Source organism: Rhipicephalus sanguineus, chromosome 1 (genome assembly GCF_013339695.2).
Source record: "Rhipicephalus sanguineus isolate Rsan-2018 chromosome 1, BIME_Rsan_1.4, whole genome shotgun sequence".
NCBI lineage: Eukaryota > Metazoa > Arthropoda > Arachnida > Ixodida > Ixodidae > Rhipicephalus > Rhipicephalus sanguineus.
Window position 1 is genome coordinate 251859563 of NC_051176.1, and position 144179 is coordinate 252003741.

A 144179-nucleotide genomic window follows, 5' to 3' on the forward strand; every position below is an offset into this window, starting at 1 on the left:
CTTCTGCTCAACCATCGCTCCGACCTGTTTGTGTGACAAATTAAATCCAATGTTGCTACCTTCTAGCGCTTTTTCCATCCTCGCCATGTACAGCATGAATAACAGCGGGGACAAAGGGCATCCCTGTCTCAGCCCCTTGCTAATTTCAGCGCTGTCCTTGCTACTTATTCCTTCCCATTCTATACAAACTGTATTTCCTCGGTATATTTCCCTCAAAAGCTGTACACAGTCGTCACCTATGCCCACTTCCTTCAATATATCCCACAAAATTTCCTGATTAACGTTGTCATACGCCCCGGTGATATCTAGATAAGCTACGTATAAGGGCCTGTTTTCTATTTTAGATATTTCTATACACTGGGTAAGAACAAACAGATTATCGTCTAACCGCCTGTCGATTCGAAATCCATTCTGAAGTTCTCCCAAAATATCATTTTGTTCTACCCACGCTTCTATTTTTAATTTTACTGCCTGCATCGCCAACCTGTATAGCACCGATGTAATTGTTAGCGGTCTATACGAGCGAATGTTATCCTTTTCTCCCTTGCCTTTATAGATTAAGTTCATTCTACTTTTTCTCCAACTGTCTGGTATTTCCCTCTCCTGTAAGCACTTTTCTACGGCTTTCAGCAGTGCTTCTTTAGTGTTATGTCCGAGTTCGTTAATGAGGCTGACGGGAACCCCATCTAAGCCCGGAGTAGTGCGCTTAGGAATTTTTCCTTCGGCCTTCTTCCAATTGAAATTCTCTAGTACTACATCTTCGTCGGTTGCACTCCTTTGACCTTTTTAAACGAATCGGCTGTTATCTTTCGGATGTAACCTAGCGCTTCATATCCTTCCAATTTATTTCCTCCTTCATCTACCATATGTTGTTGCATTGTGACAGACTTCCTACCCAGCGCTTTTAGGTGGCTCCAAAATATCCTAGGCGCGGCCTTCTTCTTTTCGCGAATCTCTGTCATCCAGCGTTCACTTTCACCTTTAATTTTTGCCTCGACTAATTTCTGCACAATGGATTTTTGCTCTAAATATATTTCCCATATTTGGTTGACTTCGTCCTGTGGCCGCTTCTCCTTTTTTGCCTGTCTGTGCTCCCGTGATGCCTGACGTCGCATCTCGATCGCTTCCCGGATTTCTTTGTTCCACCAACTTTTTGGCTTTTTCTTTCCTTTCCAACAAATAGTTTTCTTCTCTATTTCCATTTCTTTCGTGATTACATGTAGCAGCTCACTATACTTCCAGTCTTTGCCTGGTAGTTCGTCTACTTTTTCCTCGACTCTTGCGGCTATATTTGTTATTTGTTTGTCATTTAGATACGAGCTGCCAAACTTTGATTCTATGTTCTTATTTTCAGTTTTATATCCCATTTGTAATATTATGCGTTTATGATCACTACCCAAGCTGTTAATGCCTTCTTCGTCTATTCTCATCTCTCTAAGTTTGTCATATATTCCTTCTGTCATGAGACAGTAATCAATGCTCGATTGCCTGTTTCTGACTTCCCACGTGATCTGCCCCTCACACTTAGGCCCCACGTTAACTATCTGTGTCTCTAGTCGCAGCAGCCTCTAGTGGCACATAGAGTTAAAATATTAGTGGCAGCCTGATACCGTCGCTAGATGTCGCTAGTAATTGCATCGAAATAGAGTTACTGTATATGCTACCTTTAGGTAGCATATACGCTACCCAAAGGTCGCATATACAGTAACTCTACATCGAAAGTTATTGAAATAATTTTCATATGCTATGCTTTACAACACGAAAATGTCTTCGTTTGAGGAATAATTTATTGATTTTTTTTTTACGGAAACGTTACGTACATCAGTAAAAGAACGCCATTCTAAAACAATAATCTAATAGAGGCCGATATTGAAGGCCAATCTCTTGGCATCATAAACTCATAAACGTCACATTTTTGACAAGAAGTAATAAATTAACGTGCAACCGTCCAACAACGCTGAACATGTAACAAAAACGCTCGAAGTATGAAACTTAATGCTCGAAGGCTATGATTTGCAAGGCCATGTGCAAGGCTAATGCAAGGTTATCATGCCATTTTTATTTTTACGTCATGCATGCGATGCATGGGTATGTTTCATCCAGACCCGGAGCCAATCCAAACCAACGTGCAACATGGCAGGCAATCAAAAGCGGAGCCGAGTATCGGGCGCTATGAAATGGGATGCTGCTGCTGCGAAACAAACAGCAACAGGCCGGAAACCTCTCGGAGAACCCATGTCAGTACCACAGGTTCTTGTAATGGTAGGACTGCACCTGTGTCGTCGTGTGGTGGTGGTTGAACCGCGTGTAAAAGTGCCCCTGTACCTCGGTGTTTTGCTGATCGGCTCCGTGATGTGCGACTTCTTCCCCATTCCGCGTACTTACCTGTCGCGCAAGGACAACGTGTTTAATATCTATTTCGTCAAGGTCGCCTGGGGCTGGACACTCACAACGGTTGGACTCTTTGTAGCCGTCTCGAGTTGGGTGTACTGTTGCGGTGACCGCGCGCTTGTAAAGCGCCATTTGAGTCGCCTTGCCGTCGGCACTGCTGCATGGTTCTTCACGACTTATTTTTTTGTAGCTTTCGAAGCGTACACGAGTCGCTGTGTCGTTGACAAACACGGAACGCGGGAAGCGTGCTTGAGGGCTGGCCAACGTTGGTTTGGGTTTGACATTTCTGGCCACGCGTTCCTGCTCATTTTCTGCAATCTAATGATCGCCGAAGAAGCGCGGTGTTTCTGTGGCTGGGAAAGGATCGGAGACTTGCTTAGAAATGAAAAGTACGATGACGACAGCCCTCTAAAGGAGTTGAGAGCCGAACAGCTGCGCCTGCTGCACGACGCGTACCCACGGCTGACGCCGTTCGTGCGCCTGCTGTTCGTGGCTTTGACCTACCTGTCGCTTCTTTGGGATTTAATGCTCGTCTGTACAGTGCTGTATTTCCACAGCATGGCCCAGAAAATACTCGGTGGCCTGATCGCTATTGTTGAGTGGTTTGTGCTGTATCGCATCTGGTACACAATGACATGGTCTCCTGGCCTTCCCGGACAAGGACTTTTCAAGTATCGTGACGTCCAAAGGAAGAAATCTCAGGGTTCTCGGAACTGAAGAGTTGTGTGTTCAAACGTTGGCTCATTACATCAGATGTTGTGCCTTCATCAGCAAACATCAGTAGACTGTTGCAAGCAAGACGGTGAAGTGTGAAACACATGAAAGCCTAAAATGGCTGTTGGTGTTGCTGTGATAATTGGAAAGATTTTGTATCACTGTGTGAAAGTGATTGTGCTTACATAAATTGCAACACTAGTAAAAAGAAAACAAAAGTTCAGTAACATCTGGCCAACTATCTTAGCCTTATTTGAAAGCATGCAGGTAAAAATTTAATATGTAAACTGTCTTGTAATGTTTCAACTTTTTTTGCATAAATGTGAAAAATGTTGGTGCTTTAACATCCCAAGTTTACATCAAATGTACACGTCAACTGTCTTTTCATTCATTGGTAGGTCCATGGCACTTAAATTCTTTGATACCGGTAAACCTTATAATATGGGATGCCCATTTAGAATGTCGTGGGTGGTTGGGCAGCTGTTGGCAGCTGCATATACGCTACCCAAGCTGTTGGCAGCTGCCCAACCATATTGGTCAGCCGTTGGCTACTGTGATAAATTATGGGCAGAATTGTTCTGGCTGCTATGAGAATAGGAGGATAATATATATTGAACAGTGTATTTCATGTGGAAATGATGGTTCTCTAAACAGAACATAATGCTCAAAGTGCTCTAATGTAGACAACTACATAGTGTTTTGGAGCAGTGTTAATGTTACTAGATTATAATCTAATCCTGTCTTGTCAAACTAGTGCTTTGCATACAAAATGTGCATAGAATTTTTTGTGATGTGTACCATGCATTAGTAATGCAGCATTTGTTTTTATGTAAATTTCATTGCACTAAGAGACATAAAAGTTGTACCTGTAATTTTGGTAAGCTTTTCAAAAAAATCCATTAAAGATAAAGTCTGTGGCAGCATTCAGTGTTATTTTAATTAGTGTTGTGGCTCAGACAGGAGACAGATTGAAAAAAAAAAGAAGCTATGCTTTTACCTAGCATAATGTCATCTTATTGTGAGATGGGTGCAGATATGGTTCCAGATATGATGTACTACAGCTTAATTTAATGTTTAAAGGGGCCCTGAAACTTCTTATCAGCAAAGCTGTTTACGCTAGCCGTGATTTGTGCGGCCTGTCAGAAAACTATCATCATCATGAACGGGGATGTGCCACAGAAATTGGGCAAATCCCACTACTCACCACTGGTTCCACTTAGAGAGAAAGGTATAGAAAGAGAAGCACAGAAAAAGAGAAAAAAAAGAAACATCAAGAGAGATAAAGAAAGGGAAGAAAGAGAAATAAAAAGGCGAGAAAGAAACATACAAAATAGAGATGCAAGAAAAAAAAATAAACAAAGAAGGCCACCCAGCTGCGCTCTTCCTTCAGGCTTGCCATGACTAGTGCGAAGCTGCCATGCTAGGGAAAGGCAATGGCGGCTGCGAGAAGAGCCCGAAGCGATGGAAGCCCTACGCCAACGACTACGTGCCCATAGATCTATGAGAGGTGCGAACGCTCGGTTCTGGAGTTCCGACCTCCGTGTCATGACTAACCTAGCTATAAAGCCTAGCAACAACCTAGAAGCAACCAGATTAGACTTCAGAATTGCCCAGTTTCGCTGTTTCAAGCCTTGCGCGACTTAGTGTAAGCTTTGCCAATTTTTTTTTAACTGCCTTCTGTAGTACTGGAGCGTGTTTAGTACTGAATGCTGAGATGAACACAAAAGGAAGTATAAAAATTGATGCTACTGGTCAAGTTCAAAACCCGAGCAGAAAATGAAGAAAAATGTTCACTTTCACATTTCACTCTGGTAGCGGCATCACTGCCTGCTTCCAATCAACACGCACCTCTTGCAGAGATCTACCGGAAGTCTCTCCTCATGGTGGTCGTTGCACAGCACACCTAGTGTCATCTTGCAATTGTTTATCAAATCCAGTATTTAAAAACGGAAATTTTTTTCAATCTGGTAATGTATAAAGTAATGTATGTTTTTATATTTTTAGCATACAGTACTGTGGCCTAGCTGGAACCACATGACTGTAACATGCGCCTTGGCCCATCAAGTCAGTCAGAACCATTGGTATCACTGGCAAACTCGACCAAGCATCACTTCTGATGCCAATAATTGCCACTGTGTTGTAGTTGGAGCAGAAGGTGGTTGCTCCGTTGAAATAAGATAATAACTACTTTGTTCTTGGCATTCCTACTTGTGGTTCGATACTGCCACATTTCAAAATACCAGAAGTAGGGATGAAAATGACATGCTTAATTTGTACGATAGAAGGGGAATTTTAAAGCTAGGTTTTCTTGTCTGTTCTAATTACTGCTTAATTTGTGTTGCACTAGTGCACTTCTAAACACAAGCTGATAAACTCTATATGTGGTCTGGTTGTAGGTTATCAACCAACACTTTGCAATAGCAGACTTGATGTCTGCAAAAGAGAAAAGATTAAAACAGTGTTCACTCTTGCCTAGTTTGAGAGCTTTGTTTCATATCAAAGCCCACTAGTATCACTGACTTATAAGGCAAATCCATCTTAAAAATGGACTGCACTAGAGTGCTTATTTAGGCCAATTGGTACATGTCCATAGTAAATGAGAAAACGCGAACAGGACAGAGACGGACCAATCGTTGTCTCTGTCCTATTGTTCGCGCCATTTCTCGTTTTCAATCTTGTGTTTTTGGCTGCAACACTGCCTTCCAACTTTTCAAATTATTGGCTTAGCATTATGACTATTACTGCCATCATGACAACACAAAAGAGGAGACCAAACAAGGTGTTTACATTTTTCTAATGACTGACAGAGCAGAGAGTAACTTGTAAGAGTGTGCGAATATTCGAGTTTTGAATTCGAATCGAATAATTCTATTTGACTTTCGAATAGCTAGTATTCGAAGTTTCGAATAATTCGACAGGACGAATATTTAAATGCGACAAAGGTCAATGGTGCAACTTGGTTAGTGTAAGGTGGCTAAAAGTAACACTAACGTCGTTACAGTTGGCCTTTCGTTAAAACTTTGACTGATATCCTGGTTCAAAGGCGAGCACATGTTTATTTTAAAGGAGATAATGTCATTTCAGCACGTAAAAAACACGCACACGAGAAAACTGTAAAGCCCGTTGCAACTTCGCTTCCGAAACGAAAGCACGGACTTTTTGTGTACTTTGGCTGCGTATGCTGCAAACGCCGTAAAACGCCCCGAGTTTGGCCCGCGAAACTTTCGGTGAATGGCTTCACATGTGAAAATTTGTTCACGCTGCGTCGCTGCCGCACAACACAACTCATTCAGAAACTCCCATCGTTCCGGCACGCAGCTAGTTTAAAACATTGCTGTGAATGGGTGCCCGCAAATTTTTTGGCCCAGAGCACTTATGGCGATGTAGCACAACATCATCGTTGTTCTTTCTTTCAATTTTCAATAAAATCTTTCGTATTCGATATTCGATATTTTTGGCCAGTAGGTATTCGGCAATATTTGATTCGAGATGAAATTTCACTATTCGCACACCCCTAGTAACTTGTACGATAAGTCCTAAAAAAACAAAATTCAAAGCAGTAGGTCGCTATAGCAGCTAGGGTTGCCACCTGTGTGATTTTAGACCAGCCCAGCCGGCTTCTTAGATAGTGAGCCGGTTGCTGGTCTGCACCTAAGACCGGCCATTGGCTGATTTTTTTCACATGATATCGCAATTATTTATTTTCTGGGGCATTTTATAAGTGTCAGTTCAACAACTACAACATCAAATATTTATTGCCAATCATCAACTCTTAAGGTATTAGTCAACCCTTCAAGGGTAGTGATCATTGGAATAGAGCATCTTATTGCGTGTCTATGTATATATGAATATCCGATATTTTTGCAGCATATGCACATTTTAACGTTTCTTTGTGTCTACAATGTCACTTGCCTGGAGGATTAAGAAACAAAGAAGAGCTTCTTATGGACGCACGGTTCCTTTTCATTCAGCACATTTAGAGCAATAATCAAAACCTCACTTACCTTCAGTACGGGCATATTTATGCCAGCAATAATACTAGTTGGTTAGCTCAGTGTTGTGTTTTTGTGTATGTGTACATTAAGTTTATTTCGCTCAATGAAAGCAGTGGCACATTAAATGGCATTGGATGCCATAAGCAACATGGCATCTTTCGTTGGACATTAACTTAATCTGTTTTAAAATTTATAAGCAGATCTTCATTTAGCATTATCTGGATACATGCACCAGACAACAGCTTGTCTGCTACTGCGCTTTTGCAACAGACACCTCACATGACTAAGTTTCGGCGCTGCTGTGTCACAAATAACAAGAGCCCTAACTTTTAACACAATTCATTTGCAGTACACACACAGCCACATAATCTCATATACGAACTGCCAGCAGTGCCTTTATGCTAGTGCACTTACTATTTTCCAGTTATGAAAAATGTTTACTCTCACAAATAACTGTAGGTCACTGGAAGGCAACAAGAAGCAGAGAGCAAGCAGCATAGAGCTGCAGAAATGCTGGCGCAATGGAAAGTCAAGTTAGCTCAGGATAGATAGAAAGGTAGCTTCAGGTAGCTCTGTTTCAGCTATAGCCACAATCTAGATCAGTGGATCTCAGCCATGAATGTTTCAGGGATCCCTTGTACACCAGTGGAAGTGATGAGGGATGCCTTGAAGTGAGAGAAAAAAAAAGGGGGGGAGGGGGGTTGAGTCATAAATTAACATAACATGCAGTGTGAATAAGGTGCCTTTTATTTCTCCCAGACAAAGAATGGTCAAACTAAAGTGCCACGCCAATTCGATCTCAACAGCTTGTCAATAAGTTTTGGGGTCTGCAGCCACATTCACGTGTTTCTAGCTACGTTTGCTCTTCAAATATGCAAGCCTAGAAAAAGTAATCTCGCGTGCATATGTCGTAGAAAACTGCAACAAACGCTCTACAGCCATCTCATGGAAAAAGGGAAACATGAGTCAGCTCCGCCGAAATTCACAGGTAAAGGTGTTATGTGGTGAAGCATACCAAAAATCGGAAGGGGCCGCTGTCACAGGACATAGTATGCCTCCAAAAAACGTTTTTTTTTTTCGTGAATGGGTTTAGTGGACCCCCAAAATTGGCTTCGCAGACCCCCATTTGTGAACCACTGATCTAGATGCTTGGCAATTGAATAGATGCCATGTCTAGCCATATTTCTCTGTACCTCTAATTTTGCAGTCAGCAATTTCACATAGACAGAACATGGGTTTTGGAAACTAGAATCCTTTATCTCAAATGAGAACCTTGCACACAATGTCTGTGGCAAAGGTGTCCAACAGTTTTTGCACTGCAGTTACTCCTCTGTTCGTATAAACTAGTTGATAATAGTATAAGTAATAACGTTACCAGTGTCCTTCAATACCATTTCATTTCCATCGCCGAAACTCCTATAATGCACATAGAAGCGTACCAGAGCAGTTTGTTGGATGTATAACGTTAGCACTGTGTGTATATACTGCACAAGAATCAATTACCATTTGCAACGTCGGAAAATTGACAGCACAGAGTGAAACTTTGCACTTCATTTTTTGTACATCTCTGCTCATGTGGCATCAGCAATCCTTCATTAGTAGTGACAATGCCAACATTTGTTGCATGGCTGAATGTCGAGCAGTTCTAGGGCATCACCAAAAAAGCGCCGTTTTGTTTCTTTACCAAGGTGCACCTACAAGGCAAGTGAACGCAAGTCATTCCACAGCAGGATTCTGTAGGCTTTAAATTTGACTTCAAGTCATAATCAAGTGCATGAAAAATAGATTGCCTGAAAAAAAATGTTGCTATTGCAACATTTTTTTGCTCAAAGCAGACACTATCATAAAATATTTTTGAAGGCCTGCCAGGTTACCTAGCAACAAAAGACAGTCCATTAATATGGCGTATCATTGACTTAAGTGCTAGCTATTTGCGGTTACCATCGGGAAAATGTTCTGCCATTTGGGCCAGAGTTCTCTCTCTCTCACATGCCTTGTTCACTGTCCCTTAAACCTTAAAAGTGGAGTAGAAGAGCAAGATTGTGTGCAAAGCTTCCTTGCTCTTCACACAAGCTTGCACTGTACAAAGGGCCCAAGCAGGGTTCATACAGGTTTCAAAGTGGAAAATTCAAGGATATTCAAGGAATATCAAAAGCCTGCCACACATTTTTCAAGGACTAAAAAACTGCCTCCAAATGAGGATTTTTTTAGCATAATGTTTCAAATTCCGACTTAATTTGTCGCACTAATACATATCCAGTTGAAACTCAATTTAACAAAGTCATCACCACGCTCAAATTACTTTGTTAAATTGGTAAGTTTGTAAAATCGAGAAAGGGGTTTTTCAGTGCTTTGAAACCTAAAATTATAACAGACATCCAAAATCTACCATGGCATTGTTTTTGCCACTAAGCCAAGCGTGCTCATGTGAAAAGTCTGTTCAGGTGTGCCCAAACATTGAGCCTCACATGTGTTCCAGGCGATGCAGGCCAAGTAGACAGACACATGAAATACGACAAGCAGCCGAAATGCAAAGACAGGGAGAACGTATGCAGTGATTATGCAAGTGAGAAAGTTATGAGGAGCATAAATCATGAAATAATGAAAGCACACTGCAGTGTTCCTGTGGGAGCATTCACAGGAACAATAAACCACCACCACTGGTAGTGCAATCTGGTACTGTTCACTGCTCAGTCCACTGTTCCGTGTATGTGGGTGGCGTCTAGCCTTGCAAGAAATAAAACCAGGCTCATGACAATGGGTGACATGTTTTAACACAGTAGTGTTAGTGCCTGCGCTTCAAGAAAACGCCATCTGTGTAAAAAAATGGAAGAAAAATTGCACTTCTTTTTGCGAATTTATTTCAGAAAAAACTTCGTTATATCGGTTTTGGTTCCAAGTTAGTTTTGTGAGCTCAGGTTGACAACAACGTTGAACGTTACCGAGTACCTGCTGGGGAATGCAAATTTCTTCCTTAGCATGGGATACGTAAAATTGGTTTTGTTAGATGAGGTAACTGTATTAGTATTATACTGTAGAAAAGTCTAGCCTTGATGCCATCTCAAGTAGTTCCCAACATGCAACAAATGTTCAGGACCGGTGCTGAGACTACTCTAGTATCAGCAAGGCTCGACATCGTTACAGTGTACTAACCACATGCACCACTCGCTTGGAAGGAAAAAAAGCAGCATAAATGCAGGAGACAAGAGTGAAGTCTTAGAAGTAGACAGAGAAAGCGAGACAAGAACTGATGGGCGAGGAGTGAAATGAACGATAGGACAAGGCATGAACAAACAGAATACATGCAAACTAGCATGGTTTATTGTTTCTGAAGTGCAAACTGTGCCACATCGACCCTAATCTACAACAAAAAGCGGGTCGCACTGTGGACTTTAGACTGCACTGGTCCCGAAATTCAAGAATCTTTTCAAGGACAGAATAAAATTCCAGGACTTTCAAGGGCTTTGAAAATGTACTTTTCAAATTCAAGGGTTTTCAAGGTTTTTAAGGACCTGCACAAACACTACCAAGTGGCTTGCATGCATGTCTGTACTGATCCTAGTGTTTATTCATGCAATGTCTGATGTAATAAGATTGCACTGTTATAAGTTATACAAGGAAACTTGTATAACAGCCAGTGAAAAAAAAAGGAATGAGGAAGTCTTTTTTAAATGCAAGATTTATTAATAAACAAGATGCACCTTGTACAGCTTATAATTGAGCACAATATTAATAACAGAAAAAGAAAAAAGAAACATGCCCCCAAATATCTTGGCTAACAAATATACAAGGCCAAGAAGGTCACAGCCAAAACATAGGTAACTAATGAGTCCTATTTGAACTTCCAAAAAGTACTTGAAATTTACAAAAAAAAAAGGGAGGGGGGGCTTTATTGCTTTGCATCCTGTTTATGAAAAAAAAAAAAGCATTACCACTACACAGACCTAGTACTAGTGAACAGCAGCACAATACACTATCCTACAATAAAGGACAGTGAGAAAGCCATCAATGCAAAGCTCACAATTACAAAGTACTAGCTAAGCACAATACCAGTCACAAAATAATGATCAGTGTATGTATTTACATCATGTAATTACACAACTACATTACTTAATTAACTAAAAGGCAACAACAGATACACTTAAAATGAGACAAATGAAAGGTATGAACAGCAAACTTTCATACGTTATGCAATAAACACATTTTCGTTTCATTCCTGACAACAGACAGAAGGGAGGGAGTGTGCAATGTGGAAAGGATACTCTCAAAGCATTTTGCAAATCAACCTAAATGAGGTTTGTTTGCACTTCACTTTAACCACACGTGCGAGCACAATCTAGTGTTAGGTTTTAAGTAAGAACTCCCTGACACAGTATAACCCCAAAAAAGACGTAGGTGTCTTTGCCTAAAATATGCAAACAATGAGAACATCCATGTGAGCAAAGGACAGCTACTTTGAACAGCTGATACGGCTAAAATCTACATATGGCATTTTTTTTTTCTTTCCCACCACAACCCCGAGAGAGCAGATGCTAGTCTGAATATTCGCTGCGAGATCACTAGTGGTGGCTGTGTGAATTAAGCTTAGCGTGGATGCCTCTTTGTACCATCAGCTAGTGCCTCAATGGGTCATGGTGTGCATTTCCTCGAAATACTTTATCTTACGATTGTTGCACAGCTGTGAAGACATTATGCCCCTTTTTTTTTTTCAGTGTATAGAGGCATTGGGCCTGGCGTTATAACATTAAGTGACTGCTAGTGTTGAGTGTGCACTCTCCATTGGCTACTAGTTCCAATTCCATTGCTGTTTTGTGCTTCAAGCATACCATGGAAAGATTGCTGCAGGACAATAGTAGTGTTTCTTCTACTCAAGTTACGAGACTCCTTGTTGCTACATGTTCAATACTTTGCAACCTTTGTGATTTCGCAAAGGCCCCATTAAGTGGTGTAAAGAACACTTGTGAGCAATTAAAAAAAACGAACACCCGTACCATACAGTCACATATGCACATAATTATTACAATGCAGCCATAGAATTATTACTATGCAGCCATTACAGAAAGTCTAGTGTTGAAAATAGGTGCTCACAGCTAGAAGAAAGCATTATAAAATACTGCATGAACAACACGTCACACGAAAGTTTAAGCAGCATGTCAAAACATTGAAGTGCCTCTAGCCATGTTTGGAAATTACAAACGTGGCATGATGACCACGCGATGCAAGTTGTGTTTGCTAAGTATGAAAGAAGCATGGTGTTAAAACAGTTTGCATTCCAAAAAGATTGCCTAGCACCCTGCCCTTTCTCTCATGGGAGCTACTAGTCAAGAGACACACAAAACCTCACACAATACGCATTGCTGCCGATGATGGCCCTCAAAATTACTTTTGTTTCAATATTACCATGCACACAAGCACTCAAGGCTAGCTTTAGTTTCTCAAGTGCTTAAAAAAAAATACAGCTGAAGCAACCTAGCAATCTGTTAGTACATTTAAAATAGGGCTCAAACTTTGCAGAAAAAAATTTTAACATGCGTAACTGTTACACGCGACCAAACCAATCATGGCGCTAAAGCTGCGGGTTCTGTCCCCACCAGCAGCAACTTGTTTTTTCCACCCTCTTCCATTTTTCCTTTAGGTCATATACACTTCAATTAAGAGCTACAAATGCCCCACATTCTCTTTTTGGCTTGATATGACTGACTAAAAAAAAGACTGTTACAATACTCTTTAATGCAAAATGTGAGCGCAGCTCTACCCATGTACCTCAGCAGTGCAAAAGATAGGGGCCTTCTCAGGGATGGCACATAGCTTCTGCTTTGGATGCATGCACTCCTGGGTCCTCACAGTAGTGGCAGCGATGAGCTTACGCTTCCGTGGCATGAACTGCAAGGTCCTCCTGGTGGCGGTTATAAGCTTGTGCTCTGGTGGCATACACTCAGGTCTTCTCAGCAACAGCACCTAGCTGGTGCTTTGGCGGCGTGCACCTCTGGATTCCAATGTCAGCGCCGCTGAGCCTCTGCTTGGGCAGCTCGTTTATCAGCTGTGGCAGATGAAGTACTTCCACCAGTTGTGTTGCTCACTGTTTAGAAAGAACTGGAAATATCCGACCTGAGGGTCAAGTGCATCGGCTAATACATGACTTGTCGAATGTTCCAGAGTAATTGTCTTGTTTCTTATGTTCGTCTTCGTTCTTTCGCGCGGTTTATTCGTTCAAGATGGAATCGCACCAACTTGCCCGGTTAAACATTTTAATGTAATTCCATGGCTTCCAGAAAGTACTATGGCGCCATCTTTTAGTCTCGAGCGGCACTGATTTCCTCACCCTTTCACCATACCCTCAGTGCTTTGCGTTCTCTGAATCTGTTAATGCGAGGGACGAGAGACGAGACACCAATGCTCAATGCAGGAACAAACGCCTCGGAGCTGCACTGTAAAACGGGATACATACCCCTTCCTTCGTCCATTTCAATGGCAATATAATGAAAGGAACAATATATTCAGTCAAGACGATGCACCGTTTACATAGTTGCAAGAAAGAACAATTTAACTACACTGATCCAAAGCATACTGCCAAACCTAGTAAAATGTGGTAGTGCACTACTTCTGCCTTTGTTTTGCACTGCTCTTTCTGCTGAAGTGGCTTCTATGACTGTTTTACAGCGGAGCTGTTAAAGCCAAGCTCAAATGGGTCTGATGATGCTCACAACATAGCGAAGGAGGGTGAGAAGGGTAGAGTAAAGCATAGCATAGCCATGTATAGGTTAGTATACCTAGAATGTGGGAAAGGGAATTGAGGGATGCAAGGGAGAGGAAGGTGAAAGGGTGTAGCGAAATAGTGTAGTGGAGGCAAGTGGAGAAGGGAGCCGAGATGAAGAAGTGCAGGTGGTCAAGCGGAGAGAAGGAGGGGTGAGCGGAGGGAAGGAGCAGTGACGCAGGTTGTAGGGCAGCATCAGCTGGGGGAGAAGCCAATGCACAGCCACGCCGAACGCAGGCGGTGCGACATTAGTGAAGACGTCAGCGCTCCTTGGTAAAAGGCGCGAGCTCGCGTCGATGAGCCCCTTTGTTGCGCTGGACGTTTCAAATGTAGTGCGATGGCAAAGAGAGTAGCAAAACGTTGTAGCGAGGGTTGAGATGATGGTTGACAATGCTGAACTTCTCTAAACCATGCCATCCTTCAGTGCTAAACCATGTCCATCTTCGCCTAGCTTTGCATCACCTTGCATTTTATCACTGAGGCTTCCCCTCAGCTCTACTGTACATTGGCCTTTACAACGTCAAGTCAATTAAAGACCCACAATTTTTTTGGTTAGCACTGAGTTACTTTCATACTCAGCACTATGTAGAGAATTTTTTTCATTTTCATACTCCGCACTATGCAGAGAATTTTTTCATTGCCATCAATAATTGGAACAATGAAAGATATGTTTCATCTTCATGTGCAGACACTAACTGAAAGGGGTATTTGACCTTGTTCAGACACAAGAGGCATTTTTATTCTGAAGCCTATAATTTTTAACACCGCTATAAGAATAGAAGCATTGAGTTATGTCTCACATTGCATTTACATTTACCCTGGTGTACCTCTTCATTCATAATTTCTTGTACTTAATTGCATGTAACAGAAGTCCAGTTACAATCTACAACCTTGGGATCTCCTCCTGTGTACCAGTGTGTTGTACTATACTTTTTGTCATATTAAACCATATACACCCATTCATATATTCAATTGCACACCAAGATAACATAGGGTTAGGCTACCATTTTGTAGCGATGAGTTCTGCTTGATTATATGCTAATGTTGTGCACTACTCACGGCCATCTAATGTCATTGAAAACTTGGGCAGACCGTCTCTCTCACTTCTAACAAAGTGTGAAAGGGCATTAGCATTGGAAACGGCATCGCTGCATAATAGCGGCTTACAATGCCATCCAAGTTGCGATGATCAACAAAGACAGCACGTTAACACTTTGTGGTAGTCAGCACATTTGAACAGCAGCAATCAGCAGTTAATTACAACAAATTTTCACTGCCTGTCTAGCCGCACTAGTGGGTAACGACACCTGTAGGCAGATCTCGCAACGAACATTGTCTAGCATGAAAGGAACTGAACAGCACAAAGGAAAGGATGTAAGGCGAGACTACAGACTGTTGTGTCTGATCTCACCATACGTTTTGTTCTTTGTACTGTGCAAGTCCCTTTGACATGTACCAACAAGGGCCCCGTGCAGCACATTCCTGTGTCCAGTATAAAAATGCAGAAAAAGGAAGTTTCTACATGTTCTCGTTTCCCCAAGTTAGGGTCACTGAAACATGCAGGCCGTCCGAATATGACAGGAGTCCGAACATGCTACCTAACTGCAGCAACAAAGTTAAATAAATCCTTTTGGGAATTAAAGCTCAATGAAAAATGAATAATCACATTTAGGAACAGCATCAATATGAACGTCACAAAAGCACTATGGCCCATAATTCGAAGAGTATTGTATCATACTAACAAATGTAGTACCATAGCAGATATTTGACAAGCACCACCATATCATAACATCCAGAAAAAGATGGAAAAGAAAAAGCAAAGTGAAAAGCTAAGCTAAAGACCTTGTGTCTAAAAAGCTTAACAGCATGACACAGGTGGTTCTAAACATGCCTACTACTACTACACAACGCAATATGGTACAAGCAATGCTAAGCTCAGCACTGTTTCAATATTCCAAGGTAAAAGCAATAAAAACCTTCCTAACGTGCACCCATATGCAAGAATATTACATTTACAAGTGTAAACAATGTAGCCAAGAAACAACAAAAAGCGACAATGTGCTTCAGACCACAATAATGCAGCAATAGTGTCAAAATGTCCACTTTACAGAATTGTAAACACGGCAGGAGTCTTAATAAAATGTCCACTTTTCAGAACTGCGAATAAATACAGTCCTTGTGTAAAAAATTATAAAAATTAAAGTCCACTTACGTTCGAGCATTAAGCTCAAAAGCATGCCTGTCAATATACGTAATAAGTGATGTGTGACTTTGTTGTGTAGAGCTACAACAGTCATACATGCACCATCATTTTGCACAAATAATCCTCTTTACAAACGACACCTAAGCTGCCATCTTCACACACTGAAGAACAAACACATTAGTTGAGTTCTAGCCCTGTGTGCGTCTTTTATATGCGTAACACACTCAGTCAGGACGTGCGCATGGACGGCCACAATGTGACAGCCAGGTGAAACAGAAAATACTACTATACACAGTGAACTAAAATGAGCTATGTAAAGAAACCTGACGCTCAATGGGAGTTAGACGTAAAGAAACTAGACATTTGCTGGGAGTTACGTGCACAGACAATAATGTCTGTAGCAGACCAATTTCATGGAAACACTCAGAAAGAGCACTAGAGTTCTTCCACTGCTCAACAACAGCCACGGGAGGGAGGCTATCATCCATTTTGAAAATGCTGGCTCTCTTTGTAAGCTCACTGAGCCTGGGAATAGGCACCAGGAGGATAACCTTGCTGCTCATAGGCACCATAAGCAGCAGCCTGCTGACCAGCTGGCTGAGGAGCACGGTAGTGACCATAGCCAGGGTATCCTGCAGGGTAACGAAGTGGTGCTGCGGTGCCCCCTTGAGGGTAGGCACCGAGATAAGCCCCTCCTTGTGGGTAGCCTCCACTTGGCCCATAGCCATAAGCCACGCCATAGCCCTGTGGGTAGCCTTGGCTGTATTGTGCATAGCCAGCAGAAGCAGACGTTGTAGCAGGGTAGGCAGCTGCAGGAGGAGCAGCACCTGCTGCTCCTGCAGGTGGGGCCCCTGGAAAGCCAGGGGACCCAGCTGCTTGGTAGGGAGTTGCAGGATAACTACTCTGGGCAGCCATCTTGTGGCCTGGATACGGGCTGCTCGGGTGTGGGGTGCTGGCAGGGGACGGCTGAGAAGGTGGCCGTTGCTGCGGTGGGGTCTGGGATGGGCCTACCTGTGGCGAATAGCCTCCATACGGGCTACCGGCAGGCCCTCCACTAGGCTGATGCTGCTGTGATCCCATGGCGGCACCTAAAACAGTGTGAGCCTCACTTGAAGTTTCGATTTTAGGGCAACAGACATAATGTCTGGAACGAAAAAATGCACAGGAACCTGTTTAACGAACTTGCTTACACACAGCCAGCATACACAGTACCATAAACAAACATACGCACTCTCCACTCCACACTTGTCCCTCTGAAAAGGGTTAGACATTTTCAACCAAGTGCAGTGTGTGCCACAGATACACTTTCATACAGGCCACATGTCCTTGCATAGTAATATTTCAAGATGGGAAGCTAACCAATGCCAAAAAATGCCTCACCACTCCATGGCAGTAGTTCATGACAGTCAATGTCAACATGCATGAAAGGGCAACCACTGTTGAAACCTATAATGTTGATAACGTGCAACATACACGAAAAAAGTGGCTGCAGTTAATGATGCTAATCATATAAGGAAACTTTTCAATAACCAAGGTTATTGACCCACACATCAGCAACGTTACTGCTGGAACACTTGGCTTTAACTACATAATGGATGCACCAGTGCTGAAAATGGAAAAAAATCTGGCAGATCCCATGCATTGTGGAAATCACTTTCATGTGAAGACGTCAGAAACATGAAGCCTTTGCCATATTTTCTTGCTTTGAGCCAAGTGTTATGAGGTGGATCAACGTCTTGTGTAAATTGAGTAGGGCACATATCGTGGGCTTGCCAGGCACGACAAGTACACTGGCATGTGCAGTGTCGTCCACTCTTAGGGTGAACACGGATCAGCATGGCCGCGCTCTGCGCATCGAAACGAAACGGCGCAGACGCTTGGGAACGTGCTCCTCTTGCTGTACTACAGGGAAGCGATCACGGGCGTGCCAGCACCGGCGTTGGCTGGATGCACTGGCGCTCCGCAGAGCGCGGCCACGCTGAGCCGTGTTCACCCTAAGAGTGGACGGCACTGTACAGTCAACGTCCAATTTTTCGAACTACCTAGAGACCGCGAAATTGCCCGAAAAAAACTCATATGCTTTTTCATTCTGCTCAAGCGGTCAAATCGCCACAGCCACGTCCGAAACAGCTTCAGCGCCTCCCAGTACACTTCTCAGGCATTTTGGTGCGCGCCCACACTCTAGTGAATACATTCAGTACCTGCCGCGAACCCCACTACTACGCGCCGACCACCAATTACAAATTTGCATCTCGTGATGAGCGCCGCCGATACCCCCAAAGCGCGGAAAAAATTACAGCTCTCTCACACGAACCATTTAGAAATTACGCAGAACACAAAAGGTTGTGGCGGAAGAACGGACGACTTGTCCTGCTTTCCCTGATGCATGTGCGCTCATAAACGATGCACTACTGTACAAAAACCTTCGCTGACAGGCAGCATTTGCTGCCGCATGAGCCAATTGTTCCTAGTTGTGTGTAGCAGGTCACCAACTAAACTGACGTACCCCGTCACTGTCGGGGTGCTTGCTGTACCATACGCATGCGTTTGCCGCGAAAGTGCGTCCTGACTGCACACGGGCACGGCAATAGCAAGCTGCTTTCGTTCACGAAGGCAGCACGTCTGTGCGGAGCGCTTAGCGGTCTTGCGCAAAGAGGCAGCATCAATGGCGGCACAGCACATTTAGTACGCTCACAAATGCGCTAGGCTACATGCACTACCAAGCAGTTAGCTCAAGACACTTATCATAAAGGGTTATGAGTGATAAAGCCATACATCATGCCTCCGTGCATTACCACTGCTTATCCGTAAAGACATCGCCGCACTGTGCCGCAATAGTGGCCCCTTCCGATTTTTGGTCTTTAAGCATTGCGGTAAAGATGACCTTCTGACACTGCTTTGGCCGCAAACAGATCTACTCGTGAAAGTGCTGGTTCAAACCTACGAGATCACAAAGGCGGCAGTTAGAGCTGTATATGGGGAGAGTCTGGCGAATGGGCGGGGCAGTGACGTCGCGGCGCGGCGATGACGCCAATCACGTCACCGCCATGCCTCCGCTCCGGCGCCGTCCGCCATATATAGTCTTCCCCCGTGACAGGCGCACGGCTGAGGTTATGTACGCGCTGTTCATTCGTGAAATCAAGCACTGCTACACAAATTGCGAAAGCGAAGTTGTGCAAGCACATTGTTATAAAAGTTTAATGAAGAATATGGAGAGAATCCGGCGAGGAGAGGGGGTTTACGTCACGAGAAGAGGGCGGCGCTGGGGCGGGGCGCGGAGAGCGGCGAGATGAAAGAATCGCCAAACTCTCCCGAAGGGTATATATGGCTCTGGCGGCAGAGATCGGGGCTTCGATTAACCCTTTGAGGGTCAAAGACATACCGTAAAATCCCGCGTATAGCCCGGGGTTTTTTCTAGATGTTAGGGTGCGAAATTTCGGCCCCGTACTATATGCGGGTCCCAAGAATTTCCGGCCCAAATCCAGTTTTGGTTTCGGCGTAGCGCGGTGCTATCATCATCATCAGGTGTCTGCGCGCTTCTGCGCTAGGTAGTGTTAGCGGTGTTAGTCTTACAGACCCCCGCGTGCAACAGTGGTTGGTCAGTCGGCCAGTGGCCTTTGCTTCAACTTGGTGCCCATAACGACGGCCTCGATTTTGCTCCTGTGATTTTACGCCATGTCAGGACCGCGCAGGCAGTACTCTGCTGCTTTTAAAAGTTATCGCTGCTGCCGAAACCATCGGCAACTGTGCCGCGGAGCGGCAGTTCGGAGTCAATGAGCGGAGTATTCGCGGTTGGCGCAAGCAGAAGGAAGCCCTCTTTGCATGCAGCGGCAAGCGAAAAAGTTTCCGTGGACCAAAAAATGGAGCATTTCCTGACGTGGAACGAGAACTCACAGACTTTGTGCGGGAGCAGCGAGCTGCACATCTCACTGTCAACATCGAGCTGCTACAAGCGAAGGCAAGGGAGATCACTCGAGACAAAGGCATTCAGCCGGAGGATTTCAAAGCGAGCAAGCATTGGGTGTCTCACTTCATGCGCCGCGCTGGGTTCTCCCTACGTCGGTGTACGTCGATCTCGCAGAAGCTACCAGAGAGCTACGAAGAGGACCTTGTGGCGTTTGAAAAGTACATAATTGCGTTGCGAAAGGCAGTCCCCTTTCAGCTGGGCCAGATCGGCAACGCGGATCAAACGCCGGTCTACCTGGATATGCCCTCGGCGCTGACGGTGCATTAAAAAGGCTCCAGGCAAGTTATCGTGCAATCGACTGGGAACAAAAAAATGTGGGTAACTGTAATGTTATCCTGCACGGCTGACGGTCGCAAGCTGCCACCCTACGTGGTGTTCAAACGAAAGACGCTGCCGAAGGGGGAGAAGTTCCCAAAAAATGTCGTCGTCCGCTGCCAGGACAAGGGGTGGATGGACGAATCGCTAGTGCTTGACTGGATAAAGTCCGTGTGGTGTCGATGGCCCGGAGCACTGCTGGGACTCCCTTCGATGCTTGTGTTCGACACGTTTCGGTGTCACCTGGCCGACTCCGTAAAGAGACTGCTGCGCGACTCCCGCACCGAGCTCGTCCCGGGATGACATCACAGCTGCAGCCGCTTGATGTGTGCCTTAATAAGCCATTTAAGGACCATGTCAAGCGCCTGTACGTGGAGTGGATGAGGTCCGGAGAACCAGAAGTGACCCCTGCCGGATGGCTGAAACGGGCCTCGCCAGCGATGCTCTGCCCGTGGATAGTCGAGGCTTGGGCCTGCATTCCAGAGGCGCTCGTTTGCCGCGCCTTCAAAAAGGGCTCCATCTCGAACGCGCTTGATGGCACTGAGGATGATATGCTGTGGGAGAACATTTCCGACAAGGGAGCTTCGGAAGAGGGTGCGTCCGACGACGACGATGAATAAAGTGTCAATAAATGCATTTTTTCCATTTTCCTCAAACTATATTCGGGTGAAAACTTTTTTTCTCATGTTTGCTATCCCCGAATTACACCCCGGACTACATACGGGTCCGAGCTATATGCGGGTTTTTACGGTACATGAACGTCATCCGCTAACAGCCACAAGACAGCCAAAGACCTACACGTACGTCGTTGCCTGTATGTTTAAAACGCGCGCCTTTTTCGATCATTTCTCTTGCTTCACATGTGCTGCCACACTATGGAAATACGTGGAATTTTTTTCGAGTGCTGATGTCTCTCCATTTTTTTTATGCTTTACTACAGTGGTGCACTGGCTGGTTTTGGTTTCGTCCTCCCACCGGTTTCCGCTTGCTGTGCCCACAAAACTGACGCCTTTCTTGTTTAGAATCTTTCAAAAAGTGACCGATTTGTTAATCTCTCGTTTATTGCTCCCCGGTACACGATTACGCCTGTTTCTGTGCAGGCGCTGACTGACACAAATGATGCCGCTGTGGTCGAGTTTCCTGTTTCAGGCACTCACAAAAACCGCTTCCGTCTTGTTGGCAATAAGAAGAAGGATTATTATAGGTTTTGGACTTGTTTTCACTTTCCGGACTCTCTCACAACGACACAGTTTTCTTCAGTGCGCTCACCCACGCAGTTTGCTTGCGCTATGGAAGTGCACACCGGTTTCTCTGCCGCAAGAAAGTCTAGCGGCGATTCGGAGAAATCGCCGCTCGATTGCCAAATCAGAATCTGCTTCAGTAAATCTCAGCCCGTCACACGAGGAGTTACCTACGAGTTAAGACTCAGATGTTGACAAGTGAGCGACATTTCAAAAGCGTGTGCGGCAAGACTATGCTGACTGGATCAAAAGTGGCTTTTCTCCCCCCCCTTGTTTCCACTTGACTTCCACTTCGTGCACTTATATTTGTACACCTGTGAACAACACAGGCGTTTATTGCAGCGTTTTTTTTTAGAATTTATCTTGCTGTTACTCCTAAATAAACCATGTGTTTGTAGTGAGTGAGTAGGAACTTTATTCAGGTCCTGAGGAGAAAGAAAGCGGCGCCGAAGGCCCCGCCAATCAATCCAGCGGCTCCACCGAGGTAACACAAACAATTTTTTGGTTACCCTAAAAAAATTACTACTTTTTTCTGAAATAGATCTACCTGAAGAATTTAAAACAGCAATAAAAAAAAATCAACCCTGGCAGTTCTCATTTGGCAAAAAAAAAAAAAAAAAAAACGACCCTCAAAGAGTTCACGCCGTTTTGGACCTGCAGTTTAAGCAGAAAGTCCGAAAAATCCGACGCTGAACAGGTGCAGCGTCTGAAATTTCAGACGTTTTTATATACTGACTTCTATGGGGCTTGTGACAGTGCCACGAAAGCGTCTGAATTTTCGAGCATGTCCGAAAAATCAGCAGTTGAGCGTAAATGGTAGCTCATGGTCCGACGTAACGTCAGCACTCGCATTAGAGCAGAGGTGTCAGTTTTATCACAATAAAGTGCATGCTACGGTGCAATGATGTCTATATTATCAGTAGCAGTCGTCAGCGTATTCGCCAACGCTTGACTTGAGGAGTCATAGGTTTACTTATGTAATGTTTATTACATTCTTATAAAACCGGATAGCCAATAGGCCCTCCCTCTAGATAACGAAGGCCTCTACAATCTCCCTCTGCAGGATTGCATCAGTCACCCCTCTATCAGTTTGCAAGAGGGGGAGATAGCCTTTGTAGAAGGTCACTTGACGTAGGCATGCTGAGCGCAAGGCTTTAGTTTTTTGTCGACTCGTTGAGTTTGATATGATTGCACGGTGGTATAAATAAGTCTTTCCTGAATAAAAATACAGTCAACGACCGATTTTTCGCACTCCCTAGGGACCGCGAAATCGTCCGAAAAAACAAATTCATGCTTTTTTACTCTGCTCAAGCAGTCAAATCGCCACAGCCACGTCTGAAATAGCTTTAATACCTCCCGGTACAATTATCAGGCATTTTGGTGCGTGACCAGGCTCTCGCAAATACATTCGGTATCTGCCGCGAACCCCGCTTAACTACGTGACCGCCAATTACAAATTTGTGTCTTGTGATGAGCGCCGCTGATACCAGCAAAGCGTGGAATAGATTAGAGCTCTCTCGCATGGAGCGTTCGGAAACGATAACGCGGAACACAAAGTCTGTGGCAGAAGAGCGGACGACTCATCCGGCTTTCCCCGATGCGTGTGCGCATGTAAACGATGCGCACACACATCACCGAATCTCCGCCGATACGCAGCATTTGCTGCCATGTCAAGCTGATCATTTCTAGTTGTGTGCAGCACGTCGACAACTAAGCTGACGCCGTCACTGTACTGTTGCTGTATCGTACGCACGCATTTATAATAATAACAATTTTTATTTGCACAACAATGTGAGCCCTCCGGTGACGAGCGAGGCTAGACAGAAAGGAAAGACCCTTACGCGCGTGCGTCTGCTAGCCCGTCACCGAAAGGCAGGGTTCGTGATGCGCAATTTGTTCCTGACCGCACACGGGCTCGGCAATGGCGAGCTGGTTTCGTCCGTGAAGGCAACGCATCCGTTGCGGTGCACGTAGCGGTCTCGCACAAAGAGGCAGCAGAAATGGCGGCGCAGCGCATTTGGGTTCTCGCCTATTAAATGCGTGCGGTACGCATGTAACTGCGCTAGGCCACACGCACTACCGAGCAGTTAACTGAAGATGCTTATCGTAAGGGTCGTCAGCGATTAAGCCGTACTGGCGCGTTTACCAGCTGCCAGTGGAAATCCGCTGCTTATCCATAACATCGCCGCACGGCGCCACGATAGCGGCCCCTTTGAATTTCTGGTCTGCTTTGCCCCATAACGCTTCGGCATTGCGGCAAAGCTGACTTTCGGACTCTGCTACTGTCATAGATAGACTCGCGAAAGCGCTGGTTCGAACCTACGAGATGATAGACACGGCAGAGGTGGGGGCTTCAAATAATGCCTTTCGGACTTGCAATTTCGGCAGAAAGTCCGAAAAATCGGACGTGGAATAGTTTCAGCGTCCGAAATATTGGACGTTAATACATTGACGTCTATGGGGCTGGTGACGGTGCCGCGAAAGCGTCCGAATTTTCGAGCATGTCCGGAAAATCGGGCATCCGAAAAATCGGCAGTTGACTGTAGTTCAGTTGCTAGTAGCGCGTTGTCTGGTGTCCTTCTTTCTCTTTGTGTGTCGTAGTATCGCATCCCTCTGTTTATCATGAACCAACATCAACTTGGCCAACTTTTTACTTTACTAAAACATTCTGTTGCATCGTGCGTATGGAATTAGTTGTCATTCTTGAATGCGCCGATTGTAGGCAATCGTCCACCATTGGTAAGGTCTCGGGGCCTGTAGTTTTTTTATATCGAATTTTTCATATATCGAACTACCGTATTTACTCGATTCTACCGCGCCCTCGATTGTAACGCGCACCCGTTTTCCGCGACCAAAAAAAAAAAAAAAAGTAATACATCGATTGTAACGTGCACCCATTTTTCGTGAGAGAAACGAACAAAAAAAGTCTGTAGGAGTCAAACTTTGCACATTCAGAAGAACAAGTATTTGGCTTTTTAAAGAACTACAGTTTCAAAAAAGTAAAACACAAAGAAAAGGCGGGCATTGCCGCTGGAACTGTCACCACGACGGCGGCAATACGAGCCACGTAATGGATCAGTCCTCGTCGCTGTCAGACAACGCCTTGTCGCTATCAACGCTTTTCGATTTCGGGAAACCGGCCCTGCTTTGGTCCACTGAAACCTTTTCGTGAAGCTTTGCTGCAAAAAATCTTTTGCTTCTGTTTGCGCCAGTCTCGCACGCACGTTTCGGGAACTCCGAATGACCGCGATGCGGCCCGATTTCCGTCCGTCTCTACACATGTAATAACTATTCTTTTAAATGCTGCATCGTGGTGCACTCGTCGAGTATTCGGAGTCGGCACTTCCATGCCGTCGATGCGAACGCAGAACGGGATGACAATCTCCTCAGCACACGTACGAACGTAAACAATAATGGCAGAAATGACCCAGGCATGTAGGAGGCGGCCATTTTGAAATGCCGATGGCAATACGATAAGAGTTTTTTTTTTTTTTCGATACTCGATTTTAACGCGCATGCGATTTTTGGACTCGTTTTACCGGAAAAAAGGTGCGCGTTAGATTTGAGTAAATACGGTATTTGCGATCCCCTTTGAGTTCGATATATCCGTGCTCGACTGTATTATGAGGGACCGAGCTCAAAATCGCGCTAAAAGGGCGCCGTATCTCGTCTATACCGCCACTGAGCGCTGCCGTGTTGGCGTGGTTTGAAAGCTCAAAGTTTCGCCTTTCCGTTCCCACCCTTCTTACTTACGATCACCGCATAGAGAAAGCACAAACAAAAGATCGGAGGGTGTTCTCACGAACCTTCTGATGTACGCAGCACTACTATTGGTGGAGCATGTGACACCACTGAGAGGCGATTTTCTTATTGCGGCCATTGCACAGCACACGCTGTGCAATGGCCGCTATGTTTGCCAGCAGAGTGCTCGTCGGCTAGGCCTTCTTTCGTGACAATCTCCTTTACTTCTGTGTTGATCCCTCCGCGGTCGTAAGCACGCGAATTGCGGCTGTTCAAAAGGTGACGTGTGTACGGGAGGCAAAATGCAAGCCTCTTTAGTTTCGTACTAGAAAAACGAGAGACGGTATCATGTGGATCGGGAGAGCCGGTGATTAGATTGCGGCGTACCAACTGGGTTGTCAGCAAGTCATGTCATCCCTTGCCGGGACGGTAATAAAGCGACAGCTATGTAAACCATAGCGCTTTATCATCAAAACGCTTACTACTTCTCAGATGACGCGCGAGTGCCGCTTTACCGGCTTTACTTCGGAGACGATCTGCCGATGCTTGCTCTCGCGCCCCTCCGCTGAGACCCAAGCTTCGTGCACGCACATTCTTGGTCTCGTTTCGGTAAAATGGGCATCAAATGTCCCCACTAGCACAAGAGCATTCTCGTTTCATTCAGAAAAGTTAATAATGTGAGAAAATGCATCTGCGGTATAGTTTGGTGCGAAGTCGCCGTCAGCTTTGGACTACCGAGAAGGTGTCGGCTCTGCGGTGCGGGCGCAGTTTACCATACAAGAAAATTAATCTGTAGGCGTTAGTAGTTGACAAGGGGGTTATCGCGAAGCTTCATCAAACTAATACACCACTATTTAGGGTGCCTGATGACATGTTCCACAGCCACAAAAGTAGCGATACAGTCCAACACGGCCAATGTTCACATGCAGCCTGGTGCACTTGCATTCGAGGGAACTGCACAAAAGCGTCTGTGGTAAATGACAAAGGCTAATAAAACTTCCTAAATCGTGCCAGGTTAAGAAGTAGAGGCCCAAAAGATTGCCCCCTGGCAAGGACACCAGTTACTGCTGTCCTGGCACACTTCAGTATAGTGCCAACTGCAACGAAAACTGTTGTCTATTTTCTCAAAAGAGTTTTTTGTGCCTGCCACTTTGCTTGTGGAAAGCATGGCACAACTATGGCTGGACCGATTTTTATGCTGTTTGTTTGACTGTAATCCATAGACTGTGCTGTACTTCAACACAGTCTTAAAATTTTTATTTAGACTTTCATTCTTTTCTTATTTCATAATTACTTCATGGAACGATTAGCTAAGATACATGCATTTGCATGTAATGTTCAGCAGAAAATTATTAGGGCTGTAAAAAAAAAAAATCTAACACTGTCTAAGTACAAACAGTATGTGAGCAAAGATACAAAGTGGTTCCAGCCTCCTAGCATGTTTCATCACTGTGCCAGGCTTTCCACCAGCAAGGAACTTGTAAATTCTTATAAAACAAGAAATAATGAAGATAATTTCACCAAATTTTTAACTTATCTTTTTAATATGATTTTCAGTGTGTCTGCCAAATTTCAGCACTCTGTGTCCAGAAATAAAAAAAAGTCAATAGTAATATCTGGTGTTTAACATCCTAAAACCAAGATATGATTACGAGGGACGCTGTAGTGGAGGGCTCCGGAAATTAATACCCCTGTCACATGGGGCAACTTAAGTGCACTTTGGGGGAGTGCACTTCGCAGCTACACTCAAACCTCATTATAACAGAGTGACATCTGCCACGAAAATGACTTCGTTATATCCAAAAATTCGTTATAAACGTTTATTTGTAGCACTGTATCTATGACAAGACTATTCTTCATTTACTTCGTTATAACCAGTAATTCGTTATATCTGTGTTCGTTATATTGAGGTTTGAGTAGTGTCATTCACACGCTGTCACACGAGAACACTAAGTGACACTCGCTGCAAAGCGCACTTGACGGCGAGTGCGTTCGCCAAACTCACTTTGCTGCGATGGAGTGTCTAAATAAATGACTATCCGAAGTGGTGTTCATAGCATTTTTTAAACTACGTTTTCGTTATTAAAAATATCCCTATGCATTAAAACATACTACACCACAAAAAACTACTCTGCTATTCTCGCTCTCAGGCAGTTTACAGGCACGACCGCCAGGGGCATACCCAGCACACGCTGTGCAATGGCCGCAGCCACCGCGTTTGTATGTAAAGTTAATTTTAAGGGCTGCTTATAGCTGTAACACATTAGTACTTAAAAACAGTTGCCTGAAATCGCAAATATATGCTTAAGTACCCATCACCATTACAATCATTTCCAAAGTACACTTTCCTTTCTCGTGTAGCAGCACGCCACCAAAGTGACATTCTGGACGCGTAAGTGCACTCGCTCAAAATGACATTAAATTTGCTAGTGTGACAGGGTATTAGACCACCTGGGGAAACAAAAAAGCTAGTAACGATCCCCACATCCTCCCTTGAGTGCTTTCTACTTCTGTGCCAATGAGGACGCTGGCAGCCACACAGGAGGGTATGACAAAGGAAGAAAGAAGCTACATCAGTGTGTCATGACCGTGAGCGTGCATCATGAAACGCAATCACTCTCTCCCTGTGTGATTCCAGTGTGCGGTAGTGTTACTACAGCGTAATTTTAACACATCATAGAGTATGACACCAGCATGCAGTGGCACGCCATGGCAAGAAGAGCATCTGGTCCAAATTCCGCTCTTGCTGTACGTCAGCTATCGGCCAATACCAGCAATCTGCTGGGCACCATACAACAGCTACCAGCAGCTCTGAAGTGAGGACGGGTCTCTCTATGAAAAGGGCGCTTGAGAAAGGGGCATCTTCGTGCTCCGCTTGTAAACTTTCCTTGCCGTGCACAACTGTAAATTTGGCCGAGGTGTTTACAGCAGCGTCTGCTTTCCGCTGTATGTTTTTTCACCAAGGTAGGAAAGGTGGTTCAGGGCCCCTAGTGACATATTATTGCTCACACTGTAAGCACATATAAGTGTTTACCCTGTTGTCCATGTGCTGCATGCTGCGCATAGCTTTGGGTTGAAAGCGATGATGGTGGAGCAGGGCTTTGGTTAGGTGTTGGGCTGGATCGGTTTGGTGGATTCAGTGAACCTGAAGGATTCAAGAGCAAGGCATAAAAAAAATTGAATTGCATTACAACAGAGCGCCCCTGCACTAATACATGAGAACCGCGACAACACTAAACAAAAATCACAACCAAAGATGATAAGCTTAGTAAAACTTTATACAGTACTGCCCAAGTTTTCAGGCACAAGTTGCATACATGTTGCAAGTGTGATAGTAGCTGTGAGAAAAGTTAGTCATTGAAGTCGTCCTGACACTGTAATTACAAGTGCAGTTGTATTTGCGGTTTACGAGTTTTCAAGCTGCATTGGTTGGGTCGTCCAGCTTTGGGCACCCACAATAGTTGTGTTGGAAAGCGACAGTAGCAAAGGGGACATGAACGAAAGCTTCACCTCTGCATTCACCACTACAGTGTATGGAACCTGCACTTTTTTAAGGCTTTCGAAATGCCATATGGCCAGAGGTCTTCAGCATCAAAATTGCAATGCTTTATTTTTGGACAGCACATGCTTGATGTCCCTTTCTCCAGGGTGCAACAGCCGAAATAGGATTTGGAGCAATTTTTGGAGCAGCAAAATGTTGCTTTTGGAGCACAAAAATTCAAATTTGGAGCATTATAACAAAGAAGGCTTACTTTCAGAAAAGAAAACAAAAATAAGTACAAACCATTCAACATCAGCTAACTCGTGCACAGCGCACGTGAACACTGCTATGTCAATAAAAGCAGTGTGTTGAGCCGCCCCACAGTGCGAAGAATGACCAAGTCCACATTAGCATTTGCAGGGCCTGTCAAATAAGTCAACAGGCACTGCAAATGCTAATGTGGACCTGCGAACCTGGCAACTTCGAAATTCGGGAGATTCGTAAAGCAGGAGCAAGTGGAGGTGGTGAAAAAAAAAAAACTGGCGTACATTTTAGTCTATTGTTTCTCAAGGCCACAGAAACGCCATACACAGCAGCTCCAAATGATTGGCAATAATTTTTGAGACGTCAGCGATCATACTACAGGTCTTCCCGCTGAATTTAATCCAAGTGTCAGTCAATTTAATCGACTGGCACTTGGATTAAACTGACTGGCACTTGGATTAAATTGAGCGGGAAGACCTGTAGTATTTGTAATTACACAGCGCGTGCACGAATGAGTAATTAAGGAACAAAATGCGCTGTGTCCTTGACAGCTAGTACTAAGAGCCCCTTCTGAATCTCAGTATGCTTTTCCGCAGGACACCAGTGTATCGTGGCAAAAGTGGCTTAAAAAGTGTTCTGCGCGCAATAAAACAAGCATCAGGAAATTTGAGAACCACTGTCCTTTTTTTTATTGCAATAGCAATTATATGGACACTCTCGACTGGTTCTTGCCGTCATGTCCTGTATAAAGTTTAAATTGATAACATCCCCTGTGCACAGTATGTTCTACCGCGGATAAAAGCGTGCGAGTGCGGGCAACGAACGCGGCTGAAGCAGAGATCAAACGAGCCAGCCCATCTACGTCGCTCGGAGGGTAATGCGATAACACCACTCCGCTCGGGAGGCCTGTTGTCAAAGCAGAGAGGAAACGCCCCGCCCGTCTTGAACAAGCATGAAAAGGCATGAGCAGCAACTTTGAACTTTGATTCTAAGGGCGCGGTCGCGATTGCTGGCGCGCGCGCTATCTCGGCAGCCATCAGCAGGTGGCTCCTATACCCTCCTACGTGCTGTGCTCTCAATGCGAAGACACTGTGCAGAAAGAGCATCTTTGCCTGGAGCGGCCATATTATCTTACACCAACGTTTTGTAGAGTTACGCGAGATCAGATGCAAGAGTTTGCTGCCAGCCTCACTTCGTATAACAATTTATTGCTATCGCATTGATTGCTTCGCCCTGGCAGTGAAACTGACTTTTTCCTTTTCTTTAGCGGGAAGGGGGGGGGGGTAGGGTCTGTTCGTCTGTAGTGGATGATGATGCCCACACTGCAGACGATCAACGCGGCCTCCATTTCTCGCTAAAATTTGTGCAACTGAGAAAATTTTGAAGCTGGTCAGGCATTTTGCCGTAGCGTGGTGCAATTTCAACAAATTTCACAGTTTTGGCTCAGCTTGGCGCAAAAATAAAAAATTGTATCAAATTGGCGCAATTGGCACTGCTGCTGCACCCCTGCTTTGTGTAAAAAAAATTGGGCAGGACTTGTGGTGGCTTAGCAGGTAAGGTGTTGCGCTGCTAAGCTCAAGGACGCAGATTTGATACCTCGCCACAGCAACCATGTTTCAATGTAGGAGACGTGCAAAAACCCCAATGCACCTTGACTTATGCGCACACTAAAAAACCCCAGGTGGTCAAAACTAAAACCAGAGTCCCACACTAAGAAATGCCCCATATTCATGCCCTGGTTTTGGAACGCAGGCCCCACAATTACACAAAAAATTGGTCAGGAACTGCCCTTTAATTTGAAGTCAAAATTTAATGTAGAAAAATATCAATATACAAGAATATCCCACTATTATGTTTACGGGTACTGTGTTTTCCCAGCTGCTGTGTCATTTTCGGCCAGTGCTGGCATAGCTCTCATAGCATTCAATGCCCCAGCTGTACCGTTACATCACAAATGTCTGACCGTTCCCGTACGACACGTCGCGAGCTGGCAGTGTGAGCTGACCCAGGCAGCCGTGGAGTACGATGGCCCTGCTGACTTCGTAGCTTGGCCTGGCTTGACTATGGGATTGACCATACAAAGTGCCACAAGCGACATGAAGTGATTCCTAAATACAGTAGCCGACAGTTTATTCGGACTCTTGCGGGCACCGCCGAAAAGTACGGATAATTGGGAGTCCAAAAAAAAAAAGGATTCACTAGAACAAAAGCACCTAGAGGCCCAGTGGCCGGAAAAAACTTGTCAATGCGCGTCTGCACACATGCACGCTTACGTGCGACCAAGTCGGCCTGTATTTCGTCCAGTGCTTGGCCACTCCTGTAGGTCGGCAATAGCACTGTAACGGCCTACGCTAAATCCCCATTTGATGGCTGTGGTGTGGGAGGTGTGTCATCATAGCAGTCACTGTCCACATGTACTGGTTCGAGCAGCTGATGGATGATCTCATTACCCAACTAGGCAAAAACTCCCGAGCAACTTCGGATTAAGGTTGGCTTGGCTTAGCTTGCTGTTCGGCCGTCGTAGCCATTCAATGAATACTGGCTAAAGCCAAAAGGCAACCCCGTTACGTGTAGCCAACAAAGAGAGCCTTCAAGAACTGCAATTGTAATTTTTGCGTTCTGCGTGAATTTTGACCCTGGTACAAGCTCCAGCTATAGCCAGTGCAAAATTTGAGTGCTGGCAACCTAACAAAAATATGGTAAACATCACTGACAGCTTGTCATGGCATTCAACTTCGCACTCGATCAGTCGGCCAGAGTTCGAAAAATCGAACGGCACACTGTGGGGCGTCCGAATTTTCGGCCGTGAGTTTATATTACTTCAATGGGATGAGTGGCGGTGCCATGAAGGTGTCCGGATACAGCCAACGTCCGATTTTTCTGACTCTCTAGGGCCTGCGAAATCGTCCGAAAAAATGAATTCGTGCTTTTTTATTCCCCTCAAGCGGTCAAATTGCTACAGCCACGTCCGAAATAGCTTTAGTGCCTCCCAGTACATTTATCAGGCATTTTGGTGGGCGCTCAGGCTCTCGCAAATACATTCGGTATCTGCCGCGAACCCCGCTTAACTACGTGACCGCCAATTACAAATTTGTGTCTTGTGATGAGCGCCGCTGATACCAGCAAAGCGCGGAATAGATTACGGCTCTCTCGCATGGAGCGTTCGGAAACTATGACATGGAACAGGAAGACAGACTGAAGAGTGACCGACTCGTCCAGCTTTCCCTGATGTGTGTGTGCACGTAAACGCAGCATTTGCTGCCATGTGAAGCCGATTGTTTCTAGTTGTGTGCAGCACATCGCCAACAAAGCTGACGCCGTCACTGTGTTGTTGCTGTACCGTACGCATGCATTTGTCGTGAAAGGGTTCGCAATGCCCCCTCCGTTCCTGACCGCACACGGGCACGGCAATGGTGAGCTGGATTCGTTCGTGAAGGCAATGCGTCTATGCGGCGCACTTAGCGGTCTCACACAAAGAAGCTGCATAAATGGCGGCGCGGTACGTTTGGGTTCTGGCCTATTAAATGCATGCAGTACGCATGCAACTGCGCTAGGTCACGTGCACTACCGAGCAGTTAACTGAAGATGCTTATCGCAAGGGTTGTCAGCGATTAAGCCGTAATGGCGCGTTTGCCACCTGCCGCCATTACGCCTCCGTGCATTTCCGCTGCTTATCCGTAAAGACATTGCTGCATGGCACCGTGATAGCGACCCCTTTGAATTTCTGGTCTGCTTCACCCAAGAACATTTCGACATTGTGGCAAAGCTGACTTTCGGACTCTGCTACCGTTGCAAACAGATCGACTCGCGAAAGCGCTGGTTCGAACCTACGACATGAAAGACACAGCAGAGGTGGGGTCTTCAATTAATGCCTTTCGGACCCGCAATTTGCAGCAGAAGGTCGAAAAATTAGATGCCGAAGAGTTTCAGTGTCCGAAATTTTGGACGCTCTTATACATTGACGTCCATGGGGCTCGTGACAGTGCTGTGAAAGCGCCTGAAAAACCGGCAGTTGACTGTAAATGAGCACGTCCAAATTTTCAGTGTCCGAATAAACTGTCGGCGACTGAATGGGCATGTTGAAAGTTCAATGCTCCAAGACTGGCCTTTACACGGAGCAGACAAAATAGCATAAAGACCCAAGAAAAAAAAATGACTACGCACACAAAATGAAAACCAAAAAAAAGAAACCGTGTACACATTCAATGCAGAGATCGATGTGAAGTGTACACCACAGACAAGCAGCCAGGTCAGAACACAGCCTCCAAGACTGGGCAGCTAACATGAATTCACATGAAGTTCCTCAGTCGCTATAGCGATTGTTGCACTTCAAGTTTCTGTGAATTATAGAGCACTGCAGCAGGCATGCTTTTCTTTTTCTTCTCATCCTTGTTAGTTTGCTCTATATGCCCCCCTTTCCTGCAATTCTCCCTTAAACTGCCGATGCACCCTGTTGAAAAGCATGTTCATCATATGCTTGTCTGTAGGGCCTCCCAGCAACTACCGTATATACTCGTGTAAGGGCCGCCCTCGTGTAAGGGCCGCACCCCTACTTGGAGGGGGAATTTCGAAAAAAAAAAATTCAAAAAGTCCCATCAGAAAAGTGTAGTTAGTTAAACTGCAGCTAGATGGCGCTGCCAGCTTTTCCGCTTCCGCCGACCTCGACGGCGCCATTATTGCTTTGTGTGGCGCATCGTTGGCTTCGTGTGGGTAGCTTGCCAGTGTTTCTTCAGATCGGTGTTGTCGGTGTCACTTTGTCTGTAGTAGTGAGCCCTGTTTGAGCCATCGCAGGTGAGGGACGATGGGCCGGCACTTGAGATCTTTCACTGCAGCCTTTAAACTGCAAGTGATTGAATATGCCGAGGAGCACGGCAAGCGAGAAGCTGGACGCAAATTTGACGTCGATGAGAAGCGCGTGCGTTACTGGATGAAACAGAAAGATGCCCTCGCCGCTACCAACAGGAGCCGAAAGGCATTTCGCGGAAAGAAGTGCAAGTACCCGGAACTCGAAGGCGAACTTGTCAAATATGTTATCGACACTCGAAGGGACGGCTACGCCGTCTCAACTGACATGATCCGCGTGAAAGCCCTGGCCATCGCTCGCCACATGGAAATACCCCAGGCACAATTCAAGGCAAGTCGGGGGTGGGCTACGCGGTTGATGAACCGTAATCAGCTCTCCATCCGGCGCCGAACAACGCTTTGTCAAAGGCTTCCAAGCGAGTACGAAAGCCATGTGATTAAGTTCCATCGCTTTGTAAATGGTCTCAGGAGGGAGCATGAGTACGACCTCTCCCAAATTGGGAATGCGGACCAGACTCCTGTGTGGTTCGATGCACCAGAAAGCACCACAGTGGATTTAAAAGGTGCGAAAAGTGTGTCTGTGCGCACGACCAGCGCAGAACGTCAAAGACGCACTGTGATGCTGTGCATCACGGCAGACGGCAGAAAACTTCCGCCGTACGTCGTATTCAAGCGAAAGACTCTCCCTAAAGAGAAGTTCCCTCAGGGAATCATCGTACGTGCCCAGGAAAAGGGTTGGATGTCCAAGGAACTCGTCATAGATTGGATAAAGACCGTCTGGGCAAACAGACCTGGAGGCCTGTTACAACGGAAAGCCTTGCTTGTTCTGGACAGTTTCAGGGGCCACTTGACGGACCGCGTGAAGAACCGACTCGCCACGACTCGTACGGACTTGGCCGTCATTCCTGGAGGACTGACGAGTGTGCTGCAGCCGCTCGATGTCTGCGTTAATCGTCCGTTTAAATCGGAATTTCGCCGATGCTACTCGGAATGGATCGCTGGAGGCCATCATGAGAAGACCCCTACAGGACGGCTGAAGCGGGCATCGCTACAACAAGTGTGTGCGTGGATTTTGAGTGCGTGGCGTGCCATGTCATTTGAAACAGTCGCGAAAAGCTTCAAAGTGACTGGAATTTCAAACTGCATGAGCGGCGCTGAGGATGAACGTCTCTGGGAGGATGCCGACGCCGAGGCGAGCTCTTCCGAGAACGAGGACAGCGATAGCGAAATGGAATCTTAATAAAAACATTCCTGGAATGTCATTTGCGACTCTCTTACACTCTGCTACTGTCGCGGAAACAGTACAGACCTTTGGTGAGCTGTCATCGGCCTGATTCGTGTAAGGGCCGCACCAAGCAAAAATTTCGAAAAAAAAGTGCGGCCCTTACAAGAGTATATACGGTATACAGTCAAATCTCGTTACAACGAACACCACATTAACGAACATTTCAAATTAACGTGCCGACTGCTTATAGTTTCAATGTAAAAACATCACTACTACAAACTTCAGAATAACGAACATTTCAGAATAACGATCGTTATTTAATTCCCGTGTAATCTTAACACCTCAGTACTACGAACTTATATCCCGAAATGCGAGGATTCTTAGATTTCAGTGTATCGGTCATGGCAGTCGGAGCTGTAAGGTAGCAGACGACGCAGCGCGAAGAGCGGACGCCCTCCCGCTAAAACCTGAGATGGCACGGGAGGAGAAAGACGCGGGCGGAGAACTCTTTTTTTTCCCTTCGTTGCGGAGGCAACAACGCATCAGGTTTTGTAAAGGCCCAACCGCATGCATAGCACGCGACTTTCAAGCGAAGGCGACTGCGACAAACGAGCTCCGTCGCGCTGCTCGATTGAAAACTATTGCGCACACGCAGGCAAATTACGAAAAAGAATTACAGAGTAGATGAATGACAACATGCCAAATTTATTATTGTCTTGTTTGAGATAAAGATGCCATAAAAGCGTTTCGGGACTTCCTTTTTTCGCAATCTTATGTTTAACCGCGGCAGTAGTATCTGCTGTGATCCCATGGGGCGCCCGGAAGCGTACGCTGCCTACGCTACGTCGCACTTTGCAAACTGCGTTATGTTGGGGTTAGTCCACGAGGCGCATCTCGACAACGTTTCCTCTTGCCGTCATAGAACGTTTAAGAAAAGCCGCAGCGCCTCACATCGTTGCTTCGCAGGGAGAAGGGCTACCTCACACGACGACGATGTTGACATTGCAGCAAGCTACCACCAATGCAGCAAGCTACCACCGAAACATCAAAACGAACCGTCGATCATAAATAACGACAAAATACGGCCGCTGCCTCGCTCTCCGCGTGAGATGGGGCTGTAAATAAGGTAGTCTATAACTTGCATTCCTTGAAGTACGCGCCGATTGGAAGCATCACGAGCAAATTGCAACCGAAGCAAGGGTCAGAGATGCTGCCATGTTGTTGGATATCGTCATGCTCACTTCCGGGCGACAAGCGATGTTTTCTGGCTTTCCAGAAACCTGGGATGCTATCGCGGAACGATTCTATTTCAGATTCCAATGCCTTTCGTGCTTTTCGCGCTTGGCCAGTGGTCAGAACGACGGTCCGTCCGCGTTATCAGCGCGATCAGCACGCCGTGTGGGATCGGAAATAGCATCGTTTCGCGATTGCACCCGTGCGACAAGCGACGGCGATGGATGGCCCTCCGCGACAGCAAATCCTGTCGGCCATCACTCAAAACTCGCGTGCATGCAGTTGGGCCTTAAAGGATTGCAGCGATGACATGGACGACGATGTCACGGTAGCACCCGAAGATCGCGACGAGTCCGCGTTGGCCACAGATGCGTTGGCCTACTTGAGGAAACTCCGCATATTCATAGAAAAAAGCGGAACAGCGACCGAAGCGGCGGATAAAAATGCGGACGGTCTAGAATCGTTCGTGACGCAGAGTTTGTGCTGCACCCGTCAAAAAAAAAACGATCACGGACTATTTCAAATAAACGTGCCTTGTCTGACGTTCACGTGTGCATTGTTGTGAGAAACGAGTTCAAGGACGTACCGTTGCAAAGGCAGGATGTTTGAGTTACTGAAATTCTATTATGGTAAATTTTTGGGCTTTCACTATAATGACCTTTCAGAATAACGAACATTTTTCCGCGGTCCCCTGAAGTTCGTTATACCGAGATTTCACTGTATCATAGCAAGTATTTCATCTGATATGACTACACCACAAGCTGCATCTATACAGTAGAACCCCGCTGATACGTTTTTGAAGGGACCGTAAGAAATAAACGTAAGAGACTGGAAACGCAAGAGCCGAAAAACAGGAAAAACGTCAAAATATTTAGTGGTACAGAATTTTATTTCAGTGCTTACGAGCAGCACGAAAATTGGCGCGCTCAGCCGCGATCTAGTCGACGGATAGAAACGCGGAGCTGGGGACGGCCTCATCCACAGAAATGTAATCAACGTACTATGTGATTTTTTTAACACCAATAGCTGCAGGCATGAAAGAACTAAGCACACGCAATCACGACCAGCGCGGCGAGTCCGATCGCGAACCGTGCGCACGACCATACGAGCTCTAACCAGCTCCAACTCCTCCCGTCCTCCTAAAGTCCCTTTACGTCCTCCCACAAATAACGATGATGATGAGCCTACGCCAACGCGATGGCAGAAGTGAATGCGAATCTCGAAGGCCTTGCTTTCGCGGGCAATTACGTCATAGACGCCATGTTTGTTCAATCCAAATCTCAAAGGCTATGCTTTTGTTAATAATAAATGCCAATCTCGAAGGCCTTGCTTTCGCGAGCAACTACGTCATAGACGCCATCTTTGCAATGCGAATCTCGAAGGCGATGCTTTTGTTTGCATCAATCGAAAGATCCTGTTGCTTGCGCCTCTAATGCGGCTAATGTTACGGTCAAACCAGGAAAAACTGCGAGAAAATGCGCCATGGCCGCTCTCGTCGGTAGTCACTTGGTCAGCTCCGAGCGCACTTCGCGACGTATCATACGGGAACGGTCCGACAGTTACGACGTTAACAGCGGGGTTCCCAATACATTGTATCCTATGGGAGCTATGCCGGAACCAGCGGAAAACGATGTAACAGCCAGGAAAACGCAGCAGTGAGGAACGCAACAGCGGGGTTCTACTGTATACACACCAGTTGTGTAAATGAGTGAATACATCCTGTTACATCTCGTCCTACATTATACACCAGAGCAAGCCTGTCTCGCACCCAGGCTGCCGGCGAGCTGAGCAGATACTCTCGCACCCAGACGCCGGGCTGACCGGGCTGCCAAGGTGCATGCGGGTTGCGCCAAGTAAACAGGGCAAGGTGCAATTCTGAGGATTTAAAATGCGAAAAAGTACCCGCTCGCGCTGCTTCAGCGTATTAGAGCTCGTCTGGGCACCACTGCGTCGTCTTTGGATGCCAAAACAAGCAGCGCAACAGGAGGATATTACTTAGCGCTGTCTGCGACGATCAGGACGCGCCACAAGAACAGTGCTGGTGCAGTGTTTTCAGCTTCGCCACGAGTGGATAACTGTGATTCAAGCAGAAAAAGTAGGAGCCGAGTAAAAATGTGCAAGTACATTAACTACGTATATTCTGTAGTGTGATGCCCACCTATTTCATTTTAGGAACCTAATTTGCATGACACGCAGGTGGGTTGAAGGCAGGCGCGAGCTTTGTGTGTGGGTGCGCTTATTAGGCACGGTGTTCCTCAACAGCTGGCCAGAATTTCGTGCTTTCATTTCAGTGTTTGATGTCCCCAAATTTATTTGGACATGAAGCATCCAGCTGCACATAATACAGTAAAACCTCGTTAATTCGAACTCTTATTATTGCGATAGCAATTATATGGACAGTATCGGCTGGATTTTGCCGTCGCTGTCGCCGCCGTCATGCACCGTATATGTATAAGTATGTATACAGTTCTAAGAACCCCGCTGATACGCTTTTGAAGGGACCGTAGAAAATAAACGTAAGAGACGGGAAACGCAAGAGCCGAGAAACAGGAAAAACGACAAAATATTTAGTGGTACAGAATTTTATTTCAATGCTTACGAGCAGCACGAAAATTGGCGCGCTCAGCCACGATCTAGTCGATGGATAGAAACGCGGAGCTGGGGACGGCCTCATCCACAGAAATGTAATCAACGTGTGTGATTTTTTTAACACCAACAGCTGCAGGCATGAAAGAACTAAGCACACGCAATCACGACCAGCGCGGCGAGTCCGAACGCGAACCGCCTGCACGACCATGCGAGCTCCAACCAGCTCGAACTCCTCCCGCTCTCCGACAAATAACGATGATGATGAGTCTACGCCAACGCGATGGCAGAAGTGAATGCCAATCTCGAAGGCCTTGCTTTCGCAAGCAATTACGTCATACACGCCATGTTTGTGCAATACAAATCTCAAAGGCTATGCTTTTGTCAATAGTAAATGCCAATCTCGAAGGCCTTGCTTTCGCGAGCAGTTACGTCATAGACGCCATCTTTGCAATTTGAATCTCGAAGGCCATGCTTTTGTTTGCATCAATTGAAAGATTCTGTTGCTTGCGCCTCTCACGCGGCTAATATTACGGTCAAACGAGGCCAAGCTGCGTGAAAATGCACCATGGCGGCTCTCTTTGGTAGTCACTCGGTCGGCTCCGAGCGCACTTAGCGACGTATCATACGGGAACGGTCCGACAGTTACGACGTAACAGCGGGGTTCCCAATACATTGTATCCTATGGGAGCTATGCCGGGACCGGCGGAAAACGACGTAACAGCCGAGAAAACGCAGCAGTGACGAACGTAACAGCGGGTTTCTACTGTATATATATAAAGGCCCCAAAGAAAAATAATTCAGAAAAATGCTTCCGAAGCGCGGAATCGAACCAGGGACCTCTTGCTCCGCAGCGAGCGGCGCTATCCACTACGCCACGAAACGCAGATCCTCCACGTAGCTAACGGCGAGCGTTATATACACACCATTTAGCGCTGGACGGACTCAGAGACAGCAGGCGATAATAGGCGTTTCTTCATTACCAGCGAGGTGGCGCTAGGAGCCCGACGGGCGCATTTAAAAGTCGTCGGCGAGCTCGCTCGCTTCTTATATTTGCGCATGGGAGAAGCTTGCCCTTCCGCTGTCTGCTCGCGCGGTTTTCTCGTGGCGAGGGGTAGAGGAATGTTTCACGCTCTCACCTTGATGTCCGCGCTCATGTTACGGCGCGTACGAATGTCACTCGAGCTCAGGGACGCTGCTAAACGAACAAACAGAAGACGAGCGCGAACTATCAAGTGTCACAGCTCGACACTTGAAGCACGCTAGTTTCCTTCGCTGCTTCGGCCGCCTTTGCAACAGAAGCGCTGTTCAAACTGAGAGCATCCATTGGCAAGCCTCACTTCGTATAGCATTAGTTCCTTGCTATCGCATTCATTGCTTCGCCCTTGCGGAGAAACTGTGACTTTTTTCGAAATCCCGCATAATTCGAAGGGTTTCTGTGGTCCCGTATTTTGCAATGTAAATCTGAGTGGATAATTTGAAGCGGTGGTCAGCGCCAGCCCGGTTAATTCGAAAACTTTGGGTGCCATGTGCCAATTCCCGATCCAGATTTCGCCGCAAATCCGCGGAAGCGACGGCCCTTAGGAGCCACAGGGCAATGCAGTGTAGCGATATTGATAAGCGACAGTTGAAGCAACCCAGCCTCGCTGCTGCTAGCGGAAAAAAAAAAAAAATCTCGTGGTCAGCTAGAAACGTGCGCCTGCGGAAAAGAAGACGTGCTTCACTGCAACACAGCGGTGACGCGGGCAGCATGTCGCATGCTTCTCGCAACGTCACCGCGTCATGATTTACCCATTCTTTTTGGGAAAAGAAAAGATAATAAAGGACCGTCTGACGGAACTCGTGATGTATGCGAACCTCCGATTGGCGGTTGCTTCGGCAATTTCCGCACTTGCACTGCTGGCGGAGTTCTTGCCTGTAACGTCTACTTCGAAAACTCAGTGAAAACTTCAATGATCATGTTTTCCAGCCAGAACACCTTGCGTATTCCGTCACACTGGCCATTATCATATTCCTTATTTTACCAGAAAGAATGGGCGAATGGTCGCATCATGATGCGGTGAGGCTGCGAGGAGCAGGTGACATGCTGCCAGCATGTCACCACTGTGCTGCAGTGAAGCACGCCTTCTTTTCCGCAGGCACGCATTTCAGCTGACCACGACTTTTTTTTTTGCGCTGATAGCAGCGAGGCCTGCCGTTTTCCCGAGTTCGCGGCAAAAATGGGACCAGGTATTGCTGGAAAACAACCCTTGGAGCCACAAACTAGAAGGCCAAACGACCACCTCTGATTACTTTCTGTAATTCGAAGTTCCTTGCATCTCGCTTTTTGTGTTTCGTTAATTCAAAAACCCGCTTAATTCTAAAGTTTTTCACAGTCCCAGTGACTTTGAATTAACGAGGTTTTACTGTATATATATTGGCACATAAGTAAACAGTACTCGCGCCAGTGCCCTTTACGTCGCAGGCGTAGCGCTAGCTCAGGCAGCTAAATTTTTAGCATATTTACACAGCACAAGTTTAATAAAAGACAGCTGGATTCCGCCCATTTCAATATCGACTTATTTAACTAAATGTAGCACAGTTTCACTTGTAAAGCATCATCGTTGCAAGATTAAAATCGCGCAGACAGCTTCCAAAAGGGATCGATGAACGATACTGCAGGTGATACCCACCGGTAGCACGCTTTTGTGAGTAAGACGCATTATCGTGAGGGCGCTCGTGAAAAAATAGTACGTTCCGCGAAACTACCTGTAAAGCGTACTCTATTATGCAATGCATGTTGAAATGATGAGTTTTCACAAAACTTTGTGCACCACTTCTAATATGGGGCAACAAAACATCGTTTCACTCTTTCACGAGCTGCACTGCAATTACGATTCACGCGTACTACAGCGAGGACATTTTTTTTTTTTGCAAATCTAACAGCGTACGTATGTGCTGAGGTTGCTTTCGCATCCTGCTCGGCACGTACTGTACAGTATAGACCGCTTGTAACGTAAGTCGCCGGAGTCGCGAATATCCACACTATAAGCGGTACCACACTATAAACAAAACAACCTTCTTCAAAGGCTGCACTTGCGCAAAACGTGTTGAGCATGTAGCCTCGCGTGTCCAATAATCGACATATGCGATTTGGGGCACTTACAACCACTTAAATCTCCGAATGTTCAAAAATTAACCGCCAAAGACCCGCATTGCCAACGAAATGAACACGGGGGAAAAAAGCAAACAAAACAAAGTGCCATCGCGGAAATTTGCCGACTACGTTTCAGGCCACCTCGAGGTATGCACATTACACAGAAACGATGTCGAATCGCGACCGAAATTTCACGTGCTGAGCTGTACCGATCATTCGATTTCACGGGCGCGCACGCGATGTCCAAGTCATTGCAATCGAATCCAGTACCACCATTCGAGAGGTGCATGTGCCAACCATGCCCTCGTTTTCATTAACGATATGATTGATTCTCTTCCCTTCCAATGCAGCCATCGCAAAAAGTTTCGTTGATTCCGCACCAAACCGCAACTTTTATCGCCCGCGACCGCTACCGAAAAGCAACCAACGCCGATTAGGCCTAGCCTGCGGTTCAGCATGTTGTCGCGGGAAGTTTGTCTAAGACAACATGAAGATCGGACGTCAAAAGGATCGCACTCAAGCACTAACCCAAGAACAACGCGCGTGATACGAAGTTTGTGTTCGCGGCCGGGAGATCAACGGCGACAAAAGGCCGCCAAGCTCGTTTAAGTCCGCGCACTGGCAGAAAAGGCGAAAGCTCGCGTCATGAAGCCGCAAAACTTTTCAATTTGCGGACGAGGTAGCAAACGCGATATCTGTAGCAAATGTGATGACGACGCTTTTCCCGACAGGAAACTTACTTTAAAGCGCACTTTATGAGGACGCGATCGTACGTTCCATGCGGAACGCGCTGCCGGCAAGCGGCCGCGGAGCCTTGCCGCCGCCGGTGCAAAGGCTACTCCATCGCCTAGGCAACCACCATCCTTCCCCACTCGGCGAGCCCGCGCAGCGCTGCCGCGGTCTTTTTCCTCCCTCCGCCCCTCGTTCGTTCACTGTGCGTGCCCTCACCCTTCGTAACGACCTCGTCACTCCCTACCCAGCGGCGTACCTCCTTTGAGAACCGCACTCGTTACTGCGTTTGTCAGAAATATTTTCCCGCAACCGCATTATAAACGGTATTTTATCTTGGGGGACTGCACAATAAGCGGTATGCGTATACATGCGGTTTTATGGGAGGGTAAACGGGAGTCGAAAAAGACCGCATTATAACCGGTCCTGCACTATATGCGGTTACGTTATAAGTGGTCTGCACTGTATACATTGTGGACTTGCATGAGCAAGGTGTTCTTGATGTTCCAATAAAAACAGCGAAAACGTCCACGCTAGAAAAGACGTGACATACGCTCTTCGACGGGCCGAGTTTGAGTTTTGCGTTTGCTCTGTGTAGCGTCTGCTGGCATGGCAGCCCGGGCGTGTTGTTTCTCCACGTGTGCGATAGATGGCGCGACGCGCGATGCAAATATGGCGCTGCGCATGGAATTCGCTGTGTTCTGGTCTATAAGAGGCGATATTACATGTGGCTGAACTGTATCGAAGCTCTAAAACCACAACCGACGACAGACAGAAAGTAAGTACTATATCAGCAGTCTCTCACCTTGGCTGCCATATGGCGGGTGATGCTGCTGGGAAGGAGGCGAGGGCCCCTGCTGCTGTGGCGTACCTGGGCCACTGGGTGGTGAGGAAACCGGAGGTGGTGAGGAATGCTGTTGCTGCTGCTGCTGCTGAGGTGGCTGTTGTGGCTGCTGTGCCTGGTTGGAATGCTGCGAAGGGTGTTGTGCTGGATGCGATGCTGGATGGGGTACTGGGTGTTGAGATGGGTGCTGGCTAAGATGCTGGCTTTGGGCCTGAGAGGTGTGTGGCTGGCTAGGGTGCTGTCCTGGGTGTGGCTGGCCAGGATGTGGCTGCTGCTGACCAGGGTGTTGGCTGGGATGTGGACCTGGATGCTGTCCTGGGTGTTGACTGGGGTGTTGCCCGGGATGCTGGACAGGATGCTGACTGGGGTGCTGAACTGGATGTTGGCCAGGGTGCTGCCCTGGATGCTGCTGGCTTGGGTGTTGACCAGGATGTTGGCCAGGATGCTGGCCAGGGTGCTGGCCAGGATGTTGCTGACCAGGGTGCTGCTGCCCAGGGTGCTGCCCTGGATGCTGTCCCTGGTGTTGCCCACCATGTTGCGATGGATGCTGCTGTGCAGCCTGCATCTAAGTAATAGCAACACCAAATTTTTTGCAAGTCCTGGCAGACTGGGAACACTAAGCGGAGGTAGCTGTATTGTTAATATTACAGAGAACAGGCAAGAAAGTCAGGACAGGGTTTATAGTAACCGTTACGTAACAGGTTCAAGGTTTTTTAAGGACTTTCAAGGCCCCAACAAAGAATTTTGAAGGACCTAGAACAAGACTTTTTGAGATCATAAAGAGAGCACAATCTTTTACAGCATGGATGCACATCTTTTACTGCACACAAGCAAAAGCAGGCACACTGTTTCCAATCAACAGCTAAATAAAAAAGTTTTCTCAGCACATTTTTTGTTGATTGCAGGTTTTATTGCACCACACTGCTTTCTGTAGGTTTCAGCATCCTTCTGTTGGTTTCCTTAAACTGACTTAAATCACAATCGGAGGGTTACAAAGTAAATCGGCATATCACAATAATCTAGGATCAGAACTGTATGCAGTACAACAGGAATGGATCTTCTAGACCAATTTGGAAAAAAAAGTTATGGTAGGTTGAACATTCGCAAGTGAGTCAATGTCAAACTGGGACTTTACTCATGAATGTTCGACACACAATAACTTTTTAGGGGTGTGCGAATATTAGAAATTTCGAATATTTTTCGAATAGTGTTTGCTATTCGATTCGATTCGCACTGGAATTTTACTATTCGAACTTCCTAAAAACAAGTACAGTCAACGTCCGATTGAAAGTGACCCCTTCAGATTTTTAATATGCTTCACCTCACTACACTCTCGTATTGCGGCAAAGCTGCCTTTCAAGCTCCGTTACGGTCGAACTTTGCCAAGAGACAGTCAACGTCCGATTGTAAGTGGTCCCTAGATTTTCAATATGCTTCACCTCATCACACCCCCGCATTGCGGCAAAGCTGCGTTTCAAGCTCCGCGACGGTTGAACTTTGCTAAGACACAGTCAACGTCCGATTGGAAGTGGTCCCTAGATTTTCAATATGCTTCACCTCATCACACCCCCGTATTGCGGCAAAGCTGCCTTTCAAGCTCCGCTACGGTCACAAATCTATTAACTCAAGAAAACGCTGGTTCCAACATGGAGATGAAAGATGTGGCAGAGGTGGGGGCTCAAGTAATGCTGTTTTGTACCTGAAATTGGGGAAGGAAGCCCAAAAAATCGGACGTCGAAGCTTTTTAGCATCCAAAATTTCATATGTTCTTATATCGACGTCTACAAGGCAGATTTGGAACTCCGGACTTGAAGGGAGCACACCCTTGTCCGCCACATCAGTTGGACTTCCACAGAAGTTGGAAGAGGAGGAGAGGCTGAGGAAATGGCACCTTTGCCTATCACGTGTGAAGTGTTGTCGGCAACACTTTGGTTGCACCAAATCATGTACATAAATAGAATTCGGCCTCTACATTGCCTCATTCTTGATAAGGAAACTATGAAACACTACCCCGCCAGTGCTTCATCAACCTAGTGAAAGGAAACACTTTCATGTTGCTATCTCATAAGAATATGCTTAGGAATCCTCTCTTAACTTTTTTTCTGCAATTTCGCTTCGAAGTATTCCAATATATTCTAGAAATATTCAAGAAATATTCGAAAAATATTCGATTCGATTCGCACTCACACTTCAATACAGTAATGCCTCGTTAACTCGAACTCTCATATCTCAAAAAATCGGCTAAGTCGAAATTTTCCGCGGTACCAAACGATTTCACATAGGTGCAATGTATTTATTGCCCTTTATCTCGAAGTATTTCTGTGCCCACTATCGGTTATCTCGAAATCTCGAGTGAGAGTGGAACAAAAGTTTCGCCGCCGAACTGTTTCACAAAATGCTAGCGGCAAAATCTCTACGTTTCACAAGGTTCGCACGAGGCTACCGTGCTTTCGACGAAGTGAACACTGTTCCCGAAAGTGAAGTCGGAACCTAGCGGCATAACTTTTTCAAGCAACCCTGTGTCACGTCATGTGATGCCATAGACGTGCACAGAGGCAGGCCCTGCAAAATAGCATGGGTCGCACACGTCGTTTTGTTTACCGTCAGAGATGCGATTTCAGCATTTTATTTATGCAAGACACGTCGCTCGGATTTTCTCATCGGCCGTGCGATGTGGTGAGGATAATGCCGCCAAAGCAAAGCAAGTCACTGGTGCTGCAAAGAAAGGTAGCCCTAATCAAAGAAGCGGATTTGAGGCTCGAAGTTCCGGACGTCAAAACTGCGCTGATTGTGTGGTTGCACCGTGCGAGAGGAGCCCCTTCCAGTCACAACATTGACAGAGAAGGCCGATTCTCTAGACTTAGTGGTGGGCTACACTGATCTCGCCTGCAACATCTACTGGTTTGACCATTTAAGTGAAACAACTTGGCGTCATGCACGGTGATCGCGGCAGTGTCGACGCAGCTACTCAAGGGCTGACGACATCAGCCGAGACAGAAACATGTTTCGCTTGATGCGAAATAAAGTTGAGTGCAGCAGTGCGGATGATCGCCACATGCTATGTGTTAAGCACCTCGAGAAATCTTTGCTAGGTGCAAGTGTTACTGCGAGGCAGTGCCAAAAATACAAAGGCAGTGGGGAAAATACAGCTGGTTGACAGCTCTGGTACGTCATTGTTTTTCTTTAAATTCTTTACAAAGAGCCAGTTAGGCCCTCCTGTTAAGAAACTGGCCAGTAGTGATAACGTTTTTAGATAGAAGTGGACGTCATTATGAATCTAAACCAACTAGGCAGACTTGGTGCTCTACTTCTCAATAGAATTTACGCAACTTTGCTTATCTCGAAAAGCTGTTTAACTCGAAATTTTTTCTGCTTTTTACTACTTCGAGTTAACGAGGTATTACTGTATTCGAATTCGCTTCGCACCCAAAATTTTGCTATTCACACAGCTCTACTTTTGTTCCAATGGGTTTAGAACATCCATTTTGTTCTACTGCATACAGTTCTGATTCCAGATTATTCTGATACGTTGGAGCCGGCAGCTGCAGCGCTCCGGCGGGTGAGGGAGAGAGTGACGTACGCGCGCACCTGCGAGGAAAGCGTGCGAGGGGTGCGCGACGACAACGCCCAGCTGCGGCGTGACCTACTTGGCACCGCTCCAACACCTGCGCCGAGCGAAGCGCGTTGCCTCGCGTTTGTGCGGACAGACGGACAGCTTTACACAGGCTAGTCAAAGAGCTGCTACGCATCTAATAAAAAAAAAAAAACATGGCTGATCCCTCTGTCATAGGAATCTGTATAACACGAAAGTGAAACTTGTCTTCACAGAAGTGGTTGAGCGTTCCTTGGGCATTCTTTCGCCCCAAGGGCGAAGGAATGACTGCTATAGCGACAAATTGTGATGTCACGCGAAGAACGGCAAGCAGCTCGAAACTTGCAACATGCTGCTCAAGCAGAAAGGACGCACGGAACGGACATACGCAGGATGAGCGCGAACTGTCACAGCTGTAACTTATTTTTGTATGAGCAGCGCACTCCTTTCGCAAAAGCGGCCGCTGCAGTGAGCGAAGTGACCTTCGTGCTCTCAACGCAAACTTGTGGTGAGAGCACAAGACGTACAAAACCACCGCCATCACGAGATAAGCGCGCATGAGCGACCACGCCCTGCAGAGCTGCGCACTCACCGTGACGCGTGGGGCGGCAATCTTTAAAGTGCGCTCTTCGAGCCCTTCGCACCATCTCGCTACTGATAACGAAAACACGCTGATGTACCACTGATCTCAAAGTACCGCCACCGGCAAATGGTGTACAGTCGAACCCACTTATAACGATCCCACGTATAACGATCTATTGGTTATAACGACCATATTTGGGTGCACTTACGATTTTCCAATGCTCAACATTGAAGCTGCGTCCACATACAGTCAAATCTCGTTACAACGAACACCACATTAACGAACATTTCAAATTAACGAACTTTTAAGAAATCCCGTGCCGACTGCTTATAGTTTCAATGTAAAAATATTTCACTACTACGAACTTCAGATTAACGAACATTTCAGAATAACGATCGTTATTTAATTCCCGTGTAATCTTAACAACGCCTCAGTACTACGAACTTATATCCCGAAATGCGAGGATTCTTAGATTTCAGTGTATCGGTCATGGCAGTCGGAGCTGTAAGGTAGCAGACGACGCAGTGCGAAGAGCGGACGCACTCCCGCTAAAACCTGAGATGGCACGGGAGGAGAAAGACGCGGGCGAAGAACTTTTTTTTTTTTCCCCCTTCGTTGCGGAGGCGACAACGCATCAGGTTTTGTAAAGGCCCAACCGCATGCATAGCCAACACCTCCTAGACAGCTTCCTAGACAACCGCATGCATAGCACGCGACTTTCGAGCAAAGGCGACTGCGACAAACGGGCTCCGTCGCGCTCACGTATTATTGTAAGAAACTCTATGGTCGCGCTGCTCGATTGAAAACTATTGCGCGCACGCAGGCAAATTACGAAAAAGAATTACAGAGTAGATGAATGACTACATGCCAAATTTATTATTGTCTTGTTTGAGATAAAGATGCCATAAAAGCGTTTCGGGACTTCCTTTTTTCGCAATCTTATGTTTAACCGCGGCAGTAGTATCTGCTGTGATCCCATGGGGCGCCCGGAAGCGTACGCTGCCTACGCTACGTCGCACTTTGCAAACTGCGTTATGTTGGGGTTAGTCCACGAGGCGCATTTCGACAACGTTTCCTCTTGCTGTCACAGAAAGTTTAAGAAAAGCCGCAGCGCCTCACGTCGTTGCTTCGCAGGGAGAAGGGCTACCTCACACGACGACGATGTTGACATTGCAGCAAGCTACCACCAATGCAGCAAGCTACCACCGAAACATCAAAACGAACCGTCGATCATAAATAACGACAAAATACGGCCGCTGCCTCGCTCTCCGCGTGAGATGGGGCTGTAAATAAGGTAGTCTATAACTTGCATTCCTTGAAGTACGCGCCGATTGGAAGCATCACGAGCAAATTGCAACCGAAGCAAGGGTCAGAGATGCTGCCATGTTGTTGGATATCGTCATGCTCACTTCCGGGCGACAAGCGATGTTTTCTGGCTTTCCAGAAACCTGGGATGCTATCGCGGAACGATTCTATTTCAGATTCCAATGCCTTTCGTGCTTTTCGCGCTTGGCCAGTGGTCAGAACGACGGTCCGTCCGCGTTATCAGCGCGATCAGCACGCCGTGTGGGATCGGAAATAGCATCGTTTCGCGATTGCACCCCTGCGACAAGCGACGGCGATGGATGGCCCTCCGCGACAGCAAATCCTGTCGGCCGTCGCTCAAAACTCGCGTGCATGCAGTTGGGCCTTAAAGGATTGCAGCGATGACATGGACGGCGATGTCACGGTAGCACCCGAAGATCGCGACGAGTCCGTGTTGGCCACAGATGCGTTGGCCTACTTGAGGAAACTCCGCATATTCATAGAAAAAAGCGGAACAGCGACCGAAGCGGCGGATAAAAATGCGGACGGTCTAGAATCGTTCGTGACGCAGAGTTTGTGCTGCACCCGTCAAAAAAAAACGATCACGGACTATTTCAAATAAACGTGCCTTGTCTGACGTTCACGTGTGCACTGTTGTGAGAAACGAGTTCAAGGACGTACCGTTGCAAAGGTAGGATGTTTGCGTTACTGAAATTCTATTGTTATGGTAAATTTTTGGGCTTTCACTATAACGACCTTTCAGAATAACGAACATTTTTCCGCGGTCCCCTGAAGTTCGTTATACCGAGATTTCACTGTATAGCGAACATTTTTCAAAGCCTCCTACTTTTACAACGAACACTTCAGACACGGTTGCGGGAGAAATACGGCGCATACGAAGCGAAAGAAAGTTAAAACAGGCCTTCTAAAGCGTGAGAGGGGCGCGCGCTCGCGCGTGCCCTGCTCCAGCTTACTCGCGACTGAGATATCCCTGATCGGCGAGCACCGCACGCAGATTTCGGATGCTGCGAGCGAGGTCGCTCACTTTCGAGTCTTCTTCAATGGCAGAATGGCAGTGAGGAAAAAAAAAAAAAAAGGAGGCAGCATGAAGCCTTGCAGTCAGCTTTCGCACGGTAACCTTTCTTGACGCCGTTCTCTGCAGCTGCGACCGCCTACGATGAACCAAACAATGCCTTGGAACGCAAGAAGGCATAAATGCAAGAAGTGATAACCGCGATAACTTTCATCGCATAAAGGTTCAGTGCATCCCTAAACTCGTCTACGCCACAATGTGCCGCAAAAGGTCGTCCGTCTTTTTGGTAACAGCAGAGACCGGTCGATCGGTGATAACGATTTCCGCGCCATTGCGGCGATGCCTTCGCGGATATAAGCACCAGAAAAGAGCCAAGGCGAGGTGGCGGCCATCGGTGAACGTGCAGTTATGACTTATAGCAGACAACCTTATATCACAGTCATCTGTAGATATCTGCTCGGCTGCGCGTGTGGCGTACGCCGTACACTGCGTGGATTGACGGCGGTACGAGCGCGCCATGCTGCCGTTCGCAAGTTCGCCGCCACTGCGTCGTGCGAGACTGCTTTAAAGTGCGCCTCGCTTTGTAGAAACGAAAGTAGCTCGCTGTTGTTGAGCGGCGCGGGCACCGAGAAACATCGATGCACTGACGGCGAGCATATACTGCGTGTTTGACTATATAGGCGAAAACTCAAGTGCGCCGCGCATCGTCGTGCAGGGCCGCAAGAGCATCGTGGAGACGTAGAGTGCGCGTTGCTTGCAAAATGCTTGTTTTCGCCGCGTTGAACGAACAGGCTAGTCGCCGCACCCGTGCACGGTCCGGACTGAAGCAGGCACGAAGAACGTACATACGCGTGCATACGGCATACAGCAAGCGACCCGGCAGTGACTCCGCAAGCGGAGTAGGGGACGCGCTGCACGCAACTAGCCAGGGATGATCGGCTCCGCGTGGCAGTACCGCGCTTCGGTGAAACGGTGTCAGTTCACAGCAAAGGTGGGTAATTCACTCGTGAGCACGTAGCGGGCGTTGCTTCACGACGCGAAAAGGCTTGGCTTGTCACCGGAGGGATTGGGTGCACTTTAATAAAAGTGCACAGAAAACAACTGCTTGGCCGCTAAGCGCACGTTTTTAAAGGCAAGTCCATATACAACGAACTACTGATATAGCGACCACTTTTCGCGACACTTTCGAGTTTGTTATAAGCGGATTCGACTGTATATAAATAGCTCGCCGTTAGCATGGCGAAGAATGTGCCGTCTGTGGCCTAATCGTTTCGCGCCGCGCGCTGCGGAGCGAGGGGTCTTACATTCGACTCCCAGTGACGGAACTTTCTTCTCGTTTTTTTCTTTGCCATCTGTTAGGCTTTATATTTTACAATGTCATATCCGTGACGGAAATACATCAGTGGAGCCATGGTGGACCCCGGCATAAAACATAAAACGGGAAAATCGGTCCAGGACCGTTTTTTTCACGTCGGGCTCGCCGCCTGGTTTTCCGGCGAAGCGAGTGAACTTTCGGTGAGTTTTGCCGCTTTCGCCCCCTTCGAGGCCAGGTGTGAACACGCCTTTCGTATTGCATGCCCCGACGTGGAAAAGTGTTCGGTACATCCAAATTTCAGCTCTTTCTACACAGTGGAATTCGGCTGGGGAATTTCACGAATTCGCATCAGTCGGTCACATTTACATCAACGCCTCCTAAATTTGCTTACTATATGGGTTCGCAAAAGGCCTGGATTGGATTGGGTTGCAATTTTTGTCAATGTGGCTAGATCACGCACACAAATTTCAATTTCCGGGAGATTTTCCTGCGAACCGTATTAACGTAAGAAATGGTCGAAATCTGGGAGTCTCCAGGAAATTCCGGGAGACTCGGCAGGTATGCACTATGTAGCACGCCTTCGTTAGTTTGCAGGAAAGCTGTTTACGATTTCGGAGTATGTGAACATCCTTGGAAATAGGCACCGAGCGCGGGGCGAGTTTGGACTGGTGGCGCCTCTTTCGGTGGAGGCGTGGAACTAACGGCATGTGAGTGCCAGAAAGGAGCAGGCGCTTGCTGCGGGGACGCGGTGCTGGATGTTGGCTGCGCTTCATTGTGCTTGCTCTCGTCGCTTGTGTCCTGCGCTGCCGAAAAGCCCCGGGAACCAAGCCCGAGCAGACAGGCTGCGCTTTAGGCTGCACAAACAGCTATGCAAACATGGATAAAGCTGGGGAGTAGATCCAGTTCCATCGGTTCCCGTCTGCAATCGCCGTCGCCGACAGCCTTGTTCGCGCACCGGCCGCCAACGACGGCCCTCGTTGCGTCAAGCTACATGAAATACATAGACTGAAGATAGCTGTTGAAATATCAGAATCGGCGACGCATCGAAAAGTAAAGGAAAGCAAAACGGGAACAGGAGTTTGCATGATGTACACCGGAGGAACATGTGCGATCGGCCAAGCATTGCGTAAAGAAAGCCGAAAATCGAATAGGAGACGTAGGGTATCCTTTTCAAATGTTGGGAGACAATGTTAACGTGTAGGCAGAATAACACGGTATTAAATATTCGGCAGATCCCACGCCTTGTGGGAATCTGTTTCGTGCGAAGCAGTCAGCGAGTAGTTCTATGCTGCATTTTTTTTTTTGTTGAGCCAAGCGTTACGAGGTGGATCGACATGTTTTTGTAAGTGCAGTAGTTGTGTACACATCGTGGTCTTGCCAGGCACGTCGACTACACTGGCGTTCAAAGGGTAACTTATGGTCTGACGTAACGTCAGCACCCACATTACAGCACATACGTCAGTATTTTCGCAGTGAGGTGCACTTTACGGTGCGATTATGTGATCATACGTAACTTTCATTTGCGTATTCCTCCGAGGTCGAGAAACGCTTGAATTTATCTTGCTGAATCACATAGGAATACAAATGTACCGTTTATTACACTGCTATAAAAGCAGAGCAAACACTGGAACCACAGACGTTAACCTGACATGACGCCTGTATCATAGGAGTACATATGTAGTGTTTATTGCTTTGTTATAAAATTAGACAGCCAGCACCACAACCACAACTGACGTTGCACCGACATTACGCCTGCATAGGGTGTTTTTCCAAAGCAGATTCTAGAGCTGGCGTGGCTCTGTGGTAGAATACCTGACTGCCACCACGCAGAACCATTGGCTTCGATTCCTGCTGGGATCCTAATTTTTATTCTCTGCATTCGTCGGGTCAACGCTGACGTTGTCGGTTTTTCTTAACGCTCTCGCATTTTAATCAGATACGGCGGCGCTACCTGAGAACAGTGGGCCTTCATCCGACAAGACCACCGGATTATGATTTGTGGCTCTATGGGCCCCACCATAGAGCACTAAGCCGGCCTCTATCTGTATATTTAACTATGTATGCCGGTGGGCAAATTCTCGAAATTAAAAAAAATTTACCAATGTCTGTTCTCGCCGTTCCTGGGTAGATATAAACTGTCAATCACCTGTGGCGCATACCCGTACATCGATGCCAATGGTAAACGGGTATATGCCACACGTGTCTGAGGAAAGGATTTGACGACGTACGCAACAGGATTTTCACTTTATTCATGTAATGAGCAGACAGTCATATTCGTCAAATCCGCTTACCCTCCCATGCCAATTTTGGTCTACACCAAGTTTAGGAGGTGATCACGAGAGCACCCAGACGTAGGCGGCTAGATAAAGATACCTAGATAGAAACGCTCAAAGTGCCTAGGGTTCGCTAAGAAATGCTTCGCATTTAAAAAATAGAAATGGTGCTACTTACATCTAGCTCCACATCGTAGCTTATCGCGCTAAACTTCGTCCGTGATACCGTGATGTCGCGCACGTGACCTGCTTCGTGCAAGCGGAGACCCTTCTCTAGAGCAGACGCACGAAAACGCGTACGCCAGCTGGTCAAGTCTTTGAAAATGCAGCGCAAAAAAACTAACACCGCCATGGGTGCACTTGCGCTGTCAGGACTCGCCTTCGCGCCAGGGGCCCTCCAAACAATAATGAGGAACAGCGAGTTCGGCAGTTAAAATGCAAAGATGCTTATTTTACATCGTGTCGCCAATCGGGCCTGCCTCATTTGCAGTCCCGAAAGGGAGTAGGCATCGTGCCCCCTCTGGTCCGTCTCCGAACGAAAACAAACGCCTAGAAGCATAGCACCACGCAAAGAAGCTGACTCGTTTGATGATCCGACAGCGCTCATCGGTGTGGACATGAGAGGGACACCGTGTCATTCTTTCTAGATGACTTGGTGGCCATTAAACGCGTCCACGACCGCAAATGACTGCGTGGCAGTCTGCCTGAAGCCTGACGAAGGGCCCCGCGTTCTGAACACATTTCTGAGAGTCGAACGCTTCGTGCATTGTTCAAAAGACCACTGTTGCTGCCGCTTTTCTTTGCCTCTCGGCAACAAACGCAACACGCAACAGCATACAGCTTCGAATTGCTCAAAAAGAAACGCCGCGCTTCTCTTCGAATACGTGCCGAAAGTAGCAGAGCCTGCTCCGCGTCGTCTGCTTCACATGCCAGTGCTGTCCCTGCCGCCGCTTGGGGCGCTTTTCAGGAGAGGCGTAGCTGGCGCCTTACGACGGCCACCCGGTGCTTATACAGTAAAAGCTCGTTAATTCGACTCTCGTTAATTCGGAAAATCGGTTAATTCGGACACGTCATCTGGTCCCTGTAAATATACGCATCACTCTATGAGACTGGGCGCTCGTTATTTCGGACAGATTTGACCGCAAATCGGATAATTCGGCGACTTTCGGGGCGCTGGCGAGGCTCGAAAACGAAAAAAGAACAATTCGGAACAAAAGTGAACCTCTAACGCAGCATCGCCATGGACATCAATTATCGACTTGGCTTGGATTGAGACTGGTTCAACGCCTTTTTTTCGCGTGTGGGTTTTGTTGCTTTGTTCCCGTTGGTGTGCTGCATCGTTGATCGCCGATTTATCGAGGAACGATTCAGTACGGCTCCTTTAGCTTGATCGTTGCTGGTGCTTTTGTGCTGACTTCTCATGCGACCGCACTCTCCGCCGATGGCAACGCCGGCGAAGCGGCCCAAGTACGAGACCAAGGACTTCACCACCAAAGCAGAAATTTTGCGTGCTCTGAATAACGGGCTCTCCTGACAAGAAGTGATGAAGAGTGATGAAAGGGGATCCTTCAATCGGCGGCAGGAAGCAAGGAACGAGTAACCGTACTTTTATCCCCCAACGTGACGGGAACAGAGCGCTTGCCGCTTCTCGTTATCGGAAAGGTTCAAAAGCCACGCTGCTTTAAGAACATCAACAATCTTCCCGTGGATTACCGTGCCAACCGAAAAACGTGGATGACGGGTGAAACTTTTGCGGTACTGCAGACATCATTTGAGCTGCTGAGCACCTTGAAGGGCTCAGAAAAATTGTGTCCGCGCGAATTTCTGCTCGAAAACAGACAAGCATCCGCGATTACTTTGTTAAGTAAAGGTATGTTGAAAAAACTCGTGCATTTATTGTGTTTATTTCGGCCATTCGATAATTCGGACATTCGGTTAATTCGGACATTTTTTCCGGTCCCTAGAAATCCGAATTAACGAGCTTTTACTGTAGAGATGTGACCGTATCTGCCCAAGAGAAAGGAATTTCTTTGAGAGTAATTCCCAGAACGAAGAGTCTCTGCACGAACCACGCGGTCGCCTGAGAGCGTAGCTGAACACTGCGAGAAGTCCAATTCCGGTGTTGCTTCGTGGCCTCAATGTGCCTCTTGCTTGTAGCATGTCACTTTACCGCTGCAAAACCATGCTGTTCGCAGTTAATAGTCTGACTGCAGACAATGCAAAATCCACTGTCATCGCTGCCTTGGCGACACCTAGATGATACAGTGTCATCATTTTCGTCCACCTTGTTCAGGATGTCGACACTAAACTTGGTGGAACAACTTGAGGCTCTGAGACGGCGACACGAACAATGCAAAAAGCAATACCCCTCAAGAAACGTGTAGCGATACGCTTTTTACTGATCCCGCCGAGGACGGAATAGTTTTTGTTGCTAGCCATTCCACGGCGAACCTAGTTTTCCACAATTTTTGCTATCCGACTGGAGTCGTGTTCCGTGAAAATCCAACACGAAGCTGCCAATTAAAGGGGTGGTGCCACCATGTTTGTGGCTTGCACGTTCTTTGCTGTAAGCGTTTCCTATAGCTCCAGGAAGCATGATGCACGCACCAAGATTCATGTATTCTCGCTAAATAATTTAACATCGCCTTTTTATGTGGACAACTTTCGGTTTCTGGGTGCCGAGGTTGGGCAGTGATGGAGAAGTGTAGGAGGCTTGGTCACGTGACCACACAAGACTGACGCACTTACCGTATTTACTCGATTCTACCGCGCCCTCGATTGTAACGCGCACCCGTTTTCCGCGACCAAAAAAAAAAAAAAAAAAAAGTAATACATCGATTGTAACGCGCACCCATTTTTCATGAGAGAAAAAGAACAAAAAAGTCCGTAGGAGTCAAACTTCGCACATTCAGAAGAACAAGTATTTGGGTTTTAAAGAACTAAAGTTTCAAAAAGTAAAACACAAAGTCAAAAAGCGGGCCTCGCCGCTAAAACTGTCACCACTACGGCGGCGATACGAGTCGCGTAATGGATCAGTCCTCGTCGCTGTCAACACTCTTCGATTTCGGGAAACCGGCCCTGCTTTTGTCCACAGAAACTTTTTCGCGAAGCTTTGCTGTAAAAAATCTTCTGCTTCTGTTTGCGCCAGTCTCGCACGCACGTTTCGGGAACTCCGAACGACCGCGATGCGGCCCGATTTCCGTCCGTCTCTTTGCACATGTAATAACTATTCTTTTAAATGCGGCATCGTGGTACACTAGTCGAGTATTTGGAATCGGCACTTCCATGCCGTCGATGCGAACGCAGAACGGGATGACAATCTCCTCAGCACACGTACGAACTGAAAAAATGGCAGAAATGGCCAAGGCGCGTAGCGCGTAGGAGGCAGCCATTTTGAAATGTCGATGGCAATACGATAACCGAGTTTCTTTTTTTTTTTTTCGGTACTCGATTCTAACGCGCATGCGATTTTTGGACTCGTTTTCCCGGAAAAAAGGTGCGCGTTAGATTCGAGTAAATACGGTAGCCAGGAAGCGATCGAAACTCGGCGAGTGAGGTAGCAACCGATGCTTTGCTGGTACTACAGTGAACTAGAATATATTCTAGTTCACTACAGCCGGTATGCACGTTGCGGAGGTGGCAGAGGTCCGGAGGTCACTCACATCACTACAGCAGACCTGGTGTGACGTCACTACAACTTTCGTTGCCTTTCCTATACAGCTATGTCAGAGTTGGTGCGCTAGCGATGGGTTTCAATCGGGAGAATGGGCATTTAGGTACACTTTGGAAGTAAATTAAAATATATTCTAGACGTTTGCTGTGTCCGACCCTTCGTGTGGAGTGTCCTTGCATACAGAGGAAACCCACAAAAGGCTTGTTATAGCCTCGAAATTTGATGGCACCACCCCTTTAACTGCGCCAGTTCATGGCTCGTGCGAAGCTTGTCCGCCATCTTGCCAGCTTCTCCGTTTGCGATAACTGCGGTTAGGAGACTAACTGCTGTTGTGTCTGCTGTGTAGCTACCCCTGACCGTGGTTAGCCGTAACCGTAGTCAAATGAACCACAGTTAAGGCAGTCGGTGTGACAGGGGTATAACACTGGTTCGAGCAGCGGAACTTTAAAAATGGGGCAAAAACAAGACAGACAGGGATGTCGCTGTACTAACAACCGCAATTTTATTTTTATGTTGTTGCGACGGTGCGGTCAAACCAGCTCGCAGCGAGCCGCTCCTTCCGAGGTGCATTTTTGGGGGTCACACCAATTTACGAAAGTCTGGAGAGGATTATGTCGGCCTCCAGAAGCCTGAGCAAGCCAATCTGCGTGTGGTCAGGTCCCCCAGAAAGCGCCGGGTGGCGTGCCGCATGGCAGCTTGGGAGTGTCGCATTTGGCGCAGTTTTGGCGCAGAACAACGGAGATGTAGCAGGATGTAGCAGGTTTCATATCTTGGCACAGTTTGGCGCAATTGGCGCAGCTATCGCATCACTGCATTTCGTTCCGACACCCTGGAAGTGTATGTATGGCTGCACTGCCATAGTTTTGCGTGCACTGCACGCACACTTTGACCTCGTTTTCCCGTCGAGCTGGTATTCGATTTTTTTTCGTGTTTTAATTTTGTTAGCTACACTCCCTGCTAATTTATTGCTTCTGTCATGTGCATCAATCACGCATTGGCAATGACTGTGTCTGCAAACTATGAAATGGCTGCATGACCCAAAACGGTTGAAACTGTAAGCAGAAGGTAACATGCCTGCACTATCTAATGGGGCTGAGCTTTAAACGAGTCATGGCCCCATGCACGAACGTGACCATAGGCCCCAACTTTCAGAAGCAACTCACAAAATAGTAACACCTACAAAAGTAGCACCACTATACGACTTAACACCTGCACTAACTGAACATGTTCACCTAAGCATATCTGCAACAGACAGTACATGTTCAGAGCTAGTAAATGGCAGTACCTGCTGTTGAACAGGCCCCTGTGGACTGGCTGTATGCTGGGGCATCTGGTGGCCTTGACTGGGCTGGTGTGCAGAGCCCATGCCAGGCTGCATGGCTGATGGGTGTGAGGGTGGCTGTGCCATGTGCTGGCCACCTGGCTGTTGGCCCATGTGTGGCTGTTGACCATGCTGGTTCATTGCAGGGTGCTGTTGTGAAGATGGCTGGTGTTGCATTGGCTGCAACAGCCCACAGAGTGGACAGCAATTAAGCATTATCAGCAGGTCCAACTATGAATGAAGTGCTACACAACATTTACATTTTCCTACAACCTATGACACGAGAACGAAAAGACGAATTAGTGAAGCTCATATACTTACTTGAAAGAAATACATTAAACTCTCGATACTTCAAACTGAAGGAGACCTTAAGATTTTCTTTGAATTATCAGACGTTCTCATAAGTATGACTCTGGGCAACATACCAACTCATGCTGTGATGTTTATTGCTTCCCAGTGCTACAGAAACATCAGACAGCTCTGCATGATTGCTAGTAAAGCTTTCAGCACTCAAGTTCCCAGCAGTCCCATTGAGTGGCACCGGAATTGACAAGCATGATTTTATAAAGGAGGCATTCACTGACGTCGCAACATAGTATGAGCTTCTAGTCACGTGCTGCACAAGATATCAAGAAGTTCCACAGCCGCTCCCCTCCTGGCACCATTGGTAATGCACAAACAGCCATTTTGAATGTTTTCGTTGACGTACATGCTGCCATTTTGAATGTACATGCTGCCTGACGTCATCACAACTAGCTATACTGGCACGTGAAGTCATCAGAATTGACACTGAAGTCTGACATCACGCTAGTGTTGATATGCGCCATGCGAAAATGCAATGTCAAAATAAAATACCAACATTTACCGAGCTTTACACTTGCGCAGAGCTGTCTCTGTATACAGGAGATTTGTATGGCAGCGTATATTCACCTTAGAAAATTCGTGTCAGCACCCCTTTAACTCTTTGAGATTCGAATTTTTTCGTGTAATGCAGTCCAAAATTGTGTAATTTTTTTATTGCTGAAATAAATTCTTCACACAATTCTATTTAAGAAAAAAATTCTCAAATTTTTGTGTGTGACCGTAAAGTGACAAAAAGATCATTTTTTGTTGTTACATACACATGGTTTATTTGTAGCAACATCAAGCAAAATCCCCCAAAAAGACACTTATACAATTTTTTATAAATAAAAATTATGCATTGTATTAAACATAGCTCACAGACATACAAAAATAAGTGCACCAGAGTGCTTTTCCGGTAAATGTTTGTGCTCCCCAAAATAGCAGAAAACTGAACCACAGCGTCGTTTGTGTAATTTAGTGCCACACGGAAACAGATGTAATCGCACACCGGGGAGCAATAAACGAGAGAGTCACAAGCGGTCAACCCTTGAGAAATTAGAAACCAGACAGCCATCAGCTTTGTGCGCATGAGAAGCAACAACCGCCCGAAGGACGAAACCGAAAGCAGCTGCGCCGTGTGCGAGCGTTCTGATGCGCAAGTCAAAGCAGCCACGCCACTTCGGAAAGCAAAAAAGAAAAAAAAAAAGCTATGGAGAGACATCAGCGCACAAAAAAAATTCCACGCATTCCCGAAGTGTGGCAGCACATGCCACACTTGATCGAAAAAGGCGCGCGTTTTAAACATACAGGCTATGCCATACATGTACGACGAAAACCTTCTGGTGCCAGTTAGGTGACGCTGTACATGTATGGCCAAAACCCTCAAAGGGTTAAGAAGCATTCGGCACAGGATAGACCAAGGTCAGACCCCCTCTTTTTCTTCCTCAGCATGCAATTCTCGGTGCGCATGATTTGGCTAGTTCGGCCATTTCGTAGCCACTGTTAGTGACACAAAAATGGGAATGTTCAGCTAGAAGCAACAAATGCAGCAGATATTTCCAGGCATGAAAAAGCAAAAAGTTTAAATTAATTGAATTTGTGTGTTCGGGCAGTTTGAATTAGGGGGCTTTAAAATACAGCAGGCATCACAGTTAAGATTCACACATTTTATTCCCGTTCTTGTGACCTGCTGGAAACTTGTGCTAGGCAATGCGATTGATGCATGCACCAAATGTCGCAAAGAACTGGTTGTCATTGGCATGATGGAAATACACATACAAATGCGGTCTGGTAGAGTTTGCTGTGCTTGGAGACTGAGGTCCAATTTCCGCCTCCAGATATTACAGTTTGTTTTATAGCGAAGGTGAGATGGTAACTTACTTGCCTACTATGTAGCACAAAGTGTGTTGCATTAGGCAAGAAAATGCTTTGAATTAAAATAAATAAAAACCTCACCGGTTGGTGATGCGGCTGCTGTGCTGGCATAGGCTGCTGCTGACTGACCATGCTGGAGGATGGAGGTGGAGGCCCAGATCGCCCATAGCCAGACATACCATGGGCCCCCATGGGTGGCTGCTGTCCAGCTCCAGGCCCGCCTTGAAGGCAACATACAACTCTAGTCTAACTACTACACTGCACAGGGGGAACACTACAAATACCTATTCAAACACGTCAGAGTGCACAACAAAGTGCAGCCGCCAATCTGTGCAACATAATATATCAGGCGTTTCTACTAAGACTCGGTGACATTCAAAGATGGCAGTTTTGCACATACGAAATGGGCGGTTCCACTGGAGATAACGTTGTCAGTGGTGACGCCCATACGGCAACAGATATTACATAGTAATTAATCCTAATTCCCAAAGATTAATCGGCTTGTGGGCTAATAAATTTAACAGACTCACCCTAATATGAAAATTAAAATGAACTCTTCGTATGAGCAACATCGGCTTTTGGATCTGAAAAGTATGATTACCTGTGGAACTGTGTCATGACTAATTTATTCTTTCCAGATCACATAAAGCCAAAACTGTGCCCAGGAGCAAGTGTACCTGGTCATGCTCCTCGAGGTAACGTTGCTGCTCACGTCACCAAATGACAGGCCGATAGCAGCCACACAAGCTAAGAGGGCTGCAGAAAGCAGAGTGCCTGCAGTTAGATGATGTAAACAGCAATGCTGGCTAGAGGGGCACAGAATTATGCACACGCTCTTAGACTGCTGAATTTGCCATGCTACCGATTCGAAAGCTTAACATCACATTCACAAAGGGCCGAACTTTATGATGAGTCCACTAAACTTAGCTCAAAAGGTAATTATTTTTTTTTTAATTAAGAACTAATTACCAAGCATCACTCAATGCCACAGGGTCGTCACCTTCGATGGCATGTCTCCAGTAGGACAGCCCTTATATTTGAAAATGGCTTTATTTAAAAATTACTTAATGGTATGCAGTAACAGCTGGTATAGCTTGAATGCAGAAATTTATCAATTCTACAACGTGGTTTTCAAATGTTCTGGCCTTGGAAAAACCCACCAGCTTTTGAGCAGCACCGAAGAATGCCCCTTCCTTTTCATGTTAATTGCTTATGCAATGCTCACTTGAACTAAATCCAATTTCTACTATACCGAACAATGCATAGAAATAAGAAAACATACAAGTACAGCACATTACTGAATTATTGCATTACATTCTAGGATTTTAAGCGCCAAAACCACGAGATGATTATGAGGCACGCTTTAGTGGTTTTGCACTGGAGTTTTAAGCATAAACGTCTTCATCCTTTGATCATATAGCATCCATAGTCACGTAAACCCTTAGGCTAGATGCATCTAGGTAATTCAATTATTAAAACAAGAGATGTTACCCCTCTCTGTTCCAACATTTCGTTCCTTTGAGGTTTTTTCATCGATGCTTATTATTCGAAACATATTCTGTATTTCTAATGTGCACTAATCGATCCGAGTGCCGAATTCAATAGACCGCTACACTGTTCGTTATTTGAAATTTTCGAATATTCGCACACCCCTACTGAACATTCTTAATTCCTGAAAATATGATATGGTGGCGAACAAAATGCTTGTCATATATTGACAAATTTAATATCCCTGAAGTCTGCACATCAGGTCAACTGAGAAGCTTGCAAGTGAGAAACATATTTTAACAAAAAACACGGCATGCAGGTAGTAGTAGCTGATGAAGTTAAGGGCAACACTGCAGCACCATGCGTAGTTTGGAAGGGATTCAAACCAAGATTGCAAATTGTAAACTGGCTTGGCTCAACACTCTTTATTTCACTCCAGTTCAGTTTAACTTCAGGGAAAAATCTATAAGTTTGCGAACCTGTTCGGCACAGAAAACCACCTTCAACACCTTGCACAATGTTATCGACTTAAAAGTAGAGCTGTGCGAATAGCAAAATTTTGGGTGCGAAGCGAATTCGAATAATAAAGATCGAGTGCGAATCGAATCGAATAATTTCGAATAATTTTCGAATATTTCTCAAACATTTTTCGAATAATTCGAAGTGAAATTACAGAAAAAGTTGCAGAGAATCTCTAAGTATGTTCTTGTGAGATCGCAACATGAAAGTGTTTCTTTTCGCTAGGTTGATGAAGTGCTGGTGGGGTCATATTTCATAGTTGTCGTTCTTATCAAGAGTGAGGCAATGTAGAGGCCGAATTGTATCTATGTACATGATTTGGTGCGACCAAAGTGTTGCCGACAACACTTTACAGGTGATAGGCAGAGATGCCATTTCCTCAGCCTCTTCTCCTCTTTCAACTGCTGTGGAAGGCCAACTGATGTGGTGGACAAGGGTGTGCTCCCTTCAAGTCCGGAGTTCCAAATCTGCCTTGTAGACGTCAACATATAAGAACATCTGAAATTTTGGATGCTAAAAAACTTCGGCGTCCGATTTTTCGGACTTCCTGCCCAAATTTCAGGTCCAAAACAGCATTAATTGAGCCCCCAACTCTGCCACATCTTTCATCTCCATGTTGGACGCAGCGTTTTCTTGAGTTAATACATTTGCGACCGTAGCGGAGCTCTAAAGGCCTCTAAAGGTAGCTTTGCCGCAATACGGGGGTGTGATGAGGTGAAGCATATTGAAAATCTACGGACCACTTCCAAACCGACGTTGACTGTCTTTTGGCCAAGTTCGACCGTAACGGACCTTGAAAGGCAGCTTTGCCGCAATACGGGGGTGTGATGAGGTGAAGCATATTAAAAATCTAGGGACCATTTCCAACTGGAATTTGTCTCTTGGCTAAGTTCGACCGTAACGGAGCTTGAAAGGCAGCTTTGCCGCAATACGAGACTGTAATGAGGTGAAGCATATTAAAAATCTGAAGGGGTCACTTTTAATCGGACGTTGACTGCATTTGTCTTTGGGAAGTTCGAATAGTTCGAATAGTAAAATTTCAGTGCGAATCGAATCGAATAGCAAACACTATTCGAAAAATATTCGAAATTTCGAATATTAGCACACCCCTACTTAAAAGTGCTAAGCTGAAACGCTCGAGGCAGTACTGCTCAAATGAGTGCCCTTGCAAGTTCACCAAGTCTTGTAATTTGCAATTTTCCATTTAATTTCCTTTTCATTTCCAATCGTGTTGAGCCGAGTGCAAGGCACATCCACAAGTTTTGTCTGGTTGTGAAAGGAATTGTCCACTGGTCAAATGGGAACAATAATCGAAGTTTTTACATATCTGAAATTTACTGAAAACAGCTACAGCATGGCATACTTGCAACGACTGCCACTGGACTGCATGGACAGCGCGTACGGCCCTTTGATGCACCAATACCTAAGCTATCTCTTTCACAGTTCTTTCTATTGCCTATCATACTGAGGACGGGTAAAACAGTCTAAACGACCGCCGATTATAGATTGAAATTAAATAAAACAGAAAGTTTCACAGAGTCTGTCTGGCAACAAAACTAAATTCGATGCATATACATCACATGTGAGAAGGCAGGCTTACATTAGTGCATGATCACATTGAAATAAATAATAAAAATAAGGGCATTACATCATGAATGCTTCTAGTGATGCGGTGCAGCCTACGTTCAGCTAAAGGTTACAGAATAATGCACCATTTTGAAGCAATACAAACAAGTTTCAACTGGTAAAATATTAAATTGCGATATCTAAATCAAGCCAGCAAATTGAGAGGCTGCACAAAGGCAAGACATGCTATCAGTGGTTATTAAACATTTTTGCACATGTGACCGCCTCCGTGTGTTTCATCATTACACCGCAATCACCATATCACCTGGAAGAGTGAATTTGAATCTGTCTCGACATGTTGACGGAAGCAAATGTTGTTACTTGTACTTTAAGTCAGCTTATTCCAAACCGATACTTTTTTAGGCTCAGGTTCAAACTGATTTAAACACCCTAATTCAAACATGGCTATGCATGGTTTTGCAGACAGCAAATTCATAGGCTGCCCAAGGGAATGCATGCTTACTCAATGGATAGTATAGCAATTACTGTGCATACCGTATATACTCGTGTAAGGGCCGCACCCATACTTTGGAGGGGGAATTTCAAAAAAAAAAAAATCAAAAAGTCCCGCCAGAAAAGTGTAGTTAGTTAAACTGCAGCTAGATGGCGCTGCCAGCTTTTCCGCTTCCGCCGACCTCGACGGCGCCATTATTGCTTTGTGTGGCGCATCGTTGGCTTCGTGTGGGTAGCTTGCCAGTGTTTCTTCAGATCGGTGTTGTCGGTGTCACTTTGTCTGTAGTAGTGAGCCCTGTTTGAGCCATCGCAGGTGAGGGACGATGGGCCGGCACTTGAGATCTTTCACTGCAGCCTTTAAACTGCAAGTGATTGAATATGCCGAGGAGCACGGCAAGCGAGAAGCTGGACGCAAATTTGACGTCAATGAGAAGCGCGTGCGTTACTGGATGAAACAGAAAGATGCCCTCGCCGCTACCAACAGGAGCCGAAAGGCATTTCGCGGAAAGAAGTGCAAGTACCCGGAACTCGAAGGCGAACTTGTCAAATATGTCATCGACACTCGAAGGGACGGCTACGCCGTCTCAACTGACATGATCCGCGTGAAAGCCCTGGCCATCGCTCGCCACATGGAAATACCCCAGGCACAATTCAAGGCAAGTCGGGGGTGGGCTACGCGGTTTATGAACCGTAACCAGCTCTCCATCCGCCGCCGAACAACGCTTTGTCAAAGGCTTCCAAGCGAGTACGAAAGCCATGTGATTAAGTTCCATCGCTTTGTAAATGGTCTCAGGAGGGAGCATGAGTACGACCTCTCCCAAATTGGGAATGCAGACCAGACTCCTGTGTGGTTCGATGCACCAGAAAGCACCACAGTGGATTTAAAAGGTGCGAAAAGTGTGTCTGTGCGCACGACCGGCGCAGAACGTCAAAGATGCACTGTGATGCTGTGCATCACGGCAGACGGCAGAAAACTTCCGCCGTACGTCGTATTCAAGCGAAAGACTCTCCCTAAAGAGAAGTTCCCTCAGGGAATCATCGTATGTGCCCAGGAAAAGGGTTGGATGTCCGAGGAACTCGTGGTAGATTGGATAAAGACCGTCTGGGCAAACAGACCTGGAGGCCTGTTACAACAGAAAGCCCTCCTTGTTCTGGACAGTTTCAGGGGCCACTTGACGGACCGCGTGAAGAACCGACTCGCCACGACTCGTACGGACTTGGCCGTTATTCCTGGAGGACTGACGAGTGTGCTGCAGCCGCTCGACGTCTGCGTTAATCGGCCGTTTAAATCGGAATTTTGCCGATGCTACTCGGAATGGATGGCTGGAGGCCATCATGAGAAGACCCCTACAGGACGGCTGAAGCGGGCATCGCTACAACAAGTGTGTGCGTGGATTTTGAGTGCGTGGCGTGCCGTGTCACTTGAAACAGTCGCGAAAAGCTTCAGGGTGACTGGAATTTCAAACTGCATGAGCGGCGCTGAGGATGAATGTCTCTGGGAGGACGCCGACGCCGAGGCGAGCTCTTCCGAGAACGAGGACAGCGATAGCGAAATGGAATCGGAATAAAAACATTCCTGGAACGTCATTTGCGACTCTCTTACACTCTGCTACTGTCGCGGACACAGTGCAGACCTTCGATGAGCTGTCATCGGCCTGATTCGTGTAAGGGCCGCACCAAGCAAAAATTTCGAAAAAAAAAAGTGCGGCCCTTACACGAGTATATATGGTAAGTGACCATGTTTTTGTTCAGGAACAGGATCATCTGCAGAATAATAGCTGTTCTCAAGGCCAGAAATACTCTGATGAGTACATCTGCACCAGTCTGTCCAAGTAGACAATAACTGCTGTTGCCTCATTATCTGAATACAGTTGAACCCGAATATATCAAACCTGAAGGGGGTCACAAAAGGGTTCTATATATACGTAATTCATAAATAAAATATTGTATATATTGAAAGTATACTCAAGCAGATTTTACAACTGTTTGATACACACAATAATTCATTCTATGTGGGTTCGATATATAGAGGTTCAACTGTAGTTGAACCGAGCTGGTCTGCAAAGATCAGGTGCCCAAAAGACAAGTTGACTGGTTATAAATCAGAATTTCTCTAGCCCTCATGATAAAAATTATATATCCATCTTAGTGAAACAACATAATATATGAAACAGGGCACACAGAAATGCATTTGAAGACATGTCAGCTGTGCCCCCTTTTGTTCAAATGGCTGCAGAGAAGCAATGACAATGTCCTTTGCATATGGGGCAGTAAATCATACAAACTCCAACTCTTCTTTGCACAGTTCCTCGTTTGGTGCATGAATGTAGCAGCTTTACTGAAATGGTGCAGACTGCCGAATTTTCCCATTATTGCACATAGAGTGCAAATACAAGTATTTTGCATCCCTGTAGAGACGATCCGACAGATCAGCCCCAAGGACTCCCTCCCGTGGCGAGTCAAACGTCATCAATGCTGCATCATGTTTTGTGTGTGTTACACTGGCATGTATATGTTACATTATTTGTATAATTTGGCTAGCTGGCTCACTATGTAAATAAACTGGCATGTAATGATTATAATATTAATATCCAAGGTTTGATGTCCCAAAACCCGGTATTATTATGAGAGACGCCGTAGTGGAGTGCTCCGGAAATTTCGACCACCTGGGGTTCTTCAACATGCGCCTAAATCTAAGTACACGGGCCTCAAACATTTTCGCCTCCATCGAAAATGCAGCCGCCACGGCCGAGATTCGATCCCGCGACCTTCGGGTCAGCAGTTGAGCGCCATAACCACTAGACCACCGTGGCGGGGGGCATGTTATAATAAGCAAGATTCGGCTGGCGGTCTTGCTATGTAAAAGGCGCAAATAAATGTCCATTTGTTTGTTCAATGGTGTGTACTACTTCTGTTCCATGAGCAAGAGAGATCCCACAACCCATCTACTGTACATCAACAAAATGAGCATGGCAGAGTTTTTGAAATGCGCCCACTAGTCATACACAAATGCACTTTGTGTGCTGGCTTTGCTAACTGTGCTTTTCTCGATCAAGCACAGAAATTATCAGGTGCCTTCGAACAATTTGGTACTTGCAGACCCCCCCCCCCCCACACACACACACACACACTAAGTGCCGCTTACAAAACCCACTTTTAAAACCCTCATTGTAGCATAGTTGGAAGATAATTCTTTCAAGAAACTTTTCTCTGACAGCCATGAAGAAAAAGTGTTGCAATCGCTACGATGGGCAGCCTCCAAGGAGTTCTGCCTCTTGGTTTATTAGAGCCCTTACACCAGGCTGGAACTGCTGTGGAAACTAACGACTCCTAACAGATTTAAATCCAAAGCTCACTGAAGTTGCTAAACATGGATAATAAATTTTGTGGAAATATGCAAAATAAAGAAAGTTTCCGGAAAGGGAATAACTATTCCACACCTCACGGCAACACAAAGCAACAGAGGTTTCACAGGAAAAAAAAAAAGCTTCACAGTTCCTCTACCACTTGACCTATATGAATTTTCCTTCAATCATGAAGCTTTCCAATAAATCCATATACCAGGGAATAGCTTTCTGCGACTATGCAGCCAAACTACAGACCCGTAGCATGCATGTTATAGTGCCACTGGATACAGCTCCAAATTTAAGTGCTTGCTCGATAATATATCAATGCACTGTTGCACTCAGATTTTCAGACTGAATAATATTTTGAGATACTTCAAGCATTTTATGTTAGGCCCCAGTGAGAATTTATGCCAATTAACTATAACTACATCACAAAATTTAAAAAAAAATACACATTTTCAGGAACTCCCAGGACTGTGCTACTTTACTACCCTCCACCAGCAAGGACAATGGGAAATTCACTGAACTCGCACATACCAGGCACATTACATGTGCAGTACGTGGCAGTCAAGAAGAATCTCACTCAGATTTGGCGAGATTAAAACAGAAATAAACTATATTTGTTCTAGAGATTCCAGCCTGCCAGACATGGCACAGCCACTATGACAGTCTTTGGAAAAAGCCCGGCCCTCGCACCGCATAAACTAATATTGAAAGTGGTGTCAAGCCAGTCTGGACTACTTCTGTAGACATATACTATGTACATGTGGGGTAGCTCTGGCCCTGTAGCTACTGCTGCACAGCCACAGATGTTGACCCAGTGATTAAGTGGATGACAATGCTTTCACTCAGGTTATGAACAGTGTGCCAGACAAAAAGAAAAACAGCCATGCAAAACTGTGCACAGTACCTCTGGTCACATAAAGGCATGAAATAATTCTAAAACAGAAAAGTTATGGAGAACCAACCCTAGCTAGCATTCAAGAATGCATTTAGCATGCTTTGGAGGGGGAGTCATTTGTGGCATTATGTTCCTCTCTGTTATGGGTGATGCCCTCCCTACCACCATGGCAGGGAACCTAAATGCAAGAGCTATCTTGCATGTAGGCTACCTTACCCGTAAGCAAACCTCATGGACCTGTTTGGAACCCTATGGGGCGTCTAAACAGGAGAGCATCTAAGAATTCAAGTCCAATCGTCTTGCCATGTGCAGTCAGCATGAAACAGCAGTGCTGTACCATTGATGGTACAGCACCGCAACTTTAGGTTGAAAACAACCACCTTATACCTGGTGAATAATCGCTTTTTTTGCCATCATCAGTGTCTTGTAGTTGCCACGTTTATTATCCACAATGGTGCTGACGCAGATCAGGCCAAGCTGCAGAAACATCTGACAACGCCAACCCTCAAACACTAAAAGGGAACGACGTTGGGCTAGTTGGTGTTGCAGCGATCGTATTGTCGTTCTTTGTCCGTGCTGTATTCATATGTGCTGTCATTCACTTTTTCAAACCTCAAACGCCAGACCAAGCTGCCTTCAAGCTTGGCTTGGCCTGCGGTTTGGCTGTGGTGGCCATTCAATAGATACGTGATGGGCTAAAGCAAAAAAAAGCAACCATCACGTGTAGCAGACAAACATAACCTTCAATACTGGCAATTGTAATTTCTGCGTGGATTACACTGGCACAATCTCCAGCCATAGCCTGTGCAACCTTTCAGTGCTGACAACCAAGTAAAAATACTGTAAACATCGCTGTCATGGCAGTTGACATTTGACCAGCCAGTCTGAGTCCGAAAAATCAAACGGCGCACTGTGGAGCGTCCGAATTTTCGGTCATGAGTTTATATTACTTCAATGGGACGGGTGGCGCCGTCACAAAGGCGTCCGAATAAACTGTTGGCGACTGTATTGCACGAAACCACCAGCACTACACCACACTGCAGAGAGTAACATTGTGCAGTGCTGTGTAAGACTATACTGTCTTCTGGATCAGTTCACGAAAACAGTACGACGGGGACATGAAAGTGGCTTCAGATCCCAAACAATGCTAAACACTCAAAAAAGAGAGAGAGACCAGTGCACATCAATTTTGACTGCCTCAGTTCTTAAAGAATCAAGCATCAATTCCTTAATACAGTAGAACCCCGCTGATACGTTTTTGAAGGGACTGTAGGATATAAACATAAGAGACGGGAAACGTAAGAGCCGAAAAACAGGAAAAACGGCAAAATATTTAGTGGTACAGAATTTTATTTCAATTCTCACGAGCAGCACGAAAATTGGCGCGCTCAGCCGCGATCTAGTCGATGGATAGAAACGCGGAGCTTAGGACAGCCTCATCGGACGGCCTCATCCACAGAAATGTAATCAACGTATGTGATTTTTTTAACACCAACAGGTGTAGGCATGAAAGAACTAAGCACACGCAATCACGACCGGCGCGGCGAGTCCGACCGCGAACCGCACGCACGACCATGCGAGCTCCAACCAGCTCGAACTCCTCCCATTCTCCAACAAATAACGATGATGATGAGTCTACGCCAACGCGATGGCAGAAGTGAATGCCAATCTCGAAGGCCTTGCTTTCGCAAGCAATTACGTCATACACGCTATGTTTGTGCAATACAGATCTCAAAGGCTATGCTTTTGTCAATAGTAAATGCCAATCTCGAAGGCCTTGCTTTCGCGAGCAGTTACGTCATAGACGCCATCTTTGCAATTTGAATCTCGAAGGCCATGCTTTTGTTTGCATCAATTGAAAGATTCCGTTGCTTGCGCCTCTCATGCGGCTAATATTACGGTCAAATGAGGCCAAGCTGCGTGAAAATGCACCATGGCCGCTCTCTTTCGTAGTCACTCGGTCGGCTCCGAGCGCACTTCGCGACGTATCATACGGGAACGGTCCGACAGTTACGACGTAACAGCGGGGTTCCCAATACATTGTATTCTATGGGAGCTATGCCGGGACTGGCGGAAAACGACGTAACAGCCGGGAAAACGCAGCAGTGAGGAACGTAACAGCGGGGTTCCACTGTATGTACAGAATATCCAAATGCTTGACATACATATTACTCAAGGAAGTGAGAAGCAGCTGGGGACACTGCCAGTTCAATTTGCAAACTACCTGGAGCTGCTTGCTGCTGTGACTGCATAGATGTCCCATATGACTGTTGGCCAGGCATGAGGCCACCTGTAGCGGGGCTGCCTCCTTGATCAGGCCCTCCTGGACCACATGGTGGTGGCTGTGATAGACAGGCAGCAATACACAACCCGATTTTGCCATAATTTCTAGTATGAACTTTCCAATGTTTTCAGATTTGTGAGCCCTACTAGTTAAAAGGAAAAATTAAACAGCAAGATTTAAAAAGGCCCCGAACTATTTCACAAGATTAAAAAATGTCTTGGAACGAGTTAAGTGCCTCCCAAAAGTACATTATTCGAAGAATGTGTAAATAGGTCCTATAGTCTGATACAAGTTTAGGCGGAACTGGCATTTCCTCCTCAAAGGCTGATGAATATGAGCTTCCACTAACAGACGCACACTCTAGACTGATGTCACGAGCCGGACTGCCAGCGACTCCGCTGTGCAGCTGACTGGGACTACTACTTTAATCGCGGAGGCAATTGGTTGTCACGGTTCGTTCATCTGGACAGCCCATGAAATATGAAATAAAACCAAGTGACTGTGCTCATGCACCACTGTATTGCAGCGCTCTCAACCATGCTTTGATCGAAACAATCGTGCTCGCAGACCGTGGCGAAATTAGCGGCCATGGCTCTAGGCATCAGCTTCACAGCGCATCATTTTTTGATGGAGGCACACAGCAAGGAAGTGCCATCATCCCTGATAAGCAATAAGTTGATGGTCCACGCACAGTTTCGCTTGAAGCATGGCTGAGGGCGCTACAACACTGTAGCGGATGAGTGCAGTCACGTGGTTTTATTTACTATTTTGCGGGCTTTCTTTAAAGGGGCTCAACAACCCTTTTCCAAGTGGCTTCATTAAAGGAGTTTATAGCCTCACGATTAGACTGGTGAAAAAATTTTTAGAATGTCAAGTACAAGTGGAGTTACAAGGATTTGCTTTAAGCGTTTTCTTTCTCCTTTCATACCAGCAAGCGCACTGAAAGTTACGCGAGGGGGGGGGGGGACGGGGCGTGGTGACAAGGGGGCAAGTTACGTCCGTTCGTCAGCGCGCATCACGACATTTAGCACTTTCTTTTCTTTCTTCTAACCCATGGTTTACTTTCAGCGTGATCGTGAGTGATCACACGGGCACGTCGCTGCATCCCGCAGTGACCACAGCAACTATCTTAAAAACACAGCGCTAATTTATACATGGACAGAAGAAACAGCAAACGAGGACTGGCACTGACTGCCAACAAAGCTTTTATTGTGCGTGCACAAGTATATAGCTTATGAAAGAAATGAAAGGGGGGGGGGGAGAGGGAGATGGATGCTGATGCACGAGGTACTAAAAACAGGTGTGTAGATGGTTAAGATCGCTGTAGGAAACTGTATTCCTTGTCAGACAGGGTGGGTGACGGGGTGCTGACACACACTGAGCCTCTGCGCATCATCGTAAAAGTCTCGAAAATTTCTAGAGCGCGATTGTCATTGTAGTTGCGTAGTACCTTGGTGTCTTGAAGCAGAGGTGCGCATCAGCATCCATCTCCCTCCCTCTCCCCCCCCCCTCCTTTCTTTCATAAGCTATATATTTGTGCACGCACAATAAAAGCTTTGTTAGCAGTCAGCGCCCGTCCTCGTTTGCTGTTTCTTCTGTCCATGTTTAAATTAGCACTGTGTTTTTAAGATGGACCCGTACCAACAAGCTCGCACCCAAACTCTTTTAGATCAGCAGTAACTATGTAGCTCATGATGCTCAAACCAGCCAATGGCCGTGGACTTATGGCGCAGTCACTTGAGTTTACGACATCATTTGTCGAGAGAAGAGCGAGCGATTTCTAGCTAACTTTGAGAATTGTAAATTCCAGGCCTATAATGTTTGGTTGACATGTTAAAAGAAGCCTCGACTACCGATCAGCAGCGTTTTGCGACCATGCTGAAAAAGTGTTGCGGCGCCCCTTTAAACGCCGGAAAAAATCATTACACAGCACGTACATTGCAAGTAATTACAGTAATTTTATTACCGCCAAGTCTGATTCATGCACAGCGAGCTGCCCTACATTTCAGAAGTTTACTTTTGCCTTGAATACTGACACCGCCTTACAAGCACTGTAACACACTCATATGGCTTCAGACCTAACACAAAACCCCTACATAGCCACAGTAAGGACTGGCTAAAAAGTCTTGCACAGACTTTGCAGACGGACCCTCAGTCTCCTCACAGTACAAAACCAAAAAAAGGTTTGAGCTTTGAGCACACATGTAACAAATAAGATGTCTTGCTACTTCAGGCCTCAGCCTAGAATAGGGGTAGGAAATGTGTAGAGGCACGATGAAGTAGGCCTTAAACTTTTTGCGCTGAACAACCAGCTCTGGGCTGTCTGGCAGTTTGAGGATGCCGTCTAGTCCAGGGACTCTGAGCCGCCAAAATCAATACTGACAGCCCATTCTTTACAATACAGTTTATTTCTTCTTCAAGGATCAATGCATTTGCTAAAACTGACTTTTTTCTGAGATTCTGTGTTCCAAAACATTTTTGCACTTGGAAGTACCCCACATTGGTGGCATCACGAAACATCATGACAGCGTTGCCTACGCAGCATCAAATCACTAAGCTCTTCTATGCTTACGGCCAACTGTAGATTTACTGCTGTTTAAATTGACCATGCAGCAGCACTTTTCAGTAATATAAAAGGCTCCATAATAGGTGATAGTGCACAAGCCTAACACTAAATTACCTTTTCATAAGGAAGACTGTTACAAAATATCAGCAAAAGCGTATGTATATATCTATGGTACTTAGTGTGCCCAAAAGTAATACTTACAAGTGATGCCTGCACCACTGGACCAGCATCTGCCACTGATGCCAAGTAGACTAGATTCCTGTGCAAAATTTGCTGATACCTACAAGGTGGAAAGCAAACTACACTTTTTACACAACCTTAACACTGAGAAAGGAGTGCATTAAAAACAGAACTACAGGAGTTCCTTTAGCACATTCGACACATTTGAAACACGAAAGCATTGAGTGAAAATCCATACTCACTGCAGACATTCCGAAGCTTTCCCTTTGTTTTGATAGTCGACAATAGCTTGTATTAGTTGGCTATTTTCATCCAGCATCTACGGCGAACAAAACATAGAGCCGGAATTATTGAAGTGCTCAGAAGTTGGGCGCATTTCATCATACGTTGTTGCTATATTGGTTTCAAATATAATGAACTCCACGCTTGACAACGTATGCTTTTCAGTAATGAATTCCTTCACTAAACCCGAGCAGAGCAACACTAGCACAATTATTCAAAAGTGCCGAAATTGTTGCCATATTGGTTTGAACCAGCAGAACCTAAGGCGTGACAGCCCGAGCCTTCTAGTACCGAAATTCTTCACTAGGCACGCACGCACCGGCGCTCACTATAGACAAAACGAACAATTACGCTACGCGCCTTTGGCCGTTTAAAAGAACCGCATAACGTGCCTGTCACAACATCCTGCATATAATGGATGCTCGTACAAATTATCACGCCCACCAGTTGTCCTTCAAGAAGTGAAAGCAACTGGCATAACTCTAGCGCTCTGCTAGCAAAATGAAGCACTGCTTAACGTATTTTCTGCGCCTTAGGAAGCTTAACAGCGCTACAAACTACCAACCTTTTGTATTTGAGCCGGACTCGGGTTATGTCGCCCTTTCTGCTGTTGAGCAAAGGCGACCGACATGTCACTTGGCTTGATGGGTCTTGGAGGCAGAGCACGTGGGGTGTTGTGCTCAGCAGCACCAATTAATGTACGGACAAAGCGCGAAAATGGAAAAATGACGACCTGCCTACATCGGCGGTACAGCGAAGCCAAACAATGGTTACGCGAAAGGAAGCGCGGATGCACAGTGTTCCTAGACGCGAAGAGCACGAATACCGGGAACCAGTGTTGCCGCGATATTTTCAGAAAAGGTTGGTTGGTTGGTTCAAGTTGGTTGGTTCCTCAGTTCTTTGGCTCAACCCACTGCGGGGGATAGGCCATGAAGCGGACGGTGCCTTGCTTAGGAAACTAATTCACTTAGTGTAGGAAAAAGTTGAAATGAAATGTTTGAAATGTTTAGGTGATGATCAGAATTTTCGAATCGAAACTTTTTCTTCTGTTTTCCTTTCAGTTCAGTAAAGTTATTGTTTAACTCCGCAGTGAAAAAAAGTAATGATTCAAATCGGAACGTGCCGGCTTACGTTCGCTTGCACCGCCTAATAAATAAATACCAAAATCGTGAGTTGGGCTAGTTTGTGGATGTTCATCGTAAAATAATTGACAGTGCAACGGGTTAAACACGGACAGAAAGAAGAAAAGGACACCGCGCTGAACTCACAACTAAATTTATTTTTATTTTTGAAAAGGAAGAACATATATTCAGATCAATGAGTCATCAAGACCGAGCACATGTGTCGCAACACAACATTAATCATGTCTTATCTAGCAGATACTTGTATTCGTCATTTAGAAGAATGATTGAAGGACGACTTATGCATGCACTTATTGTTGCATCTAATAAAAAAGGCTTCTATTTCAACCGTGCGCTGATCTCACATGTCTATATTTGATAGTGGTTTTCTGCAGGTGGGGTACACATCTACATGATCTACAATCGGATGCCAAATGAGACGTGACAGCGGAATCTGAAAGCGTTAACTCATGCTCACGTAGGCGTACGTTTGCAGTCTTGGCTAGTAACGGGTAACTAGTTACTTTTTTCAGGTAACTTGTAACTGTAACTAGTTACTTTTGAGTTATAGGAACTAGTAACTGTAACACTGTTACTCTTTTACACAGTAACTGTAACGGGAAATACCGCTACAGTTACTTTCTCATATATTCGCCACCTTTCACCTTTCCACGACACCATGGTGTCGTGGAAAGGTGAAGGGAGTGAAGGGAGTGCCTCCTAAACCCCTAAACTGCGAAGGGAGTGCACTCCCTTCGCAGTTTAGGAGGGGAGGTCGCTAATCTTCCCTGCAGAAGACCGAGGTTCGGTCTTTAACGCCCCAACTTCGAGCTTACTTCTAAACTACATTCGTAAATCAATCATGCTGCAACTACAGTTTACTAAGTTCGCGTTCGTTTTTTTTTTTTTTTTTCACATATATATCCTTTTGCTCACTTTTTCTCAATACCGTGAACTAGCGAAAAACCTCTTTAGATGTAATATCGCGTGACAGAAGCGTATAATTGACCAAGGCATCACGACTGGTGAATTGCGCAACGAGTGGTTGGTTTAAGAGCTGATCAATTACAAAGCTCATGGGATTGATCATTTTCAGCAACACAACCTACAAAGTGTGCAGCTGTGCGGGCGTTGCCTTACGGACGCGTAGTGAGTATTTCGCCAATTCAGAAAATGAAGAATTATGAACTGATTGTAAAAGGTTTACTCCGACTTAACACAACAATTATTAACAAAATGACCTATGCAGGTGGTATCCTCAGTATACACTGGTAACAAAAAAGGAAACAAAAAATGAGTGGAGGTCCAGTGCACTAGTCACGCATGTCTTTATAAACGTCTCGTAGGGGGCCGTGGTGCTTTAGTTGCAAGCCGATGCGCCGCAGCGAATAATCCGCGAATCCATAAGTCCCCCCCCCCCCCCCCTCAACTTTGTTCGCGAGCCAGCGTCGTCGCATTGTTTAGGCCAAAGCTATGTCCAGTTGTCCAACATTGTTCAACATGCTCCGTCTTAGACTGCGCTGCATGGGTTGCTTTAGCAATATGCCGTTTGTCGATCGTTTCCTGCCCGTTTTACCGATGTCAGTCGCGTCGCAATCCCCGCATCGTTTAGCAGATCACCTCGCTGTGATCGCCTGCAGATGTGCGGTCTTTGTGTTTCGCGAACACATGTTTTAAGGAGTGCTTTGCGCCCAACGGACGCAGAGCTCTCCGGACGGACTGACACAACTTTGAACGAATAGGGAATAGACGCAATGGACGTCGTCGTTACGCACTCTCCGTTCCGCTTCTTATGCGCTTCTGGGTATCGCTAATAAACGTCCTAGCATAATGCTGTCATTCCAGTGCATCAACTACGTTTTCCACTTCTACTGTCCAAGAACGTTTATCATTATTATTCTTAAATAAAGTCCCTTTTCACCAACGGTGCATGAACAACAACAACAAAAAAAAAACTTGATGCAAGAAAATGAGGCGTACACAAAGATTGCTGATGTTGGGCCATCTTTTTTGTTTCCTTCGTTTAGGGTTTTGCCACGTGCATTTTTGACAACCCGCGGCATGCCTTCGTACGTTTCAATTAAATATATTCCATCACTTGGTTTGTGATCTATTACATATTTCATACAGTAGCGGCAAAGTAACGATGTTACTTTTTCAGAGTAACTGTAACTGCAACAGAGTTACTTTTTTGGCTCAGGTAACTGTAACTGTAACACCGTTACTTTTTACTGGTAACGTGCCCATGACTGCGTTTAAGCAACGCCCCGTCAAACGGGGCGTTTGGCCTACGTAAATCAAGGCTCGATCTTTTATCCCGCAGACGTCCCAAGCAACGCTGGCCGACTGCCGACGTTTGGCTGATCACTGGGAACCCAGACAACACGAAAAGTCCTAAGGATGCCCCAAACAAGTACCTAAGTCCCACATCCAAAAAAGGAAGTCATATGGGTGTCCCGTAGACTTCAGCGAACGGATGCCCATTAAACATCCCAGAAGAGGACATGAATGGGTGGATGCTTGCATGCCTCATATCAACCACGCGTTTTTAATCTACTTACTCATATTAGCACACATATATGCATGTTGTCTTCATGAATTAATAACGTACATTTCCAGCGATCATTCTTTAAAATCGCACCAATACATATATATGGAACTTGCGCAACCCTTCACAAATAATTAACATGTATTAATTAAACAGGCGAGAACACACAACGGCTATTCTTTGTTGAAGTTTTGCATACTAATTATTCTTTCGTGCAGGCCTTAATTAATTAAAGCACGTCCGCCTTGAGCAATGACATATATTGCGTGATGGGCTGGTGTGCTGCGCGTTGCTCGTTTATTCGGAACCACATTTATGCATGCGATCAACCTTGCTCACTAAACTGTTTTAAGGCACTTTGCTCAGATGGTACACGAAAAATTCCAATATAGTTAAACATTAATGGGGATTGAAACCGTCCCATGTAAAACTAACCTTCCTGTGTGCTCCGTTCGAGAAGCGGCGATAAGTTTCGGTTTCAGTTCTTTGAGTGTATCGTTTTACATGTACACTGCTCTTAAGTGGGCAGGCGAAAAATTATGAAAACAAAATATTTGTAATTCGTATTTGAAGTGCGCTGTAGTTTCTTAACTTTTTCTTTTATTTTATGCTCATTATATGTACGACAGCATTACGACAACGCGGCTGTGGCTGCAGTCTGTTTCTATAGTTCCGCATTTGAAGCGTGTTCTCTGCGTGCGCTGCGTGCGGTTACAACAGTTACAATTCGTGCGCACTCTGAAATTTGGGTTCGCGGAGCTGGTTGTAATCGAAGGTAAGTGTTGTTTTCCTACTGTTTTTTGATCTGTCAAGCGTGAAGATACACGTGTGTTGGCCTTGTTTTTTATCTTTAGAGCTTGCATACGCTTGGCGGGAAGCACGCGCCATGGAAAGCGAATACGAGAGTAAGTTATCGTTGCATTTATCATTATTCCACGTTTGTTGTGTTCATATGCCTTTTGTAATGTGCAGTGCGATGCTATACTTTAGACGTCAACCGCTTAAACAGCACGACACAAGTGAGTTTACCGGTTACCACGTGGTTTACTCCGAGATCGACCAAGTAATCTAAAAACGTTGAGATCGACTGCTGATCAGTCACGCCGTGCAGGCCGATGTGCGCGCAATATTTGTAGCTGCTGGCGAATGTACTAACGCGGAGGAGAATCTTTCACGTGTCGCTTTTACCTCCAATCAGCCAGAAGTTCCCGAACCACCTCTGAACCGTTCGCTCGGCCAAGTTGCGAGTGCCGGCATTTATGGCGGCATGCTGGAATCTTGCGACTAGGAGCACCATACTGGTGACAACATGCACAGCGTTCCCGTGGAATCCGATAACGTGCCCGACGGGTGCCACAGATACCTTACACAGCAGGACACTGCAACGGATTCTAACTCAAGTATATTGAAAGAACTGGATATTGCATCGTTGAGAGAAGACCTGTGACAATGGAGCTTAGAGTCAAGTGTGACTCACGATGCCGTCACAAATCTGTTAAAGGTTCTTCGCTCGTATTCTTGCATGTGTGAGCTACCAAGTAGCGCCAGGGCGCTTTTGTCCACACCAAGAGTGGCAAATGTCACACTACTGCTGGATTCTGGACATTATTGTCATTTTGGTTTGCGTGAAGGGCTTCAATCTGCTCTCAGACATGTTTACCGTGTGCCCAATGCCTGTGGTCTGTTTTATGTTCAGGCTCATCGCACATACCAGTATCCACAACTCTTGCTGCGGCTGCAAGGCCAAACATGGAACCACGCATGCTTGGTATGTCATTCTGCAGTTTCACATAGCAATGTTTTATCTTGCTGCGGTTGGGTGTTTGCTTTTGCTTTTGCATTGTGCGGCAAGGTGGAGTGCAAACTATGGTTTCTATGTTTTAGGTGCTTTGCACATATTGGAAGCTGCCAACTCTTTTACGGAACTGCAATTCCATGGTATGTCATTTATGCGGTATACATCATTATGTTGATGTCATGCAATGTTTCCAGTTTTTACCTTGTTTTGTTGTATAGTCATTGTGCTATGGCCAAATGCCTGTGGCTCTTGCTGCGGCTGCATGGCCACACATGGAACCGAGCATGCTTGGTATGTCATTCTGATGTCTTATAGCATGTTGCTGTAGTTTATTTACATTTACTCGTTAAATTGAGAATTCTTTGCCCACTTCAGGTGTTTTGAGCCTGCCTGTCTGTCTCTTATCTATTTTATCTCTGTCTGCCTGTCTGTGTAACTCTAGATGTTAACTTGTGGTGTCAATTATGTTCAGATTCACCACCATACAGTCCAGGACCCGCATATGTGACCGGGGCTACAAGGTCACAAACAGACCCACAAGTGCTCGGTATGTCATTAACCTTCTTTATTCTTTAATGGATACAGTCCATACTGTTCAGTGTCCTTGGGTCCTATTAATACTAAGGGAAAAATTGCAGTCTTGTTTATGTGTTTTCTTGCTTCATGTTTACTTGAGGCAAATGTTTCCTTTGTACTGTAGATGTACTATTCACATATGTGATAATGCATGCCCAGAAGAGTGAAATTAATTCCATGAGTATTGTTCTTTATTGTAACGTGTTGGAAACGGAAGGTGATATTCTTAGCACTAAATCAGCTTAGTTTTTTAGTTGGGTTGCTGGCTTCATGATGGAAAAAATTATGGCAGAACCCATCTTACAAGGACTGTCACCAGTAATACGATTTGTGTTCAGGCAGTGTAACAGCCTGCTGTATTGCTCCACCTTCATCTCTTGAGCTCGTGTATCTGGGCAGTGTCCTATTTTCTTCATATATGCTATGTATCAGCATAAATAGAAACACAAACTGCATAGCTTCTGCACAGTGTGCCTCACCTTGCTGTGGTTTTATGGTAATAGTATTAGTGTGAGCATTCATTACCCTCTCCTATTACGCAGCCACGTAGCACAAATGAAAAAAAAATTGTATGTTGCTGCTGGCATAACATACTTTCCCATTGTCGTTGTGACACAGTGGCACACTACCATGAGTCATGTTGAAGAGACAGGGCGTGCAAATATGAACACAAGAGGGAACTCAAGACACCACAAACGCCTTGACATCTTGGCTTCTCTCTTGTGTCCGTGTTCTCACGCCCTGTCTCTTTAATATGAGTACCTACAAACTAGCTCAGCTTTCTGTCATTCTAACCATAAGTCAGAGGCGCAGTTTATCCCTTCGTTCTTCTTTAGGGGGGGGGGGGGGGGGGAGCATGCTTCATCATTTGAGCAACGATGGTTGCTAGTGTGCAAGCGGTGACTTATAAAACATTTGTGCTCGTGGTGCTGCTGCAGCATCGATCAAATCGTAGATCCTCACTTACACTGTTATCACCAAGCCAATGTCGCAAAAACTGCAAAGAAGGCTGTACGTAGATTTCAGTGCATGTTAAAGAACTCCAGGTAGTCAAAATTTTTGGCTACGATAATCATGTCGTGGTTTGGAACGTAAAACCCTAACAATTCTTATTGCAAAGAAGACTCATGCTTTGCTGTTAGCGCTCCTACGAGTAACTCTCAGCAATGTTCATGACCGTTTTTTTTCCATGTGTTGCCATATAATTCACTGAAAAGTTTTAAAGCTATAGGTTGACCTATAGCTACCTGGAAAAGCAAAGCACTGAACATTACATAACCCATTCGAATCATTGCGGTAGTTTTTCATCTTAGACATAGTGCTGAACTGAAAACTTTCATAACACTGATGCCATCACTTCTTTTTCAGCCTTCATGGAAAGGATACTACAAGTGTTAAATAGCATAAAGCACACCCAGCAAGCCCATTTGCAATATTTCAACGAGCTGCTAAGTAATGCCAACAGTGCAGCTCCGCACCCTCATGGCCTCCCAGACCTGCCTTTCTCGAATGTGGCGGATGTTCTCGCGTATGAGGAGAACCTCGAGACAGACAGACAGCCAAGCTGATGATCAAATGGTAATTTCTCTGTTTCATTGCCTAAGCTCAGTATAATGTTGCCTGTCTTGTAACTACAGCATGTTGGAGTGACTAGGCATTTATAAATGCATGTGAATATTACTTATGACAGTCTGATTAATGACGTACTGTTGAATTTTTACATAGCTAGCTGCGTATGACAGTTCTAAAGAATTTAAAGGAGTGGTGACACAAAAATTCGGACACAATTTGACTGTTGAATCACACTAATGGGTGCATATAGGTGCCATCTGTGCAGTATCAGCCACAAATACAGCCTAAAAGGTATTTTAATTGAGTTTTGAAGTTCGTGAAAGTGCCGGATCGGAAATAGAAGCAAAAGACGATGAGGTCACCGAGTGGATACCACGTACGTCACGAGTTCTGGCCGGGTTACCGGAGGCGTGTACGAGACAGACAACGCTGGTAGCGACACCTGATGATGCATATCCTTACCAGAGACCTACAATATAACATCGCAGCGACTTACCCGCTTACTGATTCTGTGTAAAGCATTTGCAGTGAGATAATAAGCAACTCACAGTATTCTCATTGCTTTTTTTTCCGGACAAGAACTATAACGCGACGGAAAAGAAATCGAAAAAAAGTTATTGTAGTTAGACAAAACGCCACAAGATGTCGCTACGGGCTCCGCAGTTGTACGCAGTTGCTGCTACTGCTGCAGCCGTCAACAGCTCCGGTAACCAGGTACCCGCAAACGATAGGAAGTCTACAGACGAACTAAAGCTCTCTGCTGCCGGGATCATATTGCGTAGTGGACAAATAACTGCTTCGACCCTCCGACGTGGTTACGTGGGATTGGTATGCCTTGAGAACGCGGCGTTGCCCGATATAAATACGAGTCAGTAAAGCGTGCATCACGTCATTTGCATGTTACGCATAAACACTGTTACAGAGTGCCAATGTTGTGATTTCAATGCTTCCTTCGTCACTTCTCATATCCTGCTATTTTACGAATGATCGGAGCGAAAATGTTTCAGCACGTCTAATGCTGCGGCTACTCCAAGCCTGGCGGAAAACGTCGCCTCAGTTGGACAACGACTACAAGAACAAAATCGCAGCTACCGGCGAGATTCGCAAAGTGAATCGAGCTTTTCTTACTGATTTTTACACTCCTGCCAGCTCTTTCGTCCATCGCCGCACTAGATAAGCAACGTAGTTTGACAATCGAGGAAACAAGCACTCGCAACGCTCAACACCTGCTCAACACAGCAAACGAAACAGCAGCACTGACAACATAGCAGAAGCTGGCCAGTGACGTCACTAATTCTTGCGGTCTTGTTTACCAAGTAGACCATCTACGTCACGGGGCTACCGAGTGCTCTTCGAAATCGAAACTGCCTCCGGTCGTAACATACGAGCATATAATTAAACATTCGTTTCGCGCTGGGGCAAATGAGTTTCGTTGCCGCTATTATCGAGTCAGTAGCCATTGATTAAGAGCAAAAAACAGAGGTTCACAAATTTTCTGTCACCACTCCTTTAAGTAAAGCTAGAAGCAAGCTTGTATTTCTTTATCACCACAAGATTACTTATGTTGCAAAACATTCAAATTAAACTGGATCCCAATGTATCTTTCTGGCTGTATATCTTCTTGTTTCTTTTTAACAGAAAAAGTACATGGCTGTACAAGAGGGAGATTCGACGAAACAGAGAAGAACACGTGTACTGCAGTCCCTCCTCAGCTGGAATTCTGCAGTGGGCTTCAGTTGGTTTGGCACAAAGGGAAAAAAAAGAATCTGTGAACTGCTCCTCTGCAAGCTGATGTGCGGTGAGTCAGGTGTAGCATGCTTGATATAACTTGGTTTTTTGTGAAATCTTATGTCAAGCAGTATACTCAATATAGCTAGGTTGTCTATTTATACTTTGGTGCAATTAGTCCTGGTATTTACTTTCAGTTTTTAAGTGTGTAGTACTTTCGGGGCCCGGGCTGCCGTATGCTGTCATCGCTTAGCATAATGCAGGCAAAACCACGTATAACATAGCCATCTGTAGCGTAATGAGCGCGTGCTCGCACCAAGGAGGTCTTCTTCTTGTTCTTCGAGCGGCTTGATGATGATATTAAGTGTGGAGCACATTTGGGGCCCGGGCTGTCATATGCTGCCATTGCTTGGCATTACGCAGGCAGAACCATGTAAAAAAATAGAAAAAAGAGGAGGCAAGTGAGAAATAGAGAGAAAGAACAGGAAAAGGTAGAAAGAAGATTAGAAATAGAAAGAAATAGATAAAGAGAGAGGAAGGAATAAATGAAAATAAAAAGAGAAGAAAAGACAGCAAGACGGAAAAGGAGGAAAAAAAAAAAGAGAGGCGGAAACAAAGAAAAAACCAAAGAGAAACAAATAAGGCTGCCCAGCTCCGCACTTCCTACAGGCTTGGCACCACACATGCGAAACTGCCTTAATTTCTAGAAGAGTGCCATACTGGCCCAAGTTTTGTGTGGTGTGCAAAACTTACAGGAACGATAACTTTGCTTCTATGCATGCAGGCGTGTTGACTAATGACATCCAAAACCCGAATGCGAGCCTGAAGGATGTGGAGAAGGCTGCGATGACCTGGTTCCGTCATACTGCTGAGCGGCTTGCCGCGCAACAAAAATAGTTTCTTTCTTTGTTTGTTCAACTAATAAGATAATCCTGAAGGTCAGTTATTTGCTGCAAATTCTCTGCATTGTGTGTATTAAAATTTGTGTTTTTCTTCACCACTGTTTCATTCCTTCTTTGTTGTTTCTTGTTTATGTACGCCATATTCAGTGCCATCATTTTTCTGGTGCATTGTTTCCTGTGCTGAACTGAACTTTTTGTTTCCTAAAACTTAATTTTCTTACTTGCACGCTGCTTGTAGATTTAAGAGCAAAGAGTAATTAACTGCACCAATAGTCTAATGCTAAAATCAGGTCCACTACATAGTACATTGTTCAAAAAGTGCCCTTGCAGTAATCGCAAAAGCATCCGAACAAGCAAATACAACCCTGAATTCTGCACTAGTAGATGAGAATTAAGCAAGTTGAGTGTGCTAGTAAAGATATTGTGTTTCAGGAAATCAAAATTTCACTTAGGCTAAGGGAACAACAGAGAAAGAAAATGATTACTTTAAGCTTTGTATTAACAGTTCCAGTGAGGAGAATGTTTCCTTATTATATATATATGCGTGCCCTTTATGCATGGCAAATGTGCAGTAAAATAAAGAATTCAAACTTCTATTTCCATGAACTCTATATTGTCTAAGTTACAGTGTCACATTAAACTAGTGTCATACATTTACAACAGATCCAGAAATACTACGAGTATTTTAAAAATTCATTTTTCTGTCTGAACACGCCTAACTTTAGCCATCTTCAGAAAAGTATGAGATGTGTTGCACTTGTCCTACCGTTTTTTCTGTAGTCATCTCTGTTCTAGAACTGTTACAGGATCATGGAATTCAGAGCTTTTATCATTGGCTCCTTTACCTGTGCTTGAAAGCGTCTTCAAGCTGTTCTTTAATTCAGGCTTGAAATTGAAACCCATAGGGCAAGATACCTTGTTCTTCTATTTTACATTGGGAACTTCTACATGCAAAGTGCTCTGTAGGCAGATGTGTGGGGTTCTGTCCTTGCAGTAGTGTTTGCAGTGTTTTCAAGATTGGAAAATAAGCAAAGAAGAAAGCAACAGAACCGCTCAACATATTATAGGCCTACAGTCACATGAAAAAGCAGGAGTGAATTGCATTGCTGCAAGAGTACGTGCAGGGGTTTTAAAAACATTGAAAGAAATGTAAGACTTAAAAAAAACAGTTATTTCTATTACTAGCATGTGCCCTTTAAATGCTGCATGTACTGATAATGGAATGTGCAACAGCCAAAACTAATCCCAATATAATCCCGAGATGTCCTATGGGGAGGAAGTCCTATGGATCCCGTTTTTTGTCTCATTTTGGAGGCTTCCGGGAGGTTTCCGGCAATTATTTGGGACATCCTTAGAACTTCCCACACATCCTACGCAGCGCATCCTAGGTGTATCCAAAGGACGCCACTGCGTTGTCTGGGAAATAGCCGGCAGCCGACTTCACTGGCCACCAGGCATCCGAAAAGGGTCGGCCGGAGGTGCGCTGCCAGCTACGTCGGCACTAGATCTGCTGCACGATTCGCGCCACCGTCGGTGGCTAAGTGAACGCCGAGCGTGCCAAACGCTTGTCGGCACTAGGTCGGCTGCACGATTCGCACCACCGTTGGTGGCCGAGTGAACGCCGAGCGCGCCAAACGCTTGTCGAGGCGACAAGTCGGCAACACGTCGTGCCGGCCTTGGTTGCCGGGAGAGAATTCGAACAGCGTGTATTATTTTAGGGCAGCATAAAATACACTGCAGGAAGTGTAAACAACTCATAGAGTGTGATTTTTTAAACATTACAAAAATCACCTGTGACACATAACATACTTGTGGTCCTTGAGCTGATTACACCAAGTGATAGAGATTATTTGTGCGAACGATCCAAATACATTATTGACTAAATAACAAAAATAATAGCGAGCCATTACATTCGTGCATGGTTTCTCCAGGCGTGCGTATCTAGATTTTTTCGGCGTTAAACTAGGCTTTTGTCGTTGTTCGATGCTTAAAACGGATTCTTACAAAAAAAAAAAAAAAAAAAAAACGTCACCGAAGCAAACAGTGAATTTCTACCTCAAATTTGATGGCATAAATATTAAATCGTAAGATTTCATTCCAGTTATTGCAAACTCAGTGATACAGTTAGTCAGTTGCAGTAGGTAAGGCAGTGTAATTTGAAGGTCATAAATGAACTTTATTTAGATAGGCGCTTATTTATTTATTTTGCTTTTTCATGCACGTAATGTCACCCGCTTGCATTAAACCGAGCTCACATAATACATTCATGTCATTTCTGAACTAAAACGGCCATTAAAAACAATTCTGTATAACTTAAAAGAAGCATCGTCTGTATACAGACAACATGAAGCATGAAAATTTTTGCGTGCTGCCCGAGCAGCGCTGCACCCAAACAGTCTGTGGATAGAGAGACGTATTGTTTTGTTCTAAGCTAGTCCATTATTATGTAATTTGCGCAATGGAATGAGTAAACGTTCTCATCTTTCGCTGACGGATAAGTCAGGCAAACGGAAATACCATATATGCTATGTGAAAAAAACTCATCAAAAGGTGTGGCCGCAATGTAAGATTTTAGTACCAACACACGAATAATATATAAACAAGAAATATTCTTTCAAGATTGTTAGAACGAACACATAGCAATGGCAATCCACTGAAGACTGGTGCTGTGGAAAATAAAACGCAGAAGGTGGAAAAGTGCGGGAACGGAACCGCGCGCTGCACACTTAAAAAAAGAAGCAAAATAACATGCGCTATACATGCGCTACTGCGGCCCGCGCCCCGGAAGCTCCCGGTGGGGAGAGGGAAACTTTTTTTTTTTTTCCGCTGTTCTCCGGTTTTCTTTCTCAGCGTTTTCTAGCGCCGCAAGGGCAGAATGGTGGAGCCGCCTCCTCTTTCGAAGAAGCCGCACATCTGCAGATCCGCCGTCAGTGCTCAGCAATGCTTTTGCCGCCAAGAAAATGGGACACATGTCCGAAACAACACCACTAAAGACTTGCGTTTGTCATAATTTACGCGTGTACGTCTAGGTAGTAACAAGTTTGAATTAAGTTAACACGAATTTATCTTTTTCTTTAATGTGCAATGTAGTTACACCTTTATCTCTTACAGATAATGAGCTTATATTCCTCGATATGCCTATTTGAAAAGTTTCTGTTATCTCATCACTTTGTCAGAGGTCGCCTTGCATATGTTTGTGACATTCATCATTTTAGCACAGCATTTCAAATAAAAATGAACCCTTGTTTTTAATAAAAGGCAAAGCACGTACACCGTACCCTACATATTATAAAGAAGTTAAAATAATCCCAACGATGCACTGCCTCAAGATACGAAATAATGCCAGTCAGAAATCGCATGGTGATCATTTTATACGTCTTGAAAATACTAAACAAAAAGATAAGCAAGCGAATATGATGCATGGAAATGCATGAGAAACATTCCGCGGATTTGTCTGATCTTCTGACTCATACGTATAAAAGAATCGCATAATGGAGCATTTGCGGCGGGTAACGCGCAACGCGCACTGCTGTTCTGTTGGAATGTTAATAAAATGTTTAACTAGTTCCGTTATTTCACAGAATGATAATTATCAATGAAAGCAACACGTGCTTAAAACTGGATGCTGTAGCTTTATATTTCTATGATTCTATGGACGCTGTAGCTTCATATTTCAAGACGCGTTAGACAAATGCATAGCTAGTGCCTCGCGGTAATCTGCCGTCGTCGGTGCCTCGCATGCAAAAGGAAAAAAAGTAATAAAATTACATTGCTAATAGTAGACGCTTCACGTGCCGTTGACGATATGTGCGACTGACTGTAGAGGCTGCGCAACGTAAGCGTACCGCACGTTTCTACACATATGAGAACTTATTTATCAAGTCCCTTGCTGACGCACCACATGGAACCAGGTGCACTGCTCGACACCGTTAGATTGATTTATATATTTGGCCAGCCTTACATCGGCTGTAGAGTGATGAGGATTTGTCAGCAGAGCTCATCAATCTAACGCCGTTGTTATCGAAAGCAGAGCAAAATAACGCGACGTGGTGAAAAGTATTCGTCTCTGATCGAGTGACAAGTTGAACACTGGTCAGTTTTACTTTGAAGTTCAACATTTAGGTTTCGAGCTAAGAAGCGCGAGCGCGTTTGGGCAGTATGTTGAGGAATAAGTCATGTAGTGTAGCTACAAACGCGGTGACGGCCTTTGGTCAAACAAGGAAAACAGAAATGACCGTCAACCACAGACTTAAGGGAAACTTCCGGCTAAGGGATAACATCGAGTTTTACTCTGAACTGACTGAAGTTAAGCTATTAATCAGATGCTGACTAGACATGCGATGGCCATAATCATGAGCGCATGCATTGGCATCAATATGGAAGTTGGAGTTCTTCGGCGTTGTGAAGAATTATTCGATCGGAGAATATCGTTAAAATATTTTTATAACCTTGAGAAATCGCAAGATTTGAACACTCTGGAGATAATGTATTTGCCACCAGGAAGTACATAACGGATAAGAAAGTGCAATCACGCGAATTTATGTTTAATGTGGCTTTACAATGGTCCATTGTGCCGCGGTATAGAATTGACTGAAATAGTTCGCAAATGGCACATTGATTGTAACCGACCATATACATTACACCATCTATTAATAATAAACTTTACTGAAAATGAATTGATTCATTCTTTCTCCCATCGGAAAGGTTTTGGCTGCTTTATAGCGAGACCAAAAAAATATTAATTTCGTCACACGAATTGTGCGAAATAGAGTTCTCGCGGACTGTACAACTTTAATGGAAAATTTCAGATACGTGTTTCAGGGGCGCGAAAGCTCTAACTGATTATATGAAAAGCTGAATTGCGAAGTGATCTTAAAATGTGGCGTTCTTGTAGCTTATTGCACGTCCATTTGTCTAAGAATGACGTCGCATTTGCAGTTCTGCTCCAATCAATAACCCCAGCACTAAAGTTATATGTTTGCTGTGCCTCAGTTTTCCCGAATCCAGCCGAATATTTCTGATGTGCACATTAAGTATGTGAATAAGAAAAGGTACAATTGCGGAGTTGGTTAGGATGCGGAATTTAAACGTCGAAAATTTTCACCCGTTTCGCAAGAAACTTCAGAACCTTTAGCGATCGGGCCGCCGAGAATCCTCCGCCGCACTGTCATGAGCGCCTTTCAAGCCTTATGATGACCTGTTATGATGAAGCACTTATATGCTCAATGTACAGTGGTACGACATGAGTACTTTTCAAGTGTACCGAGCGTTTACGGTTTCTGCTCGAAGCTCAAGAAAATGTCCGCCTTTGCATGCATTAGACGCAAAGCATTTGGTTGAACAAAATCAATAAATGGGAATAAATGCGAGTACCGAGCAGAAATTTAATTTTGATCCTGATACTATAGCGCGCTAGGCTCTATTAAAATATCGATGATTTTGAACTGTCCACCGCTTTAGCACGGTCGTGAATATAAATACATGATTGATCTGATCGAGCCGCATGACAGAGGGAGGACATCAGATATAATGGAAACATTTGGAATATAGAATCGAATATCGTCATACTTGATTCGGTCTTCGGGAATAGCCCATATGCGTTAATACGAATATTTCAAAATATCATCTATGTCCAAATAAACACAAAATTAGCGTAAAAGTCGCTTGCAGATCCAGAATTCGATAGTCCGCACACTCTGAAGAGTTTTAATATTTGTACTTGATGCTCAGTTTATGGTTTTCATGTTAATTTGTTTTAATGTTAGGGTGCCAACGATATTTTGTGTTAACAACGAAAACGGTTCAATTCAAATTCGATTCGCTTCTTGGGCGCATTAGCGCTGCCTTAGTGTGTTCAGGCATGTGCTTCAGTGGAAATTTCGCGCGCCTTTTTTTTCTCACCAAACACACGTGCGTTCCCCCGAAAAAAAAAAGTGGTAAGATGGGGTCTTGCGGTCTTGCTTTGGAGAGAGATCACACGCAACATGCATTATATCCCTCTCCCAGAAAGAATGACAAGTCCTGAAAGGAGGAACGGAATGTGCCGAGGGCGGCGGGGCGTGCAAGCGGAGCGCCGGACCTCGGACCTCTCGCGGTTTTTTTTTTTTCTTTGTCACCGCGCTGGGGAGGGAAGCAAGCTCCGTGGCGTGCGTGAATTCCCTGAGGACGTGCTGGAACACTACGCAGAGGCGGGCATTGGGCAATCACTCTGAAGCATTTCGTTTGCCTTGATCCTGGAGGCGCGCGGCCGTCTCCCGCTGCCGAGGATTTGACGCGAACTCGTAAGTGACATTCTATTTCCTCGGTGCATCGTATGGTGACTTTTGTTTAGCGACAAAATCAAATTTTATTTGCGCAATTCATGCGTCAATCTGGTCGTCTCTTCTAGCGGGCAGATCAGAAATGTTCAGGCGAACGGTGGTTATATTTGTCCGTGGACCCAAGACATCGTTGACGGGCAAATATGTAAGATTTTCTTGTTTTTTATTTGTGGCATCTTATTGTAGGACCGTAACCAATTTGCCGTTTTCTCTAAGGAACACTGCAACAAGGACTGGTGTGGATAGCGTGCTGCGCTGGTCTCGCCAACTGAAAAGAATTCTGCTAAGACGCATGCTTGGTTACAAAAGTCACGCAATCGCTTTTCACGTTGAATTTGGTCGCAAGTGTGCTGTAAATGCCGACTGCACAATATGTGACTGGCCCGCGGCCGCTTTGAAGGTAAGATTGTGTTCTCATTAATCTATTTATTGTACCATTTGTTTTGCAGTGACATTACGAGCCAACAATGAAAACCTCAATCCATCCTGTCTCCACATATTATCTAGTTTCTGCGCTGTGGAGCTTGAAGCACTTCTCAGAATTTCAGCACACTCGCATTTATTGTAAGTGCAGTGTTTTTCTTATTTGTGCAGTGCCAAAATAATTTTGTTTAGTTGTGTGAATAGAGTTTCTAGACGCGACATGACTGTGCAACTGGTCAAGTAAATAGTCTACCTTTCTCAGAGTATTATTCATTGTTCTTTCTTTCAGTCTTTCCCGACAGAAGAACAATGCAAGTCTCACATCTTGATGAGGGTGGCGATTTACCCTCTCACATCTCGACGGTAAAACGTCGCATCTGCGTACGTGTTCAGGGCCAAGAGCACGAGAACTGGCCGAAAGAAGGGAGCCGATCCAACAAGAATGCCGTCCGTTTTATATATACATGTCAGCGCTATCATGCAGCGATCACATGGACTGTACGGTTGCGTTGCACAAGGGCTGATGCAAACGCTCCGTGCGAACAATGTTGAATATGTAAAACTAGTGCATCTATACAATTGCAAAATAAACATATAAAGAGAGAAAACTTATATTCACGTCTTTCTGTTATTGTGTGTTACGTATTAACACGTTAGTGCAGACCGTTAGAGGCGTTTGATTCCGTCTTACATGTGCACTCTGCCCGTAATTAATTCAGATAGAGTTAAACGCCTCTATAAACTGCCCGTTCACATTAAATACGACACGCATCAACACACCAGAAAAACACTTGATGCGTTTTGTTAGAACACGCACAAAAAATAAGAAAAAAAAATCAGAGCAATACTAGCGAGAAACGTCCGCAACCGACCCACGGCCGTCGGTAAATCGACGCTTATGTGATGTCGGGCCTTGGTCAACCCGCGAGCGGCATGCACTCGGCATCGTTGGGGAGCGACTAAAAAGCCACCAAAACATGCCCGCGTTGCCAGACCACTTTTTGGTGCTGTCCCTAGGAAATTCCAAGCGAGATGTACCTAGCCTAGTCCCGTGGCTCTACGTGCGTGCGAGACGTTGATCATGCGATTTAACCATGGAAATGCAGGTGGCATGATTTAATGGACGCACGAATTAAGGTGCATACTTGCTGCTTTCTTTGGGAAGGACCACTTTTTGTCTAAGGGGCACGCCGTTCGCAAGGAGGGGGAATCAGTTTTGTTTCAGCTCAATGAGCTCACTGCGCAGACATAGCCGCACAGTGCATTAGGTTTCATTTTTTGTGTTAACCTTGCTGGCGTTTTAAGCGCATTAGTTTACGAAGCTGGTTCTTTTTGGACGACGAAGTTTGAGACATGATCGGAACAGCTATAGCGTGCTATATATTCATATGAGTTGCTGTTTGGGCCTTGTTTTGTGGTTCCAGAAAAGCCAGCTTTTCCCAAAAGGTGCCTTAGAAAAACGTTTATCTCCAATATTCCGTGATAGTCACCGAATAATCAATATTATTGCTTGTTTTAAACAAATGCTTGTGGTGATCGAGCCACCACGCGAACGAGCGTCACGCCGAAGCTGGCCTCCCTACTTGGAGCACAGTATGTGTGTACTAGGCGCAGCGATGCAGATTGCTTATTTTCTCATCAGATCAGTGGAGTTCCCGGTGCCTACCGAGCACATCGTGGTGATGAATCTAGGCCATTCTCAACCGATATATGTCGCATATGAATGCATGGCTCCCATCGCATGCGTGCGGTATCAAGCCAATTATCAAACACCATTGTGAATAACTTTTTTTTTGCCTAGCTGTTCTTTATGCAATATTTTTTTTTTCATTGCTGTACTTTTCACATATCCTATCATCAGTGAAAAGGAGTAGCCGGTGCTATACAGAAGCACCAACATCTCCTAAATATCATATAATAAAAAAAGCATTTGTTTACGCCAGGAAAATCAATGCTCGAGCTCACCACATAATGCTTCGCTGAACCGACCAATGTGTTACAAATGCACACTGTCGGCTAAGTGTATATACAGTAAAACTCGCATACATCGGAATCAAAGGGCATCGCTAAATAGTTCGATATACCCGTAATTAAAAATGCATAAAATGCCTGTCGGAAGCTTAAATATAGTTGGTATACATGTCTTGATATATACTGAGTATGTGCAGCTCAATGAAACGAAGACAAGAGAAGACACATAAACGACATAGCCAGTCCATGTCATTTATGTGTCTTCTCCTGTCTTCGTTTCATTGTGCTGCACATACTCAGTATATATCAATAAATATTCATGCGTCTCAGACTGTCCCTCGAGACAATTGGCCGTCCTAAAGCTGCTGTGAAGCCGTTAAAATTTTCCCATTACTTATTTTTCATCAACCTGCTCGTGTGAAACGTGTACGTATCGGACCAGACAACACTTTGCGCCACTGAAGCAACCTGGCGATACATCTTTCCAGCAACTAATTGCAGCCACAGGTAGTAAGCTTCACAGCATGGCATTTAGTTTTCGTCGCATTACACTCCTGTGTAGCGGTAAAACTTACAAAGCAATTCCTTCATTGTGGAGCGCAAAGAAATCTGTGCTGCTCACGCCGCCCATATTTTGACTCGTACCCTGCTTGTTTACGCCATGCTTGCACTGCCCCTTGGATTCAATGCACTATATATTTACATTATATATACATGCTACAAGATGACATATTCACTATAGTCAGCTTTATGTCATTGCAGTTGTGTTATGCCCCAAAGCATGTACTGTGCATCGATGATTCGTTGTGCAGCGAAGCCCACTAGCAGGGAAATCGCAATTGCCTAATACGTTACCTGATGCTTAGTCTTCTTTAATTACAAAAAAGGCGCCCACGCGGTCTCCAGTCACCGTACGAGCACCCAAACGTCTAATAAATGCGCAAGTGCATAGCAAATTAAAGTTTCTTCAATTCTTCTACCTGCCACGCAAACGAATTAGCAGCAAACCTATTAGAGAACAGACCAAGCCACTTCTTGGAATAGCTTGGAATTGTGTCATGGAGAAACTTAATTATGCCAACAGGGATTATTACAAGATACCAATGAATCAGGTGGCCTGAATTCAGCGTGATCGCATAGTGTCAACTTGCTGCACAATTGCGACGAGGCGCAGCTACGGATCCATGTCATTTATATCCATGTCAAACGCCAGCTGCTACATTTCAGGTCAAATAATAAATGCGCAGATGATGGATTTCTTAGCGCTGCTGATAGTCTTAAGAATCTGTATAAATTCAAGCGAACACTCGCGAGGTAACATAAAGCAGGGCATACATTTTAACGCAACGTAAGCTCTCGAGTGCCTCAAGTTTCACCTCACTTGACGATCGTCGGACTCATCGGATTCGAAGGGGATCGCGAAACAATTCGATATATCCATTATTACAAACCGAAAATACGCCTGTAAGCTTTAATATTCACACGTCTCGGACAGTCTCAAGAGATGGCTGATTCCTTTAAGTTGCTTCGAAGGCGTAAATGTTTTATCAACCACTTTGCGGCAGCGAACACTTCTCGGCCACGAAGGGCTAGAGCTTCACAGCGTGACGTTTAGTTTTCTTCGCATAACGCCACTGTGCAGCGGTGAAGCTTAACAAGGCAAATCCCTCATTCTGGAGCGCACTGAGTTGACAGCAGAGTCGATGACGTCGTAATTGAGGCTGCTGGTAGTCACTCAGTCACTTCTAATCGAACACTCGCGAGGTAACACAACAAAGCATGACACCGATACACAAAATCTTTAAACCAGACACGCCATCAAGTGCCTCTAACTTCAAGTTTCAACTTGGCCCTCGTTGCTCTCGTCAACTTGACTAGGGAATTTCTGGGTACACCAAGGCGCTAGTTTTGCTCGGTAGCACAAGGTAGCCAACATGAAACATGCTTACACCGCTAACATTGGGCGATGTTTAGGTGTCTTTTTAGTCTCGTGCGCATCGTTGGCCACGGTGGACGGGCCTACATCGGGTGCCGACGCAAGCCCACATGAGGCCAATCTCAATCCCCAAGACCGGCCCTACATTGGTTGCCAAGGTTGGGCCAATGACAGTGCAGTTGGCCAGCGACATCAGGCCGACATTTTGTCGAGGATAAAATGTTGCTTGGGGTGTGTAATCAGCTGCTGTGAGCTGAGAATCACGGTTGTTTTCGGGCGTTCGCTCGTAACATGAAGTGAGGTATACACGATATGTTGCACTGTTATCGTTTCACTTACTTTGGTTTGTCTTGTTTTTTTAAAGGCGAAAGCCTTAGATGCCTCATCAAAAACTAAAATTGACCGTCGGCGGCGTCCCGCGTCGTCAACACGAGTGATGCAAAAAATCATAACGCGATGACGTCACAGATCGACAAAATTTGTGACCTCACTATGACGTCTTTCAACGTGACGTCACATGATGACACTATCACGTAACACGGTCGCTTCGCATTGCCTCCGTGATCTGTGGGCCGATCACGGAGGCAATGTAACACCAGGTGAGGTGCAGAAAACTTGCAATGCCTTCGATCCTGGGGGCAGTGTAAAACCAGTACGTTAGGTGCCGAAAGCTTTCCGAGGGGGTGGGGGGATCAGTGCATCGACTGAAGAAAAAGAAGAAGATGGCTTTCGCCTTCGAGTCGTCTTACACGAATGCACAATGGGGCCAGGGGCGCAGCCAGAATAGGGATGGTAAAATCGATGAACGATTAATCGATTAATCGATTAAATGTCCACAATTAATCGATTAATCATAATCGATTTGTGCCTTTCGATTAATCGAATTAATCGATTAAAACTATTCGATTAATCGATTACGGCATCCCCCACTCCCGCCCCCAACCTCGCCCCTTGGCCGGAGCGCATGAGTGCGAGGCGCGCTATCCTGAGAGGCAGACCCTGAAAGCTATCCTTAGACGCCGGAAGTTGGAAAGCCGAATACTACTACTTTTTTCTGGTTCTATTTGGGATGCCGTCGATCGCGCACTTCTACGCAATTGCGTTGCACTGGAGTACGATCCGATGAACTAAATGCCTTCTCAGTTCAAGACATACTATAGTAACCCTGTAGTCGATCGCCGCACCAATCCGAATTCACTTGAGACTTGGCGCAGCATGCGAACTGGCCTAGATCATGTGTTTGACGTTGCAATGGAGTATTTGCCATTTCCTGCAACGTCAATAGCACCCGAGCGCCTTTTTTCGCATGCTGGATGTGTGGCGACCCTATGGAGGTGTCGGTTGTCGCCCGAGCATCTTGCGCAACTGAGATTTCTTCACTCAGTAGAAAAAAGCATGTGGTTCGGAGCAGCAACCCCATGAAACAAAACAAAAAAGGGGACTGTTGAGAAAGTTAGCAGCACGTGGATTCACCAACTTTCAAAAGAGAAGTTTATTCTTTTCTGTAAATTTCATACGTGCCAGCGAATCGTCTTGTAGGTTATTTTGTTCGTGTTTGTTTTTTGCCGCGCTGTTTCATCGTGTTGCCGCATAAACGCATGTCTGCTTACATTTGATAAACGAGTAGTTTTCGTCACCTGTAGTGTCAATCGAAATTTTCTTTGTATTTTATTCAACCCTCAGATTTTACTCGATTCTTGTGTAAGTGCGATATGCGCTGCTTATTTCCTCACTGGTTCTTAGTGCCGTTCTGTTTTACTCTTTAGCAAATAAAATATTGTTTACCAATGAAAGAGAGAGAGAAAATATATTTCAAGGCGGAGAGGTTAGCCCGAGCTAGTACGTCCCTGCCTGCTACTCTGCACCGGGGAAAACGCAACGGGGGAAAAAGAGTGATGAAGTACGATGATGGGGAGATGATTAGGTAATCCGTATATACATAACAAGACATGTTTGCTAGCGTAACCCGTTCAGCCCATACAGAAAGCAGTCAAATAATAATACCGCTCTCTAGGACTGACGCTGCATGGAAGCTCCGCGTGCTTGCTCGTCAATGCACCACGTCGCAATGGAACGAGCCGCACTTCAAGCATGCGCGACTATATTCCCTGGACCCAACTCTCAGCCTTCAAATTCCTCCAGGCCTTCGCCGACGTGACGCTACCCTCCTGTGCAGGTTATGGTTGGGTGTCGCATTTACGCGCGCATACGCGTGCCGCATAGGAATGGACGACACCACATCATGTGACCACTGCGGCAGTGATGAAACAATTCAACATATTCTGTGCGACTGCCCACAGTACTCTTCACAGAGACAGTCACTTTGCAACGCGCTCGATAAGTTGGACGACCTCACTCTGTCGGAAGAAAGAATCCTGCGCCATCGACCGGACCAAACGTCACAGAAAAAGGCTGTGCAAGCGCTACTGCGCTTTCTGCGTTCAACTGGTCTCTCAGAACGGCTCTGACTGGAACGTCTTGCGTGTGTGTGCATGTGTGCATTTTTTTTTTCGTTTTCATTTTATCTCACTCTCTCTCTGTCCTCTTTCCGACCCCTATATCCCCACCCCTGTGCAGGGTAGCAAACCGGTCACTCGCGCCAGGTTAACCTCCCTGCGTTTCCTTTTCATCTATTTCTCTCTCTCTCTCTCTTTGCTAGCGTAAAGAGGAGAAGGACGCTAGTAACCATCTTTTATTATGCTATATACCAACTAGCCCAACTGTCCGTCTTATAGGGTATATATACCATTTTCATAATTGTTGAGCAAACTTTCCTACGATGCAGTTAGCCCAATTAATGGCAGCTAATCACTTCTTCAGAGTGCTCAAGCGCGGTTTGCTTGCGCTGGGACGCGGAAAGTGTAGACTCGGCTCTCTTGACACGAACACGCATAATAGACAAACGCCAGCACGCGCAACTACGACCTCGTCTCCACTTGAAGCACGAAAGTTGCTGCCATTAGTTGAGAGAAAATGTAGCGCAGGAATGCGCACTCGCGAATTGTGAAATGGGTCTTATAGACGCTTTATGTAATCCGCAACTTTTACGCGTCGGTTTACCGAACGTCTAGCATCCAGTGCATTACTATTGAAGAAGTGACCTTGAAGCACTTAGTAATACTGCATGCATGGTCGCGTATTTAGGGAGAAATACAGGAGTTGTTAGGAGCTAAAACATTTTTTGTAGATTTTTTGTGTATTTGTGTTTTCTTTTTTTCTGTTTCTGTCATATATATGTGGTTTGTGAAAAATAAACCTTCAGTTGATAGTCTGCGCTTGTCCTTGTATCTTCTTGTCGTCCGTGTTTACTACCGCGCAGTATACATACGTCGATCATGAATCACCAACTTGCCCAATCGTCCACCTTGAGAAATGCAGCTTTCAGCTAGAGGCCCCCGTCTTCTGCTGTGACAAGAAAGGACAGTCGAGCAATTTATGTTGTAATGTCTGGTACACTACATAGCGCTCACAGTTCAGGATGTACGCACGATTGAAAAGATGTGAGTGGCGCTGTGTTACGGCAAAGATCAGGTGAAACCTGCGGAGCATAGGTCGGCAAAAAATGTGGAGCTCACTCAGACTCACTCATGAAATATATTTTGCCCTTTGAGCTCACTCGGACTCACCAAAATTTTCCTCAACCGAAGTCACTCGGACTCAGACTCACTGAAATGTTTCTTAGCCGGACTCACTCGGACTCAAACTCACCAACATGTTGCTCAGCCAGACTCACTCAGACTCACACTCACGGCTCTGAGTCTGAGTGAGTCGACTCATGAGTCCATTAGCGTATAATTGGCGTCTTCTATCATGGTGTCACTGCTCTTTAACACCAACATCTCGCAGAATTGGCGCTCGACTTGGCGCCTTTTGATCTCGTACCTTCAAATATGAGTTATGAGTGGTGGCAATCCAGTATGGACATTCTTATTGAAAGAGGTGACTCACACGAGATATTTTTGATCAAGAACTTCCTGTGAAAGAGTTTGCGGGTGGAGGTCAACCTGCTCCCCCCCCCCCCCTTCTACGAACCTCACGCCTCTGATTAATAAATATAGAGTTGGTGTATGAACGCTAGTGCTTTGAAGTGTGAGTCAGCGGGAGTATAAGCGTGAGCCGACATAAGGGTGCTAGTGATGCTGAAGGTGTGTACATAGAACAATAGGTCGGCAAAGAAGTGTGGAGCTCACTCAGACTCACTCAAGAAATATATTTTGCGCTTAGGGCTCACTTGGACTCAGACTCACCAAAATTTTCCGCTACCGCACTCACTCGGACTCAGATTCACTAAGATTTTTCTCAACCGGACTCACGCGGACTGAAGCTCACCAAAATATTACTCATGTGGACTCACTCAGACTCAGACTCATGGCTCGATCTGAGTCTGAGTGAGTCTGAGTGAGTTTGCCGACCTATGCTGCGGAGTATACTGGCGCAGCTGCTGTTTTTTCTAGCCGGGAGGCAGAAACTCATGTCACTCTATTTCCCGCAATATTAATTAGAACTAACAGACAATAATGCCAAGGGAAGTATAGAGGATGTTATTTGTAATAATTGGGATATCAATGTGAAGAAAGTAAAGTGGACGAAAAGATAACTTGCCGCCGGCAGGGACCGAACTTGCGACCTTCGAATAACGCGTCCGATGCTCTACCACTGAGCTACGGCGACGGTCACCTCCCGTCCACTTCATAGGGTACACATGTGCATTTAAACCTAGGAGTGTTAGTCAGCGCCGATCACAGCCATGGCGGCGAGTGTGGAACACTCTTTTTCTGCCTTTTGGCGTCACGTAGCAAGTGATCTTTTTAAGAGCTGGCAGCTGACCAATAATCCCTCGCATACTACCTGAAGGCATCAAGTCTGCGAGAAGGAGACCCTCGCTATGAATGAAGGAAAGAAGATTACTTTTAGGGGCTCGTTTTTCTTTGTTAGACACAATATTAATTAGAATTAACAGACAATAATGCGAAGGAAAGTATAGGGGATGTTAAGGGTGTATGACAAAGAAAAACGAGCCAAGTCACCTTCCTTCCTTCATTCATAGCGAGGGTCTCGTTCTGGCAGACTTGGTGCCTTCAGGTAGTATGCGAGGGATTATTGGTCAGCTGCCAGCACGTAAAAAAAGGTCACTTGCTACGTGACGCCAAAAGGCAGAAAAAGAGTGTTCCACACTCGCCGCCATGGCTGAGATCGGCGCTGACACTCCTAGATTTAAAAATGCACACGTATACCCTATGAAGTGGACGGGGGGATGACCGCTGCCGTAGCTCAGTGGTAGAGCATCGGACGTGTTATTCGAAGGTCGCAGGTTCGGTCCCTTCCGGCGACAACTTATCTTTCCGTCCAATTTCTTCAGATTTATATCCCAATTATTACAAATAACACCCCCTATACTTTTTCTTGGCAATATTGTCTGTTAGTTCTAATTATTATTGTGTCTAACAAAGAAAAACGAGCCCCTAAATGTCATCTTCTTTCCTTCTATTTCCCGCAGTTGCCTGTACGGATGGTCTGTTTGAGGCCAGTATATTTCTGTGTAATCTCTGCATAGGTGACCTCAAGAAAAAGATCGCGTCAGTCCGCAATTATAGTATCATGTAGGGCTTCCGCAATATCTAACCGACAAACCGAGAAAAGATGCCTTGCTTACTAGAGCGAGCGTCTTATTTAATTTCTCCTCGTCTTTTTTTTACCTCTCTCGGGATTTCCTCACCCTCCGCCACACTGCATGTTCCAACTGCGACTTTCCAACCAGTGTGGTCCCCGAACGCGCCTCCGGTTTCGATGAGCTCGAGTAGGCAGGCTTCGAGAAAATGCGACCTGCTGCCGAATAGTCCAGGGATGATGGCCGCAGATTCTTGAATCCGCGACATCAACCAACGACGACGGGCCCCTTGTGTCCAGTGTGCGAAAGTGTGAATTGTCGCACACTGGACACAAGGGGCCCGTCGTCGACACTTTCGAAAGCGGGAATTTCGGATCGTCAACGCGTCTAATAAAAAGATTTGGGCCCATATTAAACACAAACGATGCCTCTCAAACAAAGAGATATCGGTTTTAAAGTACCCATTAAAAATGTCGATTAATCGATTAATCGATTAAAAGATTCCACCGAAAGCAATTAATCGATTAAAGGCTAAATCGATTAACGATTAACGATTAATCGATTAAAAATTTTAATCGACCATCCCTAAGCCAGAAATGTTTTTCGGAGGGGGGGGGGGACGAAACACAAAATCTCTATAATACGTCTTTAAAACGTTTAAAACCTCTATAAACCTCAATAAAACGTTTTATAGAGGTTTCGTGGGGGGAGGGACACCTCCTTGATCTGAAGTGGGGGCCGGGCAGGCAGATGTGATTGTCATTTGGTGCTCTGTACGCCACTGAATGGGACCCTGTGAGTTTTTTTAAATGCGAAACATTTCTTAGCGAACTTCTGCGACTTTGAGCGTATCTATCTATCTATCTATCTATCTATCTATCTATCTATCTATCTATCTATCTATCTATCTATCTATCTATCTATCTATCTATCTATCTATCTATCTATCTATCTATCTATCTATCTAGCCGCCAGGCCCGTAGCCAGGGGGGGGGGCACCCCCCCCCCCGAAATTTTTATGATACATAGTGTTATACCGAAAATAAATAATGAAAACAGGCGTCTTTCTCAAATAGTCAAGGCTTTCAGCAAGTGCCCCCCACCCCCCCGAAAAAAATTCCTGGCTACGGGCCTGCTAGCCGCCTATACGAATTTGTGCTCTCCTGGCCGTTTCGTTAATCGTATGTATACCAAAATTGGTGTGGCGTAACATGACCTTATTACGAACATGAATGACAGGTCATAACATGAAAATCATGATATGCATGTCATGAACAGCATGATTTACATTCCACGGCCTTTGGGGCTCTTGCGGCCGTTCCGTTAGTTTCATATATACCAAAATTGGTATGGCATGACAAGAGTTCATGACGAACATAATGACAGGTCCTAACGTGCAAATCATGACACGCATGTCATGTGCAGCATGATTTACATGACATGGTCTCGGGGCGCTCGCGGCCGTTTAAATGAATGGATATATACGAAACCTGGTATGATGAGACATTTCTGTATGACGAACATAACTGACACGTGGTAACATGAAAATCATGACATGCATGTCATGTGCGACATGGCTTACATCCCACGCTCATGACGCACTCGCGGCCGTTTCGCTAAATTGATATACACCAAAATTTGTATTGTGCGATGTGACTGTATGAAGAACAGGAATAACAGGTGATAACATGAAAACCATGACATGCACGTCATGCATGTCATGATTTACATGCCACCTCATGGTGCATTCGCGGCGGTTTCGCTTGCATGAGCAAGATGTTCGTGATGTTCGAATAAAATAAGCGAAAATGTCCTGGCTAGAAAAGACGCGAAACGCGCTCTCCGACGGGCTCAGTTTCGGGAGTTTCACGTTTGCTCTGTGTAGCGTCTGCTGGCGTGGCAGCCCGCGCATGTTGTTTCGTCGCGTGTGCGATAGATGGCGCGACGCGCGATGCAAATATGGCGATGCGCATGGAATTTGCTGTGTTTATAGGTGGCGCGCTGTGCGCCACCTATAGACCAGAACAGCTTCGAACAGCTTCGATTCGAACAGCTTGGGTAGTGATCATAAACGCATAATATTACAAATGGGATATAAAACTGAAAATAAGAACATAGAATCAAAGTTTGGCAGCTTGTATCTAAATGACAAACAAATAACAAACATAGCCGCAAGAGTCGAGGAAAAAATAGAAGAACTACCAGGCAAAGACTGGAAGTATAGTGAGCTGCTACATGTAATCACGAAAGAAATGGAAAAAGAGAAGAAAACTATTCGTTGGAAAGGAAAGAGAAAGCCAAAAAGTTGGTGGAACAAAGAAATCCGGGAGGCGATCGAGAAGCGACGTGAGGCATCATGGGAGCACAGACAGGCAAAAAAGGAGAAGCGGCCACAGGACGAAGTCAACCAAATATGGGAAATATATTTAGAGCCAAAATCCATTGTGCAGAAATTAGTCGAGGCAAAAATGAAAGGTGAAAGTGAACGCTGGATGACAGAGATTCGCGAAAAGAAGAAGGCCGCGCCTAGGATATTTTGGAGCCACCTAAAAGCGCTGGGTAGGAAGTCTGTCACAATGCAACAACGTTTGGTAGATGAAGGAGGAAATCAATTGGAAGGGTATGAAGCGCTAGGTTACATCCAAAAGATAACAGACGATTCGCTTAAAAAGGTCGCCCAGGGGATTCCCCCGGTGAGTAAAAGTACGCAAAGGAGTGCAACCGACGAAGATGTAGTACTAGAGAATTTCAGTTGGAAGAAGGCCGAAGGAAAAATTCCTAAGCACACTACTCCCGGCTAAGATGGGGTTCCCGTCAGCCACATTAACGAACTCGGACATAAAACTAAAGAAGCACTGCTGAAAGCCGTAGAAAAGTGCTTACAGGAGAGGGAAATACCAGACAGTTGGCGAAAAAGTAGAATGAACTTAATCTATAAAGGCAGAGGAGAAAAGGATAACATTCGCTCGTATAGACCGCTAACCATTACATCGGTACTATACAGGTTGGCGATGCAGGCAGTAAAATTAAAAATAGAAGCGTGGGTAGAACAAAATGATATTTTGGGAGAACTTCAGAATGGATTTCGAATCGACAGGCGGTTAGACGATAATCTGTTTGTTCTTACCCAGTGTATAGAAATATCGAAAATAGAAAACAGGCCCTTATACGTAGCTTATCTAGATATCACCGGGGCGTATGACAACGTTAATCAGGAAATTTTGTGGGATATATTGAAAGAAGTGGGCATAGGGGACGACTGTATACAGCTCTTGAGGGAAATATACCGAGAAAATACAGTTTGTATAGAATGGGAAGGAATAAGTAGCAAGGACAGCGTTGAAATTAACAAGGGGCTGAGACAGGGATGTCCTTTGTCCCCGCTGTTATTCATGCTGTACATGGTGAGGATGGAAAAAGCGCTAGAAGGTAGCAACATTGGATTTAATTTGTCACACAAACAGCTATGCTATGGGGATGCATACAAAACCCTAGCACCGCTACACTGACCGAAGAGCAGTGGGAGGCCAAGTTATCGGACCCAGACCTGAAGAATCAGCGAAGCCTGGTTCAACGGGCACGAGAGATGGCGAAGGCCCGCGGCTACCTGGAATAAGGAGGCCGCCCACCTTGGGCGCACAGCGTGCTTGCTCCAAATAAACGTTTATTCTCCCTCTCTCAAACAGGTCGGCACGATGGTTGAGCAGAAGCTTCCAGGTCTATTTTATGCTGATGATATTGTCTAGCTTATTTGCGGACAGTCAAGATGATATACAGCGACTGGCAGATATATGCGGAAGGGAATGTGAGGCCCTAGGACTAGGATTTAGTGCAACAAAATGTGGATTGATGGTATTCAATGATCACGAAAACCATGCGGTCATAATACAGGGCCAAAAAATACCGAGGGTAAGCAAGTACAAGTACCTCGGAGTATGGGTAAATGAGGGGGACAGATGTATGGAGGTACAAGAGAAAGCATCGGTAGCAAAGGGATAGAGGAATGCTGCAATTATGAAGCACAGAGCTTTATGGGGATACAATAGGTACGAGGTGCTTCGAGGGCTGTGGAAGGGTGTGATGGTCCCGGGGCTTACATTTGGGAACTCAGTGGTGTGCATGAAGTCAGAGGTACAATCAGGAATGGATGTAAATCAAAGGACGGTGGGCCGCCTCGCGTTGGGCTCTCACGGGAAGACGACAAATGAGGCTGTAAAGGGTGATATGGGATGGACAGGCTTTGAAGTGAGGGAAGCTCAGAGCAAAATGAGATTCGAAGAGAGGCTGAGGAAAATGAAGAAGAGTAGATGCGCAGAGAAGGTTTTCAGGTATTTGTATAGAAAAAGCGTTGACACGCAGTGGAGAAAAAGAACTAGGAGGCTCACCAGTAAATATACGGCTAGCAGTGCGGGCGATATGGCAACAAGGAGCATTAAGCGGAAGGTCAGAGTGGCGGAGAGGACTTATTGGATGGCAGCGATGGAAAAGAAGCCGGCTCTGAGTAACTACCGAAAGGGAAAAAACGAAATAAGGAGGGAAAGGTTTTATGATAATTCAAGGGGAAGCGCTTTGCTGTTTGAAGCAAGGTCGGGCTGCCTTAGAACGCGTAGTTATAAAGCGAGATTCAGTAACGAAGAAGAACAATGTACATGCTGCGGGGGAACTAAGGAAACGATGGAACATGTACTGATTGAATGTGGCGATATTCACCCAGGTATACGTGTGCGCACGAGTCTACTGAAGCCTTGGGTTTTAGGGACAACAATGGAAAGCTGAACACGTCCGCGATAGAAATATGTAAGAGACGGTTAGAGTATTGGTGGCAGAAAAGTAGAGATAAAGTACAAAAAATAAATAATGGGGGAAAATAAGGTCATTCTGCCTTAAGAGGCAGAGAGATGGACCGTGAATTTATATTTTTTTGGTATAATAACATAGATTTAATCAGTGTAGATAAGGTATTAAGCCAACTTGAAACAAGGAAGTTTTTTTTTTATTTCCTTCGAGCCTGGTGGCAGACATGTCACCGCCCCGTTATAAAGGGGACGCTCATAGCATCCATCCATCCAGATGGCGCCCGGAAAAGGGTCAACCAGGGACGTGCGGACGTACGGCCCGCGCCACTTTCACCGGAGGAGGTAATGAGCTGCACTGAAATGAATATGATACCAAATAGTTTCCCAAACGATGGGAAGTGCTAAATGCTCTCCACCTAATTATTTGCCACGGCGTGAAAGGTTACATTTCGGCTCCGTTACCGTGCATCAACGATGCTTTGCGAAATCCTGTGCGTGCTACAGAAAATTGCATGAACTAGACTTGACGTATGAACTGAACGGCAGTCTGAGGTAGTATGTATCGATCCTGCCTGACGGATTTGCCGCAGTAGTAGGCCGCTAGCGAGTAGCGCCATCGCCGCTGCACGGGACCGCATGTTTAACGTGTTGATGGTCTCCAAACATATTACGCCGTTGTCGTTACTTGCGCAGTCAGGAACGCGGAGTTACTTCTTCAACGGAACACAAGCATTCAACATCTTATTCAGTAGCGCTTGTGTCACAGCCATGCTCAGACTGTAGCCATGCGCATTCACTTCTCTCAGATGTTGCAGGTTCGATCAGCACGATCGAAACATGAATATCGAAAAGAATGCACACGTATGCTTCTTGCAACGTCGAAGAATTCGACGTTGCGAAAATTCATCGAACAAGAACGCCGTTCGGAAGGTACCGGTGTAGTACAGGTGAAGTTAGCAGAGAGGCGTGGATCATGGCCGTAAATGCTCGTTCCATAGCTCTAACCATTTCGCTTCCGTTGGTCGAGCTTGAGCGCGTTGGCGGCATGCGGCGCTCCATAATATCCACAATAAGCTGCGCTACATGCAATGCACAAGAAAAACTATGCTGTTATTTTGATCTCGCTCAAGGATATTATGCATTAAGTACGATCAAAGTGACTTACGAGCGTGAAAAAACATTAACGCAGGAGGGGGCGTCGTACTTTAACGCACGAGGGAAATCATACTTTATGTATGTGTGCGTGTATATATACACGTGCAAATTTGAAAGATTTCAGGGGGTTTTGAACCTCTCCTCTGCAATGACTATCTGGTTTGCTGTGTCTGAGACATACGTATCGGAACACCAAGCTCCCTTGGTTCAACGCTTACAGACATATGCTGATAAACTTCATTTAGGTTTACTGCGACAGATTGGCATATGAAACAAATTCGCATCCGACGATATGTCTCTGCGTGCAATCGAGCAATTTTGAACGAAATGAGCTCGACACTTGGGGAAGGAAAAAGTTACGCATTTAAATTCTCTACCCAGCAATGAAGTGCGTGGAAGCGTCGAATTAGTTCCCCGTTCATCCGGAAGATGCCGTCAGTTGCCTGCATTCTGCATTCTGCGGACAGAGTCCTAAACGAATGTTTGCTCATCACCGCACGCCCTGAAAAACGTTGAACCCCGTTTCGTGGTGTTAATATACACTCGATTGATGTGTGTGTAATATATGTCCACACTTTGAAAATAAGGTCCTAACGTTGAAGAAGTGACTGATATGCACGTTTCTCTCTCTCTCTCGATATATATATCTGTGTGTGTGTGTGTGTGTGTGTGTGTGTGTGTGTGTGTGTGTGTGTGTGTGTGTGTGTGTGTGTGTGTGTGTCACGCAATGTTACAAAATGTGTTACCGACAAAATGAATAAATAGAGTGAAAATTCTCGCCGCATTGTTTTAGTGCGCAGCATCTACCGCGTGTTTATGCGAAGTCTTCTGCCGATTATTAGGAGGCCAAGCTTTCTAGTAGCGGCAAGCATACAATAATTCACGAATTAGTTCGCGTTAATTACCGTTTTAAATAATGGCCTTAGTAGGAGTTGAGAGTTCGACGGAATGCCTTCTGGTCAGGTAAAGTCACTGTTAATAAGCAGGTCACTGACGAATGTCGAAATGAAACAAATGACGTATCGGGATCCGTACGGATCCCGAAACGTCATTTTCTTTCATTTTGACATTGGTCAGTGACCTATTTATTAGCAATGACCTTAGGAGAATTACCCATGCCCAAAGCATAATCTTTCACGTGCGTTTCATCTGCGCCTTGTACCGGTTTCGGAAAAAAAAAGTGCAATCAAGATATGCAGCGAAATGCGTTGCTTGTTCCACTGATTGTAGTACCTGCCGCAGGTTAGCCCAATGGATATATGGCGTGACGTTGTTATAGCCGAACTCTTTGTCGCGGCTTCAATGCCGGCCGCATGAATCTCGATGGGTTAGACGAACTGCAATGGCGCTCGCGAGTCGCGTGCTTATGTTTGAGTGCACGCTAGGTAACTCCACTTGGTCATAATGAGTCCATAGTCCCTAACGCTATGGCGTGCCTCATAATCCTATCCCGATGACACCATGAGCGTATGAACGTCAGTGGGACCTATTCAATACAAGTGGCCTCCAGAACGCCATCTTGTGCGTGGGGCAGCCTCGTTTTCTCTTACCTTTGGCGGTCACTAATTTTAGCTCTATTGCGCACGCGCATGACGCTACCTTTTCTTCGAAATAACATTAAAGGTTGATTGAAGGTTAAAGGTTGATGACTGGGACATTGTTTCGTTTGGCACTTCGTGAGATTCTCAGAACTCTTCGCCAGCACCATATAGCTCACTAGAACCTAGCTTGCTTTCTCTTTGCTTTCTTTTCTCGCAAGGTCCACGACTCGTGCGCCCATACATCACAACGGAAAAGGCCGGGCCGTTAACCACCTGATTTCACGTTCTGAGCCTCACACTTTTGACACTCATGATCACCGAAAGTTCGCCGCGACGGTCTAGCGGTTACGGTGCTCGGCTGCTGATCCGAAGGTCGCGGGTTCGATCCCGGGGTAAGGGGAGTAAAAGATGATAGAAAAGAGATGTTACCATTAAATTTTAAATTAAGCTATATCTAAGATGTAGCGCTGCTCATAAACATGACGGCATCGCATTGTAATAGCGAAAAATTGTGATAGCACGCGGTTATGTACCGGTGTCACACGGGCACTTTCGATCGCGATCAGGGGCCGATCCGATAAGACTGAATACTGATCTGGTGCTGCCTCACGGTCACTTTAGATCGCGATCAGGTCCGACAGGGATCAAGGCAATCGCGATCTGGCTTGTTGATCGCGATAATTGACTGACGTGTGCGCCAAACTCGATCCGGATTAGGCTGCACCGTCTTGCAGCAACCAACTTGTTGATCGCGATGAGGAGGAACGATACGGATTGGTACTGATCGCGATCAAAAGTACCCTTGTGACAACGGTATTACAGATGGACAGCAAGAGGAAGTGGGAGCAGATTAGAATAGAGTTCAACAGCAAGAGCGGCGTGCGACCGCGCACGGAGCAGCGGTGCCGTGAGTGGAAGAAAACAGGAAAAAAAAAAACGATCCCATTCAGCTGTAAAACACGTTCGGTTCCGTTGGCTGTACCGGCAATATTATTTTCACACGTTTAATAATGCGGGGCAGTGCGGCATCTGTTCGATCTCGCAGCCAATATGGCCGCGAGATCGAACAGAGTCGACGCCTAGCGGCGGACGGACGAAACCCCGAAGTGTTGATGGCGGTCAGCCGGGGCCGCTTCGGCAGCACTGTACGCGGTGTTTGTGTACTTTGCGAACTTATGATGGACGTTGACGACTACGGTGAGTAACCTGTCAAAATCTTATTCTTTGCTTTTTGCAACGGAAATTCATAAATGAAGATTAGAAATTAAATTAAATTAAATGGATAGAGAGCGATCGAGAAAATATTTATCAAGATCAGCAGTGGCGATAAACCCGCTCGCGTATTTTCATTGCTTAGGCGGCGAGTCAGCGCTCACAAAACGATACTCTTTATTATGCACCAGATCATGCATACACACTTGCGACGTTTCGGTGCTCGGTATTTACCCTGCGGATCCCTGAGAACTGTTCTCTTAGCCCTGTAGACAGAACGGGACATGCGAAAACTGCAACAGGGCTCGGGGACACTCGTTTAAGCAGACTCGCATGCTGAGCGCGAACTAACATTGCATTCGCAGCGCAGACGGTACATGAAGGACAAAGAATGAATCCTGTGAATTAATTTTCTTCTTCTTTCTCGATTAATTTTCCTGCTGAAGTGTATGACAATCAAAGCACAGGGGAATCATATGACTGGCACCCCTGACGAAGTTCCCCCGAGCGTTCGCTTACTGCAACCGTCTTCCCGCGTTCGTAGTGCTCAACAGCAACAATCACAAATGCACACATTAGCGAAGCTATCGCTCACCATCCTTTCACCGTCCTACTCACCATCCTTTCTCGTTCGCGAACGCTAGAATGTACCGTTGTCGAAGTGCTTGCTGCACACGATCGCGTACTTGGAAGGCGTCTGGCCGTTACGAAGCTTACCTAGCCAAACTCGACGACGTTCCGCGTCGGTGGGATAGAAATGGGAGCTTATCCTTGGCTCTGTGCAGTATGTATGGCATTGTGGCAACGAACAAAACCTCATCATCGAAAGCGAAGAGTTTTCTGCTGATGCGGAACACAGAATCACGATGTGAAAACAGCAGCCCCGTACACTTCCACGCACCGCACGAAACCCATATCCACACTAAAGGGGCGACAGTGCTGCCACCTATAGGTCGATATCGCCGCCAATAGATATTTCTACCAAGTCACTATTCAAAACTTCAAAAGGGCTTGCGCAGCAGATACGAGACGTCACGATACGAGGCGGGTGAAGGAGTGGTGGCACAGGAAAACCGCCGCATTCGGGGCTCGTTTCGAGCGGCAGCTCGAGGACATGCTGGAGAAGTGCTTGCTTCGAAAAGCGGAATCTGCTCAACAACACACCACGGAATTTTGACGTCCCGAGCACTCCCAGCGTTAATTGAACATATGGACGCCCATCGCCATAGGCGTGCGCACAGGGTAGGCAGGGGGGGGGGGGGCGGCCGCTCCCCGTAGTCACCTAAGAGGGGGGGGGCGCAAAATCTGCCCCATACATTGATTTAGTAGGGTGAGGGGGCGCTGCGATGAAACTTTGCTTAAAGTCCCTGGATATTTTTGGGAAAGTACCGTCTTTCTTATAACCGAGCCGCCACGCCGAGCACCCTCCTCTCCCGCCTTCCACCACCCCGCTTCATGGGCCGTCGCCCGGGAAACGCGCGCGTTATCAGCGTGACATAGCATTCTTGATAGGAAAGTGGCGCGAGCCGGGTTATAGGGCCGGCGCCTGCACGGTGGCCGTTCGGGAGAGGATATAGATAAGGTTTGGACACTTGGGAGAGGAGGGCTGGACACTTTGGAGAGGATATGGAGGAGAGTGTCGCTACTTTCTATATTAAGGGACTTTGCCCCCCCCTGATGGGGAACCCTGCGCACGCCTATGCCCATCGCGTACGTCACTGTTTTAAGTCTTAAAAGTGCGACGAAAGCAAGTGACTTTTCAAAACTGCTTGCGCAATCAGCCACATTACGCAGCATAAGTTGTGCCCTAAGGTAGCCGCCGGGCGACCTTATGAAACGCCACCTTATCGCGGCGATGAGGTTAAGGAAAGGTTGGATTGAAGCATAAGGTTTGTTCATAAAACGCACTAAGGCCCGTATTCACAAACCAACCTTATCTTAACGCTATAAGGCGGCCTTTCGTAAAGAAGGGAAAGGTCTCGGTGCGTTTCAGGCGCCGAAAAGGTGAGGAGGGCAAAATATAAGTATAAGGTTGGTTTGTGAATACCGTCCTGAATCTCACTTCATAGCTACGCGTTCTGAGGGAACCCGACCTCACTTCAGAAGTAAAGCGTTTCCCCTTGAATTGTCATAAAATGCCCCCCGCTTCATTTCGGCTCTCCTCATTCGGTGGTTATTCAGAGGCGCTTTTTCTTAAAATCGATTCTATCCAATGAATCCTCTCCACCTCCTTGTTTCCATATCGCTTACTCTGCCAGCCGTATACTTGCTGGAGAGTCTCCTATTTCAGTTTCTCCACTGTGAGTCAACACTCCTCCTATACAAATATCGGAAGGCTCTTCTCTGCTCATTTACTGTCCTTCAAATTCCTTAGCATCTCTTCTCCTCGGGACTTGATCATTCCATATAGCCCTTTGCAGCCTTATTTGTCGTTTTCCCGTGAGCGCCCAACGCGAGGCGTCCTACAGTCCTTTATTCGTGTCCTGTCCTGACTGCAATTCTGACTTCCTGCACACCACTGAGTTCACAAATGTAAGCCTCGGAACCATTACACATTTCTACCAGCGTTAAAGCACCTCCTACCTATTGTATCGACAGAACTATCTGTACTTCGTAATTGCAGCATTCCTCTCTCCCTTGGCTGCCGTGTTTTTTTTCTCGTAGATCCCCGCATCTATCGCCCTCATTCACCCATGCTCTGAGGTACTATTCCACCTTTCATGTGGAATAGGAGCGCCAGAGGACAGCCTAGCGAGCAGAAGCGGAATTGTAATAGTGGTATAGACATCCGCCGTGATATCTCGAATACGTTATCGCAAAGCAATAGCGTCCGTCATCTAAAAAAATTCACGTGCGCTTGGATGCGCTTAACAAGATATGCTCCTCATAGAAGATTTTTTAGCTTAATTTCGGCGAAGCTTGATTCGTGGCACTCCCACGTTAACGACGAAGCCTATGCGCGTGGTTGCTTTTAACGGATCGTACCTTGTTGCCCCGAAGTGTCCCATGTCGGAAATCCGGGATTAATAAATGATAGCGCCCTCTGGATCCTGTGAGGCGCATATTTGTAGTATTGCACTACTGAATTTGCAATAAAGAGGAATACTGTAGTCGAAAGCACCGAATCATTGCGCTATAGAGGCTGTCTGAACAGAACTAAAGGTCTCATACCGGTTGGCTGACGTTTCGATGGTTGGAGCAATATTCGTGAAAGGCGCCTTATCGCCGTAAACCTTTTAGGCATGGAAGTGCTGGATATGGACGTGCTTGAAGAACATAGGTTCACCTATGAAAACGTTGGCTAGCCTGCCTGGGACCCTTATTCCTGTTCAAAAAACGTTCATATCCTATCGTTTTCCCATCCGTCGGTTCCCCCATGTACGTACGTGCTCCCGGATTGAAACAGCACAATTTAGGGCTAAGTAACGCACGTACTTTCCTTTCCACCGTCTTCAGTTCTGGTCATATCGGTGTAATTTCGATTCCAAGGCGTAGATAAGAGCCAACATTATCTTTAGAGACCAGATTCGTCGTGATATGACTCTCGAGCGATTGCGTATACCAGTCGTTATACTAAAAAAAATATTGATGTCGCGATTGAATCCGTGAGTATCGTACGTTGGATTTCTTCGCTACGATTTCGCACCCCAGGCAAATAAACGGGCAGTGCACATCATTACGTTGGGAACGTGTCTACAAAACCTGAAATTGGTCGGCCACGGTCGTGTAGCGGTTACGGTCCTCGGCTGCTGACCCGAAGATCTTGGATTCATTCCCGGCCGCGGCGGTCGCATTTAGATGGAGGCGAAATGCTATAGATGACCCTGTACTGTGCGATGTCAGTGCACGTTAAAAAAACACCCGGTGGTCGAAATTTCCGGAGCCCTCCACTACAGCATCCCTCATAATCATATCGTGGTTTGGGATGTAAAACCCCAGATATTATTAAAACCTGAAATTGTTGCCTGACACAAAGATGGCCAACATTTCAAACACAAGGTCATGCCTTTGCAAGGGAGCCGAGCTTCCCGCGAATGTGAGTCACGCACTTCAGCGCAGTGTTGTTAGCGTCACTGACTATGACACGACACTTCGGTTAACCTTTTAATCCGAGGCGCTCAATGCCGCCAGTAGAATTACGCCGCGAAGCAAAACTACAACAAAACACGTCACGTGAATATTGCGATGTACCGAGGCTGCAGTTTCTACCAGAAAGCAGGGAAAAAACTGCGCTTGCGGACTCTTGCCGAGGCAGACACAGCGTGCCTGAGTTGTCAGTGGTGTTGATCTCCTGTAAACGCGGTACAGGACAGTTAGAAAGCCTGCAACTGTTCCTATAGTCAACTGATTAATGAAATAATATGCTTAAAACTTACCTGTATGTCATCTTCAACTTAAGGTGTAATCCACGGTTCGAAGGGACCTCTCGCACAGAACATACGTTTTCCTCACCGTAAACAAACATTGATCACAGGGAACAAGAACAAATGCGTTTCGACACCCTTACAGGTCCCTTGTTTACATAAGCAACAAAAAAAACCTTCAGAATATATTAAGAAGTTGTTAATGGATCCTGGTGAGAGGCCTTTCAACGGGCTTCACAACGTGCGGAGCAGTTAAAGCTTTTCGTTGCGCCGGGTGGTGCGAATAGAAATCAACCGGCAGGCGCTCGCTTCATCCTCTTCTTCATCTTCTGCATAGCTCGCACAAGACGTGCGCCGATTTGTCCGGCCGTGGAACGCAGTAACTATGATGGGCGAGTATTTTACGGGACCAAAAATCCCGTAACATCGCGTAGCAAGTAGTCACGCGACTAAAATCGCGTAACAAGTCGCGTGACAAAAAATCCCGTAAAACTAGTCCTATGGCTAAAATACGTAACATTTCGTAACAAGTATTCACTTGACTAATATCACGTAAGATCTAGTCACGTGTCTAAATCGCCTAACACGATGTAATAACTAGCCACGTGACTGAATCCAAGTAGTATTTCGTAAGTAGTCGCGTGACTGAAATGACGAAACAGCACGTAACAACAACTCACGTGATTAAAAATCCCGTAACAACAAGTAACATCCAGTCGCGTCTCTAAAATCACGTTATATCTAGTCCCGTGACTAAAAACCACGTAACATCTAATCATGTGAGCAAAACCACGTAACATAACAAAACAGCCAGTCAGACACATGTTCCGCCAAAAATATGTAAAAGGTAGTCACGTGACTAAAAGCACGTAACATAACACAACAGGTAGCGACGCGAATAAAGTCACGTAAAAACTAATCACAGGACATGTTCCCGCTAAAACCAGGGTGTCGGAACGAAATGTTTTTCGTTTCGGTTTTAGTTTCGTTCCACCGCAAAAAGTTCCGTTCCGTTTCTGTTCCGGAACGAAAAAAAAATGTTCCGTAACGGTTCGTAACGGTTTTTTTATGAAAAAAATGTGAAGTTAGGTAATCATAACGAACATTGTATTTGTGATGTAGATACTTGCCCTCCTCTTAGGAAAGTGGGACAAAGGTAAAATACGTTCTTCAGAGGAGCGGAAGTAACTATACCACGAATTTTTACCAACTAGCACAAACCAGTATTAATTTCAAAGTCATAGTATTTATTTTCTCAAAAGACAAATACCATTTTTTTAGTGGGCTCTATGCTTTGTGTCAAGGGAGTGAGCCCGATCTCAGAAGCAGCACGTCATTGAGTGTACTCTCTGATGTGCGAGACCGCTGTTCTGATAAAGAGATCGCCAGGCCTGCGCGACACACGCAGCACAGTCACAACGAAAGCTGGAAGAGCGGACTTTGTAGAGCCCGCTGGAGAGTCTCTTGGGGCAATAATACAAGTACGCATGCAAGGTACCCACTGCGCCATAAATCATCCCAATTCTTCTGAAGTAGAGAAGTTCCCACTATGCCATTTTTCGTCATTCTTCGGAGCCTCGTGGTACACGCTACACATCTGTAAGGCATTATGTGCACTTTGCGCTGTGAGTGATGATGATAAAAAATTATGGCTGAGCACTTTGCAGTGGGTGGGAAGCAGTGTGGCGGAATGGGCGCCTCCATTGCATTTCATTTCCACTGCGGGGAATTAGAACTTGCCGCATTTCCATTCCTTTCAATTCCTCGGAATGAAAAAACTTATCCCATTCGCTCTCCGGGAATGGCCGGGCAGCTCAATTGCATCAATGTAATTCCTCCACGTAAGAAAGGCATCTTGATAGTTTTATTGAGTTAAGAATGAACGCCCCATAAAGCTGATGTCATCAGATGCATTAAGAACTGCAATAGTACGCAAAACAGGTTACCAAGGTCGAGGGATAGTAGCTTGGTTACATATCTCGTGCAGTACAACCACCCTACTAATTCCCATAGGGGCAGTTCTCCCGCTATGGTCAGCATGTTTGAACGAATGGTGGTGTTTTAATATTGTTTATGCTTAAATGTGTTAATGCTAAAATGACGACGTAGCGTATTTTTATGCTGAGAAAAGTAGTATTCAAGAAGACTAAGCAGTTTTGCCACGCGTCTGGAGCAGTTGTGAATATGGAGAAAAATAAGATTTGGTTAATGGGAAATAAGACCCTCTGGACCTGCTGGTATTAGTTGGAACAGTGCACCGCTGGGGCACCTTGTGCCTTTGCATCGAATACGGAACGCTGGGCCGCACTGCTCGTCAGCACTCACGCTTGTCAAGCGCTCCTCGCAAACATAGATGGGGTGAGGAGAACTTTCTGTGGTCGCCTGTGCGCAGGTATGCAATGTCTTCCTTGTCGCAAAGGGTATTTACGTGTGCCAGGTACTAAACTGCTCGTGAGATAAAGATCAGGATGTGCATAGAGTATTCGCTACTTTTGTGTGGGGGTATCAATGGGAACCAACGCCCTGGGGTAACTTGTCTCTCCCTTCGATATATCTGCTGGGATAATGCATTTGTTTGTGCACTAACTTATGCCTCAGTTTCTAGTAGGCGCGTTGCTTATAAATATACCGTGCTTGTAATCAGCCAAGCCATTCTAAAGATACTGCTTTATTGTTAATTTTGAGGCTCTGACTTACTTATGTTAGAAGTTTGGCAAACAGCACGTAGACGACAACGTGCTCTATATTAAGAAAAAGACGTAATTCCATTCCCATTTCATTCCATGCAAAAGGCGCTTAATTGCATTCTCATTCCATTCCTCCAAGCGTTGTCCCCATTCCATTCCGGTCACGACAATGTGAAATGATTCCGGAGTCATTCCATTTCTAGTGGGGCAACTCCGCAACACTGGTGGGAAGCACTAAACAACACACTCTTTGCGATATTGGCATTGTGTGATAACTGGTTGTTATTTTACTCTTCTGCCATGCTGTATTACGTATATTAACATGATTCCTTGCCCGACATGACGCCTGTATAGAGTATTTTTGCGAAGGAGTTACAAGCACTAGCGTGGCACTGTGGTGGAAGACCCGACTGCCACGCAGAGGGCGCGGGTTGAAATGCCATCCGATCCTAGAAATTTGTTTCTCATTTATTTTTTTGATATCACGCGATGGCGGTCACAGACACCGGCGGTGGTGGACAACTATAGCGCCAAAATCAGCTGTTGTGATCTCATAACAGCTTTCGCTGTAACAAACTTCAGCGCCGACAATACCCTCTCTATGCTGGCCTGCGTGACAGGCGCGCAAAAATGCACTTGCGTTAATATAAACATCTCTGGTTTACCATTGCTTTCGTTTTTCGCACAATTTCAACATATCTTTGCTTTGAAATTCCTGCCTGAGGTACGCGCTAATACCGTACCCTGAGATATGCTCACATTGCACGAGCTCAGTTGCTCCGGATTGCGAAGTTTTCTCGTGAACCGAAAAACGATTGAAAAAATTTCGTTTTCACTCCGGAACGAAATAATAGATAAAGTTTCGGTTACGTTTTCGCTCCGGTCCAAAATATCGTTTTTTTTCGTTTTTCGTTTTCGGTTTTCGTTCCGTTCCGACACCCTGGCTAAAACCACGTAACATAAACTCACGTGGCATGTTTCCGCCAAAACCACGTAACAGCTCGTGACTAAAATCACTTTGCATCGCGTAACGTATTCATGCGACCAAAAAATCACATAACATCACGTGACAGCTAGTCACGTGACTAAAATTGCAATAACCAGTCGCGTGATATGTTCTCGCCAAGAACCACTTAACAGCGAGCCACGTGATTAAAATCACAACATCACGTAACAGCTAGCACTTGACACGTTCCCGCCAAAACCGCGTGACACGTGCGTAGGTAGTGTGAGGAACAGGCCGAAAAAAGCGAGAAAAAAAAGGGGCGCTTGTCTTGTGCAGTTCTTCCTTTCTGTCTTCCGTTTCTTTCGCGCTGTTCATTAGTATGAACCTGCCGATACTGGAGTAGGATAGCCAAGCCTAACCACAGTTAGCACTAATAGCAAAAACTTAGCATGTCTAGCGAAAGCTTGACATCACTAGGAAAAGCTTATAAAAAGATAGTTCGAACGCTGTTGGTACCAGCGTTGCGCCACGTGCAAGTTGCGCTTTTTTTTTTTCCTTGTTTGTACTGGCCGCGACGGCGCGGTTTCAATGTACGACTTCGAACAAATCTGCATACCAGCATATATCCACTGTGGCAACGAGATGGCTTTCTGGGTCGTGTACACAGCAGTCTATTCGCGTTTATTGTATTTTCAGAAACACTGAGAACAAAACGCGAGATTAGGCTCTCTATACAGCGTGCCAAGTGCTTAAGAAAATAAATTGTTTGCAGTGCATTTTATTGTGAAAGGAATGTGGTTCAAACTAAATCCCTTAAATAAAATGCTTTAAAGGAGAAGGTTACTGAACATTAATCAGTTTTTAAAGAAATGCGTGCCTTTATTTATGCCGCTTATTCAGCTCTATAAAACGAAGTCTCTGTCAGCGATCACTTTGGTCTTTTTCAATAAAGTTCCTCGCTCGCTCGCTGGCTCGCTCTGTCAGCGACTATAACACGTGGCTTGGCGCTTTCACCCAATTGTGCAATATCGTGGGTTTATAAAATGACGCCAATAAAATTAGGAAAGTCAATCCCGAGCATGCATATTCTGGAACAACGCGACCATCATAATTTAAGATGGTAGTATTTCTCAAAAGGAGGCCAACGGCAGTAGGATCGGACGAAAAATATTGAAGGGGCCGGAGACGAAAGGAAGGGCAGGACGCCCTTTCCATATTCGGTCGTCGCGATGAAGGAACGAGCCACTTTGATGCAAAACTGCCGATTCACTGTTGAGCACTCGCCCGCTCGTCGTATGCGTTGTCGTTATCAGTCGGCGACTGCCGGTTCGCGCTCGGTGGTGAAAGACGACATTGTCGTCTGTCTTTGTGGACGCTATGCTGTCGGCGTCCATCGCGCGAATTTTGAATCTTCAAGCTCTGTACGCCACGTGGTATGAAAAACGGTGAACTAAAAGCGATGTCCCGAATGGCTGGGTATGCCTGTGATTATAGTAGGTGCAGCCTGGTCGGTTCGTCTGTTGCGAAGACAAGAGATGGTGTGCATGTCGGGTCAGCAGTCGAAGGTATATCACAAGAAATATGAAGTTTGGTAAGGTAAGTCCGTGACTCCTTTGTGGTGTCGGAGGTTGAAGTACACCGCGGTGGGTCGAGGCCCAGCGCAGCCTTCAAGCGCAGTGCTCGCGCTTGAAGGCTGTCCAACGTACGAATGCATGTTGCAACAAGATGACTGCGTTCGATATCCTGCAGTGACAGAAAGGGTTTCAGTTGAACAGGGGGAGCTATCTCCAGGCAATAGGATTGAAGGACACATCGTCAACAAAGTACACCATTTCCTGATTTGGCATCGTCTTCCGTCTTGGCAAGATTTGGTCGCTATTTAAACGGTTGTGCATGCGAAGATGCCTCTTACGAGACGCCTCAACGTACAGATGTCTATTTCTTCATGTTCATGGTGCTAGGCTTTAAACTCGGCATGTAGAACGATGAAGGCTTACCGTTTCACTTGGTGGGTCACAATATGAGCTGAGGGGCTATACTACGAGGCAATAGAAGATTAAACCCGCGCATCAGAACCGCAAGCTCCCAATTTCCAGACAACTCAAACCCAGACGATGCATATGAGTGACACCCGCGAATTGAGTAGTATCTGCTTAAGCAGCAACGTCTCTGCAACATTGTCTAGGGTGGGATTACAGTGGTTCATTATCCAAATTTACAGCGCTCATTTTAAGCGTGTCTTTGTGTATACGTTAGCTTTTCACTGATTCACGAGCTATCCTTATAGTTGAAGAAATGTAAGTGGTTGTTAGCATTTTAAGGCAAATGCTCGGTGTTTCAGAGGTATACATGGAGGGCACCATAGGCGTGCGCAGGGGGGGGGGGGGGGCAAGGGGGCGAGAAGGGGGGGCGCAAAGTCAGCCCTATACATTGTAGGGGGGGCGAGAAGAGGGGCGCAAAGGCAGCCGCATACATTGACATAATAGGGAGGGGGGCGCTGCGACGAACCTTCGCCCCCCCCCCCCCCTGAAGGGGAACCCTGCGCACGCTTATGGAGGGCACGGGTCGAGTGCCATCGCTTTCACGAAAGTACTTCACTCACCGAGAGAGAGCGAGAGAGAGCGAGAGACCGAAGGTGGAGGAGCCAGAGAAGGGCCGCACGCACTCTACGCGAACGTATCTCGGTTCCAGAACACCATCTGCACGTGTCTGAAACTGCCGGCACACTTCCTAAGGACGTATCGTTCTTCGCTAATTGCAGAGGCTCTTTGCAGCGGCGGAGAACCACGTTGGCGAAGATTTATACGGCAGCCTCGATATGGGCCAGACCGAGAGGGAGCCGGACTGCGCATGCCCGAAGGCGGCCGCGCGCGTACGCAGTCAGCTCGTGGTCGGTAGCGACGCTGCGGCCAGGTTGACATACGAGCCTCTTAAATTAAACGTTCCATCAAGTCGAATTCTGCGGCAGCCATTAATTGCGGCCTCGTGCGATACGGGACGCACCCTAAGAGCTCCAGCGCGGCACCGTATAATATAATGACCAATTTCAGTTAAGGGTATATATATGCATACGCCCTACACTTCCCGTCTCGATCACTACACGGGAAACTCGCACTCGCAGTGACTTTGACATCATGCACGCGCATAGCGTCCGTGATATGACAGAACGGCGTCACACTTACTTTGGCAGATACTGGGCACCAGCAATGCGTGTTATACTCTTCAGCGAGGAATCTCGCAGCATTGGGTGACTTCTGGACTACTAATAACTACAATTTGTGCTAGAAAGCACAACTACACTTTAGGAACCACAGCAATTTGTACTAGAAATCACAATCATACTTTAGGAAATGGAACTGACGATCTCATTGTACAGAGGTTGGGTGGAGGAGGAAGGGAGGAGGGGGAGGAGGGTGTTGCAGGTTGCAGGGGGACCTAGCCTTGCGAGATATGCAGGCAATTGCCCCGCCGGGATTCCTCCTTTCAGGTTATGTTGAAAACATGCTCATCTTTTTAAAAGCTAAGCGCGGGAAGGCTACGAAGAAGATGCGCGCAGGACGACGCAACAAGGCACGTTCCGGTGGCTCGTGAGCTATCCCGCGTACGGTGATGTGCCGGGTCCCCATATCACCGCACCACGCCCAAATATGAGTCTCACTCATCCCCAATCACATAAGTTTTAAGAGGTGTCTGTATATGCATGCATTTCACGTAGCCCTGCATCCGCCGTGGTTGTTTAGCAGATAAGGTGTCGCGCTGGTAAACTGTAGGATGCGGGTTCAGTTCCCGACAACGGCGACTGCACCTCGATGGGGGCGACATCAAAAAACACCCGTGTACTGAGATTTACGGTCCGCTTTAAAAAAACCCCTGGTGGTCAAAACGATTCCGGAGTTCCCCACATACGGCGTGTATCACAATCACACCAAGGTTTTGGAACCCTTGAGCCCGTGCAGCGGGTTGGGGATCCTCCAGGCGTCTTAAGCTCCGCACCACAGTGGCACTGTAAGACCACTACGAAGCCCGGCTGTACCCATTTGCAACCGCTGGGTGGGCGGCCGGCACCGGGAATCGAACCCGGCACCTCCCGTACTGGAAGCTGACGCCCAAGCGTTTCGCCACCAATTCGGTGGTTTTGGAACGTAAAACACCATAATTACATACGACGCAAGAGTGACGGACTGTGATTGACTGTGTGTGTGCTGTGTTGTGTGGTGTCTTTCTCTCTCTTGCCTCGCCCGCCGCGGTCGTCTAGTGGTTACGGTGCTCGACTGGTGACCCGAAGGTCGCGGGATCGAATGCCGGCCGCGGCGGCCGCATTTCGATCGAGGCGAAATGCTAGAGGCCCGTGTGCGTAATAGGTGCACGTAAAAGCAGTCTTGGGCAGTAACTAGTTACTAGTAACGCGTTACCGGTAACTAGTTACTTTTTTCAGTAACTTGTAACTGTAACTAGTTACTTTTAAGTTAGAGGAACTTTTAACTGTAGCACTGTTACTTTTTTACACGGTAACTGTAACGTGAAATACCGTTACAGTTACTTCCGTATTTATAAAAAAATTATCGAACTGCAACGCTCGTTAAAGGTTTACATTAAACACTCCACTTTTTCGAACTTCTTTCTTCACCATATTCTGTATACACCTTTCAACTTTCCACAATAGGGCTACCCTCGCCGGTTAGGAGAGGAGCTTGCTATTATCTTCCCTGCAGAAGGCCGAGGTCTGAGGTTGGTCTTTAACGCAACTTCAAGTTTACTTGTAAACTAGATATCGCAAATCAATCATGTTGCAATTGAACAGCTTGCTAAGGTCACGTCTGTTTTTTTTTTTCGGAATATATATAATTTTGTCACTTGAGCTTGTAGCTCTGTTCTTGGTGTACCGGAGCCTTAGGAGACCTAGTTTATAGTCTCCTTCGTCCGTGAATCCGATCTAATCCTGTTTGGCAGGCGGCTAGAAAGGTGCAGCGCGCGAAGCGGCTTAGAGCCAGCAATACTGTGAACTAGCGAAGCAATTTTTTTAAAACCTCTTTGGAACTGATTGTAAATGGTTTGCTCTGACATAACAAAACAATTATTAACAATACGACATAGACGTTTCGCCTTCTGTGGAGGTGGCATCCTCAGGTTGTTGCAAGCCCACGCGTCGCGGCGAATGTACCACGATTCCAGGAGTGTTCTTCCCACCTACCTTCGTTCACAAGCCAGTGTCGTCCCATTGTTTAGGTCAAAACTATGCGCTGTTGTTCAGCGGTGGTGAGCAAGCCCCATCGTAGAACGCGTTGCATGGCTTGCTTCAGCAATATCCCGTTTTTCCTGCCTGTTTCGATGTAAGTCACGTGGCAATCACCACATTGTACGTTTAGATGACACCGCTCTGATTGGCTCTGATCTTCCGCAGGTGTATGGTCTTTAGGTTTCGCGCGAACACATGCCTCAATGTATAACGGGGCTTAAAAACGGTTTGTATGCCCAGCGGACGCAGAGCTCTCCGGACAGGGTCTGATACACCTTGAACACAGGGAATATGCACAATCGACGTTGTCTTTAGTCCTGACGCACTCCCTGCTCCTCTTCGCATGCATTTCTGGGCATCGTTAATAAACGCCGTAGTATACTGCCGTTGTTCCAGAGCATCAACCACGTTTGCCTGTTCTAGTATCAAAGAGCATTTATTGATGCGACAGATTGAGGCGTACACAACGATTGCTTGTGTTGGGCCCCCTTTTTACAGGTTTCCTTCGTCTAGGGTTTTACCACATGCAATTATAACTACCCACACGCCTTCGCACATTTTGATTAAATAAACACTATAATTTGTTTTGTGATCTAGTACTTACTTTATACAGTAACGGAAAAGTAACAGCGTTACTTTTTCACAGTAACTGTAACTGTAACAGAGTTACTTTTTTGGCTTGGGTAACTGTAACTGTAACACTGTTACTTTTTACTGGTAACTAGCCCATTACTGCGTAAAAGAACACCAGATGGTCAAAATTTCCGCAGCCTGCACCTCCCTCATAATCGTATCGTGGTTTTGGGACGTAAAACCTCAACAATTATGTTACTCTCTTTCCTCTCCATCTTTCAATCTCCCCCACTCTGATCCCATGTGTAGGGTAGCAAACCGGTTGGCCTAAACTGGTTGAACTCCGTGTCTTTCCTTCTCTACTATTTCTTGTCTCTCTCCAGTCTATGTGCATCAGGGTGCACTGGATACTGGCATGATTCGAGCTTGATATAACAAAGTGGGATAAAAAAAAAGAAAAACTCCCGAGAGTCAGTGTTTACGTGAACGTTATACGGAATTCGAGGCAGTCAAAATGGCATACGCATTTTGAACGCATTTCCTAAGTTGGGGCCGTTCGGTGTCGGCGCGGCCATAGTGCGCCAGGTCGAATTGTGCTAAAAATGATGCCGACATTCGCGGGCGCATTCGGGCTGCGGTAGTGATAAAGTTTAATGGTTTTATCTACTAGACGGAACTTTGGCGCAGAGAGTGTGCTGCGAGCATGCGCGTGATGGTTAGTGTGGCTTTGTCTGGTTTTTGCAGTTTTGAGTTAATACGTAATCTTCAATTTTCAGCGCATAAGGCAATGAGACTGCCCCGCCACGGTGGTCTAGTGGTTATGACGCTCGACTGCTGACCCGAAGGTCGCGGGATCGAATGCCGGCCGCGGCGGCTGCATTTTCGATGGAGGCGAAAATGTTTGAGGCCCGTGCACTTAGATTTAGGTGAACGTTAAAGAAGCCCAGGTGGTCGAAATTTCCGGAGCCCTCCACTACGGCGTCCCTCATAATCATATCGTGGTTTCGGGACGTTAAACCCCAGATATTGTTATTATTAGGCAATGAGGCTGTGCGCACATGTATACTTATGGCCGACTGATACATTCATAACGCTACATTTGGTTGAAGCGCTGGTGATAACTTGTAACAAATCACTGAGGACTTAGAAAAAAAAAATGTCAAGCACTAATGACTGTTCGGGTTTTACGTCCCACAACCACGATTTGATTATGAGGGACGCAGTAGTGGAGGTTTCCGGAAATTTTGAACACCTGGGGTTTTTTAACGTGCACCTTAATCTAAGTACACAGGCCTTTAGCATTTCGCCTCCAACGAAATGCGGCCGCCGCGGCACCAAAAGACTGTGTGCTTTGCTCTCCAAGAAGGAGAGTTGAGTTTACCTCATGTGTTTTGTAGCTTGGAGTTGTAAAATGTTTGCTTAAGTGGTCGGTTATTTATTCATCATTTACCATATTTTAGTCTCTAATGTCAACTCTAGCTCCTGCTTTTGATGAAATACGCGTAGCAGTCGCGATAGTGTAGAATAATGTAGGTATGAAAATTAATGGAGAGAGGGCAAATACAACGATCAATAGCTTGGAAAACGAACGAGAATCGAGAACTTGCAGTGAAACATTTACAATCTGTGCAAGAATAAATTTATCTAAGCCAGTTACTCACGTAGGGACCCTGGCCACGAGAAGAATATTTACAGAATAAAATGTGTTTAGGCGCTTACGAAAAGCATTACCTTATCATGACTGGAAGGTTCCAGCTGATCACTAAAAGAATATGTACAGTCATTTAATTCTATAGCGGTTATAGTGGGTTGAAGTTTCGAAGTTAACATGGAAGCTGAAGAAGCTAACTACCACAACGCGAACGATCTATTGATAACGTTTGTCGCAGCGTTAAGAGACGGCAAGCCCATGTATTGCGTAAGGTAGATAACCGGCACGATATATTACAGTGACCGAATGAAATCCGAGGGAAGGGCAGCGCAGTCGAAGTACACTGATAATTAAGTGGTGTGACGAAATCAGGAAATTTGCAGACATAACATGGGATCGCTATACAGGGGTAATTTCTTTCGTGAAGCGGGCATAATTAGGATTGACGGTGATGACGACTGTGATTGTAATATATTTTTTTTTTGTTGAAACCAAACACATTTCAAAGTTACGAAGCCGCTTGAAGCTTGAAATACGAAGTTAAGGCAAATACGTCTAGGCTACCCGTCAATCCCATGCTTGCAGAACGATCATGCTTTCTGCTCCAGATAGATACCAGCGCCTGAGTTCCCTCCTGTAATTTTTTGTAGGAAACACTGCGGTTCTAACTGCAGTCTGTTAACAACAGCGCGAAATGTATTTGCATACTTACTAAGCAAACTTTTTATCATATAATAATAATATCTGGGGTTTAACGTCCCAAAACCACGATATGATTATGAGAGACGCCGTAGTGAAGGGCTCCGGAAATTTCGACCACCTGGGGTTCTTTAACGTGCACCTAAATCTAAGTACACGGGCCTCAAACATTTTCGCCTCCATCGAAAATGCAGCCGCCACGAAACTTTTTATCATGTTGTGATATATATATATATATATATATATATATATATATATATATATATATATATATATATATATATATATATATATATATATATATATATACATATATATATATATATACATATACATATATATATATAAATAAATATATATATATATATATATATATATATATATATATATATATTTATATATATATATATAGCAGTGTGGTAGTAGCGTGGCGTCGAGATACGTGCTCGTCTAACTTACAAATAATGTCTCACCAGAACTATAGCCACTAAACTTTTGCCAGCTCGCAATTAGATGTGCTAAATCATTCGGTAGTCACTGCAGTCAAACTTAATTTCGCACTGTATATACACAAATCTTCAATGTGGCGGCAAACATGCCAACATCTGACAACCTTTATTGTAAAGAAACAACTTGCACCGCGTACAACGCTGCATTGTACAACGCTGCACTGTGCTTCTTTCTACTAAATGTGTACACAGCGAACCAAACAATGGCGTAATCACGCGAAGCGATGAGCCAGTGCGGCAGCTTCCTGCATTTGCACGGATGTCACGTAGAATGAACTTAACAGCGACGACGCGCTTTAGCGCACCATGCGTGCTGTTTGGCAACTGCGCGACCGCGCTTCCGGCATGTCACTCGTTCGGCCGCCATTATGATATTCTCTGCGGATTGCCGAGGCACGTTGAAGTAGCCAGTCGCACACATCGATGACTGGTGCACTTTATGAATACTGCAATGAAGAAAAAGAAAGGAAAAAACAGTTTTTTAGTACTGATGCTGTTTAAGAGGCAATCCCCAAAATTAGGTCGCATACGCAAGCTCCGCAGACCTAAGAAGGCCAATGAACCTCAGGCCCCGGTACTTTGGTTATCCATCAAAGCTTCAAGCAACAATAAAAAAACGCACGACTTTCACGTCCAAGTCTTGTAGGTATAGGCCGGCATATATCCGAAGGACACACACACACAAAAAAAGAACAAACTGAGCTCAAAAAGTTTTGATTGGAAACGGCGACATTCTCTCAAGATACAAATACCTTTGACTGAAGGGGAATCGAACAAAAACGGATTGTAGAAACAAAGGAACAATAATTGTATCGTGAAGAGAAACGCTTCGATTGCTACAAAAGTATCACCGATGCAAGCTGTTCGTGGAAGTAAACACAACAGCGCAAAAATCAAGACGACGCACACAGAAAGAAAAGACACGAACAGGCGCTGTTCGAAGTCTGAACTTCGAAGTTCACTTATTTCTTCCTTATACAGAAAGAGAAGCAAGAGCTTAAGACCGTGTGACCTCACAGAGGCTCTTACTCCTACGTGCGTTCCGCATGCACGCACACTCAGCGTCAAAAGTTCAGGGACCACGAGACATAAGAAAGAAACTGAATGTTCCCGCTGCTTCGGCAGGCAGCCTTGAATTTAGATTTCCGGCCTGCTCTAGAACGCGCTAACAACACGTACTGTGCAGCCCGACCGAATACAGTCACAAATTGCTGGGAAATTCAAAGTGTTCTGAGACGTAGCGGTCTTTAAAATTTTGACGTCGACTGTACATGATTTACAATAGTGAAAACACAATCAAACCAAAACAGGTGGTACATTACACAAACACTGCATGAATATACTTTTCTCTACATACAGAGAAGAAGCTGTGGAGAACAAGTAAGAAAGAGATATTGCAGAGAGCAAAAAAAAAAAAAAGAAGAAAAAAAGGTTACACCATCTCCCACTAAAGGGAACCATGAGGGGATACGAAGCAGCATTGGGGGTGCACACCAAGTTTCCGTTTACGTTCACTCGGCGTTTCAGTTAGTGTATGCGGTTTGTACTTAGTGTTTGTGTTATCATTACGTAGCGAGCTCTGCGCTGCTGCTGCTCCGCGACGATCTCGGCAGAGGTTGGAGTGCTGCTGCAACTGGTGCCGACGCTGACGTTACAACTCATCTGAACGGGAGCGAAGCGAGAATGACACCGACGTTGACGTTACAACTCATCTGAACGGGAGCGAAGCGAGAATGACGGAAGCCGACCGAGCGCACGCGCTTATATACACATGAAATGGGGGAGGGAGAGGAGAGAATGGGTTACAGTCTGTATTTGGCTGCGGCGCGGCTGCATCATGTGGAAGGAGAGGCTGCGCCGCGGCTGCAGCGCGGGGGAGGAGAGGAGAGAAGGTGACCGAACACCTGCGTAAAGGAGGAGAGTGGGAGAGAGAGTAGGCGCATGCGCAGTGGAGCGCGGACACCACCGAATCAAGCTCGCTCATAAGATGCTTCGCATCTAAAAAAAACCCAACAGTCGAAGGACAAAGTAAGGGCAAACTTTTCGCCTGCATATGTGCGTTATCACCGAGAATCTAACCTCGATTTCTCACCCGAGTGGGCATGCCAGATTTGAGTAGTAGTCTCTTTCAAAACGAGCAGCGTGATGCAGACATATCTTTTTGTATTTAAGGAGAAATAACAGGCAATTCCAAGGAAAGTATTGGGGATGGTATTTGTGGTAATTAGGATATAAATGTGAAGAAAGTAAAGTGGACGAAAAGATAACTTGCCGGCGGCAGGGACCGAACCTGCGACCTTCGAATAACGCGTCCGATGCTCTACCACTGAGCTACGGCGGCGGTCATCCTCCCGTCCACTTATGGGGTATATCTGTGTATTTAAACCTAGGAGTGTTAGTCAGCGCTGATCGCAGCCATGGCGGCGAGTGTGGAACACTCTTTTTTTCTGCCTGTTGGCGTCACGTAGCACGTGATCTTTTTACGAGCTGGCAGCTGACCAATCATTCCTCACATACTAATTGAAGGCATCAAGTCTGCCAGAACGAAACCCTCGCTATGAATGCACGAAAGAAATGGAATTCAAAGGGCTCGTTTTTCTTTGTTAGACACAATAATAATGAGAAATAACAGACAATAATGCCAAGGAAAGTATAATGCCAAGGAATGCCAAGGAAAATTCCCCTTCTTTCTTTTTATTTAAGGACGTTTCGAATTATAAATGAGTGAACTACCAACTGAAACCCGGTTAAAAAACTGGCATCGAATAAAAAATCAGTGAAATGCTGAACCTGTTTGAATCGAAGCGAACCAGATCCACCTTTAACAAATGGGCGTGGTCCGTGAACACGTCGCGACCAAAACAACCAGGACAGCCGTATCCGGTACGATTTACGTTTGACCAGTAACACTGCTCTCGTTCTTTAGTTGTAAGTTGGTGACTTTAAAACGGACGACGATGGAGACGAATAAGTTGAGGACAGGATCGTTCCAAAAAGAAGTTACACTAAGCTGTGCCACATAAACCCAGCCAAGAACGTACGACTTCCCAAGTGCGCACGAGAAAAGAATTCAAAGCGTGCTCTTGCGACTGAAAACCTAAAAATAGAACGTGAAAGAGCTTTAAAGAAGCACTTCCGAAAGCACAGCGCGGCGCTTTCAAATGTCTTTTTTACGCCGCGCCGTGTCAAGCGACGAAGGTTTGCCGGAAACTCCCGTTCCCGCCGTGGTCCATTGGCGACATCAAGGACTGTATCGGGATTATCGGCGGGTCTTTTTTTTTTTTCAGCCAACGAAGCACTGTACCGAAGAAGGAACGTTTAAGCGGTTAATTGCGAAATCGTTCATGCGCTGCCATTTACGTGTTCTTTTGTTTTGTTTTGTGCAGCCAAGGCAGGCACAAATAAAGTGTTCGATCCAGAATGAGCCAAATACGACACGTTGTTCATCGTCATCATCATTCTCAGCCTTTAATTTTTTATGTCCCCTGCAGGAGGAAGGCATGTCCCAATGATCTCCAATTTACCCCATCTTGAGCGAGCTGATTTAATTTTATCCCTGCGAACTTGCTAATTTCGTCGCTCCATCTAATCGCTGCCAAACACGGCTTCTTTTCCCTTGTCTTGGCACCCATTCCGTTGCCCTGACAACCGGTTGTTTGTCCCACGCTTTACGTGGCCGACCCAGATCCATTTCTTTCGCTTAGTATCAACTAAAATATCAACTAATCCTGTTTGTTGTCTGACCTATTAGTATACTGTCTTCCGATTACTACTCGTTACAGATCTGTATGTGTCCAATATTCACTCCTGAATACTGGCTATGGTAGGATGTCTACATTTAAACTACAACGCAGGTTTGAAGTTTGACAACAATTGCGGGAGCAGGCTCGATCATATGATCATAGCGGACAATTGCGTTTTTCTCACTCCAGCTTAAATTGCATTTGGCCCTTTCAGAAAAGAAAGAACGCTTCATATATATAAGTAGAAAATCAGGAGTCCTCAAGCGCGGCACCGTTTAGACGCCTATGAACGAATCCTAGCTGTAGTCAAAGCTATAGCTTTAAACCTTTCGCTCTTCTATGTTCCTCATTATCGCGCGGTGTTGACACGGGGTGCTTAAAACAACACGTAGTATCACATTTCTTAACAAAACAAACTCCGTGTTCCAGTCCTAAAGAAGAGAAAAATCGTATCATAACATCGACGTAGCGACGCTGGTTCACCGCACCTGTACCTGTGAAACTGCGGCGTTGCTCAACCGGGTGCTCGGGTAAGCAGTGAAAACCGAGGCGTTGTTTTGGACGTGAGTTTCGGAACGACTGGGTGACTAATGCGCGGACCTCGCATGATCGCCGTGACTTGGGTGCTGACGCACTAAATGCTCTGTGGCGTGCATAATGAGTACACAGACTTGTACTATCAGTGATTGCGGTGACGTCACGCACCCGGAAGGGAGCGCTCACTGCGAGAAAGACATGAGCTGCTGATATGGCCGGCGCATGACGGGTGCAAGTGTAATGACTTAGCAACTAACGCTGCTACGGCGTGATGTCGATAACTTCAGAGGCACGTGACCGAGGATAGCCTCGTTTCATTGTCTCTTTTATATCGGGCACCTTCGCGTGCTTCCAGACGCGAGTTAGTAAATGCGACGCCGAGTCACAAACGGTTCAACGTGGCCTGTTCACGTCGTGGTAACCCAGGCGGTACACGTAAATGTACGTCCGGGAACAATGAGCGTAAACGACACGTGGTGAAAACATTGGAGTCCCGCAAGGGCAATATACATACATTGGCGGGAAGTCGAGCGCATACGTTTTCCATATTGGAATGGCCGACAGCCACACGTACGACACACGCGGTTGTAACCAGACACTTACACACATTACCTGTGTTCGCCCACACTACAGTGCCGAGGGAAAGGCGATATGCACAGCGCTGGTCCGACTGGACAACCTGCGCACTATGACTAGAAAACGTTCTAGGCCAGTGCTGCCAAAGAAACTCCGCGCAGAAAGCTTTATTCGCCTTACTTTGGTTAGTGAAGCCAGAGTCCTTCAATGCTTCTTATGGTCACGAAACTTGGCCGTCACGCTATGGGGCAGCTTCATACGCTGCCCATAGCTACCGGAACGCGGCCTCACTGTGCTAAAGAGTTCGCGTGACGAAACGCTTGCGCGGTGCGAAACGAGCTGAGGGTTGTGGTGCTTTCTGTGCATCTGCTGCGACGATGCCGAAAACGTTTTGCGTGCCGACGGGCGTTTCCGTTCATAAGAGAACAACCAAAATGCGCGTTCGTTTTACCCAGTAACAAGGAGCAACGCGAGGTGTGAAAGTGGGCCCTACCGCTGCTAGACAGTGGTGATAATTTTCAATCGATGTGCACGCTGAGCACGATTTCAAATTCAATGGCCATACTCTTTTTCAGAAGTGGCAATGCGTCGGCGAAAAAGTTATAGCTAGCGTAGCACCTCTGTTTCATTTTCTTGGTCATTCTACAGAAGCAGCCCTTGCAGTAATGATTTATTTGTCTCCTGTTAGAATACTTCTCACAGTTTAACAAAAAATTGAACAGCTTTGTGGGCGAACAATCGGCTCTCTGCGCAATCAGTAAATCGCGACTTCTTGCGTGTGAATGCGGATGAAACAGCCCAGATGTTTGCGTATTTTTACAAGTGGCAACACTAGGGAATTGTTGCGAGTGCACAGCATTTTATTTTAGGCAAATAATAAAAAGAATGTTGCTGTGGCTTAGCTCGGCTATGCCAGGATAACGTAGCGTTAGCAAAGGTTCAGCTGATTGTTATTAGCATTTCTGATTGTCTAGGATTAGCTTGATTATCATGCTTACTGCTGCTCCAATGACACACATATGGTATACACATTATGTGGCACATGTATATTTATTTTTCCAGGCAACTACTTCGGGATCCGATAAATTAAGCTTCTCCGCTCTTCTGCGCCGTTGAGCAGCATTTGCGCTCTCCTTCTCCATGGCTATACCACAGTGGCAAACGCCATTCAGAGGCGCTTTCAAGCGGCTCCAGCGCAGTGTTACCCGGCGACTGCACAGCGAAGGCAAATAGCTGCGCGCGCCCCGGCGCCAATACGTCTACCTCGGCTGCGACGTCACTCCTCTGGAAAGCGCAGACCGGCGGCAGCGGCGTAGTGCACGGGAGGTGCGCGGGAGGTGCCGGCTCCGATGCGCCAGCTGTGTGATATCACTGATCCTCGCGCATGCGCAGCACGGCTCTTGAGGAGCCACGCGAAACTGGCTCGGATAGGCCAGTGTAGCTAACGCTACAAAAGTGGAACCTATTAAAGCGTCTAAACTAACGGCGCTCACCAGGCCACGGCGGCCGCATTTCGCTCGGGGTGAAAAAAAAATTACCATGTACTTTCATTTGGTTAAAGGCCTTAGATGATAAAAAATTGATCTGGAGTCTCCCAATCCTTCGTGCCCCATAATCATATGATGATTATGGCTGTTCAAAACTAGAATTGTTGCGTCTTTTAGGCTGAACTCGCCGCGAGCTGCACGTTTTGAGCGGCTACTCTTTTCGCCTGGGTGCTCATTTCAAGACTTACGACGCAGTCAGGCACTCCTTTACGCATGTTGTGTGTAAAAAGTAGCTGCGTGAAAGTAAAGTGACCGTCGCGGGAGTTTAGAAAGCTAGAACATCGAGGCTGTCCCACACACAACCACAGCGATAGCAGTGCTCGCATGCCCTTTCATTCACGGCTGCGCCTCTGGTGGCGGCCGCTGGCTCAATATGAAACTGAGGCGGCAGTTTCGTGACCGTAAGAAGCATTGAATGTCACTGGTGAAGCCTACGGGCGTCCATGATAGACTTTAACGGCACTACTAGCGCTTTTTAGTGTACGCGGCTACATTGCTTGTACTCGTCCATCTTTCCTTATTTCCCCTTGCACTGCCTTTTTTTCTTAATGCCTGCACCTGCTCAACTCGTGCAGGGTAGACAACTGCAACTATATCTCTGGTTAGCCTCTCTCCACGCCTTTTTATGCATTCTCTACCTCACTCCCAACAGGATAGAAAGAAAAAAACAACAAAAAGCCTAGCCGACGAGTGCATTCCGCGCATAGTCTAGGTATGTTCCAGATTTAGTAATTTGTAACCTATAATCCGTTACAAAAAAAAAAAAAACCGGCAGATCCCACGCACTGTGGGAATCGATGTAATGCGAAGCAGCCAGCAAAGAGCTCCATACATCGCCTTGTTTTGTCTTTGGGGCAAATGAAGTCATTCATGCCATGGCATCTAGTTCCCTATACATCGCATGTTTGCCATGCATGCATGCATATACAATCTGGTATCTCTCTCTCTCTCTCTCCCTCTACACTCCCCTTTTTGCCCATATTTCCCCACCCCAGTGCTAGCAAACCAGATGCTAATATCTGGTTAACCTCCCGGCCTTGCTTTTTTCATCGAGCTCTCTCTCTCTCTCTCTGGTATATACCATGCTAATGAAACATATATTTTCGTATATACAATGCATGACCTGTAATTTATGTTCACCACGCACACGTGTCATGCCATACCAATTTTGGTATATATCCAGTTAACAAAACGGCCGGAAGCGCACCATGACAGTGTCATGTAAATCATGCCGTACATGACATGCATGTCATGATTTTTATGTTACCATCTGTCATTTATATTAGACATACAGTCACGTCGCACTATACCGAATTTGGTACAAATCAAGCCAGCGAAACGGCCGCGCGCGCCACATGAGCGTGGGATGTAAATCATGTCGTATATGACATGCATGTCAGGGTTTTCATGTTACCACCTCTCATTTGCGTTCGTCATACAGTCGCGCCGCGCAATACCAATTTTGGTGAATATCGAGCTAGCGAAACGGCCGCGCGCGCCACATGAGCGTGGGATGTAAATCATGTCGTATATGACATGCATGTCAGGGTTTTCATGTTACCACATCTCATTTGCGTTCGTCATACAGTCGCGCCGCGCAATACCAATTTTGGTGAATATCGAGCTAGCGAAACGGCCGCGCGCGCCACATGAGCGTGGGATGTAAATCATGTCGTATATGACATGCATGTCAGGGTTTTCATGTTACCACCTCTCATTTGCGTTCGTCATACAGTCGCGCCGCGCAATACCAATTTTGGTGAATATCGAGCTAGCGAAACGGCCGCGAGCGCACCATAAGCGTGTCATGTAAATCATGCCATACATGATATTCATGTTATAATTTTGATGTAACTACCTATCAATTATGTTGCTCATATTGTCACATAGCGCAATGCCAATTTTGGTGTATATCAAGCGAGTGAAACGGCCGCGAGTTCACCATGAGCGTGGCATATAAATCATGTCGTACACGACACGCATGTCATGGTTTTCAGGTTACCACCTGTCATTTGCGTTCCTCATACAATCACATCGCGCAATACAAATTTTGGTGTATATAAAGGCAGTGAAACGGCCGCGAGCGCACCATGAGCATGGCATGTAAATCATGCCATACAAGACATGCATGTCATGGTTTTCATGTTACCACCTGTTATTTATGTTTTCCATACAGTGATGTCGGGCAATAAGAATTTTGGTGTATATCAAGCTCGCGACACGGCTGCAAGTGCACCATGAGCGTGGCATGTAGATCATGTCGTACATGAGATGCATGTCATGTTTTCATGTTACCACGTGTCAGTTATGTTCGTCATACAGAAATGTCTCGTCATACCAGTTTTGGTATATATCAATTTATTTAAACGGCCGCGAGCGCCCCGAGACCATGTCATGTAAATCCTGCTGTACATGACATGCGTTTCATGATTTGCATGTTAGGACTTGTCACTTACGTTCGTCATGAACTATTGTTAAGCCATACCAATTTAGGTATATATCAAACTAACGAAACGGCCGCAGGAGCCCCAAGACCATGGTATGTAAATCATGCTGTTCATGCCATGCATGTCATGATTTTCGTGTTATGACCTGTCATTTATGTTCGTAAGACGGTCATGTTTTGCCATACCAATTTTGGTACACATCCCATAAACGAAACGGCCAGGAGAGCACAAAGTCGTAAGCGGCTAGATAGATAGATAGATAGATAGATAGATAGATAGATAGATAGATAGATAGATAGATAGATAGATAGATAGATAGATAGATAGATAGATAGATAGATAGATAGATAGATAGATACGCTCAAAGTCGCAGAGGTTCGTTAAGAAATGCTTCGCATTTAAAAACGAAATCTGAGCTCCGCCCACAGTAATCGCCGTCCCACCCAAACAATATTTGCATAGATGCTCTACAAAATAAGTGTTATTCAACTAATAAACACAAGCACTACAGACACTTATGCTCCATGAGGGGAAGTTCTATTGTACCGGTAACTTGTTGTACATTCACACAACTACAAGACACACACACGCACACGCACACAGACGCACTCACACAGACTGTGTACGTTTCACAATTATACACTAACACACAGTAAAATAGCACTGTTCATCTATCAGCATATGCATTTTAAAGGAAACACGAGCAGGAACAGGTCTGTTCACATACTCGAAATTGTCGCATATGCACACAGAGATGTGGGAGGACATTCACTACGAGGGTGCTAGTCTGGACATTGCCGAGTTCCGCCATGTTGTCAAATTCCCCCATTGGTCAACTCTGATTAGCCGAGAGGGCTCTTATACGGCCTCTCTGAATGGCTTAAAATGCCGCCATTACAACATTTGACAGTATGGCGGAATTTGCCCATATCCAGAACTGCACGCCTGGGCTACTGGGAGCTCCAGCTGCCCGTTCCTTAGTCTAAAGAACCGCGTGTGCTATCTCAGCAGAAAAGCTTTCTCGCCGTGTTCTTCCAGCTGCTGTTCGAGGTAATTCCAAATAATCAGACAGATTATCTGGAGTGCGGGATAGGCCTCTCATTGAGGCTACCAACTATGGAAACAACCAGGGGCGTAGCCAGAAATGTTTTTCGGGGGGGGGGGGGGGGGGTTCAACCATACTTTATGTATGTTCGTGCGTGCGTTTGTATATGCGCGTGTATATATACGCAAGCAAAACGGAGAAATTTCGGGGGGGGGGGGTTGAACCCCCCCAACCCCCCCCCCCTGGCTACGCCCCTGGAAACAACCCCCAGCTCTTTTGCCGCATACGAAGCACGGATACCAAAGAGGCGTTGCACTAAGTGCCAGGCCCCCTTAGCAGCTGAGCACTGAAATATGACATGTTGTGCCGTCTCCTTTCTGCCGCAGTTGGGGCAGTAGTCATCTAGAACAACTCCCCAGCTTGCTAACCACTAACGTGTCGGTAGTACACACCATCTTGGAAACCAGACAAACTCGCGCACTTCGTCGGGAACACGATTGCGGCACCATCTTTTCCATTTTGTTGTACTACATTATTTTCTTCGTCTCTCGTAAATGTGCTGCTTTTAGCCTTCGCTAATCTGTTGAGCAGCAACTTCTTGTAAACTGCGTTCATTTATTGATTCCTTTGCTCTTTTCAGGGCGCTTGCTCCAATTATGTATGCTCATTTTGTGTCGCTGGTTTTAGATAGAAAACTTGAATGTCATGGCAAATTTTATCTCGAATTCTGACATCAGTGCTCCGTCAAGCAAAATATTTTAATCAGAAACGATGAACTTTTATTTTATAACCTTAGCACAGAAAAAAATACTGTTCGAACTGAAACCAGCTGGCACGGCTCTCTTATGGAGGTGAAGGATAGGCGCACGCTGGAGGCTGTCTGTGGGAACCTTAAGGAAAATTCAAAACTTTCCTTTTCTTTTATTACGAGCGTAGCACTTCAGTGGCGCGGCTTGTCGTCCATTCAGTGTCTCATGTCGCATGGTCACGTTCAAAACCAAGTGGTAGATACAGGCCTAAAACAAGGTTAACAATGCTCGAAACAAGGTCTAAAATAGTATAGTTAACAGAGTTAACCAAGAATTAATCGCAATAATGAACTATAATCACTAAAAGCGCTTCGGAAACATGCGGCTGGCACCCGAGCCACGCAAGAGAGGGCGCGGCCGCCTCGCCAAGCTCGCGATGGCTCCTCCCACCGGCGTTTCTCCGGCTACACCTGAAGGGGGAAACAACCTGACGGAACTCGCTGCTGACGACACGTGTCTGAACTGCCGTAACAAGCGGGAAGTCGATAAAGCACAGCAAAAAGTAGCGCGCATGTCGCACACCGAGTTTGTGAATCTTCCTAACAATATCCTACTCGTGTCGGAGAACACCTACATGCTTATCATCGACGGTTTGGTAAACGGAGAAGTGGGAACTCTACGAACGGGCATCACTGGGTGCCCGCGCGCTACGCACTTCCTCAGGTAGTGGAGATGCATTTAGCGCAGGATTCAGAACTGTACACCAATCGCTGCACAAGAACGAGTTGCTTTTTCTCAGTGATTTGAGCTGTCGATCAGCTGGCCGTCCGGCTCAGCGGGGTGCACCGATTAAGTGACGTCACTTCAGCATGTTTCGAAGTCTGAATTTCAACGTGTCTAGCTCAGCGGGAAGGCCGAAATGAATCCGACATCAAGTTTGACTACTAGGTTTACCAGTCATATTCCGTTTGTAGATAATATACAAGTTGGTTACTCGTACATCGCTGTATAGTCTTAAATTCCTCGTAAGATATAGCTTTTTGTAGATCACGTATTTTTTCTTGCGTGCGAGGTCCTTAGTGTGGAAATGTTATGTCAAAGTTTGATTCGGGCATCCAAAGTATATTAATAGATATCGCTGATAGCCAAAATTCTATACCTGAAGCTATTGATGACTTGAAAGTAGAATTGACAGCGTTAAACAGCGCACCTCTTATCTGAGTTGCAGAACTCGCAAAATTTCTGCACAAGTCTTCAACTTGTATAATTACTGGCGGCGATGTTTCAGCGACTGTGATATTCCGCTGCTGAGGCCATGCGTTCGATATCCGGCTACGGCGACCATATTTCGAGTGAAAGAATGCAAAAGCGCTTGTTCACTTCAATCCCATCGCAGAATTGTGCCTAAAAATTTTCCCAACTGCTATAGGGACTCTTTAGGTAAACTATTAACTGGGACGCTTGTGTATTTTGCAGCACATTTCAAGGACGGACGTCTCAAACGTGGTGCTATTATTAGAATTCCTCCATAACATGGCTTCACTGCTTCTATAGTATGCTTAAACTTTAGTATAGAAACGTGTCATATTGTGAATGAAAAAACAGTAGGTTTTTCATTTCATTATTTGCTTACGAGACATTGTGGATTCATTCAGGAAATGCATGCAATCGACTCGCGCACTTACGTTGAATAGGCCACTGAATTTTCCAGTAGAGCCTTTTCTTTACCATGATAAGGAACACGCATCAATTTTTAAGCAGCCGCCACGTTATATTCATAGCTATCTGAAATGTCAGATCTGAAGGCGCTGAGAAACATCGCTATACGTAGCAGCTCTGGGCATCTAAGCTTTGCGAACGGAAGATACAGTCCACTCAATATGGCTTCGAAATTCCCCGCCTTGAGCGGTGCGAAGAGCTTCCAACAGGGGGTGACGAGAAAAACGAGCGCAGATAACAGAAAGACGTTAATTTCATTGTAATAAGGCGACTGAGTTGTGGCGCTCGCTGAATCGCTTCTGTTTCCCTTCGCGGTTGGAAAGCGCACACTCTCAGCGGATGCGTGTAGCGGCGGACGTCGACAGGAGGAGAGAGGGCGAATCAATGCGGCGTCAGCTGCGCGAAGCCGGTAGTAGTATAATTCGCGTCTCCGACATTACCACTAGATCTCCACGAAGCGGTTACCGCCAGCGCTAGACACGCGCCTTTTCTCTTTCCTCGCTCCAAATCAGGCTGACATGTTTGGCGTAACGAAAGAATCGAAAACGGACCGTCGGGGAGACGCGCCGGAGCGTCCGTGACCGCAGCGCCGAAAACGGAGACGACATGGCGAGACGGCGAAAGGAAATGAAGCACGTCGGAATAATGCGAGACAGCGGAAAGGAGAGGCCCGGAGAGGACGGAAGACGAAGGGGAAGCACGGGGGGCTGCGGGCGATCCGCCACGCACGCGCGCGCATCAGTCCAGAAAAAAAGCGAGGTAGAAAAGAGGAGGACAAGAGCTACACACTGAAGCTCCGATACGGAAAGAGAAACGCCTATGTATACGTGTATCTATATCTATCTAGCTGGAGCGTCGGGACCGAGCGGAAGGTGTGCGGCGGAGAGGGAATGGAGGGTGAGGAGGAGGAAAATAGTTTGCTCGAAAATTGATCTTGTAAAGAAAGCACGGCGAAAGTCAGGGGAGAAGAATATGATCAAAGTGGATGATGAAGTGGACGAAATGAGACAGTGCTGGCAGCCGGCGCATGCGTGCGACGCGCGTTTTCGCCCAGCGCGTTTCTTCTTGCATTCCTGGGGCCGGAGGGATACGGGGAGGAGATGGAGAACAGATTCAATCTGCATAAATCGAGTTCGCAATCTGTGCGTATGGTTTCACCTCCCGCGGAACAGCACTCCTATTTCCAGGACCCCTTCCTTCTTCGTTCTGCTCCTTCTCTCCTGCCCTAGCCTTCTTAGTCCGTCCCCTCTTCTCACACTCTCATGCCTCACACATCCTGCCATCTTCTAGCTGCAGCAGCAGCAGCAGTAGTGATTCCACAGAAAAAGCCAGGCTCAGGCGCCATATCCGACTACACAGCTGTACTTTTCACTCATTTGATGCACTTGACTCTCTTTTTATTTTTATTCTTTAAAGAAGAACAGAAGGTTGGTGCACAGCTGGTCGCCTCCACTGTATACTTTTATTTTCTCGACAGAATTGGGAGCATGAGGTTTGTGCCATACATATTGTCCATGTGGAGTATATTTCCTACCTGCTCCTTTGAACGCCTTGCCGCCACATCCCGTTGTCTTCTTATTATTGTCGGGAGAGTTAGCGAGCGAAAGAAGTGGAGAGCGAAATTGGCTTAAGTTATCGGATTGCGTTGGGCACGAGACGCATACGCAGGAGCGCAGAAAGAGCCGCCCCCCTACACTCAGGCTCCCGAGGAAAAAGAGCCTGTGTCTTTCATCTTGAAGTGGCCCCATGTTGAGTACGAAGCCATTTTAAAGCAGTAGAAATCTCACGGACACCAGAGTACGCCGCGGAGTACAAGATGTACAAACAGATATTAATGGACGACCCTAACATTAAATTGTAGTAGGCACTGCGACGAAGTATGAGTTGAGATTCACAAGCCGTTCAATCGATACGTTTGTACCTTTTTCTTAATTGCAACAGATTTGTGTTCGAGTTTCTAGGGCTGTCATGATAATATAATAGGATGGTCCCCCCCCCTTTTTTTTTTTCTTGCGACAGAAGAGAATAAATGAGTGTTCTTCACAGCGGAGAAAAGAAGCAGTTTGTATCGGAAAATTACCCTACGCGCCCCGCTGTGCCAGTAGAACAATGTTGCTCACCTAAATTAAGTTTCTTTATTGGTTTTAGCATCAAGCCCGTAATCGTGCGCAGAAATGTTTAAGGCCGCCATAACTTCTGAAGTCCCTTCTCACAGTTCATAAGCTCTGCTAGATGCATTATAGGAGTAAGGAAGCAAACAAAGGCAGAATGCAGAAAGTTTAACCAGGAAAGTTTCCGGTTGGCTACTCTACGCCGGGGAAACGGGAAACGATAACAGATATATGAGAAAGAGAAGGATGGAAAGAAGGAAGTGAGCCGTGAGTACACTGGCACGTGTGAGATTGCGCCACTATAGTGCGCTTGCGGAGAGCGGCAGGTCGTGCAGCCGTCGCAAGGCGTCAGCAAGTTCTTTGAATATCCGAGGAAAATCGAGGGCAGTGGCATAACAAGTGGTCGATGTTTTCTTCGGTGCCGCAGACCTCGCGTGTTGCGCCTTCGGTCACTCCGATTAATGTTGTGTATGTCTTCGTGAAAGCAACCCCCAATCAAAGCCTTCAGAGAAGCAAAGCTTCACGTTGATTAATTCCGGATGGTATTAGTTGCAGTGAAGGGTTCAGTTTATGCAGTCTGGTATGTACAATCCTACAGTGAGATACTGCGTGCCAGGTGTCGAAGCTGCATTGCAGCGTCTGTCCTAGACAGCGGAATTGGAACGCTATGCGCTTCTTGATGCGATGCGCGAGCGGCGTTATTTGAGGAATCATTGATGCTAATCCGGGATCGTTAATGTGGAGGCATTACGCCTGTGCCGTAGAATTCGTTGACTCTGAGAGACAGAACAAATGGGCTCTGTTTTCAGACTCAAAACTAGCGTTACAGTGCATACAGTCAATTCTCCGATGCGGAGTGTCACTAAGGCAGAACGCTGAGTGTTTGAGTTCCACGCTTTTTCGTGAATGATTTGCATTTCACCAGCCAAGTGCGGTTTTATGCTGGTGTGCGATGGAGGTGGAGCCCCCCGCGCGACCACCGGACACCGGAGTGCCCGCGGGTGTTGCTTCCAGGAAGCGCAACAGCGCATAGAGCGACACTGACAGCGATGACACCGTACACTAATATATGTCAGCAGTGAGGAATCTGGCGACGACACCCTCGAGTTGGTGAGGAGGCGCAAGCAAACAGACAAGGCAAGCAAAGAGGCACCATTATAGCAACTGTATGTCGTATCGGGACGTCACGATGCGTAAGGATTATATTTAAGGGTGAATCACTCCCATCACACGTAAAAGTGGGCCACTTTCGACACGCAGTTCGCCCTCTTGTACCTAAATCGCTTCACTGCTACACTGTAAAAAATATTTTGTGAAAAAAAACAGAAATTGTCTGGCAGCTCTCTTGCCACAAAATTTCTGTAAAGCTATGTTTTCTATTTTGAAGTTTTCTGTGTTTTAACAGATATTTTCCGTTTTACTTTACAAAATTTTTTTGCATAAACACAATGTTCAGTTTTGTGTTACAGAAAAAACTTGTTTTTCTGTTTGTCTTCTTTCTGTTATTTCACTGTTAATTTCACTTTTACAGTACAGAAATTTTATGTTTAAAAACACGTTTCAGTTTTCAGACACTGAAAAAAACTGTTTTCTGTTATCATTTATCTGTTATTTCGCTAATAGTGTCTGTTATCGTTTACAGAAACGTTATCTATAAGTTCGGATATCGAGTCACAAAGGTTGTGTTTTCTGCTACAGCCCTCCTGCTACTTCATTACTGCATTTTAATTCTGGAACATATTTTTTATGCATAAAGATGAACCTATATATATTTTCTTAGAAAAGCATTCCTCAGTACTAAAAAGTAGTTATGTCACTTGTACAAGCGATACGCAAAAATATTTTGTTTAGCCAAATGCAATGGCAAAAATACCAATATATTGCGTTTGCATAATCCAAATATATTCCAAATTTTTAAAATAATATCTGGGGTTTTACAAGCCAAAACCACGATATGATTATGAGGCGCGTAGTAGTGGAGAGCTTCGGAAATTTCGACAATCTGGTGTTTCTAACGTGCACTGACATCGCACAGTACATGGGCCTCTACCATTTCGCCTTCGTCGAAATGCGACCGCCGCTGCCGGGGTCGCACACGCGACTTTCGGGTATAAGCAGCCGAGCACCGAGCGGACATTGTGAACTTCTTGGAGCTACACCCGCGAGGTGTTGCCTCCAGCACTCTAGTAAATAACGCAATAAAAACAGGCACGTTTCAGTGGATTCTCCTTTCATGATAAAAGAAATGAATCTTTATTTAAGCACAGGAAATGCTGCATGTAAACAGCTTCAAAATAATGAAAACTGCGTACATGTTGTCACCGTAGATTCAAACTGGTTGGGAAATTGTGTAGATATACCGTATTTACTCGAATCTAGGCCGTACCTGATTACAAGCCGACCCGCAAAATTCGCAAGGCCAGAAAAAAAAACTTCATCATTGTACTCGAATCTAAGCCGACCCGCCCCCCCCCCCCCCCCACACACACACTTTCGCACATCGTTTTTTCAGAAAAAAAACAAAACATCGGCTTAGATTCGAGTAAATACGGTATATTCATAATGACACTGCAAATTTTTCGTTGTAACACTTAGCATTCATAGTCTCGTAGAGCTTTGATTAAGTTGGTCATTTGTGGTGTGAGGCGGCGCTGATTCCTTGACTTCTCGACCTTGCTCCCTGTGTCAGGGTTGACTGCTGCGGCTGCCCTAAAAACGAATAATGATATTTTTAGGTGCACCAGGCTGTTGCATGACTATGCTGAACATAATGGACCTCACTGAGAACAACATTGATTATTTTGGTAGAGCGCTCAAGAAACCCTCGCATTGCCACTTTAAGGTGTGTGGAATCAGTTAAAAAAATAACCTCATGATCCAGATGGAGATTCATTTCTATAAAATTTCATTATGGTTCATACAATGTCATTTATTGCAGTGTAAGGACTTTAAAGGAAATAATGCTCCTCACAGAGCAAGGTTCACGTGCTTTTAAGCACTCACCCAAATACAATAAAAGCTCATTAATTCGCATTTCACGGGTCCGAAAAAAAAAAAAAACGTCTGAATTAACCGAATGCCCAATTATCGAGAGTATCAAGAAAAAAAATAAACACATGACTATTATATCAATGCATTTTCTTTTTCTTGATGAATGCGCAAATCCAGTACCTGTTTTGCACAAGAGTAAAAGCCACAATTTCTGTCACTAGGTTCATCGTTCACAATGAGACCGCGGACCAAGACCCCGTGT

General features: G+C 45.8%; 3 protein-coding genes across 3 annotated transcripts; 2 read left to right on the plus strand and 1 right to left on the minus strand.

Annotated features, from left to right (window-relative positions):
* The first annotated feature begins 2084 nt into the window (after nucleotides 1-2084).
* Nucleotides 2085-4028, plus strand: LOC119377787 (acyl-coenzyme A diphosphatase FITM2). The gene has a single exon (XM_037647101.2). It carries the CDS (start codon nucleotides 2134-2136, stop codon nucleotides 3106-3108), a length of 975 nt encoding a protein of 324 aa, XP_037503029.1. The 5' UTR covers nucleotides 2085-2133; the 3' UTR covers nucleotides 3109-4028.
* A 6731-nt stretch (nucleotides 4029-10759) lies between these two features.
* LOC119377801 (uncharacterized) lies at nucleotides 10760-75365 on the minus strand. The gene is made up of 9 exons (XM_037647109.1): nucleotides 75146-75365; nucleotides 74541-74617; nucleotides 74320-74398; nucleotides 71493-71610; nucleotides 61016-61155; nucleotides 58682-58897; nucleotides 43584-44187; nucleotides 28356-28466; nucleotides 10760-17145 (listed from the first exon to the last, which is right to left on the minus strand). Exons 1-9 carry the CDS (start codon nucleotides 75209-75211, stop codon nucleotides 16574-16576), a joined length of 1983 nt encoding a protein of 660 aa, XP_037503037.1. The 5' UTR covers nucleotides 75212-75365; the 3' UTR covers nucleotides 10760-16573.
* A 3550-nt stretch (nucleotides 75366-78915) lies between these two features.
* Nucleotides 78916-84920, plus strand: LOC119377823 (uncharacterized). The gene is made up of 8 exons (XM_037647130.1): nucleotides 78916-79024; nucleotides 79104-79154; nucleotides 79946-80017; nucleotides 80134-80187; nucleotides 80520-80594; nucleotides 81992-82201; nucleotides 83834-83993; nucleotides 84708-84920. The coding sequence occupies exons 2-6, from the start codon at nucleotides 79136-79138 to the stop codon at nucleotides 82189-82191; spliced, it is 420 nt and encodes a 139-aa protein (XP_037503058.1). The 5' UTR covers nucleotides 78916-79024; nucleotides 79104-79135; the 3' UTR covers nucleotides 82192-82201; nucleotides 83834-83993; nucleotides 84708-84920.
* The last annotated feature ends 59259 nt before the right edge of the window (nucleotides 84921-144179 follow it).

What these genes read in the sequence shown, in the direction of transcription:
- LOC119377787 (XM_037647101.2), top strand. Translation starts at nt 2,134, where the DNA reads ATGGCAGGCAATCAAAAGCGGAGCCGAGTATCGGGCGCTATGAAATGG.
- LOC119377801 (XM_037647109.1), bottom strand. Translation starts at nt 75,211, where the DNA reads ATGTCGGTCGCCTTTGCTCAACAGCAGAAAGGGCGACATAACCCGAGT. An exon ending in AAAGCTTCGGAATGTCTGCA is followed by an intron (nt 74,399 to 74,540) that starts GTGAGTATGGAT and finishes TCCACCTTGTAG; the next exon opens with GTATCAGCAAATTTTGCACA. An exon ending in CCCGCCATATGGCAGCCAAG is followed by an intron (nt 28,467 to 43,583) that starts GTGAGAGACTGC and finishes TGAATCCTTCAG; the next exon opens with GTTCACTGAATCCACCAAAC.
- LOC119377823 (XM_037647130.1), top strand. An exon ending in TACGGAACTGCAATTCCATG is followed by an intron (nt 80,188 to 80,519) that starts GTATGTCATTTA and finishes AATTATGTTCAG; the next exon opens with ATTCACCACCATACAGTCCA. An exon ending in AACAGACCCACAAGTGCTCG is followed by an intron (nt 80,595 to 81,991) that starts GTATGTCATTAA and finishes CTTCTTTTTCAG; the next exon opens with CCTTCATGGAAAGGATACTA.